The sequence below is a fragment of the Ovis canadensis genome, chromosome 20 (assembly GCF_042477335.2).
Source record: "Ovis canadensis isolate MfBH-ARS-UI-01 breed Bighorn chromosome 20, ARS-UI_OviCan_v2, whole genome shotgun sequence".
Taxonomy (NCBI): Eukaryota; Metazoa; Chordata; class Mammalia; order Artiodactyla; family Bovidae; genus Ovis; species Ovis canadensis.
This window is the reverse complement of record NC_091264.1, coordinates 53872253-54012248: the sequence shown is the minus strand read 5'-3', so window position 1 is coordinate 54012248 and position 139996 is coordinate 53872253. Positions and strand designations below refer to the sequence as shown.

General features: G+C 42.5%; 4 protein-coding genes and 1 non-coding gene across 12 annotated transcripts; 2 read left to right on the top strand and 3 right to left on the bottom strand.

Moving 5' to 3' along the window:
- The first annotated feature begins 28751 nt into the window (after positions 1-28751).
- On the top strand, positions 28752-28856 carry LOC138426107 (U6 spliceosomal RNA). The gene has a single exon (XR_011251531.1). It is a non-coding gene; the product is annotated as a U6 spliceosomal RNA (small nuclear RNA).
- Positions 28857-37956: 9100 nt separating this feature from the next.
- On the bottom strand, positions 37957-40540 carry NHLRC1 (NHL repeat containing E3 ubiquitin protein ligase 1). Its single transcript, XM_069563320.1, has one exon. The coding sequence runs from the start codon at positions 39304-39306 to the stop codon at positions 38122-38124; it is 1185 nt and encodes a 394-aa protein (XP_069419421.1). The 5' UTR covers positions 39307-40540; the 3' UTR covers positions 37957-38121.
- A 5245-nt stretch (positions 40541-45785) lies between these two features.
- Positions 45786-68742, bottom strand: TPMT (thiopurine S-methyltransferase). 3 transcript variants are annotated; one of them, XM_069563338.1, is made up of 9 exons: positions 68347-68742; positions 62018-62201; positions 60767-60859; positions 57635-57767; positions 54211-54263; positions 53483-53557; positions 48529-48614; positions 46904-46948; positions 45786-46487 (listed from the first exon to the last, which is right to left on the bottom strand). In XM_069563338.1, the coding sequence occupies exons 2-9, from the start codon at positions 62155-62157 to the stop codon at positions 46360-46362; spliced, it is 753 nt and encodes a 250-aa protein (XP_069419439.1). In that variant the 5' UTR covers positions 62158-62201; positions 68347-68742; the 3' UTR covers positions 45786-46359. The 3 variants fall into 3 exon arrangements, with proteins under 3 accessions (XP_069419439.1, XP_069419440.1, XP_069419441.1); XM_069563339.1 differs by having other exon boundaries at positions 62018-62218; positions 68347-68553; XM_069563340.1 differs by lacking the exon at positions 68347-68742 and adding an exon at positions 63786-64008.
- On the top strand, positions 68531-111464 carry KDM1B (lysine demethylase 1B). 2 transcript variants are annotated; one of them, XM_069563316.1, is made up of 22 exons: positions 68531-68756; positions 69092-69135; positions 72992-73091; positions 73967-74094; positions 75112-75201; positions 75753-75864; positions 77167-77283; positions 82640-82678; positions 85239-85443; positions 87575-87759; positions 90694-90870; positions 91219-91293; positions 93160-93297; positions 94187-94358; positions 97066-97193; positions 98331-98462; positions 99053-99127; positions 101219-101335; positions 102297-102422; positions 103389-103511; positions 105520-105672; positions 109026-111464. In XM_069563316.1, the coding sequence occupies exons 3-22, from the start codon at positions 73005-73007 to the stop codon at positions 109107-109109; spliced, it is 2463 nt and encodes an 820-aa protein (XP_069419417.1). In that variant the 5' UTR covers positions 68531-68756; positions 69092-69135; positions 72992-73004; the 3' UTR covers positions 109110-111464. The 2 variants fall into 2 exon arrangements, with proteins under 2 accessions (XP_069419417.1, XP_069419418.1); XM_069563317.1 differs by having other exon boundaries at positions 68611-68756; positions 69092-69362.
- Positions 111324-139559, bottom strand: DEK (DEK proto-oncogene). Of its 5 annotated transcripts, none has more exons than XM_069563321.1 (11): positions 139053-139559; positions 138514-138673; positions 135252-135353; positions 134923-135032; positions 133342-133436; positions 132331-132451; positions 127348-127536; positions 116455-116593; positions 115978-116126; positions 113287-113355; positions 111324-112851 (listed from the first exon to the last, which is right to left on the bottom strand). In XM_069563321.1, exons 2-11 carry the CDS (start codon positions 138662-138664, stop codon positions 112840-112842), a joined length of 1137 nt encoding a protein of 378 aa, XP_069419422.1. In that variant the 5' UTR covers positions 138665-138673; positions 139053-139559; the 3' UTR covers positions 111324-112839. The 5 variants fall into 5 exon arrangements, with proteins under 5 accessions (XP_069419422.1, XP_069419425.1, XP_069419427.1 ...); XM_069563324.1 differs by having other exon boundaries at positions 116455-116590; positions 139053-139556; XM_069563326.1 differs by having other exon boundaries at positions 138514-138645; positions 139053-139550.
- Between the last annotated feature and the right edge of the window lie 437 nt (positions 139560-139996).

Here is a 139996-nt window from a genome sequence, read left to right as displayed (position 1 = left end):
CTAGAAAAGGTCAGTTTTCATTCCAATCCCAAAGAAAGGCAATGCAAAAGGATGCTCAAACTACCGCACAATTGCACTCATTTCACACGCTAGTAAAGTAATGCTCAAAATTCTCCAAGCCAGACTTCAGCAATACATGAACCGTGAACTCCCTGATGTTCAAGCTGGTTTTAGAAAAGGCAGAGGAACCAGAGATCAAATTGCCAACATCCGCTGGATCATGGAAAAAGCAAGGGAGTTCCAGAAAAACATCTATTTCTGCTTTATTGACTATGATAAAGCCTTTGACTGTGTGGATCACAATAAACTATGGAAAATTCTGAAAGAGATGGAAATACCAGACCACCTGACCTGCCTCTTGAGAAATCTGTATGCTAGGTCAGGAAGCAACAGTTAGAACTGGACATGGAACAACAGACTGGTTCCAAATAGGAAAAGGAATACGTCAAGGTTGTATATTCTCTCCCTGCTTATTTAACTTATATGCAGAGTACATCATGAGAAACGCTGGGCTGGAAGAAGCACAAGCTGGAATCAAGATTGCCGGGAGAAATATCAATAACCTCAGATATACAGATGACACCACCCTTATGGCAGAAAGTGAAGAGGAACTAAAAAGCCTCTTGATGAAAGTGAAAGTGGAAAGTGAAAAAGTTGGCTTAAAGCTCAACATTCAGAAAATGAAGATCATGGCATCTGGTCCCATCACTTCATGGGAAATAGATGGGGAAACAGTGGAAACACTGTCAGACTTTTATTTTGGGGGCGCTCCAAAATCACTGCAAATGGTGACTGCAGCCATGAAATTAAAAGACGCTTACTCCTTGGAAGAAAAGTTATGAGCAACCTAGATAGTATATTCAAAAGCAGAGACATTACTTTGCTGACTATGGTCTGTCTAGTCAAGGCTATGGTTTTTCCCGTGGTCATGTATGTATGTGAGAGTTGGACTGTGAAGAAGGCTGAGTGCCGAAGAATTGATGCTTTTGAACTGTGGTGTTGGAGAAGACTCTTGAGAGTCCCTTGGACTGCAAGGAGATCCAACCAGTCCATTTTGAAGGAGATCAACCCTGGGATTTCTTTGGAAGGAATGATGCTAAAGCTGAAACTCCAGTATTTTGGCCACCTCATGCAAAGTGTTGACTCATTGGAAAAGACTCTGATGCTGGAAGGGATTGGGGGCAGGAGAAGAAGGGGATGACAGAGGATGAGATGACTGGATGGCATCACTGACTCGATGGACGTGAGTCTGAGTGAACTCCGGGAGTTGGTGATGGACAGGGAGGCCTGGCATGCTGCGATTCATGGGGTCGCAAAGAGTCAGACATGACTGAGCAACTGAACTGAACTGAACTGACACCTTGGTTTCAAACTTCAGGTTTCCAGAGTTGCAATAGAATAAGTTTCTACTGTTTCAAGCCCCCAAGGTTAGAGTGACTTTTTTATGACAGCCTCAGGAAACAAGTACACCCCATATACCCATCATGCAGATTCAAAACTACAATTTTGCCATATTTGCTTTACCTATTCTTTTTCCTTTCTTTAATACTCTCTCTCTTCTGAAATGCTTTAAGGCAAATTCCAAACATCATGTATTTTCACCCCTATATACTTTAGAATACATCTCAGAATTTATGGATATTTAAAATCTTCACTGCAATACCATTATAACAGCTAACTTAAATAGCAACTAAATAACTAAAAATAAGTACATGGTATCCAAAATGTCTTTTTATTTTGCTTTAACTCAATCACTAAAATACTGTTAGATATTACCCCTCTTTGAATTACTCTGTTTTCCATCTATCTTTCTAGAAAAGAATTGCCCAAGATTAAATGCATTATTACAGGTTTGGGCTTGTAGATGTATGGGTGCTCTTATCCATTAAGTGATGAAAAATTCTTGGAATTTTTTTCTCTAGTTAAAAATAAAGATTTCTTTCTTCTTTTACAATATAAGCTTTTGTCCAGGACTGACATTCATAAGTTCCACTTCAAAGTCATACTGGAGGTGGACAAGAATAAAGTCATGATAGAGAAAAGTAATCTGGATTCTAACATCTTTCCCCAAAATGTAGAAGATATTTGCTTTGAAAAAATGAAACAGGGGCAAAAGAAAAAGGTGAAAACCAGGAAGTTACTCTACACTGGATTTTAAATAGCTCTTTCACAAGTTTCTCTTTTCTCTGAAAAACTTCTCCACCAGTTTCAAAATGAAAATTGTATGCTGTGAATAATGGCATTTGGCTATCCTTTCAAGGAGAAGTAGGGTACCCATGGGCTGCATTCCAGTGTCTCTTCCTTTGGCACTTTTTCTGTGGTTCTAAAATTACTTTTTTTTTTCCTAAAGAGATTAATATTAAACTTTTCCTCTGCCCACTAATGAAAGGGATTAAGGGTAAATCATTTCTATGAAATGAGAGGATCTATAAGCATTGAGAGGATATGGTGTCAGAGGTTGGGTAGGATCCTCTGCCTGAGAAGCATAGTCTATATATCCTTGGTGACTCTCTTAGGAGTTTCTTCTTGCTAAGGGACCCCTTGTCAAGATTTACATACTCTCTGGGAAAGTCATACCTTTACATGTTCCAGGATGTGGTCATGCAAGCAAGAAGATCATTCCTGTAGCTGATGACTACCTGAGAATCAGACTTTCAAAAACTGGGTACTGGATATTTTCAAAAAGATAGAAGAGAGGATTGTGCCATAAGAACTAGAGAAAGGCAGCCTAGAAAACAGAAAAGGGTGAGGATTCCAAAGATAAACCCTCCAGATCCTTCTCCCATTTTTTTTTTTCCCTTCAAACCCCAAGTCTTGGGCTTAAAGCTAACTTGGCCATCATGGCAATTGCTGAGTTTCACTTTTGCTGCCTGAAAACAGTGGAACCTCCTCATCTGAAGTGGGTTTAGTCAGATCTTGAGATCTAGTCAAGTGACTCCCCCTCCCTTGCCTTCACTCACATATATTCCATGAATGGCTTTCTTTCAACAAGGCAGCTACAACTCCCTCCTCTAGACTTTGAAGCCCTTGATTTATGTGACCTATTTGTGCATGCTTCAGTGAAACCCTTGGCAGAGTAGAAAAGCTTGTTCAAATCTCTTCTCCGGGGTAGTATTTTCTTCTATCATAACCCAGTCAAGAGGAAGGAGGAGTGTATCTGATAAGCACACAGTTTATAGCACCAAGGGTTAGGAACTAAGAACGATGTGGATTGAATGTCATCACTTCGCCTCCCTTCCTTGCTAACTTTCTGCTTTAGTGTTCTCAGCTCTCTACCAGAAGGAAGGGTGAATAGAGAGTAGGCATCTTTCTAAGTATAGAGGCCCAGTTTCAGTGACAACATGTAAAATGCTTGGAAGTCATTCCTCCTGTTCTTACAATAAGGAAACAACAAAGCCAGCATGGGGGGAAAAATGGTCTTACTTATATAGGAGCAAAGATAGGAATTTTATCTGACTTCATCAGAAACCATGCAAGCAAGGAAAGAGTGGAGCAAAATATGTAAAGCATTTAAAGGAAAAAACCCCACCAACCTACAGTTCCATAGCCAGTGGAATTGTCCTTCAAAAGTGACAGAGAAAAACAACTTATTCAGACAAACAAAAAATTCATCACAGTAGACTTGCCTATGAGAGACATTAAAAGTAGTTCAGAGAGAAGGAAAATGATATAGGTCAGAAACTCAGATCTACATGAAGAAATGAAGAATGCTGGAGACGAATAAATGAAAATAGAATAAGATCTTTTATTTTCCTATTCTTTTTTACAGGGTTGTTTTTATTTTTATTTCATTTATTATTTTTGGCTGTTCCACATGGCATGTAGGATCTTTGTTTCCTGACCAGAGTCGAACCCATGTCCCCTGTAGTGGGAGCTTGGAGTCTTAACCCCTAGACCTCCAGGGAAGTCCCTATTTTTCTTATTCTTCATTTATCTACTAGCAGCTGAGCAAAGTAATAGTAATAACAATGTATTAGATGATGATAGCATATAGGTGAGTGAAATTGATGACAGCCATGTTATAAGGGATGGGAGGAAGAAATCAGAAACGCTCTATGAAAAGCTATCTGCACTTTCCATGAATTTGTACAGCATTATTTGAAATGATTTGATAATTTCAACTTCACTTTCACTTTTTACTTTCATGCATTGGAGAAGGAAATGGCAACCCATTCCAGTGTTCTTGCCTGGAGAATCCCAGGGACGGTGGACCCTGGTGGGCTGCCGTCTATGGGGTCACACAGAGTCGGACACAACTGAAGTGACTTAGCAGCAGCAGCAGCAGCAGACTTAAGTTAATCGCAAATATGTACCGCAAATTCTAGGGCATACACCAAGAAAAACTTTTCTGAAAGATGTATAATTGATACACTGAAAGGCGAGGAAATGGATTCACATAAAATGCTCAACTAAACGGCAAAAAAAAACAAGATAAAATTTTCAAAAATAACAAGTGCAACAAACAAAAAAATGGTGATAAACATGGTAGATATTGATCCAAATATATCAATAATCACCTTACATGTGAATAGTCTGAATAACACCAATTAAAAGATATAGACTGTCAGAATTTAAAAACAAGATCCAAGAAATACACTTTAAGTATAAAGACAGAGACAGGTGAAAAGTAAAGAGCTGGAGAAAGATAAATCCATGCCAACACTCATTAAAAGAAAGCTAGGGTAGCATGTGAATTTCAGACTATAGAATAAGGAAAATTATCATGGATAAAAAGAAGTATTACATAATGATAAAGGGATCACTTCTTTAAGAAAGCATAACAGTCCTTAATGTATATGTGCCTGACAACAGAGAATCAAAATACGGGAGGCAAAAACTGCTAGGAGAAACAGATGAAGCCACTATTATAGCTGGAGGCATCAACACTCTTCAATCAGTAGTTAATAGACCTGGCAGGCAGAAAATCAGAAAGGACATCGCTGAACGGAACTGTACTGTCAATCAACTGGACCTAATTGACATTTACAAAATATAGGCTACCTGACTTTAAACAAAATTGGAAATATGAAAAACACACTTAGGAAACCAGTAACTTTAGGTGCAATAATATGCAAAAGAATTCTTCAATTTGCTGAAGTGTGTATGTCTATTCTTTATTGTACCTAATAATTTTTATAGCTTCCCTTTAAACATTTAAATTTTCCCTTTAAACATTTAAAGATTCCCAGATGGCTCAGTGGTAAAGAATCCACCTGCCAGTGCAGGAGACACAAGGGACAGGGTTTGATCCTTGGGTTGGGAAGATCCTCTGGGGTAGGAAATGGCAACCCACTCCAGTGTTCTTGCCTGGAAAATCCCACATAGAGAAGAGCCTGGTGGGTTACAGTCCACGGGGCTGCGGAGTCGGACACAACTGAGCAACCGAGCACACCCAAACCTGTAAATTACAAATTCAGTTAGAAATTTCCTGTATCTTTTAAAATAAACCATCATCATCCCCTCTAGATATTTGGAAAAGTGGACCTCAGAAGCATCAATGGATGTCACTGGCGATGTGACCAGCATACATACAACTTCTTAAGGAGCTCTTGCCAAAGAGCTTGCCTGGTGATTATGGGTTTTTCCCCTTCCTTAGTCTGAAGGAGAGAGTGACAGAGGGGTGCTGTTCTTCCAATCTGGGGGTCCCACTCTTTAGCGGCTATTAGGGGAGAGGGTGTTGAGGCTCGTCCTTCACCAGGGCATCCCTGCAGGCTGCTTTTGTCTGGTTAATGCTTGACCTTCATTCATTCTTTCAGTAACATTTACTGAGCACCTGCTGTGGGTCAGGTGCTGCCCCAATTGACCCCAGACACTCAGGTCAGCTGTTGAGTCATTAACATTACTATATAGGTCAAAGCAATAATGACAGGCTAGAAAAAAATGGAAATTCTCAGCACAAGTTCCTCGCTCAATTTTGCATCTATTATCACCCATATGATCCTTAGGTAGACGGAATAAAAGTCACAGTAAATCAATGCCAGCTCTTCATCTATTTCCTCCCCTCTTCCTGTTCTCTGGGTGCACGGAAGCAGAATCTCCGGTTAGCTAGTTGGGCCTTATTTCCTGAAGAGCTTCATGAAATTTTCATTAAACTCTTTATTAAATTTTTTTTTTCATTAAACTTCCATGAAGTTCTCCCAGCCACTTTGAATCCTTGGCGAGCTTCCTCTAGGACTTAAGATGATTGTTCTCATTCATTCTTTCATACATTCAGTGCTTACTAGGTACAAGATATGCTGTGCTGGGGATTCTACAAAATGCAAAAAAAAAAATAAGCCTCAGTCATTGTCCTTTAGCAGCTTGCAGTCTATCATAATCTTTTCAAACGGTTCCTGCAAAGTTCTTACTTGTATCCTGCATTTCACAAATCTAGTTGCACGCAAGTATGTTCAGTCATGTTTGACTCTTAGCAACCCCATGGACTGTAACCCATCAGGCTCTTCTGTCCGTGGGATTTCCCAGACAAGAATACCAGGGCCGGTTGCCATTTCCTCCTCCAGGGGGTCTTCCTGACCCAGGGATTGAACCTATGTCCTTTGTGTCTCTTAGCATGGCCCGGCAGATTCTTTACCCCCGAGCCAGCTGTGTGGTGACAAACTTGGTTACTTTGATTCAATTATGTTTTCTTCCTCACTTTTTACATCTTTTGGACGCACCATACATGATGTGGGAATAATATAATTATCTATGTATACTGATAATTTCATAATCATCAAAAACAAAACCCTCCATAGCACAGATTTAAGAATTGAAATGTCTGGATTTGAGCCCCATCTCTGCCTGTGTGACCTCAGACCAGCCACTTAACCTCTCTGAGTCTCAGTTACTTTGCCTATCAAATAGAATTAAATATTTCTACCTTACCTATTGCACAGTTGTGTGTGTGTGTGTGTGTGTATGTGTGTATCAGATGAGCAAATGTACATGCAATCCTTTTCTACAACATAAAATGATACAAAGATGTAAACTGTTATTAAAACTCTGCAATGGAATCAACTTCAGGGTTTGCTTGTGTGTACAGTCCAAGTGCCATAGAAATAGTAACTAAGAGCAGAATTTGGCCCAGGGCACTTAACTACAGCATTTTTTATTTTAAGGGCAGAAGGAAAAAAAAAATCAAAGACTTTTTATTCAAAGCAGAAAACTTTCAAACAAGTGTCAACACGTGCCAAGGATATGGTTACTGAGTGGCTCTCCTTGAGGGAAATCAGAGCGTGAAGGTGGGCTTCACTGAGCGGGACTGCCAGAGAAAAGTCTTTAATGTTACCATCTTCCTCCTCCACCCGTGCTCAGAATCCCTTATCTAATCAGCTGGAGACACACATCTTAACGGTCAGACAATAAACATGGGATTCGGTCTAAGTATGGATCACGACAGAGGCCAAAACACATTCTGGTCGGGTGGCTATCATCGTGCCCAGAGGATGACACTTTCGCTTTAAGGGAACTATTAACACAAATCAAACTCCTCTCTCCCAGATTTCTGAAGTGTTTTGTGGTGAAATCTGCCTAACACACAGTGCTAAAAATGACCTTTTGTCCCCAGAACCTAGCAAAGTTTATGCGCAGCTCCTCTGATATGAAACGGGGAGGGCGGTGGCGGGCAGGGGAAGGAAGGACTGCAGCCACTCCGGATTTTTCCAGCCTGGCCTCCGTATCCAGACAACCGGTTCCAGAAAAATAGAAATAGACGGGTTAGTGGAAGTTTGCTTGGTGTAAGAGATGAAATGAAAACTGGTAAAGAGAACTGGAGAACAGTGACTGCTTCAATTAAAAACAAAGAAAAAGGACCTCCCTGATGGTCCAGTGGTTAAGACTTCGCCTTCCAGTGCAGGGGGTGTGGGTTGGAACCCTGGCCAGGCAGCCAAGATTCCACGTGCCTCGCGGCGAAAAAAACCAAGACATAAAATAGAAGCAATATTGTAGCAAATTCAATAAAGACTTTAAAAAAAGTCCACATTAAAAAATGTCTCTTTAAAAAAAATAATCTGTGTATTTGCGGTATTAAATTAAAAAAAAAAGAAAGAGAAATCTCAGATCCATTAGAATGGCTACTATCAAAAAACTAGAAAAAAAGCAAGTGTTGGCAAGGATGTGGAGAAACTAGGACCACTGTGTGTTGTTGGTAGGAATGTAAAATGATGCCAGCCCTATGGAAACAGTATGGTGATTCCTCAAATATTAAAACAGAATTACCATATGACCCAGCAATCCCACGTCTGGGCCTATATCCAAAGAATTGAAAACAGGAACTCAAAGTAATGATTGCACACCTATGTTCATAATGGCATTGTTGATAATAGCCAAGAGATAGAAGCAATGTCCAGGTATCCATCAATGGATGGATAAATAAATAAAATATATGCTAGAGCTATACAATGGAATATTATTCGGCCTTGAGAAGGAAGGGAATCCTGTCACATGTCACAACATGGATGAACCCTGAGAAATAGTATGTTAAGTGAAATATGCCAGTCACAAAAAGACAAATACTGTATGATTCCACTTATATGCAGTACCTAGAGCAGTCATATTCATAGACAGAGAAAGCAGAATGGTAGTTGGCAAGGTCTGGGAGGAGGAAGTAATGGAAAGGTGTTGTTTAATGGGCACTGTGTTTTCGTTTTGCAAAATGAAAATGTTGTGGAGATGTTTTGATCAACATTCTGAACAGGCTTAACTCTACTGAGCTGCATACTTAAAAATGGTTATGAGGGTAAAAAATTTATGTGAATGTGTTTTTAACATAATTTTAAAAATTTATTTCCAATGAAAGGAAAAATCTAAATGAAACCTCACTGTCCAGATCAACCTTAACTAATAACCAAGCCCTACACTTATGGTTTTCCATGCCTGGAAGGTCCAAACTCTAGAACAGCACCAGTAGCCAACAAATGTTTAATGTCGGGCACATCATGTCAGTCTTCTGTCGAGAATCCTCCAGTGGCCACAGTCACTTTTATGAGGGCTTCAAAGAACTGGCATCATCTCCCCAGCCTGCACCCCGCTTCTCTGCCCTCACCTCCCTTCACAACCCCCTCAGTTACTCCAGCCCAGAGTGGCTGCCTTCTTGTTCTCTGACCCACTGGGCACGTTCTCCCTTCAGCGCCTTTACAAAGGTCTTTATTCTCTTCCTGGAATGTTCCTCTCCGAGGTTCCCACCTGGCTCACTACCTTACTGACTTAGGGTCTTTGATCAAGAACTCCCTTCTGGAAATCCCCTTTCTAACCATCCCAGGAACTGCAACCCAGTCCATCTCCACCCCAGCACCCCCTAACTCCATCCCATCTGTATTTTTATTTATCTCCCTCCCTTCCATCACACTTACTACCAGGAGACATCTACTGTATTTAGTTCTGTGGTCTTTTTCTCTTCATTGCAATGTCAGCACCATAAGGGCTAGTATTATTTTACTCTTTTAGTCACTGCTTTCTAAAAAATCCTCAGCATCTTGAACAGTGCCAACATATCATGAGCTTCCAATAAATAGTTGTCTAATGAATTAAATGACTGGATGGGATTTCCCCGGTGGTACCATGGATAGGAATCTGCCTGCCAGTGCAGGGGACACGGGTTGGATTTCTGGCCTGGGAAGATCCCATATGCCTCCGAGCAGTTAAGCCTTCACACTGCAGCTACTGAAGCCCATGCAGCCTGGAGCCCGTGCTCCACAACAAGAGAAGCTACTGCAATGAGAAACCTACACACCACCACTAGAGAACAGCCCTCCTTGCCCCAACTAGAAAAAGCCTGAGCACAGCAAAAGACCCAGTACAACCAAAACTACATAAAATAAGAATGACGGAGTGACCACAGAGAGCATTTGAAGTATAAGGTTACTGAATACTTTCTAATTGTTTATAACCCAAATCTTTTTCCTGCGACCACTATCCTGGGCTTGGGGAGGGGGGCAGGGAATTGCAATACAAGCTCTTCTTTGTCTTCATTGTACACGACTTAACCTGTACACAGTAGCAACTGATTGCTGTTTTTCTGCTGGCACACTCTTTAATCATTTCCCATCAGAGATTAAAAGCAAAGGTCATGTTGGATAAGCACTCAATTAAGTCTTTAGATGATGTGTAAACAGACTTATTAGTCCATATGTGTAATTAATTCTCATGCTACTTGCAGATTGCTTCAACCCCGTGGTAACATGATTCCTGATAACTTGCTACCTGTATTCTATTATGAGTCTCAACCTTGCAGTAAGCCCCCTCCCAACATGTAATTGTGGAAAAGTTTCAAATGTATGGGCAAATGAAAAGACTGTGCAGTTAACCTCCATATACCTGCCCTTTCAATGCTACTATTAACATTTTAGCATATTTGCTTTAATACTTAACAGTGTATTTCTAATTGGGGGGGGGAGTACAGGATATTTCATAGATGGCACATGACAAGGTAGGGCTCCTTAGCCCCTCCTCATCTTCAGGGTTCTGGGGTGGAAACCATGTTGAGGATGGGAGATGCTCAGTGTGTTGGGGAACCGGGGTGGGCCAAGGTCTCCCCAGCAGCTAAGGGCCTCTCTCGTCTTCTCATGTTCTCACTGAGGCTGGTGGCCCAAGGGGCTCTTACTTCTCAGAGGCCACGTGGGCTCTAAGCCCAACCACACTGTAGGCAAAGTCATCGCCATACCGAGGAATGACCTTGACAACAACCCTAGCACTGACTGAAGGAGAGCAGGTGCCACTGTTACAGGAGCCAGCCTGGTCCTCAGTGTGGCCCAGGGTGCTCTTTAGGGAGAACTCTGATGTCTGCTTCACCACCTTTTCTTAAAACATTTACTTATGTATCATATGTATTCATCTGGCTGCACCAGCTCTCAGTTGCAGCAAGCAGGATCGTTAGTTGCAGCCTGTGAAATCTTAGTTGCAGCATGTGAGATCTACTTCCCTGACCAGGTTTTGAACCCAGATCCCTTGCAGTGGTAAAGAATCTGGCTGCAATGCCGGCAATGCAGAAGTAATCCCACTCCTGTGCATGTACCCAGACAAAACTATAATTCAAAAAGATACACACACCCCTGTGTTCATACCAGCACTATTCACAACAGTCAAGACAAGGAAAGAACCTAAATGTCCATCAACAGATGAATGGATAAAGAAGATAAGGTACATATATACAATGAAATACTCTACTCAGCTGTAAGAAGGAAAGAAATCATAACATTTGTAGCAACATGGAGGGACTTAGAGGTTATCAGACTAAGTGAAGTAAGTCACAAAGAGAAAAACAAATACCACATGATGTCATTTATTTGTGAAATCTAAAATAGGACATAAATGAACCTGCCTGTGAAGCAGAAACAGACTGAGAACAGATGCATGGTCACCAAGACGGAGGGATGGACTGGGAGTTTAGGGTTCAGTTCAGTTCAGTCGCTCAGTCGTGTCCAACTCTTTGCAACCCCATGAATCGCAGCACGCCAGGCCTCTCTGTCCATCATCAACTCCTGGAGTTCACTCAAACTCATGTCCATCGAGTCAGTGATGCCATCCAGCCATCTCATCCTCTGTCGTCCCCTTCTCCTCCTGCCCCCAATCCCTCCCAGCATCAGGGTCTTTTCCAATGAGTCAACTCCTCGAATGAGGTGGCCAAAGTACTGGAGTTTCAGCTTTAGCTTCATTCCTTCGAAAGAACACCCAGGACCGTCTCCTTTAGAATGGACTAGCAGATACAAATCATATATAGAGGAGATAATAAGATCCTATATTTAATGTCCTGGGATAAACCATAATAGAAAAGGACATAAAAAAGAATGTATATATATATATACATCCTGTGCTTATCCACTCAGTCGTGTCCAACTCTTTTCAATTCCATGGACTATAGCCCGCCAGGCTTCTCTGTCCATGGGGATTCTCCAGCCAAGAATACGGGAGTGGATTGCCATACCCTCCTCCAGGAGATCTTCCCAACCCAGGGATTGAACCCAGGTCTCTTGTATTGCAGGCAGATTCTTTACCAGCTGAGCTACCAGGGAAGCCTCATATATGCGTATCACTTTGCTGTAGAGCAGAAATTCACACAACATTGTAAATCAACTACACTTCAATCAAAAAAAAAAAAAAAGAGGGATATGGTAACATGGAAAGCAGTATGTGACAAGAAAAAAAATAAGATTTTTCCCATCGGTGGCCCCTCTAACCAGTGTGGATGATTCCTCAGGTCAGTAGTACTTCACATGTGGCTGATACAAGGAAGCCTCAGACCAACCCCTTTAAAGAAAAGTGAAAGTGTTAGTCGCTGAGCCGAGTCCGACTGAATGGATTGTAGCCCACTAGGCCCCTCTGTCCATGGAATTCTCCAGGCAAGAATACTAGAGTGGGTTGCCATTTCCTCCTGCAGGGGATCTTCCTGACCCAGGGATCAAACCTGGGTCTCCTGCATTGCAAGCGGATTCCTTACCATCTGAGCCACCTCGGAAGCCAGCATCCCTCTAAGCCTTGCACTAAATTCCATCACCAGCGTGGGAACAGTCCTTATCAGCCTATGTAACAGATGCAAAGTTTACAAAGCTTGAGTTGGCAAGGACGTGAGTGAAAAATAAATTCTAGCAAAGCTTTGATGATGGTGTCATTTGCTGGCTGACATCTGAAAATCGTTGGCAGTGTTTTGGGGCATATTTTGCCTTAACAAGTAGGGAAGATGTTTTAATTGGTGCCCTTTATTTATCATTTTTGTCATTCATGTACGTGGAAAATTCTAGCATCTTCCACACTCCGTCATTGGCAGCATACCAGACTAGCAACTGTTTCAATAGCGAGAAGTTTCTTCTCTCACTCAGGAAACATGTTTTATTGCTTGGAAGATTGCTCTCCATGAATGTTACCCAGTAAATCTTAATCCAGTTTTATAGATTAGAGCTATCCCCCTCATAGCTGATTTTTCTATCATCCCATTTTAAAGGGTTAGTCAGCGTTGAATGAGTGCTCCTGTATCTCAAATTCTGTATGACACAGGACCAGGTTTACTCAGGGGTGATAAGAAACAGATGAGTCGTTGCACACAGTACACATTATTATTATTTTTTGAAATCAGAATTTTCAAGTTAACTTCGCCAGAGTGACCCTAGTTGCTTCTATTTATTTTTTATTGTGGTAAAATATATGTAACATAAAACTTACCATTTTAACCATTTTAAGTGTACAGTAGCATTAAGTACACTGACAAGTGTTGTGTAATTATCACCACTGTCTATTCCAAAAACTTTTCATCACCCCAAGCAGAAACTCTGTAATCATTAAACAATAACCTCCCATCTTCCAGGCAGCCACCATTCTATTTTCTGCTTCTATGAATCTGCCTCATCTAAACATATAAATGGAATCCTACAATATTTGTCCTTTTGTGTCTGGCTTCTTTCACTTGGGAAAATGTTTTCAAGGTCCACCCATTTATAGTACATGCTGGATCATGGGTCAGGACTTCAGGATTTCTTTTTAAGGCTGAATAATATTCCATTGTATGTATATGCTATATTTTGTTTATTCATTCATCTGTTGATAGGTATTTGGTTTGCTTATATCTTTTGAGTATTCTGAATGATGCTGCAGTGAACACTGGCATACAAGTGTCCACTTGACTCTCTTCTTTCAGTTCTTTTGGGTATATTCCTAGGAGTGGAATTGTTTGGTCTTATGGTAATTTTTTGTTTTGCTTTTGAGATACCACCAAACTGTTTTCCATAGAAGTTGTTCCATTTTACATTCTCATCAGCAAGGTACAAGGGTCCCAGTTTCTTCACATCCTTGCCAATCCTTCTTATTTTCTGTTGTTATTGGGGTGGTGGTACCATTTCCATCCTAGTGAGTGTGAAACAGTATCTCATTGTGGTTTTGATTTGCATTTCCTTAACGCCTGGTGAAGTTGAACATATTTCCACATGCTCATTAGTCACTTACATATCTTCTTTTTCAATATTGTTTTGGCTATTTGAGATCCTTCTAACTTCCATGTGAATTTGAGGACATCTGCAAAAAAGGCCATTGACATTTTGATTGGGATTGCACGGACTCTGTTGATTTGGGAAGTATTGACATCTTAACAATATAAGTCCTCCAATCTATCTCTCCATTTATTTACATGTTCTTTCCCTTCTTTGAGCAATGTTTTGTAGTTTTCGGAGCACAAGTCTTACATCTTCTGGATTAAATTTATTCCTAAGCATTTTATTCTTTTTGATGCTAGTGTAAATTGAATTTTAAAAATTTGGAATTTTTTAATGTACTGTTTGATGAGTTTTAGTAAGTTTATACTGTTGTTCAAGACTCATCACGATCTAGTTTTAGAATACTTCCATCACCCCCTAAAAGTTCCCTGTGTGTACTGCAGTCAACCCTTGCTCTCACCTCTTAATCCCAGGCAACTTCTGAACTGTTCTCTTTCTCCACATTTTTTTCTGTTCTGCACATATAAGCAGGTGCTTATATTTATATAAAATGTAATTATCAATATATACAATGCAACATCCATCTTAGGACTCAAAAACAACACACATCCTGGCCAGTCCAAATGACCTCATCTCTTATGGTATAAACTAGTTAAATGAGATCTTGGCTCATCTTTATATCTGAAAGACAAGGAAAGGAAAGTTAGTCACATAGTCGTGTCCAACTTTTTGCAATCCCATGGACTGTAGCCCATCAGCTCCTTTGTCCATGGAATTCTCCAGGCAAGAATACTGGAGTGGTTGCCATTCCCTTCTCCAGGGGAATCTTCCCAACCCAGGGATCGAACCTGGGTCTCCCCCATTGCAGGCAGATTCTTTACCAACTGAGCTATTAGGGAAGTCCCACTTATGTTTGAGGAAGATATCAATAGTCAGGCTAACCAGAGCAGGCTCTGAGGGGGTTAGTTCTTGAGAAAACATCAAGAGATGTGTCTATTCTTCTAAGTATCTGAGGCTTGCGAGCATGCACTGAGTTTCTACTGGACAAATCTACCGCAGAGAGAGACTCAGAAGGAGAGAGGACCATTACGGTTCTTTCACTTTCTTCAAAACCCCAAATTACAGATGTTGTCCAGCCACCGTTTAGAATCCATTAGAAACTGCTGTGTGTGGTTAGCTTACTAGAATAAAGTCATGCTGGGAGTGAGGTTCAAGAGCGGCAATTGTGTGAAATGTGAGGTGGCATTATTAAAAAGTGAATGAAATGAAGACAGGGGCTGGCAGAGGAGGAGAGCCAATCACGGACTGCGAATACTGGATTCAAACACAGCTCCACCGTCCAAGCCTAAATCCTCTGGATGATGCCCAGGCATCGTAATAACTACAGGGTTTTCTGTACTCCCCTCTCTCCTGAGCCTTTGTTGCTATTCCCTTTGAATTCCCAAGACCTCACATTTATGTTTTTGTTCAACGGTTCTCCTAAGGAGGGTCGAGCCATTGCAAACAATGACTCAAAGTGCTTTCATTAGCTCAGATAAAAGGCTCAGTTACTTTAGCCTACTTCTTCCTGCCAATTACAAAGGCAACAGGAGGCTCAGATGTTACTAGGAGTTGCTAAGAAGCACTTTGCTATTGAAAAGAATAAGACAACCAGGTTTCTTAGAAGACATCAAAATCTCTTCTCCTGAGGGGTTTAGGAATTGTTTAAAGGGTGGGAGATGGGGTTGCATTTTGCCTTGGGATGAGGGCCTGGGAGCCTGGGAATTTGAAATTAACCAGGTAAATATTGAAGCAGAGTTCACTGGAGCTGCTGCTGTATCTTTGTCAGCTCTCAAGGATATGCAAATATTTATCAAGGACCTACTATGTGCCAGGCATTGTACTAGCTGCTGGGGATACAGCAATGAACAACATGGGCAAAAATCCCTGTTTTTCTTTCATTCCGGTGGGAGGGAGAAGACAATACAATAAACAAAACAAATAAAGGAAATGTATGTGGTGCATGGTGCTAAGGAGAAAACTAGAGCAGGGAAGAGAGCGAGTTCTAGGTGAGGAGGGATAATCAATACCTATGACTGTAAATAGAGTGGCCATGGAAGGCTCCACTTAGAACGTGGAAACTGAGTGAGGACTGAAAGAGCTGAGGGAACCATTCATGCAAGCATCTGGGGAAAAAGCAGGCCCAGTGGAAGGCGCAAAGGCCTTGATCTGGGAGCGAGCCAGGAGGACTGCAGGGGAGACAGAGAGGGAAACAGGGAGATGAGGCAGGGGGCAACGGGGATGGGGCAGGTCACTGGGGCCTTACAGGCCATTAGGATGCCTTTCGCTTTCTCCCAGAGTGGGATGGGAGCCATCGGAAGCTTCTGAGCAGAAGAGGGACGTGGTCTGATTTAGGTCTTGAGTTTTTGTCTCTGGTTGCTCTATTGACCACACTGGTTAAGATACTTGGCATCCTCCTGGGCACACGGTATGCATTCCATGAATGCCCATGTTTTGGTGTCTCTCAAATACATGCAAGTTATCCTTGATTGAAATTGGGAACATTTACTCATATAACTCTATAGTCCAAAAGTAGCACCTTCATTAACGTGTGGATGGTTTGCGATTGTTCAGCCATTCATTCATTTACCAAATTTTTATTAACAGGTGCCACAAGGAGCCAGGCACTGTTCATTTTAAGCACTGAGGACTCAGTGGTGAGCGAATAAGCTAGAAAAAGTCCATGCCTCAGTGTGGCTTTCACTGGAGTGATAGGAGGGCAGAAAACGAACAAATAAATAAATAAACAAATACACATATAATGTCAGGTGGTAACAAGTGCTAAGAAGATAAAGTACATAAAAGGTTACTGAGGGCGGGCCATTTTAAATGCAGTGGTCAATGATGTGCTTCTTTAGCTCAACAATAGTTGTTCAGTTCTCACTGTATCAATGGACTTGAGTTTGAGCAAACTCCGGGAGATACTGAAGGACACAGAAGCCTGGTGTGTTGCAGTCCATGATGTCGAAAAGAGTAGGACCTGACTTAGCGACTGAACAACTCTATGGGCAGGCTCTCCGCTAAGCTCTGAAGCATTTTGTATACAATCTCTGCCCTGAAGGACCTAGTCTGTAGTGGGCAAAATTCTACGGTGGCCTCTAACATTCCTGCCCTGGTACACACACCCTGCATAATCCTCAAGACTTGTGACTATGATATGAGAATCACTCCTTTGATCGGGTCATGTCAAAGGGAGGTTACCTGCTGAGTCTGACTGAGTCATGTATGCTCACCCTGAAGAAAAGATTGAAAGTGGGAAAGGGACTCAATAGCAGGAAGGTTCTCTGCTGCTGGTTTTGAAGATGGAGGGGGACACAGGGCAATGGCTTCTAAAAATCGAGAGTGACTTGAGATTAACCTCTACCAAGAAGACAAGAGACCTCAGTCCTACAACCACAAGGAATTGAATTATGTCAACAACCTGAGTGAGGCTCAGAGCAGATTCTTCATCAGCCAAGTCTCCAAATCAAGCCCAGCTGACACCATAATTTCAGCCTTGTGAGAGCCTGAGCTGAGAACTTGGCCATGTTGTACCTGGTTTTCACACTGGCAGAACTGTGGTATAATAAAGCAGTATTATTTTAAGTAGCTAAATTTGTGGTAATCTGTTATTTAACAATAAAAACAAAGATAAACTCTAATAAGACTTCTGGTTTCTGGTCCAGCATATAAGAAGCTAAAAGTCACCTCTCTATCCTAACAACTCTTGAGAGTCCTTTGGACTGCAAGGAAATCCAACCAGTCCATCCTAACAATCAGTCTTGGGTGTTCATTGGAAGGACTGACGTTGAAGCTGAAACTCCAATACTTTGGCCACCTGATGCGAAAAGCTGATTCATTTGAAAAGACCCTGATGCTGGGAAAGATTGAGGGCAGAAGGAGAAGGGGGTGACAGAGGATGAGATGGTTGGATGGCATCACCGACTCGACAGACGTGGGTTTGGGTGGACTCTGGGAGTTGATGATGGACAGGGAGGCCTGGCATGCTGTGGTTCATGGGGTCGCAAAGAGTCGGACACGACTGAGCGACTGAACTGAACTGAACTGAACTACCCTAACAACAAGTAAAAATCTGAACAAACTTGAGAATCAACTCTTTTTAAATCTGTAAGAGAAGGGAGGTCACAGGACAAACTGCTGCCCCCCAGAATTAGACAGACTGACAAGCAAATACGAAGAATCACAACTTACTGGAGAAGAAACCTTTGCGGGAACCAGGGCTGGAGTAGGGAACTTGAGCTGTAGTTGACAAATTGCTGGAGGCTCCATGTGGATAAGACTAAGAGATAAAAACTCCAGAGGGGCCCAGTAATTGGGAGCCACTCCACATTTTTGTGAGCTTTGCCTTCAGAATCTCTAGCAGGTCCTCACAGTGAGTTTCAGGGAAAAATCGCCTTGTGATTCCAGCAGAAGAGGAAAAGAAGTCATTTTGAAATACACCTGAAATACATTCTGCTCTTAACAAGCCCTGTTCTCAGGAGAAACTACTTAACCAGAGCTAATCTTCTGGGGTTTTATCAAAGCCTAACTGATCTTGGGGGAGAAGGCAATGGCAACCCACTCCAGTACTCTTGCCTGGAAAATCCTGTGGACGGAGGAGCCTGGTAGGCTGAAGTTCATGGGGTCGCTAAGAGTCGGACACAACTGAGCGACTTCACTTTCACTTTTCACTTTCATGCATTGGAGAAGGAAATGGCAACCCACTCCAGTGTTCTTGCCTGGAGAGTCCCAGGGACAGGGGAGCCTGGTGGGCTGCCGTCTATGAGGTTGCACAGAGTCGGACACGACTAAAGTGACTTAGCAGCAGCAACTGATCTTGGGAGAGGAAAATACTTAACTAGCTGGCTTGAGCCTTCCACGTGACAGAAGAGAAATACCCAATTCCAGAGCCCACTCCAGTCATCCTGTCCTACTTGAAGAGGAGGCGGGGAGCTGAGAATTATGTGTGAAGTTCACAGTCCAGAGGCTTAGGCGCACTAAAAGACCAAGTCCCAGGACTTCCCTGGCAGTCCAGTGGTTAAGACTGTGTTTCTACTGAAGGGGGTGTGGGTTCAATCCCTGGTCGGGGAACTATGATCCCACGTGCGTGCTACAGACAAAAAAAATTTTTTAAAGAAAAGAAAAAAGACTGAGTCCTAATCATAGGATGATTTAAAAAAGAAATGCTCCCCTTTATGTCACCCCTTATCAGCACATCATTGAAGGCCTGTTTTTAGGAGTGGTTTCTTTTTTTAAAACTCAGTACATCACATCCAGCATTGAATGAAAGATTACAAGGCAGACTAAAAGGCAAAAAACACAGAAGAGATGAAGCAAGCATGAGATTAGGCTGAGATATCACAGAGATGTTAAAATTATCAAGCCAGGAATTTTAAATAACTATGATTAGTATGCTAAGGGGTCTAATGGAAAAAACAGACATCGTGCAAGAATAGGCAGGGTAGGGATTTTCCTCACAGCTCAGTGGTTAAGACTCTGTGCTCCCAATGCATGGGGCCTAGGTTTCGTCCCTGGAGGGGGAAACTAGATCCCACATGCTGCACGCCACAGTGAAGATCAAAGGTCTTGAGTGCTGCAGCTAAGACCCAGCACAACCAAAGAAATAATATTTTTAAAATCAATAACAAAGATATTAAACCCTTTTAATTTTTTTCTTCTTTTTCTCCAGGGACATGGTCATTTTCAGTTCCTTGGCACTTCCCCACTCCTGCTAATGCTTCATGGAATTACCTCCCAAATAAACTAGAGTCTCAGGATCTGCAAAGAAAGTACTCAAGTAGGGCTAGCTTCACGTGTGTGTGACCTATGAAAGACCTTGTGTCTGATTTAACACTCTCCTGTTGCCATCTTGAAATTATTAATAATTCGTAAACAAGGTGCCCCATGTTTTTATTTCACACTGGGTCCTGCAAATTATGTAGTCAGTCTTGACTTAAGACAGTGGTCTGGCCTTCCATTTAGGATTGGGGTCCTTAATAACTGTGTCATTCCTGGGCTCTGCAATTATGATTCATCGTTCTATTACAAAGGCATGATAGAGAACTTAAGAGAACAACTGAATTTCACTCTTCTGTCAGGAGCCACACTTTGTGCTGTAAGACCTCCATTGGTGATCACATAGCTTGGGTTGGGGTTATTCCTTTAAGGTCAAAAGAAAGCTTATTATATTTGTAATGTGTCATCACTGATGCTCCATTGCCCTGCTGCTCATTATTGGAATTCCACAAACTTTTATTTTCCTGCAGAAAAATTTCCAAGGATTTCCACATCTTTGGGCCCTTCCAATCAATTTCTGAATGTGTGGCGGCATTTCCCATAGGAATAGTCAGTTGGCTCAGACTTCTCTGTTTCTTGTCCTATTTGTATTAATATAGACTTTCAATCCACAAAAATCTGTTCTCATGAGGAAGTAATTAAAAGAAATGTGGGAGATTGTTTATGTGGTGCTGGGCCTGCTCTGAATGATGAAATACATTGATTAAAATTCAAGACTTTGGCCAAAAGAGGGAACTCTTCTCATTTGTTGGTTGGCCAGACCAAAGCACTTCACACTTCTAGGGGGCTGTGTTTCGAATGGATGGGCAATCCTCTCCCTCAGAGTCATCCCACCTCTTCAAGAAAGCTTTCTACTTTCCAGATTTAACATCATCAGATACAAACCTTACTCTTCCCTCTCATCTCACAATAATCAAATAAGATAGTTTCAGCCTTTTCAACTAAAAACAGTCTCCCAACAGAATGTCTAAACATTAAGGAATTGTTGAGTGCGGGTGGAAAGCAGAATACAAATGCTCTAAACTTCAAATGGAAAAAACAGAGATTTCTGCATGGAGGGAAAGGTAGACCAGATAAACTTCTGCTAATTTCAGCGCCAATAAGCTGGTTAGGGAAACTACAAAGGGCAACAGCCAAAAGGCCTTTGGGGAAGTAAAGGCTTTGGGAAAATCGGCTAGAAAATGACGTGCTGATGTAGCCACATGGAAATGGTTGATGGGAATCCCTGCAGTAGACGCAGATTTATCCTTAGTCTCAGCACTGTTTTCTTCCCTTCTTGGCTTTGCTCATGGTGGCTGTTTCACCAGCCCCCTTCAGCTAGTCACTCCCCCTCATCCCTCCAAGCCTTTCTCTTGATGTAATTTCCTCCAGGAAGCCTTCCCTGTCCTCTCCTGCTGCCCGGTCCTGGGTTGGGCCACAATGATTCAGCACTGCTCCATAGTGCTGCCCAAACTCACTGTGTGTGGATCTTTGTTCAAACAGGCTGTCTACTGTGACTCTCCCCACTGGACTGTAAGCTCCTTGGGAGCAGGTGTGATGCCTTGTTTATCTTTAACTTTTGCACACAGTTGCAGCTTCTTACCAAACCTTGGTGGGATGCCCATCTGATTGGCTTCGCTGCCTGATCTCCTCCCCAAGAACTGTGACCACCGTGACCACCAGAGCCTTTCCAAGGACGAGGATGTGAAGGAAGAGGCACCGACTACACAAGAGCTCAGAAAGTGAACTCTTCCTGGTGAATGAAAACGGCAGCTGGTCAAAGCTCAAATGTGATCTGAAGGGGAACATTTGCTGTATCAGACCACACCCGTGGACTTGGCTTGTTCTTCCTTATTTGAGGGTGTGTCGCTTCCTTTTGTCAGATGTCACACTCGCCCCATGAGGAGGAGCTGTTTGTTTCCATTTTTAACGTTTTGTTTATACATTCTAAGTTTAACGCAGTAGGTGCCTGAAAGGTCCCTGAGCCTCCTATTGGGTGAAGGGCTTGCATTGCAGATATAATGGTCTCTGGGTACAATGGACGTAAATGAACACAGAGTAAACAGGAGGTAAACAGGACCCAGCCACTCAGTTCATCACTCTCTAGGCTTTCCTGATGAATGCAAAAGCGAACAGATTCTGGGAGCTGGCAGAGCCACGGGCTTTCAGTTAGAACTGGATTCAAGGAATTCCCTGGCCCAGGGGTTAGGGCTCTGTGCTTTCATTGCCAGGGGCCCAGATTCAATCCCTGGCTGGGAAACTAAGAACCTGCTAAGTCATGTGTTTCAGTCTAAAACAAACAAACAACAAACTAGATTCACGTTCTAGTTTTCTCAGCTTTTAGGCAAATCACTTCAGTTCAGTTCAGTTCAGTCACTCAGTTGTGTCCGACTCTCCTCAACCCCATGGACTGCAGCATGCCAGGCCTCCCTGTCCATCACCAACTCCCAGAGTTTACTCAAACTCATGTCCATCGAGTCAGTGATGCCATCCAACCATCTCATCCTCTGTCGTCACCTTCTCTTCCCGCCTTCCATCTTTCCTAGCATCAGGGTCTTTTCCAATGAGTCAGTTCTTTGCATCAGGTGGCCAGAGTATTGGAGTTTCAGCTTCAGCATCAGTCCTTCCAATGAACACTTGGACTGATTTCATTTAGGATGGGCTGGTTGGATCTCCTTGCAGTCCAAGGGACTCTCAAGAGTTTTCTCCAACAACATAGCTCAAAAGCATCAATTCTTTGGTGCTCAGCTTTCTTTATAGTCCAGCTCTCACATCCACACATGACTACTGGAAAAACCACAGCTTTGACTAGATGGATCTTTGTTGGCAATCTTCCATTGATAACTTTAAATGGCATAATTTATATACAAAATACTTGAAAGGAGATAATCAATGTTTCCTCCTTTGTCTCTGTACCTATTTGCCTCAAGGTCACTCACTCAGCAGCCTCTCTCTGGTAACTGCCCTTGAAGACTGTCTCAATTCTCAGTGGCTTAAGAATCACCTTGTTAAAAGGCAGTTCCCGGGCTCCACCTCCAAAGACCGTGGAACAGTGGGCCTGGGTTACAGCCTAGGAAGTGTCATTTTAAACAGCTCTCTCAGGTAATTCCAAGTCAGGTGGCTAGCTGTCCACACTTCTGGAAGCAGTTTGAAAACTTCAAAGTCTTTGTCTTAGCACTAAGATGACTTCCCTTTTCACTGGCAACAGCCTGAAGAAAAACCCCTTTACACCAAAATATTTAATTAGGTGCTCCGCCCTGTTGAGGAAGTGCTGAGGTTAAAAAAAAAAAAAAAAAAGACAGTAAGCTGAGGAGGTGTGGAAGTGGTGGAAGAGGGTGGGGAAAGCTGGTGGTTTTCATTGGCCTACAGAATGCTGTCCACACTCCTTGGGGAATGTGAGTAGGGAGCAATTTAGCAGATGGCTTCTGCTGGACCTGGAGACGCAAGAGGTGAGACGGACGGGAGAGCTTCCAGCTTACATCGCCAGGACTTAGCGTGCATGCTAAGTCGCTTCAGTTGTGTCCGACTCTTTGTGACCCCCATGGACTGTAGCCCGCCAGGCTCCTCTGTCCATGGAATTTTTCAGGCAAGAATACTTAAGTGGGTTGCCATAACCTTCTGCAGGGGATCTTCCAGACCCAGGGATTGAACCCACGTCTCTTATATCTCCTGCACAGCCACCTGGAGCTTAGAAGTACGACTTCATTTTCTTCCTTTATGAGCTATAAATTCCCTCTCCATCACATCCATTCAGTTGTAAACATCAATACTCATACACAGCCCTAAGCCAAACAGAAGAGGCTTTGCTATCACCAGTGGTTTAGGGTTGCCCAGTCCCTGTGGCTTCATTAGAATGGGAAACGGAGGGGTGAGCAGACATCTGCTCAGCCTGCCCCTTGCAAAATCCCCTCTGAAACTTAGAAAATCCACGAGGTCTTGGGCTGCCTTATCTTGCCAGGTCCTCAGGCCGTTTTGCAAAGAACACCTGGCAGGGGTTCCCCTGTGGGCTGATCACTATCTAGGTGCCGGCTCTTGCTGGATTTTCTCTCTCGATTCTTACTTCCCACCCTCCCTCCTCTTTCTGAACACCATAGGCATCTGAAGTTCACTACTCTTTGAAGAAGTGCAGTACGCTGCTTTCAGTGTTCTCCCACCCCATGCAGCTTCTTCACCTGTGTTCTCCACCAAGTCTCCAGTACAGAAGCCAGCTGGTGTTCTCAGCTCTGCGTCTATTCGGTGAACATTTTATTTTTCAGTTGTAGCAAAATACACGTGGTACCAAATTTACCATCGTAAGCATCTTAAAGTGTACAGTTCAGAAGTGGTAGGTATATTCATTGTTGTGCAGTCCATCTCCAGAACTCTTTGCATCTCATGAAACTGAGACTCTACACCCATTAAACAACTCCCTGTTCCCCTCTTCTCCCAGTCCCTGGGTACTCGCACTCTGTACTCTGTCTCTAGGGATTTGACTGAGACATACAATATTTGTTCTCCTGTGACTGGCTCATTGCACTCGGCATAATATTCTCCAGGCTTGTTCCTGCTGTCACGTGTGTCAGAACTTCCTTCCTCGTTAAGGCAGAATCACATTTCATTGTATGAATAGACCATGTTTTGTGGATCCATTCATCTGTCAGTGGACACTTAAGTTGTTTCCACCTTTGGGCTATTGTGAATAATGCTGCTATGAACATGGTGGGCAAATATCTCTTCAGACCCTGCTTGCAATTCTTTCGAGGGCTTTGCCAGAAGTGGAATTGCTGGTGGTTCAGATGGTAAAGAATCTGCCTGCAATATAAGAGACGCAGGTTCAATCCCTGGGTCAGGAAGATCTCCTGGAGAAGGGAATGGCTACCCACTCCAGTATTCTTGCCTGGGAAATCCCAGGGACAGAGGAGACTGACTGGCTATCGTCTAGGGGGTTGCAAAGAGTCAGACACGACTGAACAACTTACATTTCAATGTTTTTCACTTTTCACGGTAACTCCATGTTTAATTTTGTTAGAAACTACGATATTGTTTTCCACAGTGGCTGCACCATTGTACACTCTAACCAGTGGTGCACAAGGGTTCCAATTTCTCCCCACTCCAACAACACTTGCTTTTTTCTGATTTTTTAATAGGAGCCATTCTAATGGGTATGAGGTGGTATCTCATTGTGATTTTCACTGGCATTTTCCTAGTGGTTAGCGATGCTGAGCTTCTTTTCATGTGCTTGTTGGTCATTTGTGCATCTTCTTTGGAGAAATTCAACAAATGTTTCTTTGTCATTTGTGAGTTGTCTATCTAACAGCTATTTCCCCTTGTCCTCTGGCTGACCTCTGATTTCACTTCTCCCTGATGTGGTTCGGGGATAAGTCCTGATTTATCTAAGTCAGTGGTTCTCTAGCCTGGCTAATCCAATGTGTTACCTGAATGATGCTCTGGAAACCTCTGGATTTGTGATTGTTAGTGGCGTGTCCAAGGCCAAAATTTCTATGTGGAAAAGAGGTAGAAATTGCTTGTATTATTCTATGCATGAAAGAGAACACTCTAGTCCAAGGAAGGAAAAGAAGAGAAACAAAAAGTTACTTGAATGCTTACAAAGTGATTAATAATACCATAAGAGGAGTGTGAGCTAATAGCTGGCCATCTGAATTCGCCACTGTGGCCACGTTTATCTATGATGATAGAAGAAAGGAACGGAGCCATGGTTTTGAACAGACTTGAACCCTGGACTCTCATGGTGAAAGTCTGGTACTGTACCATCCAAGAGTTTTAAGTTTCATTCAGGAGAGACAGAAAACTAGAAACCTTGGACAGGCTGGGCTGTCAGAGCTAGACCAACGCTTCCCTGGTGGCCCAGTGGTTAAGAGTCCGCCCTGCAATGCAGGGGACATGGGTTCGATCCCTGGTCCGGGAAGATCTCGTATGCCATGGAGCAACTAAGCCTGTGAGCCATGGGCCGCGACTACTGAAGCCCTTGAGCTGCGTTCCACAAGAGAAGCCACCATCGCTTGCCACAACTAGAGAAAGCAGCAATGAAGATCTGGTACAGCCATAAAGTAAATAAATAAAGAGCCAGACCACAACTGAAAGCATCCTGAACTGAGTCTTGTAACTGCCTCAGACCTTCCCTGTGGTTCCCAGCCAAGTCCTGAAATCTGGGTCAGTTACAGAGTTTAGATGCAATACTAGAAAGGAAAGAAGTGAAGTTCATAGAACATTCTGAGTCTAAACCACATAGGTCTTTAGAGATTAAATTTAACACCTTGATGTGATACCTGAGCCCAAACAAGTAACTTAGTTAAACTAATGGCCAGCCAGGTAGTACCGATCAGATTACCTGAGGCTCAGGTATATAGCAGAAGTAACCTTCTTTAGCTTCTTCTTTCCTGGATCTGGGTGTTATCAGATCAGGCATCATTTCTGCTACGGTTTCCTTCAGTTGTACCTGGAGAGGGCCTTCCGAGTACGCACTGGCTATCACCACTTAGTGAGTCCCAGAGGCACGGCTGGTTGGCTGGATGAAGGGTACATGGGATAGTCTGTGGCTGGTTGTAGCTCTCTACCTATTTCCTATTAGAGTCTATGCTCCTTATGGACAAATCCCAATGCACACCAAAATGCTTAAAGATGACACATGGTCAGCTGCTAGCTGACAGCCCTGTGTGACAAGAACCAGCCATAGGAAGGTCTGATTCAATATAAAATAGTAAGAAGGGTATGTATGTCTCTAGCAAAGCCATTAAAATAGAAAACACAAAAGATCTACTTACTGTCAACATTTCAGAATTTGCTTTCTGATTTACTCTTGCAGATAGTACCAAATTTTGAAATGAACATGGATGAGTGTAAAGTTGATCCAAACTGCTGTGTGTGTGCTCAGTCATGTCTGATTCTTTGGGACCCCCATGGATTGTTGCCCGCCAGGATCTTCTGTCCTTGGAATCTCCCAGGCAAGAAAACTGGAGTGGGTTGCCATTTCCTACTCCAGGGGATCTTCCCAACCCAAGAATTGAACCCACCTCTCTTGCACAAGCGCCACCTGGGAAGCCCATCCCAAGCGCTACCTGTCAATAATTCACACCTGGCCTTGGAAATGGCTTGGTTTGGCTTTGTGGTCTCCACAATGAAGCCACAGGCCCGAAACGCCTCAAAAAAAGTGATTTGTGTAGGATGCATCACAGTTTCAGAATGAATGGGAAAAATTCTGAGGGACAAATTGTGAGAAGTAGAAAAGTACATGAGGTGTTCATTCAATTGGATCAGCATGAATGTAGGTCCTGATACCATTTATCCTATGGAAGAAGAACGGTACTACTCAAAACTGTACCATGAAGTCTGTAAAGAACCTTGAAAATTAGGGGATTTTAAACCTTAAAACTCTAAATGAAGAGAAATCATACCTATGTGTAAAGGATGTTCAGAATTACTGCTGGAGTTTTGTGGATACAATAAGGCAGATGATGTGGAAAACATAGAACATTTGAGAAAGATGAAAGACAGTGACACTCAGAGATAGCTGCTGGGGCTCATCAGGGAGGCTGATTCTCCCAGGCAAAGTATAAATGTTGAGACTTCCCTGGTGGTCCCGTGGTAGGGACTCCAGGCTCCCACTGCAGGGGGCATGGGTTCAATCCCTGGTCAGGGCACTAAGATCCCGCAAGCGGTGCCCAAGCAACAGCAGGAGCAAAGCAGACTACAAGTGAAAGCGCAAATGCCACCTTGCACAGAGAGCTACCTTGTCCGGAGACAAAAGGTTGAATGTGGGGCTGGAACTGGCTTGCGGGTGAGACACCTGATGTCTAGAGGGAGCCTCCAATGGCTGGATAATGTGCAGAGAAGTTTCACTGCTGGGCTGTTCCTAAAAAGGTGAGGAGAATTCAACAAAGGGGGCCAGTGGCTCTCGTGGCACTTCTGGGCAAGCCCGGCAAGGCATCAGTATGAACTGCTCTTTCCCACAAGCCCACCTTGGGGCGTGGATATATTGAGATACAATTAGGTCAAGGCTGATCTGAGTGAGCCCAAGTTGGTCATTCTTCTCTAAACCTGCAAGAGATATTGGCTCATTGGAGCTCTTTACCCCTCCTTCACCCTCTCTCCCCCACAAAAAAAAGAAAAAAAAAAAGTCTACAGACAAAGACTTAGAGAAGGAGAGTTATCACTGGAAAAGCACCCAAATGCAGGAACTTGGAGTGACAGAAACGTGGGAGGGAGGATGAGAATTGAAGGTAAGAATTAGAAAATGAAGACCCAGAAACAAGAACACCAAAGAAAAGGGCAGAGTGGAATCATGGGGAGAAAGTGAAAAATGTGAAAATTCAGGCTGCCAGAACAGTATTTCCAGCAGCAGACCTGGGGTTGGGTAAGTCTGGATAACACTGTACCCTGTATCTAACCATTCCCTTTATTTTGCAATTTATAATGCAAAATAGCTTATTGCTAGCTTTGAGATCTATTGCAATAAAGAAACCCATGCAACTCATAAATTTAATTAAATACAGAACCTCTTTTTCCACATTACCACCTAGTAACATCCTATAGGGCTAGAATTATACATTATATGTTTATCACATGCTTATATACATTACAGTAAGATAAGTAAATACCGTGGTTACAAGAAGTGTTTACTTATAGGAAAAAGCAGGATAACAATGGGAAAACCGAACTTGGTTAGGAGTCAGCAGAGCTGACATCAGCTGCTGACTCTCTGATTCTGCATATCTATGTAGAAAATACACTGTGTGCATTTTATGTTGCTGAAAATCCAAAATCAGAGAGAATTCCAATGGCAGCAAGGTTTAGAATTCTGGTTTTTCTCCTAAAAGATTAATCACTTGTCCAAGCTACTTAACCTCTTCGGGCTTCAATGTACTTATTTAGAAAGTGAGGGGCTTAGACGTCAAGATTTCTGTTATCCTGTATGTGTGGCGGTGTGTGTGTGTGTGGGGGGGTGTGTGGGGGGGAGCGTGTGAGTGTGCCAGCTCAGTCGTGTCTGACTCTTTGCAACCCCAAGGACTGTAGCCTGCCAAACTCTTCTGTCCATGGGGTTTCCCAGGCAAGAATACTGGAGCGGGCGCTCGCTTTGGCAGGACATATAGTAAAACTGGAACAATACAGAGAAGATTAGCATGGCCCCTGAGCAAGGATGACATGCAAATTCCTGAAGCATTCCATATCTTTTTTTTAAATAATAATACTGGAGTGAGTGGCCATTGCCTACTCCCCAGGGATTGAAACTGTGTCTCTTGCATCTTCTGCACTGGTAGGTGGATTCTTTACAATGGCATCACCTGGGAAGCCCTTTCTATGATCCTACCAAACTTGAAAACCTTTTGTATCACAGGAGCTCTGATAATCCAAAAAAAAAAAAACCTTTCAATGGGTAGCAGGTGACTCTCCTCCCACTCCTCAAAAAAAATCAGACAGTGTAAGGACTTCCCTGGTGGTCCAGGGGTGAAGAGTCTGTACTTCAAAATGAAGTGGTCAGGGAACTAGGATCCCACATGCCACGTGGTGTAGCCAAACAAACGAAAAAGTCCAACAACATATTAGTAGTTTGACACCTCACTCAAAACTCAAAGGAGCCAATCATTTTCTTCTATTGTGGATCTCTGAGTACCGACTGAAAGCCAGCTTTGTGCTGCCTTGACATAAGGTGTAAAGCAAAGTCCTTGTAATATGAATACATGATATCTTCCAGGAGCCTGACCTTGGACTCTCTTGAGGCTCGTTTCAATGAAAGTCATAGACACCCAGGTGGCTCGGTGGTAAAGAACCCACCTGCCAATGCAGGAGACGTGGGTTCGATCCCTGGGTCAGGAAGAACACCTGCAGAAGGAAATGGCAACCCACTCCAGTATTCTTGCCTGGAGAATCCCACGGACAGAGGAGCCTAGAGGGCTACAGTCTACGGGTCGCAAGAGTCGGACACGTCTGAGCAACTAAACAATAACAACAACACAGACACACAAGTCAAACTTGTTTTAGAACAGGAAACTTGTCAGCTCAGAGAAACAGGACATCCAGGGTGATACCCAGCTTTGGGAATAGAAAAACTGGGAGTCCCAACGGTGTTACACGGATGTCATCTTCCCCCGGCTTTCAGCTCTGCTTTCCTTTCTGCGGGCGATGTTGTCAGGCAGGTTCTCTCTACACTCGAGCATAGATGGCTTCCTGCAGGTCTAAGCTTCATGATCGCTAACCTCTGTGCTGAAAAACGGAGGTACTGCCTTACCCCAAAACAGTTCAGGCAAAATAATGATTGCTAAGAGAGGCCGGACACCTGTCAGTGTTCTGCTGCACACGCATAGACTTCTGCAGGCCTCACAAGTCTGCAAAGTGGGCACTTTTAAATTTCCATTTTACAGAAAGAAACTAAGGCTCAGAGAGATTAAACAGTTTATCTACTGTCTATGTGACCTTCAGCAAATTACTTAGCTTCTCTGTGCCTCAGTCTCCCCACCTGTAAAAATGCCACTAGCAACTATTGACTGGACAAAAGTTCCTTTTGAGTTTTTCTGTAAGACATGGAAAGCATCTTACGGACATACAGAACATCTCACAGAAAAACCCGAATCGGCCTTTTGGCCAACCCAGTATTTCCTAGGCTATGATGAGGATGAGATGAGTCTGTGTAAGAAACAAAGGCTGGTGCCTGGTGTAGAGTCTCTGCATCCAGTGAGAAGCTATTCATTCTCAGTACCGTTTCCACTTGGTACTCTCTTATCCTCTGCCTCTGTCCCAGTAATGGTCCAAAAATACTCAACCTCATACACTTCCTGGTCTCTAACAGCATTAGGGAAGACAGAAAGTGTCACCATGGGTCACAGCTAAGGATGGAGGCAAGGATGCCTACAGCAGCCGAGCTAGAGCAAAGCTGGGGCCCAGATGTCACACCTGGGTTGGTACCATGGTGCTGAGGGTAAGAGCTCCAAGTCCAGGCTGCCCTTGGAGCCTAGATGGGAGCCAGTAGTGAGGCCTATGCCCTGGATGGCAGACCCCAGGCACCAGACAGGAAAACCTTTAACTGGAAGCCTCTCATACTGCCCCTGGGGGTCTGGGGCAGAGTGTCCACTTTGGAGTGGACCAACTTCACCAGCTTCCACCGGGTCCAACTTCAGAGTGTGTCCACAGGAGAGCTGCAGGCAGGAGCCCTCCTCCCTGCAAGGGAGACGGTAATGAGCCGACCTGGCTGGGAGAGAGAGCACGGAACCCAAGCAAAGGTCACATCCTGACGGGAAGCCTTTCATTGATGGTGTGCACGTGAAGACATGGTGCTAAGCAGTATTCATAAATTATTTAGCATGTTTCATAACAAAGACAGGATCTTATAGACACATGCTCTGGCACCCCCTGCTGCTGCTGCTGCTGCTAAGTCGCTTCAGTTGTGTCTGACTCTGTGCGACCCCATAGACGGCAGCCCACCAGGCTCCCCCGTCCCTGGAATCTCCAGGCAAGAACACTGAAGTGGGTTGCCATTTCCTTCTCCAATGCATGAAAGTGAAAAGCAAAAGTGAAGTCACTCAGTTGTGTCCGACCCTCAGCAACCCCATGGACTGCAGCCTTTCAGGCTCCTTCGTCCAAGGGATTTTCCAGGCAACAGTACTGGAGTGGGGTGCCAGGCACCCCCAGGTGCCCTAAAATACTTTCAAACTCAGTTGTGAAATATCCCAAATCAACCCTCAATACCTGGAGAAGCTTTTCTCATATTCTGACCAAGTGCTGGGTGCCTGGAGCCGAAACTCTTCTAATCTTTCATGTTTCATGGTTCTTTGAAAGCAGTCTCCGTTTCTGGCCTCTTGACATACAGTTTACGAGTCATGAAAAGTAGCTGCAGATGAAAACCTGCAGTGTCTTTCTCTTGAATAGTGTGCCTCTGTTTGACCTGTTACAGCACAGGAGGGATGTCCCCTGAGTGGCTGAAGCTGGGGGAGGGGAGGACTCGAGTAATCAGGGCCAAGAGGCCCAGCAAGGTCCTGATTTAGCAACAAAGCAGGTGCCAAGCATCGAGAGGTGTCAAGACCACAGGAAACAGGAGGACACTTCCAACGGCAAGCGTCTCTGGATTGGGGAAGTACGTGTTAGGTCCACGTGACGCCTCCTCCCATAAAGTCTGTCACCGGCACAATGATGGGAAAGGACTAAATGTGGGAGAGGATTATAAAATGTTTCACTGTGGGGAGGATTGCATTGTAACAACAAATGAGCTTTGTCCAAAGAGGGCACTTTTGACCTTTTTAGAATACACTTACTACTGTGGTGTTTAGCTAAATGTAAAAATATTTAAAAAATACCTCAAGATGCTCAAAAACTCAGCTGAGCATCACTGACCATCAGCTGTCATCTTGCCTTCTTTACACAGTCCCCGAATGCTGACAGGCTACTGCGACAGAAAAATAGATCCTAACATCAGGACCACGAAGAATCAATACTTAAAGACAAATGTTTACTTTTAGTTTTTCAGTTTGTTTTGGATGAAGTGTCCAGCATTGATGACATCAATCAGTCTGGAATTCTAGGGTGATGTCATCTCTTCCAATATCTGTTCTGTTCCGGCTGTAGGGCCCGTCTCCCCCTCCCCGCCCTGCCCCATCCCCCCAGCTTGTGCGTTCCAGAGGACTCAACATCCTATGCCGTATTCTTCTGATTAGCTTGTCCATCTCCACACCCGACCCCCGACCATCAGCGCCTGGGAACCTTCACATCCTCACAGCTTTGCACCTTGCTCAACACAAAATGAGCACACAGGAAATGGTCAGTGATAAAATGCTTGCCAAAAAAAAAAAATCAAAGAAATTTAAAAGGTTTTTAAAATTCCTGTTCCAGTATGATTGAGTAAGCTCCAACTAGCCCATCTTTCCACAGAAAACAACCATAAACTCTGAAAGGACACACATAAGGAGATTTCTTGGGCCACTAGATTTCACTGGTGAGCTCCATCAAACATTTAAGAAGAAATGACAACACTGTCATACAAATTCTTCCAGGAAATAAAGCTGGAAGGAACATTTCCCAACTTATTTTATGAGGCCGGCACCACCCTAACAGTAAAACCTGACAAAGACATAACTCTCCCCTTGTCCCCAAAACCCTTGTGAATTAACAGATTTTGTCTATAATCAGAATGCATTTGAATATCCTGTGTTCAGCTTGTACAGATAGTGCTGCTAGCAAATGTAACAAATTCATATAACGTATTTCGTACTGACTGGTCAGAGAAGAAAAGTTACTAATTTTAAGATTTATATTTTAGTGTCCACCAGAGGTGACTGGCACAATTTTGCAGAAATTAACTCCAAACTGTAATGGAATTGGCCTTCCTGTATCATCACTTTTAGTCCGTCCAGATTTGTCCATCAGCGGTTTGAAAATGGAAATAGATCACACAGCACAGGGAACCACACTCAATATTTTATAATAACCTATAAGGGAAAAGAATCTAAAAAAGATGTGTGTATAACTGAATCACTTTGGTGTGTATCTGAAACAAAAACGATAGTGTGAACCAACTCTGGTGGTGGTTTAGTCATTAAGTCATGTCTGATTCTTGTGACCCCATGGATTGGAGCCCGCCAGGCTCCTGTATCCACAGGATTCTCCAGGCAAGAATACTGGAGTGGTTTGCCGTTTCCTTGTCCAGGGGATCTTCCTGACCCAGGAATTGAACCCTGGTCTCCTGCATTGCAGGCAGATTCTTTACCGACTGAGCCAAGAGGGAACCCCATAAAACTAACTACACTTCAATTAAAAAAAAAAAAAGGCAACCCCGCCACCTCAAGAAAAGAATCTAACTGGATCTCCTTGTCCCTTTTGAGAAAAGCTGTTCATCTGAGGCTAAGTCGTAGCCTAGCTTCCTGATCTAATTGAATCTATTTGGCAGGACATTGATGGACAGGTTGCTCTTCATATTGGTGGCACTCCTATCCAAGTAGGAAGCACAGTGGCCGAGGGCTAGCTCATCAGCAGGGCCTGTCGGGGAGGGGAGCAGGTTTTCCTTAGAAGGGGTGGTGGGCACGGTAGACAACCATGACGGCTCAGCACAGTTGCTGTGGTGAGTCCTGGCAGCCTCCCTCTCATATTTCCTACATATTCTTCAAAAAAACCCTTCATCTCCTTATCGACCATAGTACACCACCAGGGTGGTGATGGTCTAGTCGCTAAGCTGTGTCCAACTCTTTGCGACCCCATGGACTGTAGGCTGCCAGGCTCCTCTGTTCATGGAATTCTCCAGGCAAGAATACTGGAGTGGGTTGCCATTCCTTTCTCCAGTGGATCTTCCCAACCCGGGGATCGAACCTGGGTCTCCTGCATTGCAGGCTCCTTTACCAACTGAGCTACAGGGAAGCCTCAGAAGCCCTGGAGCGGGTCGCTCTTAGTGGAGCGCCAGCCACCAGCCTACATCTCGTCTCTCGGTGGTGGTGGAGGATGGTTAAATTGCCATCATCTGTGGGTCTTCCCCATTTTTCTGAGGTATATGGAATACTTCCTCAAAAGGCACACAATTCACTTTCAGTGAGGTCTTCGCCCGACTCACCAGGGAAGGTCTGGATGAGGCACAAACAAGTTGCGATGCTTTGCGTCCCGGGATCCAGAGAGAGTGTGTCTAAGTAGTGGTGTGATTCTGAACCACAGTCCTCAGGAAACGCCAAGGAAGAAGACTGTGAAAATCAAGTCCAGAGGGCAGAACAAGGCCAAAACCAGGAGACAGTCCGAGCCTCAGGAATTGGGCGAAACAAGAACAAACAGAGGGTGACGTGAGTGCTGCTGATTGGGCCTCTGCTTGCTTTTACGGACGCACCAGGTGGCGAGGGGTGGTGGGTAGCGCTGGCCTAAAGGCACCTGATTGAGGGGGATTTTCAGGAAAAGCCCATTCCTTTTCCTTCTCCAGTTATTTGTGCTTGAGTTCTTTTGTCTCTGACCTCTGGAGAGTCATTCCAACTCTCCTCCATCCCTGGGAACTTCTTGCTTTATTATTTTTTTAAAATTTTACTGATTTTTATTGGAGTGTAGTTGCTTTACAAGGTTGTGTTAGTCTCTGCTGTACAGCAAAGGGGATCAGCTACTGTTACATGTATCCCCCTCTTCTTTGTATTTCCTTCTCATTTAGGTCACCAGGGAGCATTGAGGAGAGGTCTCTGTGCCACACAGCAGACTCTCATTAGTTATCTACTTTATATATAGTGTCAATAGTGTATATAGTCAATCCAATCCCCCAGTTCATCCCACCCCCTCCTTTCCCCCTTGGTAGCCATACGTTTGTTCTCTATGTCTGTGTCTATTTTTGCTTTGCAAATAAGATCATCTGGAAAATGCCATGGACGGAGGAGCCTGGTGGGCTGCAGTCCATGGGGTCGCTAAGAGTCAGACACCACTGAGCGTCTTCACTTTCACTTTTCACTTTCATGCATTGGAGAAGGCAGTGGCAACCCACTCCAGTGTTCTTGCCTGGAGAATCCCAGGGACGAGGGAGCCTGGTGGGCTGCCATCCATGGGGTTGCACAGAGTTGGACACGACTGAAGTGACTTAGCAGCAGCAGCAGTACCATTTCTCTCGATTCCACGTATATGTGTTAATATCCAGTGTTGGTTTTCCTCTTTCTGACTTCTCTGTGTTTGACAGACTCTAGGTCCATCCAGGTCTCTGCAAAAGGTACAGTTTCGAGGGACCTTTCTTTCTGCTGTGATGATTTCCTTTGGCCCACCTCAGACTCTCCAGTTCCTCTAACAATCTGGTGGTGTTCAGCAGGGTGTGGCTTGAGCACTTTAACCAGCTTGCTTTAAAGAGCACCGCCCAGAAGGTGAATTTAGCATCTCCGTTACAGGTTACTGAACCTATCCCCTCAGCATGTGCATGCCTGTGGATTAGAAACAGCAAAATTGGTGTCTTCGGAAACCCTGCTCTCTATCTGCAGCCTGATCATCTACCAAGAAAAGGAAGCCGTTAACAAGATCACTTGTGATCACCTCTGTGATTTGCTCCCACATCATCTTGGGAGCTCACACACCATTCTTCCGGCTGGGTAATCCACATGGTAACAAGGGATTTCTCCATACGTGCTGCATATATTCCACACCTGGCCTGAAAGACACATTCAGCTCTAGAGGCAAATATGATACGACTGATGATTCCAAATAAGAGAAGGTCTCTTGGACCTTCTTGGCTCAATGGACCCCAAGGCCTTAAAATGTCATTGTTCCCAAGGAAAACATTTGTAACATCAATCCATGGTTGCCCTATTCATAAATGACCAAGTATGAACCTGTATCTCCATCTGAGACAACTTTTCTTGTTATACAACTCAGCATACCCGTGATGTTGCTGACCTGAGGGTGATTTCTAAGGACAGGGTGACAGTGGGGGTGTTGGGGGCTCTTCCCAGAAGCCCTATTTGGGATGATGCATTCACAAATGGTGGTTGGTCCGTGATGCCTGAAATCATATAAGTGCTACATAACGGGAACATTGAAGCAAAATGGGCTTCTGTGGACTGGTGCGGGAGCCTAGCTCTCTCTTTTAGCTTCAAAGAACAGACTACAATCTTTTTCATAATTTGGGGGCTGTTTCTAGAATGTATGTTATATCTATGAAAATGCTTTGTAAATTAGAATCCTATTGCTGATAAAGCATCAGCTATTACCTAAAGCAAACCCTCACCTTTCAAAACCACTATTTCCTCCCCGAGGAAAAAGTTTTGCTACTGCTTCTGAGGTGCTGGCTATTTGGCATTTTTCCAACAGCCCTCAACTCTGAAATGTTATACCAGCTAGACACACAGCTTACAGAGAAGCAGCTACTTCACCTAAAATCTCCACCTATTCACTTAATTGATGCAACCTTAAAGCAGGCATCATCTTGGTCAAGCCATCACATCAAGAAGTAGTTGAAGTGTTTGAAAGTGAAAAGTGGAAGTGTTAGTCACCAAGTCATGTCTGACTCTTTGCAACCCCACAGACTGTAGCCCAACAGGCTCCTAGATCCATGGGATTTCCCAGGTAAGGATACTGGAGTGGGTTGCCATTCCCTTCTCCAGGGGATCTTCCTGACCCAGGGATCAAACCCCTATCTCCTGCATTGTAGGCAGATTCTTTATTGTCTGAGCCACGAGGGATTTGCCAGTGGTTAAATGCCAACTCAGGGTCAAAGGAATTATTTATTGAGTGCCTGGTGTTTGCAACATATGGGACAGATTTAAATAGAGAAAAACCCCATCACAAAAGTTCTTCAGATTACCACTGATCATAAAAAGGCAAGCAAAATCATTTCTGCCATGAACTGACTGTGGTGACTTATCTCTATATTACATTAACAGAAAAATCATCCGGCCCTCTAACACAAGTACATGTGTAGAGCACTCCACAGGAGTTCAGAACTTACATCAACACAAGTCTTTCTCTGGGACTTCCCTCCCAGTCCAGATGCTAAGACTCTGCGCTCCCAATGCAGGGAGCACAGGTTCGATCCCTGGCCAAGGAACTAAGATCCCTCATGCCACGAGGAGGCCAAAAAAAAAAAAAAAAAATTATTTTCAACAAATAGTGCTGGAATAATCAGACACCCTCATATCAAATAAATAAATAAATAACCTCAACCCATACTTCATGTTGTAGACAGGAATCAACTCGAAATGGGACACCCAAAAATATACCACTTGTAGAAGAAAACATAAGGGAAAAAAATCTTAGTTATCTTGATTAAGTAAAGATTTCTTAGAACACACACAAAAAAACCCAAAAACACAAACCTTTCTCAACCAACCAAGTAGTATTTCCCAAGTGCCTATGGCAGAGGAGTTATAGGCACTAAGAGAAGTGCTGACCTTTTGAATGAGCAAAGTGATTGCTTTTGCTTTTCAAGTAACTCAAGATCCACAGTCACCTCATCTAAAGAGCCATCAAAGGAACTGTATGTTGAACTAAACTGACGGCCACCACAAAATCCTTTTTCTCTTGAACTCTATGAAGTCTCCTTTCTCTGTGCCTCTAAGTAAATAGCTACTTGTAAATAGAGTACATGTAGCAACAATATACACTCATATATATTTTTCCACATCTGTTGTCTTATTTAAGAGCAAGGGGTTTTGGAGTCAGAACTGAGTTCCATTTGTGACTGTCCGAGTAAGTAAATGTGACCTTGGGTAAATCTCTTTAGCCTCTCTGGGTCTTAGTTTTCTCCTCCTTAAAATGAGATACATAATAGAAATTACCACTGGGCCACTGAAAGGATTGAAGGGGCGAATATTCACAGATTTCTTAGCACTAGGAGTACATAATCCATCAATGGTAGATTTCATTATTATTCTTTAATAATGGCCCCTACCTTTGTTAAGTCTACCAGGCAGTTACAGTCATCTCTGTTGAATAGATAAGATTAAGTTGTTGATCCGGGGCTCAACAGGGGCGGCTCCGGGGCTTCTGGAGCAGGTCCCAGGACCCCCACCACGCCCCATCACCCCCAGTCAACCTTGTAGACTTTTACAGAATGGGCCGCGCTGTCCAGCACAAGAAGAGAACTCTCCTTAGTGAAGGTCAGCGCCACGGGATGCGAAAGACCGTGGGTGACGATGGGCTTCAGCACTGGAAACTCCTCGGGTTTGCCTAGACAGAGGACAGCCGGACTGGAAGTATCGGCAACCACCACGTTGCCCTGATGATCGAAGGCCACGGCGGAGGCGGTGATCTTGGAAGGGAAAAAGAGGCTTAGCCCAAAGGAGTCCACCTGGCCGATAAGCTGCATGCTCGCGCTGAACACCTTCACGGTAGTGCTGCTGCAGGCGCCGGGCCCCAGCGGGTGCTCGACGACCGCGATGGCCCCGGTGAGCCAGGACACCGCCACCCCCCGCGGGCGACGCAGGTGAGCCTGCAACCTTTCGGTCCTCCGGAGGACCCCTTCGGGAAAGTCGACTTCCAGGAGGTGGAGGGACCCCGCCTCCGCGTCCGTGACCAAGACCCCATTCTGCGGGGTGGTCTCCACACCCCACGGCAAGCAGAAGTGGCCTCCCAAGACGAGTTTGATCTGGCCGAAAAAGTCAAATACTTTGAGGGAGCGGTCGCCGGCGTCGGTGACGACCACGTGGCAGTCGCTGGTGACCGTGACGTCAACCGGGTACCGAAGGTCCTGGGCGGCGTCCCCCTTCTCTCCAAACTGATGCGCGCAGCCTCCCCCGGAGTCGAAGACCTTGACTCGCCTCTTGCCGTCGTGCACCACCACGACCCGCCCCGTCTTGGGACACAGAGCCAGCCCGGTGGGGTTGACCAGGGTCCCCCAGCCGCCGAAGGCGTGCTGGCAGCTGAGGACCCCCGGGGCGGCGGGCGCGGCGCGCGGGGCGGCCGGGCCCGGCCGCAGCGCGGAGCCCAGGAGCTCCAGGAAGTGGAGCACCGGCAGGCAGTCGCTGGTGTCGCAGCCCCGGCAGGCCCGCCGGCAGAAGGGGCACTCGAGGGCCAGCGTCCGCGGGTGCGCCAGGGCGGCCACGCAGGCCAGGCAGACCACGTGGCCGCAGGACAGGTTGCGTGGGCGCCGCTGCTGGCGGTGGCCGAACCGCTCGAAGCACACCTTGCACTCAAGCAGGCTGGTCTCCGCCTCGCGCAGCAGCTCCCGCAGCGCCGGCCCGCTCCCAGCGGCCTCGGCCCCCATCGCGCGGCCCCCGCCCTGCACGCCCGGCCGCGCCGTCTGCCCGCAGAGCAGGACGCCGCGCCGGCGCGGCCTGGGGTCACGGCCACGGGGCGGGGCCGCTGGGCCTGACGTCCACTTTGTCCGGCCGCTCGACCGAGACCTGCCGCCCCCTTGTGGGCGCGCGCGGCACTGTATCCGGAGAGGCGGACAGTGGATTTTAACAAGTTATAATCCACAGAGTAGACTGCGTGCTGCAGTCCATGGGGTCGCAAAGAGTCGGACGCAACTGACCGACTGAACTGAACTGAACTGATCCACAGAATACTCATTGGAAGGACTGATGCTGAAGCTGAAACTCCAATACTTTGGACACCTGATGCGAAGAACCGACTCATTGGAAAAGATCCTGATGCGAAGAACCGACTCATTGGAAAAGATCCTGATGCTGGGAAAGATGGAAGGCGGGAAGAAAGGGGGACAACAGAGGATGAGATGGTTGGATGGCATCACTGACTCAATGGACATGAGTTTGAGTAGGCTCTGGGAGTTGGTGATGGACAGGGAAGCCTGGCGTGCTGCAGTCCATGGGGTTGCAAAGAGTCGGACACGACTGAGCAACTGAACTGAAACTGATCCACAGCCTAGACAGCGTTATTAAAAAGCAGAGACATTCCTTTGCCAACAAAGGTCCATATAGTCAAAGCTATGGCTTTTCCAGTAGTGATGTATGGATAGATGTGAGAGTTGGGCCATAAAGAAGGCTGAGCACCAAAGAATTGATGTTTTTGAACTGTGGTGTTGGAGAAGACTCTTGAGAGTCCCTTGGACTGCAAGGAGATCCAACCAGCCCATCCTAAAGGAAATAAGTCCTGAATATTCATTGGAAGGACTGATGCTGAAGCTCCAATACTTTGGCCACCTAATGTGAAGAGCTGACTCATTGGAAAAGACCCTGATGCTAGGAAAGATGAAGGCGGGAGGAGAAGGGGACGACAGAGGATGAGACGGTTGGATGGCATCACCGACTCAATGGACATGAGTTTGAGTAGGCTCTGGGAGTTGGTGATGGATGGGGAGCCTGGCGTGCAGCAGTCCATGGGGTTGCAGAGAGTTGGACAGGACTGAGTGACTGAACAACAATCCACAGCACATGGTCAGACCTGTAATCTTCACACCAGTCATGGATGGAGCATCTTCCCTTTACACTTGAGGACACCTATTGAGGACAAGCAGGCTGCCCCCTGGAACCCAGCAAAGTGCCCTCTGATTTCCTGTCAGCAGCACTGGGTGCTAGGGGCTCGGGCTGGCCAGGTGTGAAACCTAGTCTCAGAGCTCATGACGCTTATGAACTATTGGGAAAACACAGATGCACGAGGGAAATTAAAACCCAAGTGGATGAGGCAGGTGCGCGCATTTTCTTTTGGACCTTCTATAATTCTCATAGTAAGTTGTTGTTGTTGTTTAGTCACTAAGTCATGTCCGACTCTTTTGCAATCCCATTGACTGTAGCCTGCCAGGCTCCTGTCCATGGGTTTTTCTTAGGCAAGAATATTGGATGGGCTGCCATTTCCTTCTCCCAGGGATCTTCCCAATCCAGGGATCAAACTTGTGACTCTTTCATTGGCAGGTGGATTCTTTACTACTGGCCACCAAGGAAACCCTCTCGTAGTAAAGTAGATGCTCAATGAACTCTTGCAAAATGAATTTATGTAAGACATCACTTTGCCAGCAAAGGTCCCAATAGTCAAAGCTATGGTTTTTCTAGTAGTCATGTATGATGTGAGAGTTGGACCATAAAGAAGGCTGAGTGTTGAAGAACTGATGCTTTCAAACTGTGGTGCTGGAGAAGAGTCTTTAGAGTCCCTTGAACAGTAAGGAGATCAAACCAGTCAATCCTAAAGGAAATCAGTCCTGAATATTCATTGGAAGGACTGATGCTGGAGCTCCAATACTTTGGCCACCTGATGCAAAGAGCCGACTCACTGGAAAAGACCCTGACGCTGGGAAAGATTGAAGACAGGAGGAGAAGGGGGCAACAGAGGATGAGATGGTTGGATGGCATCACCAACTTAATGGACATGAATTTGAGCAAACGCAGGGAGATAGTAGTGAGGGACAGGGAAGCCTGGCATGCAGCAGTCCACGGGGGTCGAAAAGAGTTGGACACGACTGAGTGACTGAACAATCACAACAATGTGACTGTCATGGGACAATACATGAAATACACAGGTGAATTTGTGTCAGAGGCAAGGACCAAGGCTGGAAATGTGTTCCAGAGAAATGAATATGAAATTAGAAAGCTGATAGTTAATAATCAACTTACTGCATGCCCACCCTCTTGTAAGTGGTTTGCATAGGTTATCTTATTTAAACCACACGACAGTCCGACAGGATGTGTTATTTTCATTACCCTGTTTCTGCCATAGAGTTTGCAGAGGTTAAGTTTCTTGCCCAGGGTCACGGGGCTAGGAAGCGACCAGGCTGGGTGGGCTTTGAAGCCAGACAGTTTTCAGAGCCCACGTTCTTAACTATCCCAGTCATTTTCAATTTTGGTTGCACATGGCAAATACCTGGGTCTCATCCTCCAATGATTAATCTGTCCAGGGTGTGGTCTGGCAGCTGGGATGTTTTATTTTTATTTGGTTGCACTGGGTCTTACTTCTGGCATGTGGGATCTAGTTCCCCCACCAGGGATCGAGCCCAGTTCCCCTGCATTGGGAGTGTGGAGTCTCAGCCACTGGTCCACCAGGGAAGTCCTTGGGCAGCTGGGATTTTTTTAAAGTTCCCTTCGAGCTTATCACATACAGCCAAGTTTGAGAACCAGTGATACAAAAGTCCCTCAAATGACATCAAGTTAAATTCTTTCAACTTCAATCAATATGGAAAACATAGAGAATATACAATATGTTAAAAAAAAAATCTTCAAACAGGAGGTAACATAGTCTGTCAGGAATTACTGTGGAACTACAAGCAATCACTTTCAGGAATTCTCCCCTCAATGTCTGCATGAACATTGTCTTTGGTAAAATCACTTATCAGATCATTTCTCCTCATTTAGAGATAATTACCATGATCATTCACCCTCTTATTTGCTAGACTTCTGAGAAAACAGGAAATCTTTATCCCATTAAATCCCCTGGAGGAAGATTTAATGTAAGATAAGAAAGAACATTTTCCTACCATTACAAGAGTCAAAGATTATCTGTATATTGGGACATAGTAATCAACTCAATATTATAATTTCAGACTATAATACATTTTCATTCCAAATAGAAATTGCTTTCTGCAGTAATCCTTAAGAAAAAACACTCAGGAAACCTAAATTTCCACCTAAAAGTGGAATGTTTTTAGAATAATAGTTATCTAATAGAAATATAATAAGAGCCATGTATATAATATTAAAATTTCCAGTAGGCACATTTTAAAAAGGAAAAGAAGCTAGTGAAATGAGCTTAATTGGATATGCATATTTTATTTAATCCAAAATATCCAAAATGCTATCCTTATGACATATAATCACTGTAAAAATTATTGAGATATTTTACACTTTCTGTTTTATTAGCACTAGTCCAGTGTGTATTTTAAATTTATAGGACATCTTTTTTCAGTTTAGTAACCCCATGCAGCGAGTGATTACGGCGGAGGAACAGTTAGACCTCTAGTTAAGAGATCTAGACCAAGTCTCTGGTATATTACCTTCTCAAGATGCTTTCCAGACGGATTTCGTGGATGTTTGATGTGCCTTTAACTTGTCTCTGCTCCCACATTGTTTTAGAACGAATCCAAAGACCACCACCCCAGCCCTGCCACTCACTGCTGACTGTGACGGGCAACTCCGCTTGGGGAAGAGCCTGCCTTCTTCTTGATCCTGTGCTGCCCTCGCGTGGCAACCGGCGGCACTGCGCCAAGAGGTTGACGGTGTTCAGCGAGGTAAATCCAGATAAACCTGCAAGAAATCCGCGTTCTTTAAGAATGTTCACAATAATCGGTCTATCACTTGTCCTAGTAGACAGCACAGTGGTTCCAGAAGGCACCGTGGCACATACACACACAATCGACCCTAACCATTTGCTGTCAAGACTCTAATCGGTAAAGTATGGAAATCTAACTTCGCGGCATTTGATTGAGAGCTGAGGCCTTCTCAGTGACACAAAGCTTCAGAACTAAAAACGTGTAGGTTTGCAGTCTTTCACAGCTGGGATACTGCCCCAGCGTTCCTGTCCACCCAACCCCCTACCCCCACTTGTCCTTTTTTTACTTTACCAAGTGTATGGAGTCTAATTTTCCTTTCTATCTAATCTTAAAATTATCTTCATCCCTTCTTTCTTTTTCTGAAGAGAGAAACCAAGTTCCAGAAGAGCAGTGCCTAGCGCTCGCCTGTGTACACAGAGGGAGACCAACACGTTATTTTTTATTTAATTTTATTTTTTTGGCTTCACCGTGTGGCATGTGGAACTTCCCCCACCAAGGATGGAACCTTCGCACCCCGGCAGTGGAAATGTGATCTTAACCACTGGACCACCAGGGAAATTCTCAGTTCAGTTGCTCAGTCATGTCCGACTCTTTGTGACCCCATGCATTGCAGCATGCTCGGCTTCCCTGTCCATCACCAGCTCCTGGAGCTTGCTCAAACTCATGTCCATCGAGTCAGTGATGCCATCCAACCATCTCATCCTCTATCGTCCCCTTCTCCTCCTGCCCCTCGATCTTTTCCAGCATCAGGGTCTTTTCCAATGAGTCGGTTCTTCACATCAGGTGGCCAAAGTATTGGAGCTTCAGCTTCAGCATCGGTCCTTCCAATGAATTTTCAGGGTTGATTTCTTTTAGGATTGACTGGTTGGATCTCCTTGCAGTCCAAGGGACTCTCAAGAGTCTTCTCTAACACCACAGTTCAAAAGCATCAATTCTTCGGCGCTCAGCCTTCTGTATGGTCCAACTCTCACATCCATTCATGACTACTGGAAAAACCATAGCTTTGACTAGCTTTGTCGGCAAAGTAATGTCTCTGCTTTTTAATATGCTGTCTAGGTTGATCATAGCTTTTCTTCCAACACATGTTTTTTAAATGGATGGACTAATGAACACTTAAAAGGATGCAACATACAGGCAGCAAACCCAATGTTATAACTTTCCTTTGATGGTTCTCTAGTATTTATAGGAAGCACTGTTAGGAAAATAGCATTTATCTAGGAATCATGCTAAGCACTTTCTTATCTCTGAAGTCCATGTTGAAGGGTTTCTCAAGTACCTTATAGAGTACTTGTCACATATGTACACATGGTGATTAATAAAAGAAATTCCTTGAGTCTAACTCTGAGTTTCCTATGAAAAATCTTTCCTCTTCTGTGGTGGAGTCTCCATGGATTTCCTGTGTACTTTCCTCCAATACTCCTCCCTTAGACGGCCCAGGAACAGCACGACCATCTCTTCCTGCTGCCACCCAGAAGGAGCCCCAAAGGGGACAAAGGGTTTGAAGAATGGGTCTTGTGGTCAGTGGCTGACTCCTGTGCAAAGTACCAGGCAGAAGAGGAGGGGAAATGGAGACCCAGCTCAAGCGGTGACAGCAGAGAGGGGGTGCAGGGCGACAGGCCGTGGAGTCTGGGAGAGCTCCAGCAGGCAGGCTGCTGGTTTTGCAAGCGTGGGAAGACACACCACATACATGCAGTTGAGAAGGAATCCCAGAACAAGTCCAAGGACACAGTTGTATCGCACAGCATACCTGACAACGATCAGAGAAGCAGGAAGAGAGCCAGTGGCACAGACTAGAAGCATCTCAGTCCAGGAGGACAGACGCAACCTTTGAACCGAGAAGGAGCAGACAGTAGGCACCTTAGCTCGGGCTTGTGAGCACACAGGAAACAAAACTCGCTACCAATGCCAGCCTGAACCCCTCCTGGGTTGGTGAGTTTTAAGCTTCAGGCCAGCCTTGGGGGACCTCTGTAATAGGCAGGTCTCCATCATCTCCGTCCCTGGACCCGACCTGGGCTCAGGGGACGTCTCCAGCTCTGCTTTCCCCCAAGGGTACCCTGTCCTCCAGCACTCACCCGCCTATCTAATTTCATAAACTTGTGCCCCACCACGTGCTCGGCTCCAGTGGTGAGGGATCGGCAGTGAGGGGTAAGTGGTAAGGGGTAAGTGGTAGAGGCTTGAACATTTCGAGCACCCACAGAAAAATGAGCTGGAGCTGTATGGTTGGAAATGAGAATCTGGAAATGTCAACACTTCTCAAATTTTCACACACACACCAGTAAATAATTTTAATAATGCACCCCAGCCTACTAAAATGAGCTAAACAAGCTAAATCGTTTAGGTATTAGGTGGTGCAGTAAGAGAGGAATGTCTGATTTAACAAAATGTGACTGTTACTGAAAAATAAAAAGTTTTGAATCTAAAATTTCATAATGAACAGACACGAACCCAGCCCTAAGTACACCTTCACTTCTGAAGACTTCATCATTTAAACAAGATGAAATTAAGAGAAACCTGCCCAACACAGGAAAAAAACTTCTAAAAATAATTTATTTTTACAGTTTGGGAAAAAAATATTTTGTTCCATATAGAGTGGTCAATTTCATAGTTAAAAATTTTTTTTCTTCATTCTGTCACATATAAAATTATATAAGAAGAAAAATGTGAAAAGGAATGCTAGGATTTAGTACAATTTGACGGTTTATAGTAAAAATTAATGTTTTATTATAATGTCTTAGATGGTTAGCTTTTACCTTGAACCCTATTAAAAGTGTTACATCTCTTCAATACTTCTAAACTTCAAAAAGATACCATTTTTTCTATTATATTTGTTACATACATTGCATTTCTTTTTTCTTTAATTATATAAGTAATACATGCTGATTGTAAAAAATTCTTACAATTTGTAAGACATACAAGTATAATCTTTTATTCCCAGTCATACACTCCTTTCCAAAATATGTGCTTTTTCTAAAAAGTCATAAGCATTTTTTAGCAAAGATCTGTGGTATGATTTGCGAACAATTTTTTTCCCCCCAAAGTCACCCATTTTCAAGCCTTAGCACAATTTTCAATTGTTCAAAAACATTTTGATATTATTTGTTTCTATTTAGGTCTCATTTGCTTTTCTGTAAATAGATATAACCTTTCAATAATCTGGTCGATTCCCCAACTTTTATGTCGTTCTTCAAAAACATCAGCCTTCTCTAGACACTGAATATTGCATACTGAACCTGAAACAAAAAGAAAGTGGCAAGTTAAAATTTTATGACGAATACAATCAATTCTTCAAAAACACATCAAGTGATTTTTAAAAACTGTGTGTACTGAAGATTTTTCCTTTCTTTTTAATGAAAATGGGGAAATACTAAGAGTACATTTTCTCAACTCTGAAGGTTATTATAATTTTTTTAACTCCTAAGAGTTAAAATAAATATACAATCTCTCTAGAAGAATTGAGATGTCTTTAACATAAACGTACCATTTAGCTAAAAAGGCATATTACAGAGATGGGTCCCTTTGGGGGGGATTAAAATAGTCTCCAATAAAATGGTTTTGGACTTGAAAGTACTTTAGATATTAATGGTTTGCTAACAGCTCAAAACTGTTGACTTTACTTAAAAAGTTATAGCACATATCTATAACTTACCAAACAATTTTTTAACCTCCCCATCTGTAACGTAAAACGGTGGACCTAAGTAAAAGAGAAGCATGGTGAAGAGTAAGCTCTACAGATCTAATTCTAAAGAGAAACAAACCTTCAGGGCCCATTTCTCAGCTTATTCCCAATGACCTAGGGATATTCATTCCACATACAACTCGATTATCCAAACAGGTGAGGATGGGACACCTTTTCTGCTTCTTATTTTGCACATCTTATACCAAAGACCAGCTAACCACTGGTAACGGCAGACGCGCACCTCCAGCTTCCATGAGATGCTGAGTCAGCCATGGGACTTGGGAAAAGGGATGTGAGAGTGGAGTTCATGCACAAATTCCCCTGGGACTTGCTGCTTCCAGAGTACAGATTTTCGACCATGCACAGTCCCTCATTCTATACACTCTGCCCATTTTGCTGCGGGCACTTTAAAGGAAACAGCTTCTTCCCCATTCTAGAAGGTATTCTGAGCCTCCACCCCAGACAGAGCTTGCTCTGTCTTCTTCCCACAGGCCCTTCCTTAGGCCTACTGCTCAGGAAGGGAATTTAACACATTATTGACTGGGGGATTTTTGCTGAAACTAACACCTGTGGCTGGCGATTTGCTATGTACGTGAATTTTGAAATGGCTCAGTCAATAACATTCTGGTGGCAGAGTGGTAAAGAACCTGCCTGCCAGTGAAGGAGACATAAAAGACACAGGTTCCATCCCTGGGTCAGGAAGATCCGCTGGAGGAGGAAACAGAAAACTGCTCCAGTATTCTTGCCTGGTAGATCCCATGGACAGAGGAACCAGGTGGGCTATATAGTCCATGGGGTCGCGAAGAGCAGACACAACTGAGCCCACGCACAACACACAAACGAAAGGTGTATTAACATCTCTCTGGTCGGTAAGTTGCCAGATCACATTTGCAGGGCTGACATCTGTCTCCCTTAGTTTTTATTTCCATCTGACTGTTCTCAGACTTAATTATAGCCAGTAGGTCTCATCTTTTAATGAGTTTTCAAGATCTGACTTCTTCAAACAGAAAAAAAAAAAACCCACTAACATTAATATGTATAAAACAAGGCACTTTTTAAAAAGCTCCATTAAAAATCAAAACGGGAATGTTTACAAATTCAAAGTATATGCACTTGGTTTTCACTTCTTCCTGAAAAGCCATGACTTAAAAGGTCAAGTGTTAATGTTCAAACGCATTTAAATGAATCCAGAAGAAAACATCCCTTTTACACATTCAAAAAATATAGTTATTTTTAACACGTGCTACAGTCCATGGGGTCACAGAGAGTCGAACACAACTTAGTGACCGAACGAGAACATTTTTAACATGCAATAAATTATAAAATTCCAGCAATTAAAAAGCAGGAATAGTTCAGAGATTTTCCTGCCCACCTCCTACCTTCCCACGTGCGCGTCTCACCCTATTTCCTATGAAGACGTATTTGTATTTGTTGGCATCAGCCCAAGGCATCCCACCCCCCCATCATGGCTGACACAGACTTCATGTATATAAGCAGGATGCCTCCCATGAGATAAAGTAGGAGAAAATAATGCTATCCCGTCATAGAAATCAGGAAACAAGGCAACTGGAAAAAGAACAAAAAGGAAACTTTACCTGCATGTTTAGTTGGATCGTAAGAAAGAACAGACAAGAGGTACTGAAACCCAGGTCTCGTCAGGGACAGCATTACATCCGAGTAGCTGAAAAGAACACAAAAAGGCATGCGTTACATTTCTTTACAAAGTCAAGGCCTGTGGAAGACCAGACGCAGGGAGGGAAGCCCAGCTTTCCTTTCATCTGTTACTGAGTTTAATTCTCCGAAAAATCACATGAAGTAGAGTCTTATTCTAAACAGCCAGAAATGGGCTCAGCAAATGATGTTACCCACCTAAGCTGAGAGATAGAGAAGATGGGAATCAAAAGGAGCTCTTGGGACTTCCCTGGAGGTCAAGTGGTTAAAACTCTGCACTTCTAAAGCAGGGGTCGTGGGATCAATCCCTGATAGGGGAACTAAGATCCAAATGCCTCGGGGAATAGACCGGGGGGAAAAAAAAAGGAAGCTGGGTTCAGGAAGGAGCCCCTCAGACCAGAAGACATCAAATAAAGTGGAGGAGAGGCTCCTTCCAGAGTGACTTGGACCCTGGAGGCTGGTCAGCTTTGAACATGTATTTCCCGAAGCACTGTCAGTTCTGGGGCAGTGGTTCCCAGACCAGGCTCGTATCGAGATGACCTGGGCATCTATGGGAAGAAAAGATGCCTGGGCGTCAGTCATCCCAAGACTGAGTCAGTAGGTTTGCTGTGCGGCCGGGGATGCTGCAGACTAACAAATATTCTGGGTGACGGGGTGGTCGCCAGGGGCTCAGATAAGAGGCACAAAACCACCCCTTTCCTCTTTTTAGCTGGAGAGGTCTCATAAATGGGCTTCCCAGGTGGCGCTATTGGTAAAGAAGCCATCTCCCAAGTGCAGGAGACATAAGAGATGCAGGTTCGATCCCTGGGCCAGGAAGATCCTCTGGAGGAGGGCGTGGCAACTCACTCCAGTTTTCTTGCCTGGACAATCCCATGGACAGAGGAGCTCAGTGGGCTACAGTCCATAGGGTCACAAAGAGTCAGATGCAACTGAAGTGACTTAGCACGCCTGCATGCAAGACTGATAAACAGGTCAAAATTCAAGAACATTAAAGTTCTGCAAGTATGGCATGACCCCTGAGTGCTACTGCAACTGTCCTTTGGAGCAGGTGTCCTGGGCGGCAGGCAATACCACTTCCCAGCCGTGTCTGATGGGTTCGGAGTGGGGACCAGATGCTAACAGGGCCCATCAGCAGACCAATCAGAAGACAGAATGATGAATTTGACCAATCAGATGACTCCACTGGGAAACTGAGTTAGATCCAAAGGGAAGTTGCTCATAGATGGACCTATAGATTGTCATACTGAGTGAAGTAAGTCAGACAGAGAAGGATAAATACCCTATGACATCCCTTATTTACAGAATCTAAAAAGAAACGATACAAATGAATTTATTTACAAAACAGAAACAGAGTCGCAGTCTTAAGAGAATAAATTTACCATTACCAGGGGCAGAGGGGGAGGATGGAGGAAGGGATAGTTAGGGAGTTTGGGATGGACATGGACACAAGCTGTATTTAAAATGGATAGCCAACAAGGTCCTACTGTATAGCACAGGGAACTCTGCTCAATGTTATGTGGCAGCCTGGACAGGAGGGGAGTTTGGGGAAGAATGGATACATGTATATGTATGGCTGAGTCCCTCTGCTATCCACCTGAAAATATCGTAACATTGTTAATGGGCTATACTCCAATATAAAATATTGTTTGCTGTTATTAGTGGATAAGTTGTGTCTGACTCTTTGCGACACCATGGACTATAGCCCACCAGGCTCCTCTGTCCATGGAATTCTCCAGGCAAGAATACTGGAGTGGGTTGGCCATTCCCTTTTCCAGGGGATCTTCCTGACCCAGGGACTCAACCCGTGTCTCCTGCATCGAAAGGTGGATTCTTTACCACTGAGTCACCAGGGAAGCCCCTAAAATAAAATAAAAAGTTTACAAGAAAAAAAAAAAGAAGAGTTGGTGGTTTGCTGTGGTGTTTGAACTAAACACTGAAGTTGCTGTGCCGGGCGGTGGCTGGAGCTGAGAAGGCTAAGGGCTGTGAGTCAGATACGTGTGAACAGGAGTGGTCAGTGGAGAAAGCCGAGTGCTGAGGCAGGAGTACAGAGGACATGCACACAAGGAGGTGAGTGGCCGTGAGAGAGACAGACAGAGGCCAACAGGCTGCACAGCTCTGGGTAAGGTGCTTTGGCGCTTGGCATACGGGTTTCCACCGGGTCCTGTCCGGAGCCCTGGGAGAAATCAGGGAGGCTGTCCAGGGTGAGGATTAGGTCAGGCTCCACCAGGTCCCCAGGCTCAAAGTCCAACCTCTCCACCTACTGGCTGTGTAAGCTTGACGAAGTCTTTGCCCCTTTGTGCCTCAAGTTTCCCCATCTGTTAAATGGGGATAAGACTAGCACTGAACGCACAGGCGGTTGTGAGGATTCAGTGAGCTCACACATAGAAAGTGCATAGAAAGGCACTGGTATGTACTTGTAAGCACCTGTATTAAGCACAGTATGTATTAAGAAGTCAGTGACTTCTTCCTTCGGCATCCACGACATAAACTCCCCTAAACCTCGAGCTGGTTTGAGCTGGTCGCTCTTCCTCGCATGTGAAAGAACCAGCCCTAAGCAAACTTCTGAGCAGAAACCTTCTTGTCTTAACGTTACGATTATCATTTTTAAGAAGGAAGAACTCGCTGTTCCCATTAAGTGATGAGTCAGACGGGTTCGGCAGGGTGTCTGGGGCCCACCAGCATCTTTCTTCTTGGAATGCAGACTTTCTCAACTCGTTTCCAAAAATTCAGAAAAATGAGAGATATGATTGATGTCAGACAAAAGGCCTAAGAGTCACAGCAGAAAACACAGCAGTTCTCACCCACATGTAATCTCAGCAGGAAGACACCCAGTACTGAGGGCAGAACTGGGATAAAGCACTAAGTATCTTAAATGTAAGATAAAGTCGTGGATCTGTCCAATGGCTCAAAATAAACAGTTATTCCGGAAACAAAGGCCAGTGTTCTCAGGAGTTCTTGGGGCTGTGACCACAGACACTCTCACACACATAGAGATGGCTGAAAGGGAAGAAAAGAGAAGAAGGGCACCAGAAATAGGGTCCACGGCCAAACTGGAACTAGATTCTCTAAGAGCTCCAGAGGAGCCTCATGACTCTTTCTTACCATGAGTTCAGGGGCCACTTGGAAGGCCTTCATTTCTAGGACGGAGGAGGCAATAGTGGCTGCTGGGAAACTGCATTTCCCTGGCTTTGAGTCTAATTTGTTCTCAATTATTGACTCAACACATATTTATTAAGCTTTTACTATGAGTTAGGAGAAGGAAATGGCCACCCACCCCAGTATTCTTGAAGCCTGGAGAATCCCATGGATGAAGGAGACTGGTAGGCTATAGTCCATGGGGTCGCAGAGTCGGACACGACTGAGTGACTTCACTCTCACTTACTGTGCGTTAACATTTTATATTTATTTGGGGTTGGCCAAAAAGTTTGTTTGGGTTTTTTCCACAGCAGCTTTCAGAAAAGAACAGAACTGGAAATACAGAAACGACGAGGGCCAATACCAACGTGCGCTTGCTCAGTTATTTCCCCAATATCGTGTGTTTTTAGACACAGTAGGAGCTTAACGTGTATTTGTTGAACACTGGAATGAAAGTTTCCAGTAACAGGAGAGCTGAAGCAATCGTTGAAGGAGGGCGGACAGGGGAGAGGCAGGAACAGTCCCACTAAGGATGGTCCTTCAGGGAACAATGACTTTCAAGCATGTGAGGCAGGGAAGGGTCCCAGAGAAGGAAGAAGAGAGGCGCAATGTCAGAAAGAAAAGGGAAAAAGACATATTAAGAGGATGTGGCATGGTCTAATTAAAAAAAGATGAGGTGTGGCAACAAGCCTAATTTGTCAAACAATTCACGTTTAAAATCTGAGATTTCATTTCACTGTTTGCCACGTGCTATGAGTCTGCCTCCATAAAACTAAATAATTCAATATTTATGTGCCATACCCACATGAGTCTGTGAATGACATCTGGGTTGGAAAGCACACAGGAAAGATCACATTTCACTCAGTACGGCTTCTCATAGTTTAATTTTCTAATAAGACCAGGTTCAGATGAAAGACCACTCAAAATATCCAGATCAAAAACCCTAATGCAGTAACGGCTAATATTTAAACTGTCATTTAGGGTCGATACGGCACTTTCTGCACGTGTCATTTCTTTCCATTCCCACAACAACCATATGAGGGGGCCAAGGCATGGGCGTGGCTTTAACTATTTTTATTTATTTTATTTTATCTTCTGGCTGCACTGTGAAGCGTGTGGGATCTTAGTTCCTATACCACGGATCTCCTGCAGTGGAAGTGTGGAATCTTAATCCCTGGACCAGCGGGGAAGTCCCTGAATCTCAATTCTGTCATGCACTTGCTTGCTACCCTGTGGACATATAACTTTTAACCTCTCTGACCTTACTTTCCTCATCTGTAAAATGGGAATAATGATGGCCTAATACCTCACAGGGCTACTTTGTGGATGAACTTGTTGGTCGACATAAAGAATTTCAACAAAGTCTGGCACATGGCAACAAGCCAACAAATATTATTAGCTGGCAGCATCAGTGGAAGTGAGGAGGGTGGTATGAGTAGAAATATTACAGGTTTACAGAGGAGTAAACTGAGGCTTAGAGGAACTGACTGTTCTGACGAGAGTAACACTGCTTAGAAGTGACAGGGCCACAAGTCTTGCCCCTGTGTCCCCGTGACCAAATCCTATACTTTTTAGACCAAGATGCTGTTAGATACAGGTCTTCTAATTTCAAATACAACAAGCTATTCCAAACTAGTAAAAGTCTAGGAATCTTCTAGAAACCAGAAAAAGTATGAGATACTGAATTAAGGCTAAAAAGGGGAGAGGGGGAAATAACATAATTAAAGAAACCAAATCACTAACCGTTTGCGATCGCTTGGATTAACAGCGACTAAGGCTCCTCTATCCCAAATCCGGTCAAATTTGCCAATATTTGCTCTACCAGAAAGAAAAAGAAAAAAAAAATTATGTAAGAGAAACCGAATCTTTAACAAGACAGGGTTCCCCACGGTATGTGCTGGAACCTCACCAGCAGTTAAGGAACTGGGATCTCACAGATGCTTTCCCTCAGAATCTCTAGGGATGTGTTGACACGTGTGTACACGTGTGTGTGTGTGTGTGTGTGTGTGCAGCTGTCCATTTCCGCCTAATTCTAGGCACTGGTGGCAGCAGCTTGGACTTGGGAGCATAAAGGAAGCACAAGGGACAGTTTGCAACAACTCTGCTCTCAGCCCCTGGAACAGGTATCAGGAACTCTCAGAAGAGATCTCTCCTCTGTCCATCTGAGACTGAAATGCATTTCCATTACAGACACAGGTGTGAAGTGGAAGACATTTTCTTCCCCCTCCTTTTCCCTACTTTCCTAGGATCAAAATAATTTTTCCAGCGCTTAGAAGTTACCCAAGGACAAAGATATCATGTGTGCAGACATGTAGGCTCTAGTAAAAACAGATGCAGAACAGACTCAAATGAATGCTTCATGGATGCTACTGCAAATTGGATGGAAGTGATAAAAAGATTCTTAACCTACCTCATGACTGTCTAGCAAACACTCAGATTTTTAAAAGTGGAGAGGAAGACATCAGTCCTACCTGGGAAGATCAAAAAGGCTACAGCAATACAATGAAATGTTCCCTGAAGAACTCTGCAATGAAAAAGTAAAAAATAAAAAATCCATTTTATTAGGAGGTACCTGAATGGTCAGAGGAAAAAAAAAAGAAAAAGGGGACAAAACATAGCATAGGTAGTAGAGAAAGAATATGTAATTAAACATAAAGGACATAATTTCATGGCAAATCATCTTTACACACCATTTGTTAAGTGTTTATTTTTTAGGTTGTAAAATAAATACGGACCACATTATAAAGAATTTACATAATAAAGAAAAAAACCTGCCTGCCACCATCTGAACAGTGATTTTCAATCATTTCGGTGAGTTCCTCTCGATTTTTTCCCCTCTCACTTCCTGCACCTTGCAACTTTCGCAAATATTTTTTAACTGAAAATAATGGCACTTAGAAAAATTAAAAACCAGTATGGGATTCTTTGGGATCAACTCAAAAAAAAAAAATGAAAATCAGATATTGGTTAACCCTGAAGATCAGTTAGCACTTACTCACTCTGGAACTTGTTAAATTTTAGCAAGGTTTCCTTTAGCAGAGTCTTGACATTTTAACTCCCTAAAGACGAGCACACAGACTGCTCAGTTACCAGGCAGACATTCTAAAAGCGCAGTTCTGCTGACCCCCCAGTTTCTCTCTTTCTTTCACTGGCCGACCAGCATTTATTTCCCAAGCGTCTAGCGGACAGGATTAGCCCGGGTTCTAGAGACTGCAGTAAATCTGAGACAGGCCTTGACCCCGGTGAGGACAGCCTGGTGGGGCAGCGAGGCGTGGGAACAGAGAGCCACCACGGTACACGATGGGCTGTGCTCCTCTGGTTGTGTGCCCAGAACTGTGGGAACAGAGCGGACAGAGCGGGGCCTCACTTCACTGCCCTAGCTCGGGGAAAGGAGGAACAAAAGGCGGCCGAGGACAAACCGGCTAGATGCATCTGCTGACGTCACGGTGGTGGGCGGTGAGGAGCCTGGGGTTAGGGGAGGGGCAGGGTAGGAGAGGTACTGAAGGACCTGAAAATACTGGATTTTATTCTGAAATGAGGCGCCAACAGAGGCTACGATGAGAGAAGCGCAGGTCTTTGCAGACCTGTCTGGAAACACAAGGAGGAGGGGTCTGTCTAGAGGTCAGGAGAACAGCCCATGAATGTCAACTCGGGCTGCAGATGGGAATCACTGGGGAGGTTTACAGAGACCTGGTGCCAGGCCCCACCTCTAGAGGTTATGACTTAATTAGCCTGAGCACTGGGAATCTTAAAAGATCCACAGACAATCTGAAAGGTGCCACTGGGGCTGAGACAGAGAAGGCAACGGCGCCCCACTCCAGTATTCTTGCCTGGAAAATCCCCTGGACGGAGGAGCCTGGTGGGCTGTAGTCCATGGGGTCGCTAAGAGTCAGACGTGACTGAGCAACTTCACTTTCAATTTTCACTTCCATGCATTGGAGAAGAAAATGGCAACCCACACCATTATTCTTGCCTGGAGAATCCCAGGGACGGGGGAGCCTGGTGGGCTGCCGTCTATGGGGTCACACAGAGTCAGCCACAACTGAAGTGACAGCAGCAGCAGCAGCAACTGGGGCTGAGAACCATGGCCCCCAGGAGGACTAGCTTCTCTGGACCGAGGCAACTGGGATTCTTAGATGATCTAAGAATGACCTGGGAGGAAGCTGTAAAAAAAAGTACTCTCAAGCTTCCTACTGACCTGAGGGATTAATTTCAGTCTTTAGAAGCGAGTACTTTGCGAGAGACTGAATGTACAAACACACAGTGGCCAGACTGCACGTACCAACAACTCATGTCTGATAAGAGAACTCGGACCCATGGCCTCTGCAGCAAGCAGCCTGGGAAGTCAAACCACAACCCTGCAGGACGGTGGTCAATTGACCGCCATCCTCCATGATTTATAACACCACCCTTCCTCCCCCTCTCTTCCAACTCAAACACGCTTCCCAAAGCAGTCACCGGGGTGCTGCTCCAAGTTAGCCGATCGCACCTGAAGCCTTCACATCTTTCACCAGGAAGCTTTCCCACCCCACTGCCAGGCTTTGAGCCTCTGCCAAATGCAATTGGCTCACTCCCTCTGAACAAACAGTCTCTACTTGTTCTCATTCGGGTAGATTCTGTTTATTTCCACATTATTATTCCAAGCTAGTGCAGCAGTTTCACTGGATCATTCTGGTCACAGGCAGAAGACAACTCTCAAATCTATCATTTCCAGCCCAGATGCTCCCCCACGCTTTGGAGACAGTTGCCAGTACCTCCTTATCATACCACACATCGTTTCAACTAATCATCTCCAGAACAACGCTCATTTTCTCTGCTGTTCAACTTGTTTCTCCTTTATTCTCTGCCATCCAACCAGTCATCTGAGCTGGAGATGTAACCTCATCACTCTCTGGATTCCCATTCAGTTAATCACCAAAGCCTTCCCAGTGTGACACCCTAAACATAGCTTTAAGCCATCTGTTCCTCTAAGCACCCCATCGCTCTCCTAGTGCAGCCCTTCAAGTTCTTTCCTGGACCACTGCTCACAACCTCCTATTTGGTCTCTCTGCCAGGGGGCTACCGCCCTTCAAACTCACTTCCCTTGAGGCTACAAGGGTGAAAGTGAAAGTGAAGTTGCTCAGTCCGACTCTTTGCGACCCCAGGGACTGCATCCCACCAGGCTCCTCTGTCCATTGGATTTTCCTGGCAAGGGTACTAGAGTGGGTTGCCATTTCCTTCTCCAGGGGATCTTCCCCACCCAGGTATTGAACCTGGGTCTCCCACATTGCAGGCAGATGCTTTACCATCTGAGCCACCGTAGCTGGTTGCAAAAGAAATCCTAGCTGTCACGTTCCTACTTAAAACCCTGTGGTGCAGAACGAGGTACCAGCTTCACAGGGCATCTGAGCTGGCTGACCTGACACCCTGCCTGTCCCAGTCCTGTCATCACACTTCAGGAAGCTCCCCTTAGGCTGGATTAGGAAACTTCCCTCTCGGTTTGCTTAATACCCCAAGTCGTTTCACTGAGCTCCCTGTATGACAAACAATCTCCTATGCTTCTCTTTTCTCCTAAGCTAAGCGATTCTTTAGAGCAGGGACTGTGTTTTCATCTCTTCGGTGTCTTACGCAGGGTGTGGCACTTGACAGGTTCTCAGAAACATATGTTGATAAATTAAAAAGCCAACAAACCCAAACCAAAAATATAACAAATAAGCTTTGATCTTGGCTTTTCATGTCTATTTGTTCACATCTAGCTATGGTCTATCTTTTTATGTTCCTTATGCTATACAAAGTCCTGGTAAATCTGAAGATTAAGAGGGGTCATCTGATGTGTATAGTGCCTTCACTTACTCATGCTGAGAAAAACCTTTTTGGGGGGGTATGGAAATAATATTTGCCCAAACCAAAACACACCTTGAATATTTTGGCTCCAGGAATTTCCATAATTGGTTCTTCTGAGTAAGAAAGATTCTGCTCCATAAAAAATTCCCGTATCCCAAGTTCGCTGATTTCCACGCCTACTACACTGTGTCCTCGGTCTGCAAACCTGCATGAAATCATATAATTACACTTAAAAGTTTTCTTTCGAGTACAATACTAAATAAAAGGGTATACACCAATGAGCATATATTTTCCTTAATTTTAAGAGATTTGTATGAATTCAGACTCACAGGGTTTCACAGAACGTGTAGATCCATAGCAAGCAGATTTTTATATTCTCTGTATATTCTCTGTAATACAATTTATATATTCTCAAACCCTATGCTATGTGGAGTTCTGAGAAAAGGGTTTATAGGACCTCGGGGAAATTTTAAAAGCTTGGAAAATTATACCTTAAAATGTTGATTTACTACAAACGGACTGGATTGGAAGAGTTTTTGATTTAACAGCATCCTATGAATTTGATATGCTTTTCAGTTTCTCGAAATCAGCTCTGTCCATTAAAACTTTCAGTGATGAGAGAATCTCTACTTGTGTTGTTCAATCCAGCAGCCACTAACCACATAGCTGAGGGCCCTTGAGACGTGGCTTGTGTGATTTAGTTTAAATAGCCACATGGGGCTGACAGATACAGTACTAGAGTACATCCATTTCTGTAACAATGTTAAAATTTCCACTTATCTACACTAAACCCTATCCAGAAATTTATTACCATACGCAAATAGCTAGTATTTTCCTGATTAGCTTTATGGTTACAGAATTCAGTTTTGGGATCTTAGACTTCAGAGAAAACAATACTAGTGGCACAAATACCCAGGTACAATATTGATTTTTATGCCACATTAAATAAACACGTAACTCATTTATGCTATAATGCAATACATGCCTTCTTAAAAACCACTGCACCATGCAAAATCATGCAATAAAATCATGAAGTTTATGGGGATGGGAGTTGGGGTACACATTAAAAAAACTTTACTGTCCCAATGGAATATTATTCAGTCATAAATAATTGAACTCTTGACATTTATGACAACATGGATGGGCTCTGAGGGTATTATGCTAAATGAAATGAATCAGTGAAGAACAGCATATAATCTCGCTTACATGTGGAATCTAACAAAAACAAGCTTATAGGTACAGAGGCCAGACTGGTAGTTGCCAGAGGCTGGGGGTGAGTGATGGGTGAAATGGGTGAGGGAAGTCAAAAAGTACAAATTTTTACATGTGGAAAAATGAAGCATAGCCTACGGTAGATTCATGCAGACTGGATTATACCGTAATGCATGGCCCTAAGAAAACCCCAAAACTAAGCAAATGTCCTAAACACTTAATGTTAATGTTTTAGAGTTTCAGCTAATAGTTTATCTATTCACATTGGATACCTGTACAGACCTTTAATACACAAATTTATCACGTAAGTGAAGAATCCTCTAACATAACAACTTTTATACAATAATAGTCATGTTCAACTCTCTGCAGCCCCATGGACTGTAGCCCGCCAGGCTCCTCTGTCCATGGAACATTCTAGGTAACCTGGAGTGGGTTGCCATTTCTTACTCCAGGGTTTCTTCCCCATCCAGGGATCGAACTCTCCTCTTTTATGTCTCCTGCATTGGCAGGCAGATTCTCTACCACTGACCCACCTAGAAAGCCCATACAGTTACAGTAGCTTAGTTCTGGAATTCTTATTACAAATGACTTTAGACCCTGAAGTCTAAAGGAACCTTCAGCAATCACATTTAATCGGCTGTTTCCTTATACTGTTTTCTAATTTTGCCTCCAAGCTTCTGCTAGAACTAGGTTGTTAACACTTATGACAATAAGACGATCTGTTCATAGAGTTAATGTTTTTCTTGCAGGTAGTTTCCAAAGTAATTCTCTTGTCTGATTCAGTCAGTCAGTTAGGATGTAATGTTCTCAATTTTGTGGCCACCTAGATGGAGGAGCCTGGTAGGCTGCGGTCCATGGGGTTGCTAAGAGTCGGACCTGACTGAGCGACTTCACTTTCACTTTTCACTTTCATGCACTGGAGAAGGAAATGGCAACCCACTCGAGTGTTCTTGGCTGGAGAATCAATCCCAGGGACGGGGGAGCCTGGTGGGCTGCCGTCTCTGGGGTCGCGCAGAGTTGGACACAACTGAAGCGACTCAGCAGCAGCAGCAGCAGCAGCAGACTCTTTAAGCCACAGCAGCCACTCGCAAAAGCTCTCAGCTACAAGTTGCGGGAGCGGTGGCAGGCTGCAAAAAATGTCACTGTCCCCACTCAGAAATCCACTCCCAATGCATACAGATTCTGTGGTTTGGTCACCTATGTTTACATAGGGAACAGAGCATTTTTAAGTTACCGTATTTTTCACTTACTAATCGCTTTCATGTATTTTATTTTTCTTTCCTGCTTGATGATCAAAGTTCTCAGCGTTCATGCTTATAAATGAATAGTACATCTTGGCACATAAGATAGCATCTGTACATCAATCATCACAACAAATTCTGTATAGGAATTAATTGTCAGGTTTGTGACTTTAGGGTAATCCATAGTGAGGGTGGCTTGTTAATTCAAGTGAATTCTTTTCACAGAGAACTACTCACAAGAAACTCTTTATCACTGGTTTTATTAGCAATGATTCATGAAAACAAAAACTCCTACGTGCTGGTTGAGGGAGGGGAGGGTTGAGTTGAACTGTGGACTATACGCATTCTTGCCAAAAAGCAGTAATTCATTTTTCTGTCCACCTCTATTTAAAATATCTAAAATTAACTTAGCCACATTCCTAAAACACCTACAAAAACCAAACCAGGCACAAAGGTGAAGGAGATTTAAGAAGGAAGACTGGTTTCATTCTTCCCTCTCCCATCTCAATGGTTCTAAACTAATTCTTTTTCGTAACTCAATACAGAAAGACAAATTCACCCCTCTGTTTCGGCAGTGTCTTCACTGTTTGAGAATATTACCTCTATGAAGCCGTCAGTAATAGTCTACTAAATATAGAATCCCTGTACATTTCCTGAGAAAGGAACTTTTTAAACTCACATCCTGTTAAATATTCACCCATAGTATCTATCATCAAGACAAGAGAGGATGTTCATGCTTATCTGCTCATACCATTTCATTTCAACTGCTTTTCCACAAAGGGGAAAAAATACCCTCAGTGCTTTCTCGCCTTTAAGAAAAGTATCCAGATACTTCTTTAATAGCCTGAGAAGAAAAAAAAAAATGTTTTAATTAGCCCAAGGCACAGAGGAAAGGACTACAATCATATAACGCTAAGTACTTTTCATGAATTATCTCACATAATATTTCCCAACAACTTTTACTCAGTAGAGAACCTTGGTTATTAAAATTGCCAGTTTACATATGAAGAAACAGGAAGATTAAGCAGCTTGCTCAGTCATGTAACTAGTGAGGGGTTAACCTGACCCAAACCTGGGATTTTCCTGGTTAGTAATTAAAAACAAAATTTTATTTTTCGTTAGTTGCTATGTTTTAAAAATGTATACCTATGTGATAGAGAAGGAATGGCAGCCTACTCCAGGATTCTCACCTGGAGAATCCCATGGACAGAGGAGCCTGGCTACACAGGCTACATAGTCCATGGGGTCGTAAGAGAGTCGGACCACCCACCACCACCACCACCACCACCACCACCACCTGTGTGCATGTTCTAAAGCCAGCTACACGACAGAGAGAACTCATACAATGGTTCTGGGAGATATCCCAACTATTACTCAGTGTGCAAACGTGATAATAGTAACAGTGTCCCCTGGGCAGTCAGGGTGGCTGCCTGGACGAAGGAACATCTGTCACGACCACTTTACTTGGCAATGGGCCATCGTCTATTGCTGCTGCTTCAAAGCTGACTTCGACTACCATTACATTGCTCAGCATGTAGCTCACATTAATTTCTCTCAACTTCTCTTCTTCCACCATGTAGACAGTACTTTAACATTTGGACATATGCTATTGGAAAGCGAAGTCATACCACCATTACTTTTCAGTATAAAGAGATAGCAGCATTAACATAGCTTGAGCATCTGGGTATGTATAAACACACATGACCAATGAATAGATGTTACAGGGGATTAAAGAAAGACATATTTCAAAAATTGAAGATGCCATCAACTGTAGGTCGCACCATGATTTATACTCCACGGGAAGAAATATCACTGTCAATTAAACCATGACATGCCACAGACGCATTCTGACTTCAGAGATGCTCAAATGTGAAAAACTAAACCTGTGCATCTTAAAAATCAGTCAAGTAATGTGTACCTATATTATTATTTCTATTTCCAAAGTCAGTTTCTGATGGGGCATTTCTGTTATAGACCCACATTTAATATAAACATTTCTTACTGATGTCCTTGTTCTTGATGAAATCCAGTGTTGTGATTCACCCACTTTTCTTGCCATTCTTCCAGAGTCAGCACCCGGTCTTTCTGAACCTCAGTGTCTGGGTACTCTTCACTGTCAAGTACCGCTCTTGTATCAGCCATGGTTTTGTAGATGGCTCTGGCTCACAAACAAATGTCCCCAGTGCCTAAAAATGAAAAATGTCTGTAATGCTGTCATTTAAGGGCATTTCAATTCTATGATAAATGAAATAAAACCCTAATATTTTCAGCCGTGTAGCTTTAAAAAAAATATTTCAATATTCAAGGAAAAGCCACATGAAAGTTACTTTTCAGTGAGTCTGATGGTTTAGGCATACCTCATAATCCATATTAGGAAAGATCTTTAAATAAATTGAATTACATCTTAGAGTAAAAGAGTTTAACTTTTTTAAAAAGAGAGAGAGGATAAAAAAATAAACAGGCAGTATAACTTTTGTTAGCTGAGAACTTTTCCTAACATCTCGTTCTTTTGCATTGGCAGGCAGATTCTTTACCACTGAGCCACTAGGGAAGTCCCTTTAACATCTCATTCTTTAATTTTGAAAACTTCTTTTAATGTTTACTTATTGTTTTTAACCAGTGTTATGTTGTACACAACTCAGAGCTCAACAGAGTTATGAAAGCAGGTCCCCATTTCTGAGAGGCAACCATCTTTAGTTCTTTTAGCTGAATCTTGACATATATCTCAAAATATGACTCAAATATCATGCTTATTTTGTATCTTAATTTTTCACGTCTAGGAAGCATCTAGAAAATATCAGCATTTAGCCCTCTTTCAACTTGCCAACACACACACACACACACACACACACATCACCTTCTCATTTTTCCTATTGCATCCATACACACATAGCATATTTGTGATTAAGTATTTCAAGTATACATTACAATGACTAGATAAATACTATTCTCAGCTAAGCCATGTAGAATTCTATGATTACTTTTCCTTTCCTGTGCAACCTTTTAAATCTATAGTTAATAACCGTCTGGCTTTTTCATTTATAAAATTTCTATGTATTTATTACTAATTCAGCACTAAGTTCTCCCAATCTCCTATCAGTACACTGTCAGTCTCTGCAGTTATCAGATATCCTATCAACGTCATCTTAGAAGAGCCTTCATACGTGGGTGCTCTCTTCTCCTGGTACATAGCTGGCCTTCTGGGGTCCTTCCTGACCATCATCCTGAAACTTTCTTTTTTATCTTGTGCTAGATCCCCTGTTTCCTTAATTGGCTATCCCCCACTTTTCTTTGTTATCACCCCTACATTGGTAAAGTATAACCTTCAGCAGCTTTCTGAGAAAGGGTGTATGGGAGGAAAGGGTTTCTTTTGCAACTTTGCATATATAAAATATCTTCATACTATTCCCCACCCACTGGCAACCCACTCCAGTATTCTTGCCTAGAAAATCCCATGGACAGAGGGGCGTGGAGGACTACAATCCATGGGGTTGCCAAGAGTCGGACGTGACTGGGCCACTGAGCATTCCCCATCCTTGATGTGTAGTTTTGCTGCATAAGAATTCTCAGGTGGAAAACATTTTCACTCACAATTCTGAAGAAATCATTCCCTTATCATCTACCTTGCAGAGTTAATGCTTAAATTCAAAGACATTCGGATTCTGATGGTTTTTTTGATGTGGCCAATATTTTTCTCTCTCTCAAAGCTTTTCTTTGTCCCTTAGTTTGTGCAATTTCATAATTCTGTGCCTTACTCTGGGTCCACTTACATCTGTTTGGTGTAGTTCTTTTAATCAGGAAGTTCATATTTTGCAATTCTGGAAGAAGTCTTGAATTATTCAGATGATTTTGATCCCTCCCCTTTTTTTTTCTGTTTCTATTTCTCAGACCCCTTTTATGTGGTTGTAGAACTTCCCAAATGGCTCAAGAGGTGAAGAATCTGCCTGGAGTGCAGCAAACACAGGTTCGATCCCTGGATTGGGAAGATCCCCTGGAGAAGGAAATAATGACAGTACATTCTAGTATTCTTGCCTGGGAAATCCCATAGACAGAGGAGCCTGGCAGGCTACAATCCGTGAGGTCCCAAAAGAGTAAGACACATCCGAGAGACTGAACAACAACAGCAGTAAAATCTTCTGACCCAATACTGTAAATCGCGCACATTTTTTCTATTTTCCAGCTCTTCACCGTTTGCCCTGTTTTTTGAGAGATCACCTTATTTTTATTTTTCTACTTAGTTTTTCTTTCCTGCTTTGAAGTCTTTACTTATTAAGAGCTCCTTTTTGTTGTTGTTTCTGATGCTCTCTTTTCATTTTATTTTAATTTTATGTACAGAAAGGCTATAATATTTTCTTTTATTTACCTGCATGGTTTGTTACTGAGTCACTTTTTCTGTTGGTTTTGTCTTGTCTTCCAAACTAGTGATTGCCCTTAAATGCCTAGCAATCGCTTAGTCACTCAGTCATGTGTGACCCTATGGACTGTATGTAGCCTGCCAGGCTTCTCTGTCCATTTAATTTTCCAGACAAGAATACTGGAGTGGGTTGCTGTTTCCTTCTCCAGGGGATCTTCTTGACCCAGGAACTGAGCTTGCATCTCCGGCTTGGCAGGTGGATTCTTTACCAATGAGCAGCCAGGGAAGCCCCATTACCTACTCACATTTAAGAGTAAATACCAAAAAGCTGATTACAAGGTTAAGTTTGTGGATGGAGCTTACTGACTCTAAGCTTTACTGTAGAATGATGTGAGCAGATATCATTTGGAAACTTAGATGTCATGATCTTTATTTTTTTGGACTTAAGACTTTCCATAAATGGACCTTCTAATTCCTGTTGAAAGCTTGAGTCCTTGGGACCGTGATTCTATACTCACATGCTGCTGCTGCTGCTGCTAAGTCGCTTCAGTCGTGTCCGACTCTGTGCGACCCTATAGACGGCAGCCCACCAGGCTCTCCCGTCCCTGGGATTCTCCAGGCAAGAACACTGGAGTGGGTTGCCATTTCCTTCTCCAACGCATGAAAGTGAAAAGTGAAAGTGAAGTCGCTCAGTTGTGTCTGACTCTTCGCAACCCCATGGACTGTAGCCTACCAGGCTCCTCCGCCCATGAGAAAAGGATAAAAACGGAAGAAGGTGCCAGCATTCATTTGCTTGTGTTCAGTTAATTTCTGTACTTTCAGTATGGTACTCCCATCCCCAGCTGTGAACTGTATCTTCCCAGTCCAAAGACTGCACCCTCTCCAGGGAATAAACCCCGAAACATCTGCTGATGCCGAGAGGAGCAGGAAGTTGGGGAAGGGATCAGGAACTTAGCTTTTCAGGAATCAAAATTTCAAACAATTGCCTTAATTTAGACCAGACCCTTCCACTTCCCAGAGATACCTGGTGCTGCTAACTTGGGAGCACTGGGCAATTCTACACTACAAGAGGATTGCTCATTGGCTTCCCCATTGCTGGTTTAGAATTTAGCTTTCTTCAGTCTGCAAAATCCTTCACCACTTGTCCATCTGCTTTCTTGATTTAGAAATTTTATTCTTCTCTTCTGTCCTTCCTTTATGCCTTTAAAAATCCTGTTGTTGTTTTGGTGGAGTTTCAGGAAGGAATAAAAGCAGATGCATGGATTCAGTATCCCACCTCTATCCCACAAGTCTGCATTTTCAAATAATTTTCTTAAACTTTTTTTTGAATGGAAAATGCATACAAAGGTGTTGATCTAAAGAAAAACACACAACCTAAGAGTTATGAGTTTCAATTTTATTTGGGGACCTCACTGAGGACAATAGCCTAGGAGAGAGTCTTTCAGGGGCACGGCCTTTCAGAGCATAGCTCCGGGAAAATGCTCCTAATATGTATGTTCTGTATACATAAGATCTTTTTTTTTTTTTTTTAACTAGGAAAAATATGTAGCCTAGCGTGCGTATGCATGCTAAGTCACTTCAGTCGTGCCTGACTCTTTGTGACCCTATGGACAGTAGCCCGCCAGGCTCCTCTATCCAGGGGGATTCTCCAGAATACTGGAGAGGGTTGCCATGCCCTCCTTCAGGGATCTTCCCCACTCAGAGATTGAACCTGCGTCTCCTGTGGCTCCTGTGTCGCAGGCAGATTCTTTACCGCTGAGCTACTGGGGAAGCCCATAGTCTAGCACACATCTTGGTAAAAGATTACTGCTAATCACAAAGAACAGATACTTCAAGTTAATGATTTTAGTGATTTCTGTGTACAAAAAGTTGCAGGAATCTGGGACCACTGTATAATTCTCCCTGAAGCATGCTATCTAGGGGCCATTGATCCAAAACACATAATGCCTCACTCTTATTTTCCTTCCTGAAGTCCTGAAACACTTGGTGAATAAATATCACTCTCTGCAGGGGGTTTCAATTTAACCCTTAGTATAACTGGATGATGAGCAATACTCTTTGTTCCTAATTTTTTTTCCTTTACAAAGAGAACTAAGGAAAAAAGACATGTGAGCATAACTGCAAATCTACCTGAAGGTATGTGGAAAATGTCTGTCTTTTCAATATGAAATTTGTTACATAAGGACAATACAACACAATAGTTCTAACGTACCCTTTGAATCATTAGTGAAACTAATTTGGTTTGGATTACACTAGCAGGCTAATCTTAGTGGAGTTAATTTAATGATTCATCTGTGAGAACAGCAAACATCACGGAAAAGAAGTTATTCAAGAAAAAGTTCCCTTTATGACAAATTGGGCTTCAGTGTGCTTAGGATTAAACGGAGAAGGCACCTCCCTTGGAATTAACACAAATCACTTTCCAGCCAACATTTGTTAACAAATGGCTTTTTGAAAGGCCCTGACATGTCAGGAGGTGATCCTTGAGTCTTCTGAGAGGTGAGAGGAGTATCTGACTATATTGTGTACAGAAAAGCGAGTTGTAGTTTTCCCATTTCCATTTTCAGCCACAAATTTTGACACCTGAACTTGAGCCTGATTAAAACAGTTCTCTAAAAGGGAAGCATTTTATCATGGAACAAGGCCAACCTATTGGGCCCTTCTAGCTCAGTCGGTAAAGAATCTGACTGACAAAAGCAATATTCTCTTTGAATCTGCCTGCAATGCAGGAGACCACGGTTCTATCCCTGGGTTAGGAAGATCCTCCGGAGAAGGAAATGGCCACCCACTTGAGTCTTCCTGCCTGGAGAATCCCATGGACAGAGGAGCTTGGCAGGCTCGAGTCTGTGGGGTTGTAGGAGTTGGACATGACTGAGCAACTAAGCACAAGGGCAGCCTGGAATAGTTTAGCTCCGACTGGACTGAGTGACTAACAACAACCACCTCTCCTCCCAGCTGGCGCTAGTGGTAAAGAGCCTGCCTGCCAGTGCAGAAGACCTAAGAGACCTGGGCTCAATCCCTGGGTCAGGAGGATCCCCTGGAGAAGGAAATGGTGATCCACTCCAGTATTCCTGCCTGGAGAATCCCATGGACAGAGGAGCCTGGTGAGCTACAGTCCACGGGGTCTCAAAGAGTCAGATACAACTGAAGCAACTTAACACACATATTCCTCTCACAAAGACTTGGTATCATGAATATAATTTAGTCATTTCTTAGCCGTTCTCATAGCTTCTCAACACGTACTTAACTTGTCCACATCCCTTTCTGGAGAAAGAAAAAATTTCCTTCTATAACAAGATAAAAGTGCAAAATTATAAGAACCAGGACAGGCTAATTTCATAATCATTCTTACCCATACACAGAAATAGCAGATGTGCACAAATCTCCTTGGGTCTTCTCCCAAGTCTGGTTTCCTCCTCACCTTTTTGATAAAACCATGTTTCTGCTTTAAATTTATTTTAAAATTTTTAGCAAACTGAAAATTTAGTAAATTGAAGTTAAATTTTCCTAAATTAAAATTAGTAAAATTCAGTAAATTTATTTTAAAAATTTTGGTAAATTGTAGAATTTAGAAAACTGAAGTAAATTTAAAATTGAAGATTTTAAACTCAAGGGCACAAATTTTTAGAGTGTGGCTCAGTGATTTCCTATTACATATGCATACACCTATGCATTTACCATGGAGCAAGACAGGATATTTACAACACCCCATTTCTCCCACTTCCCCGCCCCCAGCGCATCACTCGTTATTCTGGCAAGTACTTCTCTTTTCTTAAAATCAACCATGCCCGACAGTGATTTGGAGGTCACTTTAATCAGGGACTCAGAACACTGCGCTCCTTGAGTCCATTTCAGGGCGCGGATTGCCGGGCGGTGCGCACACCGTGGGGTGCCCCGTTCCCGATTCCGATCACACACTCACACTCGCAAAGTGCCCGTTGGTCACCGCACCCTCCTCCGCGCCCAGCGGCCCCTACCTCGTGCGCTGTCCGCCCGCCGGCCGCTGACTCTGGCGCTGCCCCAGGGGCCGCACCGGCTGGGGACCCGCGCCCCCGACTCAGCTCCGCCCCCGGGCCCGCCCCTCTCGCGGCGCACAAACCCCGCCCCGCCTCCCCAGGCGCCCGGGCTTTGCGCAGCGGCGGAAATGGCCAGGGCGGGGCGAGCCGCGCGGCGGAGGCGAAGGCGGGGACCCGGCTCCTCCCCGGTCCCGCCGGCTCCTCCCACCACGGGTCACGTCGTGACAGGGGCGGAAGCGGCGGCGGCGGCAGCGGCCGAGTTGAGGCTGCGGCTCGCGGCGCGGATCCTGCTGTCCTGTGCGCGCAGCGCGCGGCTCCGGAGAGGCGCCCGCAGCCCGGGGCGGCGCGCTCGGTCTCGCCTGTGCTCCGAGGTGGGGGGGGCGGGGAGGACGCGCGGCTCCGGGGGCGGGCGTGGGGGCAGCGGCGGATTTCTGGTGACAGCTCTGCACAAAGCAACCTGGCCGGGGTGCAAGCTCCCCTGCCCCTGAGCCGCTCTCCTCGCCTGGGTGGGAGGTGGACTGGTCCCTCGGGGCTCTACCTCCGTCCTCGGGTTGGAAAGGGGCGAGGGGTGCGGGGGAGGGTCCCAGCCCGAGGAATTGGGGAGGGGGTGGATTCCTGGCCTGGGGTGTTGGAGCGACCGGCTTCCCGGATTCCTCGCGGTGTTGCGGGTTAATCCACCTCCTCACAATGTTTGCTTTCTGTACAGGGGTGCCGTCTCCCCGAGACTCCTTGCACGCCTCCAGCGCAAAGGTGAGCCTGGGGAGGCTGCGGCTTCGACTTCGGAGGAGTCGAGAGAGCTTTTCGGAAAGCGAGGCGGCTGCCCGTGGCACAGGGAGCCTTTGGGGGCTCCCTCCTGGGGGCTGTCAGAGCCCTGTCACCCGGGGAGAGGCTGCTGCGAGGAAGGGGGCACCCACCGTCCGGGGGCTGGAACTCGGTCGCTTGCCTCCCAGCTTTGAGAGCGTGGCGGCGAGAAGCCGGTACGGCCTCGCAGGTGCTGTTAGCTGGACTGCAGCGCGGGGACCACGCATTAAGACTCTATCGGCATTGCCAGGTTGCTGGGGTGACTCCTCCGGGACCCGGGACCCAGAGGGGGCGGCCCGATTTCAGTAGCTGTTAGTCAACAGCCCAGCAGCTGGCAGGTGAAAGAGGAAGGAAGAGACAGGCCCAGCTGTAGCGAGTTGGGGGTTCTGTGACCTGGAACCTAGCCAGATGGAGGCTAGGCCTTCCTTCGGGAGAGCGTGCAGGCGTCCACACCACTTCGTTTGGAGGATCGGTCACTCCACCAGTGCACACACAGCTCAAGGCTTTTACACTTTGGTTGGTTGGTGGTTTTTTTTTTTTTAAACCGACTTTAGTGGAAGAAAGGTGAGTGGGAGAGAAGGTTTTCTTCAGGAGGTACAGGAGAAAATGACCATCAATAATTAATTATACTCCGTGCAGAGAAAGTCCTAAACAAAGCATTCGGGCAATTGAACTGGATCCATATGTCTGAAAGTTGATTCTTGTGGGTGCAGTTTTAAGTGGCCCGAAGGGAAATTTTTGCCCCTGTTGTCTCTGGAAAAGTTCCTAGTAGTTTGTCCAGTTTCGAAAAATTATGTTAATGCCACTATACGTTTTTATTTCAACCTGGAGTCCTTTAATTCATATTTTTATGGATTCTGTGTGGGTTTTTTTTTATTCAGTTTTTTGAATAAGTTACTTCTGAAAAAATCTTGGAACTTACTAAACTAGAAATCTAGACATTGATATATTCACACATATTTGGGTACCCCCCCAACCATTTTTTCCTTTTTTTTTTTGTCATATTAAGAGAAAACCAAAGCTATGAACTTAAAATTAGGGAGAACTATGCTTATAAGGTCATACTGAACCTGAAACAAATTGATTATATTTAAAGTTAGGTGTGTTTATTAATTTGAGGGAAAAGCGGGAAAGCACTTCCAGTATACTAATTTGTTTAACTAACACTTGGTCAGTATTTCTAAGATTATATTTAAAAGCATAAGTAACTGTAGTCCTCCCAATTTAAAATTTTTTCCTCCATTTGAGGCCCCAAGAACCCAGCAACAGTGAAAATAAAGAAATTACAGTGTCAAAAAAGAATGAAGGTACATAACTGTTAATGGTATAATTAAAGGTGAAAATGTACTACTCTGAAAATCTTCAATCATATTTTTCCCAGACCACACAGATTTCTTAACGGCTTTCATAGCTAATGTTTTCATTTCCTCTTAACCATTTCTTGGATTACATCATTCTTTTGCAATCAAAAATATGTTTTTCAGTATACAGTTGGGTTAAAATGTTTGATGAAATTTCCAGAAATTATGCTTTCCTTTGAGAGTGCTTGCATTCCCAAGTAACATGGTCAGATGTTGCTTGAACTGATTTTATTTGCATTCCTAAACCGCACATTAGACGCAAATATTTTTGCTGCAATACTTAACATATACAGTGTACACGTTTACATATGCTTTATTTGTGGTTCATTTTATGAATAATGTAGGTTATAAGTTTTATGTAAAGAGATTGTAAATTATTTTGAAAATGTGAGCCAGAAGCCCTTCTTAGGGTATAAGAATTAAGGTAGACTGTAGTACTTCTAAAACCACTTAGTGCTTTATCCCAGAGAAGGCAATGGTACCCACTCCAGTACTCTTGCCTGGAAAATCCCATGGGCGGAGGAGCCTGGTAGGCTGCAGTCCATGGGGTCGCTGAGGGTTGGACACGACTGAGCGACTTCACTTTCACTTTTCAGTTTCATGCATTGGAGAAGGAAATGGCAACCCACTCCAGTGTTCTTGCCTGAAGAATCCCAGGGACAGGGGAGCCTGGTGGGCTGCTGTCTCTGGGATCACACATAGTCGGACACGACTGAGGCGACTTAGCAGCAGCAGCAGCAGCAGTGCTTTATCCAGCTACATGATGAGTGCTGTAGGACTAATGGCAATTTTTTTAAATGGCTAAGAGCTGTAATGAATTTCAGAATATGTATACAGTATATTTGTTCCTATATTAACATAATGATTTTGAGATAGTGAAGACTGAGTCAAAGAAGAACCACCCATAACATTGGTATCAAGATTTCTCAAAGTTGATGTAGATGGCAGATTGAAAGTTTTTACATGTGATGTTCATAAATCCATAACTTACAAATGTTCATGTAAATAGTGAAAGTGAAGTCGCTCAGTCGTGTCTGACTCTTTGAGACCCCGTGGACTGTGGCCTACCAGGCTCCTCCGTCCATGGGCTTCTCCAGGCAAGAATACTGGAGTGGGTTGCCATTTCCTTTTCCAGGGGATCTTCCCTGATCCAGAGATCGAACCCGGGTCTCCCGCATTGCGGGCAGATGCTTTAACCTCTCAGCCACCAGGGAAGCCCTGGTGTAAACAGTAGGATCACAGTTTATGTAGTGAAGCAATAGGATTACAAGCCCTTCAAAGCTTTTCCCCAAGATTAAGATCATATATGTGGGACTTGTATCTTAACAACACTTCTCCACTTTCAAATTCTACTTTCAATTCCTTATCTGTAGGTATGTCCTATTTATTTCTCATGCTATTGTGAGTATGTGTGTGGAGTAAATATGGACCAGGGAAGGAGATGTCTGATAACTGTAGGATCCATATACTAGCGAGTACTTAGTTATGCTAAGCATTTTTCATTCCTTATTTAAGTTAATTGAAAAAAATGGTAGTATGACAAGTCTTGATCATTCGTGGATTTATGCATTATTTTTTTTTTTGCGTAGACTTTTGATTCTTAATGTTTTAACTGTGCTGTGATTAAACTAGTTTGAGAACTCAGTTTGTCCAGTGACTGTCTAACCCAGATTCCTGTATTCAATAGCGACCAGATAGTGTGCCTGAGATTTATTTGTTGGGTTTTACTGAGAAGAAATGAATGCTTTTTCTTTTTAAATTATGGTGGTGGTTGGTGGTTTCGTCGCTAAGTTGTGTCCAGCTCTTGCCACCCCATGGACTGTGGCCTGCCTACAGGGTCCTCTTTCCATGGGACTTTCCAGGCAAGAATACTGGAGTGGGTTGCCATTTCCTTTTCCAGGGGATCTTCCCAATCCAGGAATCAAACCGAGGTCTCCTGCACTGCAGGCAGATTCTTTTCCAACTGAGCTACGAGGGAAGCCTGTGTACCTTTTAAAGTAAAATAGATCAAAATTTGGGAACTAAGACATAGTGAGAAAGAGAGGAACATAAACAAAAATAAGATGTTTTTATTCATTGAATTTTATAAACAGTGTCTTTTGTTTATAGGTCCTTCATTTCTGTATATATGTAAAATATATATACTACTAATGGGTAACATTTATTGCGTACTTACACTAGGCCTGGTGCTTTCAATTAATTATTTTACTTAATCCTCACAACAATACTAGGGTACACACTAGTTGTGCCCATTTTATATATGAGAACACTGAGGCTTAGTCTTAGCTTAAATAACTTGAAAGCAGTGGTTTCACACTCAGGCCATCTAACTGTAGGGCATGCACTCTTACCACCAAAACTACTTAATAACTTGACTCCAGAGTGTTGAAAGTATTAGCAGATGCTCTTATTTAATATTTTCTGTTTTTTCTTTTTCTTGACAGATTTTCTGATACAATGGCGACCTCACGGGGGAGAACAAAGAAAAAAGCATCTTTTGATCATTCTCCAGATAGCCTTCCTTTGAGGAGTTCCGGTAGGCAGGTATCGCTTATTTCTTCATTCATTGACCCTGTTTTGAGCCAACGGACTTATTGTGATTGGGACTGAAGAATTAGAGATGAAAGAGTAGAATTCCAGCCCTCAAGGGACTTGCAGTCTAGTGGAAAAATTCACCTTGGGATTTCCAGTGTGATAAAGTGATAGAATGTAGGGAAAAAAGCTTATCTGGCGGAGATAAAGGCATTGCTGTGAAACAGCACAAGGTGTTCAGCTGTGTGGTTGCCTCCAGGATGTGAGCTGGGGCCAGATCATGCTTGGCTTGATATCATTCATAGGCATTCAGAGTTAGTTGGGTGCTGTTGATGGCTTACTTGCTGCCATCTTTCTTGTAGGGCCATTTTTTTTTTTAAGGAAAATATTGAATGATGTAATTCTTTCTCTAGAATTTGTCTACAGATTTTTATTGTAGTTTTTAAATCTACAATACTGAGAGGATAGAACTTCTCTAAGCAAAGAGAACAATCTTAATTTGAAAGTGGCTTTCATTTTTTATGATACGGCCTAAAAAAATTTCTTTTTAATTTTTTATTGGTTAGATTATCTGGGTCAGATAATCAGTATTGAAGTAGAGTTGAAACAGCTTTTTCCTAAAAGAAGCTAGTATGCATTTTCGGTCTCTACTTAGAGACCTGTTTTCGAAGTGGTGGTTCCAGATTTCTAGCAGATTAGTGAATTGTTTACACAATGCAGTCTCAAGGAAATTGCTGTTATCGTCAGTCCCTACCCCTCTGCCAGGATGCTGTTGATCTTCACACTTAGAACTTCTAACGTGGAAGTGATTTCAGGAGTAAACCTCCCACCACCTCCACCCTGGGCCATGCCAGTGTTGATCTTAACCTCAGCTGGTTCTTTCTCAGGCAAAGAAAAAGGCCACGGAGACGACAGATGAGGATGAAGATGGTGGGTCAGAGAAGAAGTACAGGAAATGTGAAAAAGCAGGCTGTACAGCCACATGTCCGGTGTGCTTTGCAAGTACTTCTGAAAGGTCTGTTTTAGATGGCGTGTCTTGGCCTCACCTTCCTGCCAATGAGCGCGTTCATCCTCAAAGATAGTCTTCCTAAAGATACATAGAGATACTGCTATCCTGCAGTAGAGACATCGCTGGTACATTTTGTACACATCATACCCCTCTACTCACTCCCCCATTAGACTAGCCTGTATCAGCTCTGCACAGTGACCAACCCCCTGTGCTCACATTGCATTCCCCATAGTTGTACCTCTGGAGGTTGGGAATGGGAGGATAGTTTGAGGATGGGATGGGGTAAGAGGTAAGGGGGGAGTAGGGAGAACCTTGAGCTTCCTACAGAGACCAGTGTTTGCTTATTTCTCTGGGCTGCTTTTCTCCCTCTTACAGCATACCTCTGCCTCCAAAGATACATACAGGGTTCATTCAAACTACGTCGCTAATTGCACTCTTGCCATTTTGTTGGGATGATCCAAGCATGACCTTTTACTTCCAATGGAAAGAAATCTTCAGTTAAGATTCAATGAAACCTGGAAAACAAATTCTTTCTTTTTTTTAAATCACAAAGAAGTGGTGGTGTTAGTGTTCATAGTGGCTTTATAGTTCGTTCTTTTGCTACATTATTGGCTGTGTGGCAGGTTTTATTTGCCAGATTGCCCACGGGATGGTCCGATCCCAGCTGGCCAGATGTTGCTGCTAGAGACCACACTTCCCTCCTTCACACACATGCGGCAAGCCCGCTGCCATCCCTTCTTTCATGTCCTAAAACCATATCATCACTCCACGGAGTCCTGATAAAACTAAGTCCCAGGGCCTTTTGATGAGCAGGCAGCTGGGTACTGCAGATGTAAGTCCCTGTGCCCTCCCCATGCATTGTTCTGTGTCAGTCAGCCATTTCTTCTGTTGTAATATCCAGTCATTAGGATTCTAAGTGAAGGTAAGGCAAAATGGGCTCATAAGAGGTGTTTGATAAATGTTAACAGAAAAAGCAAGACATGTTTATTTGTTACCGAATCTATCTGTTTTTGCTGTTTTCAGATGTGCCAAGAATGGCTACACATCCCGATGGTATCACCTCTCCTGTGGGGAGCATTTCTGTAATGAATGCTTTGACCATTACTACAGAAGGTTTGTTCTGATGATTGTTGGAAGTTTTGGGGGTGGAAGGGATGGTGGCGTGGGCAGTGGTGAGGGTCAGATGGTTAAGTCTGAGCACTCCCCTCCCCGGAGTTACTGAATTATTTCACTGTTTCATCCATACCTGAACTGACTACAGGTGTTCCAGAACTTTGATGCTATAGTTTGCATGTGTGTATGCTTGTGTGTGCACACTCAGGGCTCAGAAAGTATCTGCCATGAGACAATTGTTCTCTGTAGTTCACAAATTCTGAAAAATTAAGGCGCTGCTTTGCTCTTCTATGCCAGTGCAAAGGGGCAGGAATGAAAAGATTTTGTGGGGGATGCTGACAGCTAGAGGGTGCTGGACAGACAGGTAACCATCCCTTCTTGATAGTTTTAGATACTAAAAATGCAACCTGTTCTGTGCATGCTATGATAACTTACCCCTCCCCCCTTATAATGTGGCTAGTTAAGTCCTTCACATAAGATTTCTATCTGCCTCCTGTTTTGAAAACCTCAATAGCTTATTGTTTGATATATTTATTTTTATTGTTTTTCAGCCATAAGGATGGATATGACAAATATACTACGTGGAAAAAAATATGGACAAGCAATGGAAAAACTGAACCTAGTCCCAAAGCTTTCATGGCAGACCAGCAGCTCCCCTACTGGGTAAAAAAGATAAAACTGTATGATTTTGTGAAGCATTTATAGGGCTTCCCTGGTAGCTCCAGGGTAAAGAATCCACCTGCCAAGCAGGAAATGGGAGTTTGATCCGTGGGTCAGGAAGATCCCCTGGAGAAGGAAATGACAACTCACTCCAGTCATTCTTGCCTGGGTAATCTCATGGACAGAGGAGCCTGGCAGGCTACAGTCCATGAGGTAGCAAAGAGTTGGACACAACTGAGCAACTAAACAGAAAAAGCATTTATAGCACTAAATGCAAGAGGAATGGATGAAAATTCCAATTTTTAGGAAAGTTTTCTTTAGTTACATTTATTCTTTCTGTAACTATGAAAGCCAGTCACTTTTTTATTTTTGTGGAAAAATCACCTAACTTGACCTGTAGCATAAAGAAGAAACTAAAGACTCATTACCAGCTGTTGATAGCCATTGCTAAGTTTGGTCCATATCTCTCTTCTTTGTTCATGTTTTTCTGTGTTTATTTAAACACAATTTCACACTTAGTATGCAAATCCTAATTTGGTTTAGAATCATACTTTGCATGTAAGTTTTTAGTAGCTTTTAGGTTTTTTTAAATTAACTTTATTTTTTCTATTTAGCCATTCTTTGAAAACACGCTTTGGTGATTGTATATATAATATAAATATACCATCATTCAATAAATTATTTGCTAATTTATTTAATGTTATAGGTAATTTGAGCTATTCTATGCATACCTTAAAATTTTTCTTAATTGAAGTGAGATTTACATAACTTTAAAATCACAAAAAATTCACAAGGGAGACTCAAGAGGAAAGAACACACACACACTTATGACTGATTTGCATTGTTGTACTTCGGAAACCAACACATTGTAAAGCAGTTATCCTCCAATTACAGAGTAAGTTTAAAAAGGTTTTTTAATTAACCCTTTTAAAATGTACAACTCAGCATTCAGTACATTCACAGTGTGGTCCAATCACCACCAATATCCAATTCCAGAACGTTTCATCATCCACAAAGGAGATTTGTGCCCATTCAGCCGTTACCTCCCATTCCTCCCTACCCCTACCCCCTGGCAACCCCTGATCTGCTTTCTGTCTTTCTGAATTTACCATTTTGGATGCTTTTTATAAAGAAATCAGGCAGTGTGTGACCTTTTACATTTGGCTTCTTTCACCTAACCTCATGCATTTGATGCTGAACACTTGTTAACCCAAATCATGTGGAGGAGATGGCAAAGGAAGAGAGAAGAAATGCTCACTCAAGAGGCGCTAACTCATTGACCTTGACTTCTTACTTTCCATCTAGGTTCAATGTACAAAACCTGAGTGTAGGAAATGGAGGCAGCTTACCAAGGAGATCCAGCTGACTCCCCAGATAGCAAAGACCTACCGATGCGGTATGAAACCAAATACTGCTGCTAAGGTATGATGTCTTTGGTTTTCTGTTTGAATTAATTGATGGGTTATTTTAGTTGTCAGCTGGTAGTAATGACGTATATTTTTCCTTTATTGTATTGGTGATTGTATCAGGATGGTACTGTCCCATGTATAAAGAGAACCTGCACTATAATAGCTTAACAATTAAGGCTTTTCTTTTTCTCTCATTATAAACAGTTTAGAAGCAGGCAGTCCAGAGTTGGTATAGTTGCCCAGGGAATTCTCCTTCTAGTTTCCAGCTCTCCCACAAGATCATTATTGCACCATCACCCATCATTCCAAGTTCAAAGCAGAAAAGATGGGAAAGGCTGGAGTATCGTAAGCCAAGTCTCTCCTCCTTTTACTGGGAAACCAGGAGCTTTCCTGGAAGTTCCAACAGTAGATTTCTATTTATAGCTCTTTGGCCAGGACAGGATCTCACAGCTAGTCTGAACAACAGTGGGGACAAAGGAAGAAGATATTCCATAACTGTTGCATGTTTTATATTTTATAATTGGAGGGAAATCGTTCATAACAGCATAGAAATTAGGATCCTGTTAGTAAAGAGAAAAGGATGAATATATTTGGGCTCAATAGACAGGAGTTTGAGCAAACACAGAGATAGTGAAGGACAGAGAAGCCTGGCATGCTGCAGTTCATGGGGTTGCAAACAGTCGGACACGACTTAGCGACTGAACGACAACAACAATATGTTTGGGCTGTTAGCAGTCTTTCTTAATTGGTATATTCTGCCTCTTTGGAGATTTGACAATTGCTTAGCGTTTAAAAATGTGCTAATTGCTTCAAAGTGTTAAAGCATTCATCCATAGAATATGTCTTGTTTTATCAGTACATTAAAGAGTATTCGGAATTGTAATCTCAGGTGCAAGATGCTTTTCCTTTCTGAAAATTTTGACTTAATTCACAAAATTCTCCCTCTTAAAGTATATAATTCAGTGGTTTGTGGTATTAATATATTCACAGATATGCAGTTATCACCAGCAAAATATTTTCTTGTTCAAATTCTTCTTTAAAGAATGAATGAGAAACATTTGAAAAGCTTTATGATGTTTACGATCAAGTTTTTCAAAGCCTGGGATTTAAGATACAAATATTATTGAAGTAACTCATAATTATTAACATATTTGGAAGATTTTGCAAAGTAAACTGGTGAGAAAAATGGTATGACTATTTAGGAGTTCTGTTTTCTATAGTTTTAAATTTTACATAAGCATTACATGAATATAATCTCAAGTTTAAAAAAGCAAATTGAACATATGTGTGCATATGTAAGTACATGCACACACATAATCTGTAAATGAAAAATGGAAGTCCCCTTTAAACCATCTCTTTCTTCCCACTGTAATAGATAACAACTCTTAATGATTCATTTATCCTACTAGAACTTTCTTTATGCTCTCATTATGTATTTATGGTAGGCACATTTTTTTTAAAGCACTGGAAACAAATATCTAAACTACTTTTTAAAGATTTAAAGACGTATAGCTCAGAGTGATCATAGCCAATCATAGCCTCTAAGGATGATATCATATCTTTTAAGTCCCCTCTGCCCAAGAAATCCTCCCTTGAGACCCTCTAGCTCCATTCTGATTGATTACCATCTATTAACCTCAACTTTTGAAATATTTATTTAAATGGTGTTTATTGACTCAGAGGCCCTTTGGTTTTCAGCTTGGTCTTCTGTCAAGGACCAAAGTCTGGAAAGGTTTATTTGTAAAACAACATTAAAAAGAATGGTAGCAAACAACACACACTGTTTGGAGCTCACTGTTTGTCATTTAATGTATCTTGAAGATGCTTCCATCTCAGTGCAGAGAGATCTCTTTCCCTGTAAAGACTGTATAATACGTAGTCCGCTGAATGGATTTATCGTGATGAATTTGCCGTGGTCGAAGGGCATTTAGGTGACATTTAAACGTTTATCGTCAGTGAGTGCGCTGTAGTGAATAGCTTCATGCCTGTGCAGGTTTTATTTACGTATTTTTATTTTTGGGTGGCCTGGGTCTTCCTTGCTGTGCGCAGGCTGTCTGTAGTTGTGGCGAGCGGGGGCTACTCTTCATTGCAGCGTGAGGGCCTCTCGCTTCAGTGCCTTCTCTTGTTGCAGACACAGGCTTAGGCTCACGGGCTCCAGTAGTTGCAGCCTGCGGGCTTAGTGGTTGTGGCTCGTGAGCTCTAGGATTCTGACTCAGTAGCCATGGCGTCCGGGCTTAGCTGCTCCGAGACGTATGGGATCATCCCAGCTCAGGGACGGAACCTGTGTCCCCTGCATTGGCAGGCAGATTCTTATATTCTGTGCCACCAGGGAAGTCCTATCAAGCTGTTTTAATTTGAAATAATTCTTAGACCCACAAGAGGATTTATAATTTGTGTGTAAGGAATAAAGGATGAAGTTGAACACTCACCCCTAGTTTTAGAAACAGAGCGTGACCAATGCCTCTGTAACCCCCTGGGTGCCCCTCAGTGGTTATCTTCCTCTGCCTCTCCTGCAAGAGCAAGCCGTATTTCAAATTTCGTATTTATTATTCCTCTGCTTTTTGTTTTTGAGTTGATACATATGTATGAAACCCTAAATAACATGTGAAGTTCTGCATATTTTACGTTGGTTGGAAATTGTACCCTGTTGTTTGCCTTCTTCGGCAGCTTTCTTCTTTTCCTTAACACTGAGGTTTTTGGGTTGCCTCCATGCTGATGCCTACAGCTCTGAGTGGTTAATTGTCCCTGCTGTGTAATTTTGCACTGTGGGAATCTACCATAGCGTGTCTGTTCCCTTGCTCATAGGTGTGTGAAGGTTGTTTCTAGTTTGGGAGTGTCATGTTCTTTCACGTCTCTCCTAGTGCCGTGCTCAGTCATATCCGGCTCTTTGCGACCCCATGGACTGTAGCCCACCAGGCTCCTCTGTCCATGGAATTTTCCATCAAGGATATTGGAGTGGGTTGCCATTTCCTGTTCCAGTTTACCTAGTGCACACGTGCAGAGAGTTTCTCTGGAATATATTCCAAGGGCTAGATTTCCCAGACCATATGGTATGCCAGTCTTCAGTTTATATAGGTAACTTTTTAAATTGAAATATACAAACAGAAACTGCACAAGTCAAAGTGCCATAGTTCAGTGAATTTTCAGAGTCCACATTTAGCCAGGTCCCAGTAAAGAAAGCTGAGTGCCAAAGGATTGATACTTTTGAACTGTGGTGTTGGAGAAGACTCTTGAGAGTCCCTTGGACAGCAAGGAAATCAAACCAGTCAGTCTGAAAAGAATCAACCCTGAATATTCATTGCAAGGACTGATGCTTCCAGTACTTTGGCCACCTGATGCAAAGAACTGACTCACTGGAAAAGACCCTGATGCTGGGAAAGATTGAAGGCAGGAGGAGAAGGGGATGACAGAGGATGAGATGGTTGGATGGCATCACCAACTCAATGGACATGAGTTTGAGCAAGCTCCAGGAGTTGGGGATGGACAGGGAAGCCTGGCGTGCTGCAGTCCATGGGGTCACAAAGAGTCGGACACGACTGAGCAACTGAACTGAACAGTTAAGAAATTGACCAGCCTCTCAGAAGCACCCTTGCACCGCCTTTCACTCAAAGAGTCCATCCCTTTCCCCTGCCCAGAGTAACTACTTACTTCCTCTTCTCCCACATCCAAACACTAACCAGCCTGACCCTGCTTAGCTTCTGAGATCAGAGAGGACAGGCGCTTTCAGGGTGGTATGGCTATAGGTCCCTACTTACCCTTCCAACTTACTGTGGATGTTGCTTCCTTTTGAACTTTATGCAAATGGCGTAATACAGCATGCATGTTCTGGGTATGGCTTCTTTCAACTCACCGTGACGTTTGGAAGGTGCATCCATACAGTTTACTCTCATTGCTGTGCCGTTGTTTGACTGTAGTACAGTTTGTTTCGGCCTGCTGCTCTTGATGGACTTCTGGCTTGTGCTTAGCTTTTCTCTCTTACAAACTATGCTTCTTCAAGAATTTTCTAATCCTTTTCTTGGTGCACGTGGACGAGCGTCTCTCTAGAAAATGCAGGCATGCCTTGTTCTATTGCACTTCGCTTGTTTGCGCTTCACAGATACAAATTTTTCACGAATTGAAGCTTTGTGACAAGTCTGTATTGTCAGGTGATGGTTAGCATTTTTAGCAATAAAGTATTTTTATTTTATGTATTTATTTATTTTTGGCTGTGCTGAATCTTCATTTTGGCACAAGGACTCGGGGGCACTTGGACTCTGTAGTTTTCGCACACTGGCTTAGTTGCCCCACGGCATGTGGGATCTTCCCTGACCAGGGATCAAACCCCTGTCCCCTGCATTGGCAGGTGGATTCTTAACCACTGGACCAGAGGTATTTTTTAATTAAAGTGTGTGCAGGTTTCTTTTTTTAAGCTATTGCACACTTAATAGACTATAGTATAGTATAAACATAACTTTTATATGCACTGGGAAACCAAAAAATTCTTTTGAGTCACTTCTATTGTGATGCTTGCTTTATTGCAATGGTTGGTCTCAAACTGAGCCCACAATGTCTCTGAGATATGTCTGTATAGCAAGACTAGAATTGTTGGGCATCATGCAGTCATATCTGCAGGGCTTGATTCCGGGACCCTGCAGGTATCAAAATCTGAAGATGCTGAAGTCCTTTGTCTAACATGGCATAGTATTGCGTATAACCTACACACATCCTCTCGTATACTTTAGTTCATCTTTAGAATACTTTTAATACTTCATATAATGTAAGTTCTATATAAATAGTTGCTGGTGCATGGCAAATTCAGATTTTACTTTGTGGAACTTTCTGCAATTTTTTGGAGTATTTTTTAATCCAAGGCTGACTGAATTTGTGGATGTGGAACTGATCATAGTATGTACATCTTCAGTTATACAAGATAATGCCAAATTATCATGCATTTAAAGGTTTCATATTTTGTCAGATTCTTCTCCAGAATTATTACACATTGTTATAGGTTGCCAGCGAGGACGTCCTTTCAAGAGGAGCTGTCTTCCTCGCACCCTCACTCATGTGGGTGTTTTATTACACTTTCTCTTTTCCAGTCTAATTGATGAAAAGAGATATCTTATTAAAGGTAAACTGACACTTAGGACTGTATTTTAGGGACTTCCCGGGAGGTCCAGTCGTTAAGACTTCACCTTCAGTGCAGGGGGTATACATTCGAGCGCTGGTCAGGGATCTAATGTCCCACATGCCTTGGGGCCAAAAAACCCAGAAGCAATAGTATAACACATTCAATAAAGACTTTAAAAATGGTCCACATTAAAGACTCTTAAAAAAAAAAAGACTATATTTTATAATTAAACCTAATTAATACTTTTTGTCTTGTTTTGCAGCCTGAGACCTCAGACCATTGTTCCCTCCCAGAGGATCTAGTGAGTATTTCTGCATGTTTCAGATTAGCCAGCATCACACCTTCAGCGATAAGTGCAATAAGTAAAGCACAGTAACAGTGTTATGAGTGCCTTTATTCGGTTGCTGATCAAAGGCTTTTTAATCTCCCGTGATAACTATGTGATAAAAATGCTAGCAGGAATGGTGTTATGAGTGATCCTCACCCAACTTGAAAAAAAAAAACACTAAAATTTTATCGCTTTATGTTTAAAGGAAATAAAAAGGCAGAAACTGACACCATGCCTTCCTACAAGGATCAGACTTGTTATACTTGTTTTCCAAGGGGGACTTTCTGACCTTCTCGCCACTTGAATCGTTCCAGGAAACGAACAAGAGGCCCATGATTTGATGGTCTTGGCCCAGATTCAGCTGTGAGAGGGTTCTCGTGTTATTCTGACCTCAGCGTAACTGCTTTGTCCCGTCTCTGCCCAGATGTGGAAGGGGCAGCAGCTGGCAAAGCCTGGCCACGTGTTGCTTGTCTTAGGAAACTTTGCTCCCTGAGCTGACTGATTTTGCCACATAAGCCAGATCCAACGGCTATTTCAGAAGATGATTTTTTTTTTAATTATTAGTTTCTGAGTTATTCTGCGTGACAGTGATTCAGGATTGTTAATTTGTAGTTTTTCTAGATGCGAAACTCAGGAACTGTGATTGATGTTCAGGCAAAGGGCGAAATGACACCTGGCAGGTCTGTTCTATTACATAAAGGGGTGTGTGAGACACACACATAAAAAGAATAAATAAATAGCTTACACACACATACACCCACATTAAAAAAAAAAAAATAGCTGTACCCTCAAGCATTTTTACAGTAAAGCAGTGGCCCAAATAATTTCTGGATTCGGGGTAAACGAGATGACGTTATAGAAAGAAAGGAAAAAATAACTTTAAATACAGTTTTAAAAATTACTTTATGAATATTTCCCCTACTGTTCAGACCATTGTGCTCTCAAGGAATCTGAACTTTAGGACAGAGGCCATATTCTTGGGATATAAGAACCTTAAAAAGTTCAGAAGAGTCTTCCCTGGATGTTCATATGCCAGTTACTTATTTTTGTCTTCAGTTGAGAAAGAGTCTGGGGCAGGTTTATGAAATGGAACTTTCCTTCTTTTTGGTCCAGTCCAGGCTGGTCAAGGGTAGCCAAACCTAAAATAAGCCTTGAGGACAAAGATTGCAAACTGAAAAGCCATCAGGGGCCAGGCAAGTAAAATGAGTGTGTGAGGGACTTTCCTGATGGTCCAGTGGTTAAGACTTTGCCTTCCAGTGTAGGAGGTGGGGGTTCAATCCCTGGTTGGGGAGCTGAGATCTCACATGCCTCATGGCCAAAAAAAAAAAAAAAGGTATATAACACAAGCAATATTGTAGCAGGTTTAATAAGTGAAAAAAAAAAAAAGGTCTGCATCAAAAAAAGAAAAAAAATGTGTGAAGCAGCTGGGAATAATTTATGAGGGATGTTGGGGCTTGTAGTAAGCTGAGAAAATGCTTGCCTGAGATTTGGACTCTCAAATCTGCAGGGCAAATAATGCATCTTTAATTCACAAACCACAGTTTGATGGCAGGTGGCATTTGCTTGGAGACTGGAGAACTAACGTGAGAGGGTTCCGGAGCCCAGGATTCTCCTCTATTAGATTCCTAGAATTTCCTGAAGCATACATTCAAGATCATGTTTAGCAAAGACTGCCTAGTATAGGATTTCTGGCAGTGTTGTTTTAGAAGCAGGTAAATTTTATTTTTATCACAACAGTCATCACCAGGCTGCTTTGATCGAATGACTCCATATGTTAATTCAAAATCTGGAATATGATCACGTATTTTAAGACCAAAGATAGTTTCTTCAGTCTACACGGAGCATCTTATTTTGCTGATTGTCATGTATTTTTCCCTCTGAAAAAAATTTTTAGTAACCTCTAGCAAAAAGCAGTAATATTTGACTGCTACTTCAGATAATTTTTTTTCTTTTTTTTGCTGAATTTTGCAGTTTCCATTATCTTTAGATCCTCAGTTAAAAGGGGGAAGGGCCAGGTGATAAATGATTCCTGAACAGAAGGAAGTTCCTCGTGTCAGACTTCAACAAACCTAGGCTTCCAGGAGAGTTAGTGGAGGCACCATTAAGACTTATCTGATGTTGGGGCATCCCTGGTGGTCCAGTGGCTGAGACTCTGTGCTCCCAATGCAGGGGCATGCTTTTGATTCCTGGTTAAGGCACTAGGGTCCCTCATGCCACAAGATGCAGCCAGAAAAAAAAAAAGACTTGCGTTGGTGGCGTTTTTTTGCGGGGGAATGAAGAGAGCTTCTTGCTGTAGATCTGAAGGAACTCGGCCTAAGAAACATTCTCTCCAGGTCTCCTCAGGGGACTTTGTTTCTGAATCTGCCTTTGTAGGACTCTGGCCTAGGACTGAGGAGTGGGCGAAGGCAAAGGAGAAGGGTTGGGGATGAATGAGGATGAATGACAGGGCAAGAACCCTCTGTCCTTGGTGGACCCTGCAGGTCCATTTCTTGTCCGCCATTGTCCCTGTTTGTCTTGCTCTGCCCCCTTGCAGAGAGTGTCGGAAGTGTCCAACCATTGGTGGTACTCCATGCTCATCTTACCTCCTTTGCTGAAAGACAGCGTGGCCGCCCCCCTGCTCTCAGCCTACTACCCAGACTGTGTGGGCATGAGTCCATCCTGCACCAGCACGCGCCGCGTGACCAGCGACGCCAGCCCCGGGAAGCTGGAGCACCCCAAGGCGGTCCCCTCTGTGCTGGGTGAGAGCTGGGCCTGGCCCTCCCTGCCTTCCCTCCCCTACTTTGCCCTGGAAATGTGTGGGTGAGCAGAATGGAAAAGATGGGTTTTTGTGTTTGATTGTTTTAAATGTGTTTACTTAGTACAAAGCACCTCATTATTTCATGAATCTGGTTTTACTGTGGATCACTCGTATTATTTATATACATTTGTTCATTTTTCCCTTAATCATTGGGAAGGCCTATAACACTTGGCTAGGAATCGTACCTACGGAGTTTAATGAGCATTTCTTTGAAAGTCAGATAGCCTCGTAACTTGATGATCGTGCCTACTCACCCTGACATGCCGGAAGAAAGTTTTGACTTAAGCCACTTTTCTTTCTTCTCTTTGAGTCATTCTTCTTCTAATTATGCCATTGATAATTATAGTCAAATGACCCGCTCTTGAAAAAACTTCAGGTCAAGGCAAGCAGACTGATGACTGTTTACTTTCAGGGGATTTAAAAAATTCTCCATCAGAATTCTCTGTGTACGAGCGAGAATTCTAGATCATCTCTTGCACACTAACAGACTTGATCTTTGGTGCAAGTAGATTTTGACATTGTGGGCTTTTATTAAGGTTTTAACTAGTAGCACTTGACCCTCTAAAAATATGGATGTGGTCAAAATCACAACTAAAATGATAAATCCCAGTGTTACCGAAGGTGGAATGAAGCAGGCCCTAAGACGCTAATTAGTCGGTGTGTACATATATGAAGGCCATTTGGCAGTGAGAATGAAAAACCTTATAATAGATCCTCTTTGGATGTAGGAATTTATCCTAAATTATCGAAGATTATCAAAAGTAAGTCCAAAGATGTGTGGTGTTGTTTATAGTAGTAAAATATTTGGATAAAATCAAAATGCCCAGAAATAGGGGAGTAGATAATAAATAAGATAGCATTGTATGTTCATGGAAGTCGTCTTTAATGACATGGGACAGTGTTCTTGAAGAGCAGGTAAGAAAAACAGCCTTTTCAGTGCATTTTGGGGGCTTTTTTTCTTTCTTTCCTAGAAACAACGTAGGTTAGACTGGGTTTAACACTACACAAGGATTATCAGGGGTTAGTGATTTGTTATTTACTTCTGTGAACCTGTCTTCTAATCAGAAAAACTCCAATAATAGTTTCTTTTAAGATATATTTCCATGGGGATTTGGCATTCAGTTGGGTTTGGAATTTCAGGTTTGCAAAATGAAGTTGTTGTTCAGTTGCTAAGTCACGTCCAACTCTTTGCGACCCTGTGGCCTGTAGCACACCAGGCTTCCCTGTCCTTCACTATCTCCTGGACTTTGCTCAGTCTCATGTCCAGTGAGTCACTGATGTCATCCAACCATCTCATCCTCTGTCACCCCCTTCTCCTCCTGCCTTCAGTCTTTCCCAGCATCAGGGTCTTTTCCAGTGAGTCAGCTCTTCATATCAGGTGGCCAATGTATTGGAGCTTCAGTTTCAGCATCAGTCCTTCCAATGAGTATTCAGGGTTGATTTCCTTTAGGACTGATTGGTTGGATCTCTTTGCAGTCCAAGGAAACTCTCAAGAGTCTTCTCCAACACCACAGATTGCAAGATGAAGACATTCTGGAAATCTGTTGAGAACAATGTGAATATGTAACACTCAAACATGATTAAGATGGCAGATTTTATAGCACATGTTTTTCTTTAACAAAAAAAATTAAAAAAATTTCTGTGCCACAGAAATTGAATTTGTGAAGAGAGAATAGGGCAATATTTTTTAATTTCCACCTAGCAGGTCTAATTGGACAGAGGAAGTGGAGGCATTTACATAGGACAGACCAGGAAGTTTGTCTAGGCCCTTCTTTCTGGTTTGGTTTTGTTTATGCTCTTCAGCTTACCCGGATTTCCCTGGTGGCCCAGACAGTAAAAAATCGGCCTGCAATGCAGGACCCCCAGGTTCGATCCCTGGGTCAGGAAGATCCCCTGGAGAATGAAATGGCAATCCAGTTCAGTATTCATGCCTGGAGAATCCAATGGACCGAGGAACCTGGCGGGCTACAGTCCATGGGGTCTCAAAGAGTCGTACACCACTGAGCAACTAACGCTTCCCCAGATTTGGAATTTACAGCCTGTGGGATTTACTCCTTTGCGTCTACCCTCAGTTCCAGGCATGAACCGGTACTTCCAGCCTTTCTACCAACCCAACGAGTGCGGCAAAGCCTTGTGTGTGAGGCCGGACGTGATGGAGCTGGATGAGCTCTATGAGTTCCCAGAGTATTCGCGGGACCCCACCATGTACCTGGCTCTGAGGAATCTCGTCCTTGCCCTGTGGTTCACTAACTGCAAGGTGAGTGGGGGGCAGGTTGGCCAGCAGCACGTGGACACAGACTTCTCTTAGAGGAGTGGCTTGATCTCCTTAGATCTGTGTGTCTCCACCACACGTTTGGGTGGGGGCTCTCCTATGCACTGTAGGGTGTTTAGATAGCATCCCTGGCCTATACCCACTAGATGCCATAGCAACCACCATCCCCCCCAACTTGGTGTGATAGCCAAAAATGTCTCCAGATATTGCCAAACGGGGCAAAGACTCACCACCTGAAAACCACCGCTTCAGACCATATGCCACCAGAATTCTGACTCTCTGGTGAGTGAGTACAGTGCAAAGTTGGGTCAAGGAGTTCCGATGACAATGCCGGGAGAAAAAAGAATGAAACATTAAAGACTGAATCATAAACCCCCTGGAGGGCAGGATTCTTCCTCAGTTTGTTATCCTCAAGCATCTGAAACCAGTGATTGGTTCTTTTCTGGGATTGAATGAATATTAGGGGCGTCAAACAGCACTTACCTTGAAAGGGATGAAGATAAATTGGGGGATGGGCCGGGTGGGGGTACTACAATTTTTTTTTTTTTAAGCAAAGTCTTTCCTGACCCTCGTATTTTTCCAATTTATTAATTTCTTCTGCAATTATTTGAGTGACTGCTGAATGTAGAACATTTTGCCAGACTGCCAGTCTTGGTTAAAGAAAGATATTCTGGGTCTGCGCTGGTATTTCATTGAATTAGACCCCAGCCCTAGATGATTTGATTAAGTTACAGCTGTAAATGCAGTTGATATGAATTACATCCAGGTGAGTGGGCTGGGCAAGGTAGAGTTACTCATTTCCTCTCCAGCAGCCTTGAAGTAGGTATTAAACTAAGTAGTAAACATTTGCTGAACTAAACAAAACTGTGGTCAGAATTTTCCTGTAAATAAACTGTGAAGGAAGATGCATTTTTCAGAAACAGCCTTGGGTTCCTTTTTCTTGACATTTCTTTTTAGTTGACTTTGAAATTGGACTTATACCGTGGAAGACTCTGATTTAAAAAGTCCTCTGCTTATCAGTGTGTCTCTATTTTAATTTGTAATAAGATCATAAGATGTATCTATTTAATACTCTAGCGGGATTATGGTTGCTTTTAAGGAGTCAGAAAAACACACAAGGAGTCAGACTATTTTTTTTTTAAGTCATGAATACAAACACATTTTTTAATCCTCTGCAGCAATCCAAGCCAACGTTGTACATGTTATTTCTTTCGTATTTTGAGCCTGTAGTCATCTTCCTGTGTTTGATCAGGTTCTCTTGGAGCTGGGGGTTGGGGACAAGTAGAAAAAAGGCCAGAGCGGGCACCTCCCCCCTGCGCCCCATGGCCCAAACCTGTTCTAACTTCACGACCCTGCGAGGAGGCTGCCTTACTCTGGAATCTTTGAGATGAACCAACCCTTGTCAAAGCTTCTGGGGTAAACAAAGTCAGGGTCTTTTTTTTTTCTGAAAAGTTCCTAAGTCCATTCCTCCTATATCTTATCAGTGATGAGAACCTAGCTTTTTCAGATCCCAGGGCCAGCAGCAGCCTGGGTTTCTATAATGGCCTTTGTTGTGTGGTTTATTGAGTCAGGAATATATTTGTGGTGTGCTCTGCACCCACGCTCCCCATATCGGTCATTCTCTGCGAGGGGAAACTTAGGTGATAAAACAGAGATTGCTGTGTGCCTCTTTTGTTCCTTTCTTTCTTCCTTCACCAGGCAGACCTCCCTTTGGTCTTACTATGTCTTAGTGATAAATGGTAGATTCCAGTTACCCTGGGAGCTTGTTTTTTTATTTGGTAGCTCAGATGGTAAAGAATCTGCCGCAGTTTAGGAGACCAGGGTTCGATCCCTGGGTTGGGAAGATCCCCTGGAGAAGAGAGTGGCAATCTACTCCAGTATTCTTGCCTGGAGAATTCCATGGACAGAGGAGCCTGGTGGGCTACAGTTCATGGAGTCGCCAAGAGTCAGACACAACTGAGCACTAACACACCACACAAAACGTGCACGTGAGATTTATCATTTTTACCATTTTAGCCATTGTAAAATGTGCAATTCAGTGGCCTTAAGTACATATACAGTGTTGTATAACCCTCAGTTCTATGCAATTTCAGAACTTTTTCATTACTCCAAGAGGAAACCCCACACCCATTAAACAGTGACTCCCTACTCCCAGCTTCTGGCAACCCTAGCCTACTTTCTGGGCTTGCCTGGTAGCTCAGCTGGTAAAGAATCTGCCTGTGATGCAGGAGACCGTGGGTCAATTTCTAGGTCAGGAAGTTCCCCTGCAGAAGGGATAGGCTACCCACTGCAGTGTTCTTGGGCTTCCCTGATAGCTCAGATGGTTAAAGAATCCGTCTGCAGTGTGGGAGACCTGGGTTCGATCCCTGGGTTGGGAAGATCCCTTGGAGGAAGGCATGGCAATCCACTCCAGTATTCTTGCCCGGAGAAGCCCATGGACACAGGAGCCTGGCAGGCTACAGTCCATGGGGTCGCACAGAGTCAGACATGACTGAGCGACTAAGCACAGCACTGCCTACTTCCTGTCTCTGTAAAATCTGCCTATTATGGGTGTTTCACATACATGGAATCATGTAACATGTGGCCTTTGGTAACCAGCTGCTTTACTTAGCATGACGTTTTCAAGGTTCTTCCCTGTTGCAGCGTGTGTCCGTACTCCATTTCTTTTTATGACCAAATCATATTCCGTGTATGGACAGACCACCTTTTGCTTTATACTGTCATCCACTGATGGACGCTTGGATCATTCCTACCTTTTGGCAGCTCGAATAATGCTGCCACGCATTGAGCTCTTTCCAGTACGTAGATGGGAATAGAATTGTTGGGTCATGTGGTTCATTCTGTGTTTTCCCTTTTTGAGGAACCAAGACTTGTTTTCGGTCAGTTAGTTTAACAATCTGGTTTTATTTCCAAACACAGGAAGCTCTTACTCCTCAGAAATGTATTCCTCACATCATCGTCCGGGGTCTCGTGCGCATTCGATGCGTGCAGGAGGTGGAGAGGATACTTTATTTTATGACGAGGAAAGGTCTCATCAACACAGGAGTGCTCAGCGTTGGCCCCGACCAGCATCTTCTGCCTAAAGATTACCACAACGTAGGTGACGGTAACTCTAGCAGCGCTGCTACCGATGATACATGATTGTACGTTAATAATACAAGTAAAACTCACATTATCGCTGTAAAAGCTTTAGCAAGACTTTTGTAGATTTTGTGTTTCTTCAGGGGAAAGAATATAAATTACTGTTCTCCTTGACGGTAGAAAAGAGGAAAGGATGGATGGCTTAGGACAAGTACTGATGTGTTCTTTAGGGAAATAACTTTCTACAAATGGGACAGCAAAGAAATACAGATGAACTAACATTGCTTGGCAGTTGGCTCCTTCTAGTACGTTTTTTTTCATTGCTCTAATTGGATTTTTGTTTCTTTTTTTCTTTTCGTAAAGAAATCAGTCATCATTATTGGGGCTGGTCCAGCTGGATTAGCAGCTGCTAGGCAACTGCATAACTTTGGAATTAAGGTAAGACTTGGGGGACATGGAGGCAAAAACAGATGGTTAACTGCTCCTTTGGTCCAAATTTTCTAAGACTGGGAAACTAGTTCCCTGATTTTAGCAAAGAATACTGCATACATTATAACTTCCGTGGGGTTGCAAGAATCGGACATGACTTAGTGACTAAACTACCATATTTGGGGTAGCCTTCTTCCCCAAGGAAAGATATTCTTTCTTATTTTCATATCAAAATGCATTTTATTTTTGTTAATTATAGAAATCCTTTATTTTCTGTGTGTGTTGGTTTCTGCCATACAATGATGAGTATCAGCCATAATTATACATATATATTCCCTCCCTCTTGACCTCCCTTCCCCCCACATCCCTAAGTCATCACAACGCACCTAACTGGGCTCCTTTTGTTATATAGCAGCTTCCCACTAGCTAGCTATATTCTTTCTTTTTATTTAGTGTATTGCCTTATTCTATTTGTTAAAAATTAGCCAAAATAGAGTTGATTACAAAAAAATTGTGCAATTCAGTATCTAATTTCCATTAGATTCATTCAAGTCTCCCAGATTTCTGGGACTTCCTAGGTCTGACTCATTTCTCCATTTTTTTAAAAACTTGTTTTGCAGGGACTTTGGTTTTCCATTAAACCAAACGTGAAAATCAATTTGGTAGAATTGAATTAGTCTTTCTCCGTGCTCTGTGTGGCTAAAAGAATCAACATTTTTCACAGCATCTTCTCTGCTGGCAGAGTTTCAGAAATGAGAAAGTTTGCAGTGGTTATGCCTCAGAGGTTTTCCTTTTGGTGGAATGCAAGATCTATGTCTTGGATTCTATATTTACTACTGACAAAAACGGGAGAATCTGAGTTGAGTTTATAGGAAGTGTGTTTGCATTTCAAATTATTGTCTAAGAGGTATTAAGCTGTGAGGTATTTTAATTGGCCATATGTATATTTCAGCAATAGATATTAGGACCAAGGTTTCTTATGTGTTTTTCGCTTAGAAAACTCACATTATGTTACAGGGAAAGTTATTCCTGAAAAAAAAACTGTATGTATACATATGTATTTATATGTATAACTGAATCACTTTGTGGTACACCAGAAGCATTGTAAGTCAACTATATTTCGATTAAAAAAAAAAGTTATTTCTAGCCAAACTCGGGGGAGGAGGAGATTTCTTTAACATTCAGCCTTCCTCTTATAAATGAAAAAAGAAACTGGAAATGGATGGTTCTAGGTTCATCTGAAGTCAGAAAGAAGGTGGAGAGTCACGAGTTGTAGCCTTTTCTAATTGGAGAAAATAAGGAATTTAGGTCCAAGGAAGAAGAATATTCAGGGGACCTCTGTTGTTCTCCCCTTTCTCTGGGGAAACCACCCCTCCTGGTTAGGAAATAGATTCCTCTGAGTAACCTCAGAGATGCTTAGCTCGGGGAGCCTCCTGGAGCCATCTGAAGGAGTGCTCCTGGGGCTCCAGAAGTGAAAGGACTGCTTTTGGACTGAAGAGGCTTCCCATTTTCAGCTTCTACAACCAAGGGCAGAGTCACTCTTTGAGGCACAGGGCTGTCCACTGGAGAGCAGCTCCCCCACCATCTGTCGAAGGCCACTTAGGCTGTTTCCACATCTGGGCTATTGTGAATAGTGCTGCTATGGACATGGGGATGCGTGTATCTTTTTGGATTATAATTTTGTCCAGAGAGACGCCCAGGAATGGAATTGCTGGATCCTTGACACACTGCCTTCTTTTTAAAGTCGTTTTTCTAATAATATGATGACATATTAACTAGATGCAAAACTCATCTTACTGTGTCACTTCACCTTTGTACTGCATTTGGGATGACTGTTCCATCTTCTTCAGCTTCTCCAATTGTCTGTCTTTTTAGGTGACTGTCCTAGAGGCCAAAGACAGAATCGGAGGCCGAGTATGGGATGATAAGTCTTTCACAGGCGTTACAGTGGGACGAGGAGCCCAGATTGTCAACGGCTGTGTTAACAACCCAGTAGCACTCATGTGTGAACAAGTGAGTTTCTTTAAGATTTGTACTGTAGGTGAACAAAAGATGGTCTCAGTTTGCTTGTGTGCAGTATTAATATGGCTCTAGATAACATGCAATAAACCCAGAATGATTTGTTCCCCCTCATCCCCTCTGAAAAGTAGATAAGAACAATTACAGTTCTTCCTTTCTCCGAAGGTGGAACTGGAAGACTTAATCCCCCCTCCCCCGCCTTGGTCTGTAATTATATTTGTGTGTTAATTTGCAGGCCACTTAATTAGCTTATTGCTGTAGGGTTGCCAGATTAAGCAAACAAAAATACAGAATGCCAATTTAAATTTGACTTTCAGATAAACACCAATACTTTTTTTGATATAAGTATGTCCCAGTATCCCATGGAATATTTTGTATGCACTATCTGGGACCTATTTATACTTAAAAAAAAAAAAAAGTATTCATTGTTTATCTGAGAATTAATTGGGCTTCCTGTCTCTCGTTGGGCAACCCTACCTGATTTCTTTGAAGACCAAAGCTTTTTGTGAACTATTGATTGATGGTCAGTTCAGCCTCAGCTTCTGTGAGTGTCTGTGCGTTTGTGTGCTCTTTCCCGTGAGACTCCACAGAGGAGAGGGGGTGTCAGAGCAGGGAGGGGCGGTGCGCAGCACTAGCATCTGAAGCATGGATAAATCTTGGTGGAGGGCATGGCCTGGAAGCTGCTGTTGGCACCCTTCCATTCTCCGGTGCCATGCTGGTTTTTCACTGCCTGCCTTTGTGGCCATGCCCTGATCAGCCTGTATTTTTGAGAGATCCTGACTGACCCTTTGCTCCGCAAGAGCTCTGTCTGATTGCAGCTTAGAACCTGTACCTATTTTTTCCAGGGAAAACTTTTCACCTTCTTATTCTTATTATTTTGAAGCTTGGCATCAGCATGCATAAGTTTGGAGAAAGATGTGACTTAATTCAGGAAGGTGGAAGAATAACTGACCCCACTATTGACAAGCGCATGGATTTTCATTTTAATGCTCTCTTGGATGTGGTCTCTGAGTGGAGGAAGGATAAGACTCAGCTCCAAGATGTCCCTTTAGGAGGTATGGGGAGAACGGTGTTCTGATTGTTCGATCTGAGTCTCATTCTAACCTAAGCTTGATCAGCGGTAGCATCATTCATCCATGAGCCTGGGTGGACCCAATGAGAATAGTCTTTTCGAGCATCCCTTTTGGACTGGCCATTCCACAAAGGGGAGCAAAACTGCCTCAGGGACCTTTAGATATGTGTGTGCGCACACACACACACACACACACACAGCTTACTTCACACCATAGCCAATGTTTTTAAAAAATCACATAAATGTTTAATTTTCAGTTTCCCAGAAGAGCTTGCTTTTAAGAAAGCATGTAAATAAGCTCTATGTGAATAACTAGCCACCATATAATGACTTTTCTAGATGAGTTTCGATGTGCCAGGATTTCTTTTCCTTTTTCAGACAGAAGGTTAAGGTTTTTTTAATGTATATACATTTTGTTTAAGAATGCAAGACTCTGTATTATAATTTAAGAATTTTAATTCAAAACTTTTAGGCTTTGGTACCAAATGGACCATATTCACCACAACCCTCTAGAAAACCTAACAGTAACAGCTCATTTCCTTGAGGGCACCAGCTGAGATCTTACTGTATTGCTTCTTAAATTGATATTTATTTAACCTATGATTTCATGACCTGAATGTATTCATTTGTTATTCTCGGGAGCATAGTGGAGTCGCTTACATTGTAAGCATTTTAACTCAACTGTCAGGGTGTTAATTGGTTTCAACTTTGTGTTTCTGTGTGCGGGTTCTGGCATACGCTCCATCTCTGGGGTAAATTTCTCAGCAGGGATTGTCTGTCTCTTCTCTTAATCCTCTCATCCCACCCCACCCCGCATGACCTCAATTCTTCACCTCTGAGACCGACACACTTTCTAACCGCCCTTAGTAAAAGTGTTGACAGACAAACCATAACAGAACATTTTTAGAAACGTCCTGGGGTTGACTGGGATCATTTAGCCAAATGTGGCAGTGTCCAGACCAAGTGGCAAGTTGTTGAATTTTCTGGAAGACAGCGACTAGGCAGACTTGCAGGATGTTCTCAGAATTTGCTTAGTGTTTGTGTGATAGTTGCTGGGCGGCGTTCTCTTTACAGTTCTTTCAGGATCACTGTCTACAGAAATTAATAATGTTGTTTTGGCTTTACTTAAAACAAGTTATTAAGGGAGGACCAACCATATTTACTCTATAAGTAGTTGTTTTATCATAGTGATACATTGTTTTGAAAAGCTTTAGTAATAATGCCCCCATCTCTACATGAGGTTACATTAGAGCCTGCCTAGTGGTTTCTCAGCTGTCTGAGCTCTCACCTTATTAGATTTAGCTCAAAAGACAAAAGTATAAGTAGTTAGAAGTTAGAGTGAATTTCACAAAGCAAATGGACTAAAGCTTTAAAATGTTATTTACGTAGAAATCACATTAAGGCTTCTCTCTGCCTGCTTCTACTTTAATTTTATGTACAATTTTAGCAATCTTGATGCTTCCCACACCTTTACGAAACCTAAAGAAAAACAGAAACTGCATAGCGGGAGACAAGGATGGCATTGGAGAAGGTCCTGAAAGTGGAAAAAACCCAGCGGCCTAGGAACAAGAGCGCAGCACAGAGATGCTGTGGACATCTCCGTACAGCAGTCTAGCATAAGAATGGAACATATTAATGAGAACCTTCAGTTGTCGAAAAAAAAGTTAACTGGTACCCAGTTCTGTTTCTAGTCAAGCACGTGCAGAATACCTTATAGAAGCTTTGAGTCTGCCGTGTCTCCGTCGGATGGTTGTCATCCCTGGGAACATTACAAAGAAGTCATTTGTGCTGAGATATTTGTCAGGCACAACCCTTTTCCCCCTCCACCTCCCCACAAAAGGAATCTAAGATAATCATCGGAATGATAACACCAGGATGTGTGTATGTAGTTGAAAGTTCTAGTTGGATGGGATAGATAAGTGCTGGGTGTGGATAACCAAGGGAGCGATTCCTGAGGCTGGTAGTGACCAGGTGATGCTAGTCTATAAAGGATGGATGGGACCGAGGTACGGGGGGAGGGCATTCCAAGAAGAAGCATGGTAGTAGCAGATGTTGCCGGGTTGGCATTTACCAGGAAAAGATTGAGTGAGTGGGCAGGTAGGGTTTGCTGTCTTTGGAAAGGCTAAAAATGTGTTCACACTGTCTGGCTGTGGGTTTTGGAATTTATTACATAGGCAATGGAGAACCAGTAATTAAAGGTGTTGAGCCGGAGAGTTACCTTCGTGAAAGTCCATGGTGGAATATTTGGAATGTTTGCGAGAGACGAGAGCCAGTTGTCAGTCTATGATAAATCTTCTGGTCAAGGAGAGCTGTTAAAGAACTTGACTTTAAGGTGGTTCAGTAGGAGCGGAAAGGGAATGGGAATTCTCTGTCTGTATTTATATATACAGACAGGAGTTTACTTTTCCTTTATCTCAAGCAAAGGAAAAAATTGGTTCTCCACTAAGCAAAAATGAAACAGGGTTGAAGACATAGGACCCTCATAGCTTCGCTCCCCATTAAGATAGCTTTTCTTTCCTGAGAGAAACCAACCTTGTCAAGACATTGACCCTTTCCCCCGGGACCACCTGGGAAAGATCTTCCAAAGTTTGAGGCCTTGCGGGTTGAAGGAGGTGGAGCACAAAGGATAAGGAATTGGACCATAATGTCCAAATTTTTTTTTTTTCTGCTTTGCTCCATTCCCATTGCAGAAAAGATAGAGGAGATCTACAAAGCTTTTATCAAAGAGTCTGGAATCCAGTTCAGTGAGCTGGAGGAGCAGGTGCTTCAGTTCCATCTCAGTAACCTGGAATATGCCTGTGGCAGCAACCTCCATCAGGTGGGCTTTGAACATGCTTGTTTCTCTGTGTGTGTGTTTCCATATTGAAACATTGAGCCCATGATGGTCTGGATAACGGGGATCAATGGGTCTGTTGCTTAAAAGTCCCAGAACCACAGCTTTAGAGTATACAAATCCCATGGTGGTTTTGAAACAAATTCTTTAAAGCAGGAGACGTTTTAAAGAAGCATTATTTCTGCAAAGCATTATTTCTGTGAAGATGCTCACGCTATAAACCTGAATAAGGAAGGCTGTTGTGCTGAGGGGCAGGGGTCACAGGCTTGTGTCTGTCCACTGCCCTCTTCAGGGGGCCCTCAAGGCGTGCCTGTGCAACTGGGAGCTGAAGACACTGCTCTTAAGAAGCCAGAATAGAGCATCTTTGCAATTAGGATCTGTTTGTCTTGCTAAAATAAATTTAAAATTGCCTAGGTCAGGAAAATCCCCTAGAGAAGGAAATGGCTACCCATTCCAGTGTTCTTGCCTGGAGAGTTACATGGAGCCTGACGGGTGACAGTCCAGGGCATTGCAAAGAGTTGAACACGACTGAACAACTAACTTTCACTTTTCAATTCATGTCACCAGCTCTGATCATGCAACTTGGATATGCTGCACGTTGAATCATGGTTCTGTGGATGATCCCCGACTTAATTATCCTCTTTGGTAGGGGTGGGGGAGGGACAACAACTGATGTTTGCATTCGGTGATTCTTTGCAATTGGAATAACACTTTTCTAAAATCATGCTGCATTTCACCTTCTATGTAATTTCCATGTCGAAGACATCTAGGTGGCATATTTCTATATGGAGTTGATCAGATGCAGGTCTCCTCTCATAGAATTCTCCTTTTCCAGTGTTGTTGATGTATAATACATCTTTTTGTCAGGGAGTGGTACCCATGGCCAAATCATATCTACATTTTGTTCTAAAATAAGCTTTCCTGTGCATTACTGAGAAATTTCCTTCGCCTGGAGGAGTACCCACCTGGCTCTAGCTGCTCGTCCGTCACCCCCACTCCCTGTTTCACCCTGTCCCCCTGCCTGGGATGGCTTTCCCCACCCTGGGCTCCTCTTCTCGTCCCTTAGGTGCAGCCGCAGTCTCCACCATCTCTTGTTTTCCAACCTCTCCTGGTGTTTCCCAGGTGTCTGCTCGCTCCTGGGACCACAATGAATTCTTTGCCCAGTTTGCCGGTGACCACACCCTCCTCACTCCCGGATACTCCGTCATCTTAGAAAAACTGGCTGAGGGACTGGACATCCGGCTCAGGTCTCCGGTGAGTGTCCACGGCGGTGGGTGGCTCAGGTTTGGTGGCGTTTGGAGCATGTGAAGTTTGGGATTTGTAGATAGCAGACAGGCGCCTGCTTTGATGTTCAGCCAGTGTCTGCAGGTACTTTTTGATACTATGATCAGTTGCACTATCCTTGTCGATTAGGTCACTGCTGTTGTTGGAAACAATAGTGACTGAGATGCACTTTTATTAATAATCAAGCGTTCGGGTTGCTCACCACCTCCCTGATCCAGTGCGGTTCTTTTCACACTTAAATTTTGCCTTCAAATATACATTTCTATGAAATCATGTTGTACGTGGTTATAATCATAGAGGCAATTACATATATATGTCTGTATTTCACCTTACACGATGTTATAAAGATTTTTGCATATTCTGACATAGTGTTTATAAATTTTAATGACTGAGTGAGAGTTCCCTGGAGGAAGCGATAACTGTTTAGTTCTTCAAATGCCAGGAAGTAGTTCCCCATAGCCTGGGAAATGTAAACTCCCATCCTCAAAGAATTGGAGAGGACCCTGGATCGTGTGGTTCCATCCCTCATTATGTTTTCCATAATGGCTTTTCTTGAGCAGGTACAGAGTATTGACTATTCTGGAGATGAAGTGCAAGTTGCCACTGCCGATGGAACAGTGTGTACAGCACAGAAGGTAAGCGCTGTGCTTCCACTGGGTGCTGCCAGGGGCCTGGGAGTGAGGGAGACCAGGCTTTTCCACCAAGCAGTTTGCCTTTAGCCATCTCCCTGGAACCTTATTTGACCTCTGAAGAATTCTGTATCTCCACTAGTTGTGTGTGGTTGTACAAAGCGGATTTAATTATTTGACCAGCATATAGATTCATGGCAGATGGAATTCTGGGTAGTGCTGCATTTGTTCTGAGAGTTGAACAAGGAAAGAAATTCTTTGGCCAAATAAGTTTGTAAAGTAGGATATATGAGTCTGTGTTTCGGGTTAAGTAAGAGCATATTAAAGGCTCTGAGAAGTCCTGCGTTTGAGCAACCTGTTTTCCTCTGTCTAATTCAGTGGTTTCTAAGTGGGCGGTGTCTTTGTTTTTGTACCACAGAACCTTTTTTCAGATCGAGAACACTCTGTGTTTTTATCTTGAAACTGGCAGAAGTACTTTTACATCATTTGAATTTTTTGTAAACAGCTTTAGTAGGCAGACTGTGAAAGGTGCTGTAATGTAATATATGAAATCACATTGAGATTTCTGTAGTGTTAGAAAACAAAGTTTTGAGGGTGGAGGGGGCTTAATAAACCCCATCGATCTATTTAATTGTGTCTGAAGTGTTAACCAAAAACTGATGAACTGTCACCAGTTCCTAGACTAGCTGTGTTTTATGCTTTTCAGTTAACTAAAAATATTTCATAGTTCTTGGTATTCACACAGAAATGATGGTTTGCATGTCAAATGGGAAAGATGGGGTAGTGTATAATTCCGGGGGGGATGGATAATTCCTCATATTGTTCCTGCCATTAACTAGCTAGGTAGTGAGTATTGGTCATATAGACTTTGGACTAGCAGTAGTTCTCAGCCCTGGCTGCACCTCTGAATCACCTGTGGTGCTGGTTTAGTCACTAAGTCATGTCCGACTCTTTGCAACCCCATGGACTGTAACCCACAAGGCTCCTCTGTCCATGGGATTTTCCAGGCAAGAATACTGGAGTGGGTTGCCATTTCCTTCTCTGGGTAGAATCACCTGGGAGGTGCTTAACAAGAAAGGTTACAAAGCCCCACCCTACATAGGTTCTTGCTGAACTGGTCTGGTCATGTTTTTAAAGCTTCCCAAGTGATTCCAACATGTGACCAGAGTTGAAAACTACTTGTCAGTAGCATCCGTATTTGTGATTCCCCAGGTGAGAATCAGGCCAATATCTAATATTCCTCCTAATGGTAAAAAAAAAATTTTAAATACTACGTTATAAAATTGTAGGCTTCTCTTGTGGCTGAAGCTGAAACTCCAATACTTTGGCCACCTCATGCGAAGAATTGACTCATTGGAAAAGCCCCTGATGCTAGGAGGGATTGGGGGCAGGAGGAAAAGGGGACGACAGAGGATGAGATGGCTGGATGGCTTCACCGACTCTATGGACATGAGTTTGGGTGAACTCCGGGGGTTGGTGATAGACAGGGAGGCCTGGCGTGCTGCAATTCATGGAGTCGTAAAGAGTCGGACACGACTGAGCGACTGAACTGAACTGAACTGAACTGAACCTGTGGTAGAGATGGTAGAGAGTCTGCCTGCAATGCAGGAGACCTGGGTTTAATCCCTGGGTTGGGAAGATCCCCTGGAGAAGGGCATGACAACCCACTCCATTATTCTTGTCTGGAGAATCCCATGGACAGAGAAGCCTGGTGGGCTACAGTCCATGGAGTCACATAGACTCAGACCTGACTGAGTGACTGACGCTCACAGGCCTTATAAAATTGCAAGTCAGCTCGTGGTTCAGGACAGCACGCTAGGTGCGCTAACCCTGCTGCGTCACCCTCTGCCTGACCCTGACCCGGCCCATTTGCTCTTTTTCTTTGTATTCTGGCTTTTAGAGAAATTAGAGTGGAGTTTCAGGCTGTGATTCAAAAAGCCTGCTCTGAAATGATGAAAGCAGGTATTTTTAGTAGTCAGCACGCATCACGCAGTTTCAGTTGGAAGTTACCCCAGCTTATAAGTGAAAGATGTCCAGCCCAACAGAGTACATTGATAAACACTTGACAAAATGTAAACGGTTCATTATTTCCCACAGGTGTTAGTCACTGTGCCACTGGCTTTACTGCAGAAAGGTGCCATTCAGTTTAATCCACCGTTGTCAGACAAGAAGATGAAGGCCATCAACAGCTTAGGAGCAGGCATCATTGAAAAGGTGACTGAATTACTTAAGCCTGGCAAGTAGAGAGATGAGTATCAGATGACAGGGATCCCCAAACTTCTGGTATTGGGAAATAGGTGATTTTTGAATCCACATCACATTCAAAGACTTCCTTTTCCTTTGAGTAATTGTTCCTGAAGAATACAGAAGGATAGCATCAAAACAAAAAGAGCAGAGCGGACAGAGCTCTGCAAGTTTTGATTCAGGAGAAAGACTTTTCATTATTCAGGGTTTGAACTGGGAATATAAATAAGCAATTCTTTTTTTTTTTTTCCTGCTTTCCATATCAACCCTTCACTAGTAGTAGTTGTAATAGTAGTTTAGTCGCTAAATCGTGTCCGACTCTTGCCACCCCCATGGACTATAGCCTACCAGACTCCTCTGTCCATGGGATTCTCCAGGCAAGAGTACTGGAGTGGGTTGCCATTTCCTTCTCCAGGAGATCTTCCTGACCCAGGGATCAGATCCGGGTCTCTTGCACTACAGGCAGATTCTTTACCAGCTGAGCTACCAGGGAACCCCTCATACCCTTCACTAATTAGCCCCAGTGAGGAGAGTGTTTTACTTCCTTTGCCTTGAAAAACTGCTTTAGCAGAATCTGCCAGTGCTGCAGTAGGTACCAAGAGACCTATGAGTAGTAAGACTTTCATCTCCTGGACATAAGCTTCAAGACTAAGTCTCAGCAGTGCTCTGCATCTTCGGATTAGCCTAGAGGTTGTCAGTGGGTCCCACCATTATCCGTGGGAGGACAGGACTGAATGGCATTAAAAAACAGATGTTCACAGAGATAACAAAGGGTAGAAGAATGGAAAGGGAGTATGTTTGAGTTTTTTGGAACATCTTTTTTTTTTTTTAAACAGAAGTATTTAAGAGCTATGGGTGGCTTCTTAGAGATTGCCACACTTTTGATTTCAGTGAACTCTTAATAACCACCTTTCTCTTGCTTGCTTTCCAGATTGCCTTGCAGTTTCCTTACAGGTTTTGGGACAGTAAAGTTCAAGGGGCTGACTTTTTTGGTCACGTTCCTCCTAGTGCCAGCAAGCGAGGGCTTTTTGCCGTGTTCTATGACATGGATCCCCAGGTAAAGTCATGGGTGTTAGAACATGGTTTGAATTCCCTTGTTAACAGTTTAGAATTTGGTTTGGTAATTACTCCCGTGTCAAGCCCAGGAACTAATAGACATTGTGGATACTCTGGATGTTTGTTTGTATGCTGGGGGGACACTTGGAGGGCATGCTTCCCTGTAGGAAAGGAGCCCCTGTGTCTCTCTTATTTTCTTAAAGTACTAATGTTGGTCCCTGGGAAATGAATTCGTTGCAAGGAAGTGCAGGAATTCTTCCAGATTCCTCTTAGGGTGAGTTGGTGATAGCACAGTAATGAATGGCACTTGAAATATACTCCCCAAGGGTCCTCCAGGGGGAGAGCGGCAGGTATGATTGGCCCACACGAGGGCGGGTCTGGGACTCACTAGACGTGATTGGTTGGGGGAGGAGGACCAAGGAGAGGACCACCTGGACTAGAAAGTGATGGTTGTGCTGATGTCCTGCCAAAGCCTCACAGTTGTTTTCCCTCCGGCGCATTTGTCCCAAGACAATTTATCTTCAAAGGTTCCACGTGGGAGCCAAGAGCAGAATGTCCTTATTGTTCAAGAAGGGCTTTTTCCCCCCCCGATTATTTTATGTGCAGAGTTCCCTTCTCAGTCTCATTCCATTTCTTCTAAAACAAGTTCTTAGAAGGGAAAAGCCAAGAGAACCTGGGGGTTTGATATGTACATGACTTCTGGAGTTTTTCCAGCAGGGAACAATAAAATGCATAGATGAAGGTGGGTGGCCTGGGCCACAAGACAGTAGGAAATGACGACCTGTGTCCTGTGAGGATGAAGGCCACGTCTGTTGGTTGGCCAAAAGGTCATTCAGGTTTTTGCATGAGATCGGCTGGAAACACCCGAACGAACTTTTTGGCCAACCCAGTGCTTAGACCCGTGCGTCTGAAGACTCGGGCCCCCAAAGCCCAGCCTGTAAAGTGCTTTTCCCCGTCACGTGTCCAGAAGCAGCACAGCGTGCTGATGTCGGTGATCGCGGGGGAGGCGGTGGCGGCCGTCCGGAGCCTGGAGGACAAGCAGGTGCTGCAGCAGTGCATGGCCACCCTGCGCGAGCTCTTCAAGGAGCAGGTCAGACACACGCCCTTTGAAAAGAGAAAAACACACTTGCCGCTGACTTCCCGTGCTCTTCAGAGTGGCGCGGGCCCCAAAAAATCCATTCGTACCGAGTACAAAGGGGCTCAGGGCAATGGGCCACAGTCTTCCTCTCTCTTTTAATATCCAAGTGTTAGTTGCTTGGCTGTGTCCAACCCTTTGCAACCCCATGGACTGTAGCCCGCTAGGCTCCTCTGTCCATGGAATTCTCCAGGCAAGAATACTGGAATGGGTTGCTGTGTCCTCCTCCAGGGGATCTTCCTGACCCAGGGATTGAACCTGGGTCTCCCATATTGCAGGCAGGTTCTTTACCATCTGTCTGAGTCACCAGGGAAGCCCCAACTTTCGTCTTAAGCATTAGTTTACTCGGGCCACGATGACAGACTGCCCCAGACTGGGTAGTCCAAGCAACAAAAATTCACTGTCTCACAATTAAGGAGGCTAGACACCAGATTGAGGGGTTGGGGTGGGGGGTCGTTTTTCCCGAGGCCTCCCTCCTTGGCTCACAGAAGGCTGCTTCCCCCATGTCCTCGTGTGGTCTCGCCTCTCTGTTGTCTGTGTTCAAATCCTCTCTTCTTAGAAGGGCAGTTGGCATCCTGGATCAAGGCCCACCTGAATGACCTCATCAAAGTCCTTACCATTGACTTACCTCATCAAACTCCTATCTCAAATAGACTTGCCTTCTGAGGTCCTGCGGGTTAGGGTTTCATCATCTGAATTTGAGTAGAGGGACACAGTGAAGCTTACAATAGTACCCCATTCCTCCTCTTACACTCTTTTCCTTTTTTTCCTTCACATCATGCACACCCCCTTTCTCTCCTCAAGAGGGAAAAGACTCAGCATTTTCCAGAGATCCTATATTTGGGTATCCTGTTCCCAAACCCTCACAAGCTTTGACAGCAGTTTTCCATTCAAAGGGACCTTGTCCAGAATTTTCTTGCACACCCCCCACCCCGCCACTGCTAGTCTCTTTCCCTTTTCTCCAAGAAGCTCAAGATACTTTCTATTCGCCAGTTTACTAAATCTCACCGTCTCTGGAGAGTTATAAATGGCACGATGTATGTCTTTTCCCAATAAAGGAGCAGAAGTAGAAAGAAGAGAAATGACATAATGTACATTAGAAAGAGGGGGGCCCTCGGGGTATTGCTTATTCCACACGGGGCAGTTCTCTCTCACAGTAGTCCCTCACCTGGGACTTGGTCTCAAAATTTGTTTCCAAATCAATTATTTGGAACTTAGCACACAGTTTGTACAGAAATCTGTTTCACGGTGGCGCTTGGCAGTGGTCAGCCTACAGAATTATCTGAAACTTAAAGAGTGAAACATGACCGGTGTAGCTGTTCTGTGGAGAAGCCTGTTGAGAATTCCAGTCAGAGGTCCTCAGACCCTGCCCGTCCCTCTCCTCCTCTGGTCCAGCGCATTCCAGGTGGTGAGAAGGGGAACATGTGTGTGTGTCAGTCGCTCAGTCATGCCTGACTCTTAGCGACCCCATGGACTGTAGCCCGCCAGGCTCCTCTGTCCATGGAATTCTCCAGGCAAGAGTATTGGAGTGGGCTGCCATGCCCTCCTTCAGGGGATCTTCCCAACCCAGGGATCGAACCTGGGTCTCCTGCATTGGCAGGCAGATTCTTTACTGTCTGAGCCGCCAGGGAAGCCCCAGGGAAGAGGAATGCCTGGACTCTTAGCCTTTGGTGATGACCTCTGGTAGGTGGGGAAAGTGTCTCTGGCAGAAGGACAAGGTGTTGAAGTGAGGAGACGTGTGGGTGTTGGGGAAAGTCAGAAAGATGGGGGAGCGACAGAGGAAGAGACACAGATACAGAGGCTTGGGCAGAGCAACAGGCGGGCAGGAGGGTCATACTGGGAACTGCTGTCTCAGGATGCCACAGGGATTAACTCACTTTCCGGATGGAGGGAGGGCTGTAATCTTAGAAAGGTTGGGTTGCACCCAGTCCAAGTCCCTTCCGATCCCTTCTGCTTGACACAGGAGGTCCCAGATCCCACCAAGTACTTTGTCACCCGCTGGAGCACGGACCCCTGGATCCAGATGGCATACAGCTTCGTGAAGACGGGGGGCAGCGGTGAGGCCTATGACATCCTTGCTGAGGAAATACAAGGAACCGTCTTTTTTGCTGGCGAGGTGGGTTTCATTACTCCGACCCCGATTACTTTCATTTGGATCACTTGCTTTTAGTTGAAGTGGTCTGTGTTCAGAGTTTAAAAGCAACATCAAATACCGTCAAAAGTCTTATGGCAACGAACGGCAGGTACCCTGACAATATTCTCCTCAAATTCCCTGAGCAGCCATTTTTAACTCTTTTTGCTGTTTTCTTCTGGAGTCTACTTCATACCTTAAGATTTTTACTTTGTCGTCTTTGGATTTAAGAAGTTAAGACATCACCTCCAGACTTCCTGTCAGGTTAAAGACTTAGCCTGTTTCATCCCTTCCCTCTGTTTACTTCACAATTTAATTTTAAATTAGTGTCAGTGCTTATATGATGTGGTTGCTTACTGCTGAGCCAGGAAGGCGACTGCTGATTCTTTTCTTACACAGCTGTTTCCTCTTCAATCATAGTAGCCTCTTCTTTCATTAGCTTAACTCTTTCTATGCTGCTGCTGCTAAGTCGCTTCAGTCATGTCTGACTGTGCGACCCCATGGACAGCAGCCCATCAGGCTCCTCTTGTCTGTGGAATTCTCCAGGCAAGAATACTGGAGTGGGTTGCCATTTCCTTCTCCATAACTCTTTTTATACTGCTTCTTAAACCTCCCCACTTTTTTATGTTGTTGTTGAGCCATGCCTAGGAATCTTAATTCCCCAACCAGGGATCCAGCTCATGCCCCCTGCAATGGAAACGCAGAGTTGCAGAATCCTAACCACTGGACCCCTCATGTGAAGAGTTGACTCATTGGAAAAGACTCTGATGCTGGGAGGGATTGGGGGCAGGAGGAGAAGGGGACAACAGAAGATGAGATGGCTGGATGGCATCACCGACTCAATGGACTTGAGTCTGAGTGAGCTCTGGGAGTTGGTGATGGACAGGGAGGCCTGGTGTGCTGCGATTCATGCGGTTGCAAAGAGTCGGATATGACTGAGCGACTGAACTGAACCAAACCACTGGACCACCAGGGAAGTCACATGCCTCCGCACTTGGTGGACAGCCTGTAGGTTCCATTCCTTGAAACCCCCTTTCCTGACATCTTCTCTTTGCTCTAGTTTATCTTGGGGACTCCTGCAGATGTATCCTCCCAGGATTCCTCCTTACCACTTTCCAGGGTTGGGGTTCATACTTCCTAGATCTCTCTTTTCAGTACTTATTGTTGAAATTATGATAAAAAGATTTCTGGGGTTGAATTAGTTTGCTTTTGCTATTCCCCACCACCCCTTCCCCACCCCCAACATCCATCCAGTTCATCAAAATAGAGTAAATTCTCAGCACTCTTTTCATCTGTGTTCATACCCTAATACCATTTAGGTTATACAGTTCTCCTCAATTCATCTAAGTGTTTTTAATATTTTCTTTTCAGGGTTTTTGAATTATTACAAAAGAATATCATTTTAAAACCAGCTGACTTTGATTTCCTCTTTGGGCTATAAAGCGCCAACTTTGTAGGAACAGAACATAATGGTTGCATTCCAGGCCACAACTGTCAGCTGCTTCCAAAAGATGGCCCTAATAGGGCCAAAGGGCCACGAACGGGCTTTAGAAGTTTTGACTTTTCTTTGCTGCTTTGATACAATTGCTACCTCAGTTGAGTTGCTTAGCCGTGTCCGACTCTTTGCAACCCCATGGCCTGCAGCATGCCTGCCTTCCTTGTCCATCACCAACTCCCAGAGTTTACTCAAACTCATGTCCGTTGAGTCGGTCCATCCAAGCGTCTCATCCTCTGTCGTCCCCTTCTCCTCCTGCCTTCAATCTTTCCCAGCATCAGGGTCTTTTCCAGTGAGTCAGTTCTTCACATCAGGAGGCCAAAGTATTGGAGTTTCAGCTTCGGCATCAGTCCTTTCAGTGAACATTCAGGACTGATTTCCTTCAGGATGGACTGGTTGGATCTCCTTGCAGTCCAAGGGACTCTCAAGGCTTCTCCAGTTGCTACCTCAGCTTCTTATAAAGGGCTTCCCCAGTGGTTCAGTGGTAAAGAATTTGCCTGCAGTGCAGGACACCTGAGTTCAATTTCTGGGTCAGAAAGATCCCCTGGAGGAGGGCATGGCAGCCACTCCATTACTTTTGCCTGGAGAATCCCATGGACAGAGGAGCCTGGCGGGCTACAGTCCATAGGGTCGAAGAGTCCGACATGACTGAAGCGACTAAGTACTTCTTATAAAACCCATTTCTTTTGAGGTTTCTATTACTCCGCTACTCTTTTCCCCTGAGTAATGGTGTCCCCCTGACCTCCTGATCATCCTCCCACTTATTAAAGTCTTTGGCACCAGGATGTTTTTCCATTTCATGCCAGCTACCAGTTTGGGTAACATGTAACCTAAATTCACATGGAACTTCGTATTTCTTATATTCCCTTTTCTATAACCTGCTGCTGCTGCTGAGTCGCTTCAGTCATGTCCAACTCTGTGCGACCCCAGAGACGGCAGCCCACCACGCTCCCCCGTCCCTGGGATTCTCCAGGCAAGAACACTGGAGTGGGTTGTCATTTCCTCCTCCAATACAGGAGAGTGAAAAGTGAAAGTGAAGTCGCTCAGTCATGTCCGACTCCTAGCGACCCCATGGACTGCAGCCTACCAGGCTCCTCTGTCCATGGGATTTTCCAGGCAAGAGTACTGGAGTGCGGTGCCATCGCCTTCTCCATTTCTATGACCTACTTGACAACATTTTAGCTACTCTTCTCCCATAATCACATCCCAGATTTTTGTCTTGGTTGCATGCGTGCTCGTCACTTCAGTCACGTCGACTCTTCATGACCTCATGGACTATATATGCCAGGCTTCTCTGTCCATGGAATTTTCCAGACAAGAATACCTAACAATGACAGAGAATACCTAACAGTTGTAAATCCAAGCCTAACTTTCCTGTCCTGGTTTGCTTATTCTCTTCTCACTATACCCTCCTTGCAGGTGAGGTTCTCTGTTGATAGTCCTCACCTTTTCTTTCCCTTCTGTGTTTGTTACATCTCTTCTTGTTAGTAGCCATCCAGCAAAACTCCAGCCAAGGATGAACTGATTCACTTCTTGTGATTGTCTGATGGGAGGGGGCTGTGTCTTACTCATTATTCTTAACTCCAGTACCTGGCATACATAATACCTTTATGAATGTCACACAGTACTTCACACAAGTGCTGACTGTGTAGAATGAATTTGGTATGGTGAGCTAAGCCAGAAATGTTCAGGTGCTGTGATGGGTGAGTCGAGTGTTCCTGTGAGCACACAGGAGGGGCAACATTTTAGGAGGATGGGAGAAAAGTTTAAGTTCGTATTATATTTTGATAGTCATCTAAATTTCTTATACATGATCTCGAATTATAATTTTTTTTTTAAACAGGCAACAAATAGGCATTTCCCACAGACTGTTACAGGGGCATATTTGAGTGGTGTTCGAGAAGCAAGCAAGATTGCAGCATTTTAAATCGAATTTGTCTGGACGCAGCTTTCTTCTGTATCCCAAATGGAAAGGTTTGAAAAACATGTTAGACCTCACTTTGATAAAATCAAACAATCCTCTCTAGGTAGCAAAACTTGAATGTTCTAAGGTGGTATGTATGGTAATATAAACCAGTTTTTACCATTCTGAAAGCATGGGTTACAAGAATCCTTTTTAAGCACTTATATTTAATAGCATTTTCCATTGGTCTGACTAGTGCTAAATGTTCCAATTTCAGAGTAAGGCAGAATATAACCTTCAGTTAAGACCTTGGATATGATTCTTCCATGGTTAAGAGATTCTCTTTAAATCTGACTTTTTTTTTGGCTGACCAATTTTCACACATTGAAAAACCAAGTCAAGCAGGAATCATTAAAAAAAAAAACAAAGCCATGTACTTCTGTGACAATTAATCAGTATCTTTGCCAATGAGCCTTAAGATTTTTATATAGTTCTAATATTGACTTTTACTTAAATTTAGATAGAAATCTTCCCTTTTTGGATACAGTACAAACTCTTCCAAGGTAAATAAAACCTGTATTTTATATTGTATGTATTTCCTCCCATTAGGTGTTCAAAAGAAATTTAAATTCAGGTATCTTTTATAGTAAAACATATTAGATCTGTGCACTCATTGGCAAAATTTTCAATTCAACAGTACAGGTTGTGGTATCATTGAGAACGGAGAAGAGATTGTGTGGTCTTCATACTTAAGACTCAGAATATGGCTATTTTTCTTAGAGCCATGTTTGTGCAGATGGCACATTTTAAATAGCCTTAACTTTGGCAACCACTAGCATAAGGGTCTTGTCAGAATAATTTAATAAAAGTCTCTCCCTACTGCCTCTTTTTAAAATAACTGATTAAGTCTCTAGGAATATTTTTTATAGAATTATGTTTTCAGTATTCCATAGGCAGGTCCACTGGAAAACTGCAGAAAAATGTGAAATATCCTGGGATACATATTACACATTTTATAAGCCATATCTTAAAAGCCTGAGAACATAGTAAATATTTTCTTTCTCCTTCTTTCACTCATGACAAATAAACACTGATTTCAGGGTCTTCAGGATGCCCATCTTGCCAAGAAACGTCAGTTTACAGGTTAGAAATATGGGTAACTTAAGTGCTTTTGTTTTAAAAAGTCTTTGAAGAATTCTTTCAGTACGTTGGTCAGCTTAAAAAAGGACTCAAAATGACTTTGAAACCACTTTTCAAAATATTAGGTATTTTTAAAATTTAAAGTCAGGTTGTAACTAGAAATTGTATTTTATGCAAAGAATATATGGTGAACTTTAGAAAGAGCTTAGACACACCTCCCTCCCCAGAAGTATGATACAACTGAAAGAAAGAAAAAAGCAGTAAATTGGTTTCAAAGTTAACAGGAAAAGGTTGATATTTAGGGTTATCTAATGAAAGTCATTGGTACTGATTGGGAAGTATTCTGCTTCAAGTGTTTCCTGTATTACAATGTTCAAATAGCATGTGTCAAGTGATAAATGCAAAAACTTTAAGTTGAAATGGTTCACAGTCCATCGTTACTTTGGTTTCTGAGCACTTAAACTTGGATAGTGCTATAAGCAAACAAGGGGGGAAGACCTATCTAAATAAAGTACGGTAAATGTGTATTTTTAAAAAACCCCTCATTTCCTGTCTCAAGTGACATCACCTAACATTTTGTTCTTTAAGGAGCCACGGTACTTTTTTTTTCTTATTTGAGTATGTTTTTCACTGCTGCCTGAAGATTTTAATAGCAGTGAATATGTATGTGTTTTAACTGCCGACTGTGAACAACTGATTGTGTAAACTGCTTAGTAAAACGTGTTTTTCAAATACACTGTGCACTGTAGTGATGAATACACACTCCTCAGCAGAAACACCCTCACCACAGTCTTTCACACACACCAGCTCAATCCCTTCAAGCTCCAAACCTCTTTAGACTGTGCAGGTCATAGGCATTACTGTGTATGCTTTTCAAGTGAATGATCACAGTTAAGTTAACTCTGATCAACTTAGTTTTGTGAGAGCACAAGCTTCCCCCACCCCGATTTCTTTGTAATGTATTTTTTCAAAGTAAAAGTGATCAATTACCAGCAATGAGCACTCCAAATTATATGGGCTACAAGGCTAATAAATCCATTAAAAAAAAATCTCTACTCTGAAATACATGTTAAGATATCAAATGCAAAGAGACAGGTGTTGATTTATTGTTTTTATTGACAAGGTTTATAGGAACAAATCAAGTATTTAAAACCAAAGGCCAGTTCTCAAGTCTCATTTAGTTGTTTATTTCAACCTTTCTTTAATGTCTTAATAACTTTATCAAGAAACAAGTCAAACCTGTGAAAATACCTGTTAGCAGTCAACATATTTTTATAAATTTCTGTACTATGATGCAAAGATATTTTAAACACTCAGTGGTTCATCAAGGGCCTAATTCTCACATAAGCAGCAGTTTTAAAATTCAGAGATTATTTAATAAATTTATTAACACAATCAAAAGACAAAATTAGTCTCATTCAGGAGTGGTCCATGTGTTGATCACCTAGAATCCTGAATGGCCAAAATTTAACACCCCTGATTCTGTGAATATGTTACGTTTCTTTAACGTTAGAAATAAGTCCATCACCTTTGAAAAATACTTTGTCAGATACCCACTACTGTCTATACATTATCATCTTCTGGCATTACACTTGATACTTTCAACCATAATTATAAAGGCGGCCAGGTTTCCAGTAAATACCAGCTTTTAATGTGGGCAAAAGCAGTTAAAAATCAGTACATTTATTTGAAGCCAAACGTGCTTCTACTTGATCCAGATCCCCCCAATTTTTGAAGTTTTGATGTGTTGATTTTGGTCTACCCTTAATATAAAATGTATCTACAGACACTTGCAGAGTTAACACTAAAACTATAAACTGATGACACTTCGAGGCAAAGCAGAGAACTAACTATTGCTTCAGTGTTTTCTTCACTGAATTCTGACTTGCACTGCTCCGTCATACCATCTGGTTGAACACTGTCATTTCATAGTTTATAACTGTAAAGATACCTACTTATATGAGTTTAAAAATTGATCTGCACAAAAGAAATAAAAAAACTTTATATACAACAAATTCGTTTTTAAAAATACAAAAATAACATCTGTCACTCCTGTCATGCTGACAATTTTGACATATATATACATGCAGGAGAGAAGTTCCAATTTAGTAATCTGGGCTGCTGAAGCTCACATATTTTTAACATGATGAACACACCGCCACTGGTTTTAACACTGACAGACGTGTATTCAAAATATTTTATCTACTAAATACTGCAACAGTCTCTGCATGTATAAATGCCAATTACCATAGTTTCTGTTCTACTTGATTAAAAGTATGACTTAAGCTAATATTGCGCACATACACTAAAAACTACAACAGTTCAAGAATCTAGTCTTATATAAAGAAATCCAAAATGTACAAAATACAACTATAAAAGCAAGGGACAATTACTGTAGCCATGCAAAAATTTAAACTAAAAACTGCATAAAAATGCAATTTAAAACGGCAAACGCAATTCATCTAACACTTGAGATAAAAAGGTCAGCAGGAAGTTCTACCAACAACGCTTGCAAAGATTTAGAAAAGGAAATACATTCTCTTTGCTGGTATAATGGTATATAAATCAGATCTTTAGCTCCATGTGCATGGGTCATCTGTCTCTGTCCTCTTTCTCAAGAAATCAGCTGTAACAAAAGAGAATGTGGTACACATAAATCAAAACCTCCCTTTATTTTTAAACTTCTACTTTACTACTGTGATCTTGGGAAATCAGCTGGGATCAATAGAAGACTACAGCTACTGTTGATTTTCTCCTGCCTTTAACTGGTGGACAGGAAGGACCATGTGCTCAAGTGGTCGCGTGAGCTCCTTGGAGCTGACTGCCTGCCCATGTACACTGAGCCTGTATCTTCATCTGAGGCCAAGTTTTGTCACTAATGTTCTATTTTTAAGCTCTAAAATGGGGATGAAAATTACTATCTTTTCCTATCTATCTTGAGGAAATTTTGAGCAACAAATATTTAGTGACATAAATATTTTGAGAAATATGCAACATTTATGCGTATTTCTTGTGTCTTGTGAGTCCAAAATGATCAAAACTGCGAAAGCTGGATAGTTACCTCTTTAACAGTTGTTTTTATGAACTCTTTTCTTTCAGTTAAGTCATAAGCAGGATAATTTTCATATACCTATAGTGAAAAGGGAAAACAAAAGTAGATTTAAAAATCCAAGAACATTCTCTCTTTGGATAATGAAGAAATCTGTGCCATGGACAAAGAGCTACATGTAGCTTTGAACAGTACATGCTAACCACCAATGGTTCATTCACCATGTAGAATTCTACAGCAAATGAGTAGTTTTAGTAACAGTGTATATACAGCAGAAAATAAACTAGCGTGCAAATATTTTCAGTGTTTTATATAGTAGGAGTACAGCTGAATTAACAATATACATGCATTAGGAAACCATTTAGAAAGATCTTAGTTAAGTGGATTAAATTCTTTATATTGGTAGGTTACCTGTTATTTTTTAAAGGTATCCTTTTATTTCTTCTGTTATAGCATCTAATGCATTTATGATTTTCAACTCTGATGAATTTCAGCCTCCACATCACTGCTCCATCCCTTCCCCAAAGCTATTATCACTGAGATCCAGTTATATCTTTGAGTCCACTCCTAAATTTTTAGCCTCTAGATTTCTCAACCTGATACTTGCTGCTTAGTTTCACAATGACTTCTAGTCCTGACCTGCCCATATACACCCGGCTGGCTTCACTCCTACTGTACAATTCAAGGTCAGCAAACGTTTTTTCAGAAGACGTTTCCAGCTTTCCAATGAGTTTTGGTCACAAATACTCAGCCATGCCACTGCAGCATAAATGCTACCATAGGCAATACTCAAAGGAGTGGGTATGGCTGTGGTACAATGGCCCACAGGCTGTATTTTGCCAACCTCTGCGAACATGGTCAATCACTTACATTACTCTAATTGTTTGCCCTTTGTTCTTTCTCTGCAAAAAACCAACCCTTGTCTAACTACCAATTTTTCTACGGTTAAGTTCTGGAGGAAAATGTAACAAATTTAAAAAGAATGGTCTTTTATCAACCATACTTGAATAAAGTTAAAGAATGGTCCTGTTAAGTTCGTGGTATTCAACGTCATAGCCTCCCTAGAAATCCCAAGGAGTTCTAATTAGGTCTCCCTTGCATTCTTACCAGTGGCAACTGTATCCCCTTGTGTCCCACATACTTGCTCTCAGTTGAGAAGGCATTACTCTGAATTTCCTCAGCTTTCTAACTTGCCCCTTCTCCAATTCATGTGTACAGGATCCATCAACAGTTCTGTCTCTACCTTTGCAGGGACCATCTCTCAAGGCTCAGGATATTCAGCTTCTCCTTTCTCACAACTGTCCCTTAGCCTAACACAAGCTTCTATTCTCCCTCCCTGACCTTAGTAAATATTTTATCAGCTTGTATCATTCTCCAATTTAATTACTAACACAGAAACTTTAATTAATTCACTTTCCTATTAATTCTCAAAGGGATAACCCTGGCATCTACCATCCTGCAGAACTGCTATTAGGCGAACAATTCTCTCTGAATTTACAGAGTCCAAAAAAACCCTATGTTCTTCTCACCTGACCTCTCCATGTTATTAATAATCCCCTTAAAATTACATAAATGTGTTCACAAAGTCATTAAAATGAACAGTACTTGTCTTCCTTCAACTTTCCTTTCAGTCATCTTCTCTCAGAGGAAACCAATGATCAGTTTGCTATTATTCTTCCAGATCTTTAGAAATGAGTTTATATACAAACATATGAACGTGTCAAAGGCAATATAGTCTTTCTGTATTTACATAACAGGGAAATACCTGTTTTAAAAACTTGAAAATACCTGGAAGGTTTTTCGATGTTTGAACTGCTACACAGTATTCCAAGAGTATAGATGTACAGTTTAAACATTTCCCTATCGAAGGCCATTTAGGTTGTTTCTGATTTTTCAGTATTACAGACAGGCTGAACATTATTGAAATCATTTTGTGTAGATGTGACTATGTCTTAAAAATAGAGACCTAGAAATGGAATTGCTAGGTTAAAGGGTACTTGCCATTTAAATTTTAACATATTACCTAACTATTCCCCAAAGTTGTTACACTTTATAGAGAATGAGAGTACATTTCCCTATACCACTCCTAACACCTGTCCCAGGGCCTGACGTGTAGCAGAGGCTCAGCTAATGCTGAATAAATTAGAAAAACAATAATCAATATCTTTAGAAAGTTAGGAATATTCCACCTTTAGTACATTTAACATTTTAGTTTCCTTTTACCATAAGAAACTAGATTCTAAAATCTAATCTCAATCTAGAATATGGAATCATATTCAAGACTAGATCATTTCCTGAGAAGTATCAGAAGAATTTCACAAAAATTTGAGCTAAGAATCTAACCTAGAATCTAACCTTCTCATTTATCATAGTACTCAAAGTAAGGTGGCCCAAGAGATTTTGCTTGGTTAAACAATCTAGGGATGCATCAATAAAAATTATTTCCAGGTTAGGAAAAAAGATTACTTATTCCTATGCAGTTTGGAATGTATCACTTCAACTTCAGTCACTGTATACATTCTACTGTTTGTTTATAAAATGACTCCAATAGGGCAGAGGTTTTGACTAGTTTACTCCAAGTGGTACCCCAGCACCTGCAAGAACAGCTGGCATGTAGTAGTTCTATAAATACTTGTTCAATGAATGAAAGCATGTAAGCCTGAGGGATGGGTAAAAGATTTTTTTCAAATAAAAGCAATTTACCTCTTTGCAAATCTGCTTCATTGTGACTTCCTCCAAGTTAGCACTGGCCAATAATTTCTTTACTGTTTCCTTTAACTCTTCATCTGTAGGAGGTTTCTTCAATTTTTTAATTAAAGGTTCATCATCTGAACTATCCTCAGATTCACTTTCTAAAAGTAAGATATTTTATGACATGAAAATAAACTTTTTCTTACATAGAAAAGTAAATTAATATTCAGGACAGATTAGGAAAGATTCTATAAGCATTCATCAGATTCTTCAAAAGGTACTAAATTAAAAAAATTATAGATAGCTCTATAGTACCTATAAAACACGCACTGAAATTTGTCAATTTTGAAAAATTATAAACTACACAAAACTGGTATACTCCCCTCAATGTTCTTCAGTTTACCTATTTTTCATATATGTTTAAAAACCATACTATAGCATATAAGTTGTATCTTTAGGGTTGCTGAAAATGTGTTGTTTCTAACATACCTTTTTTGGAACTATTTTGATTCTTCTTGGTGGTACTGCTATCTGCCTTCTTAACATTAGCACCTTTTACAGATTTTTTACTTTTAGGAGTGGCTTTCTGTTTGGGCTTTTCTCTTTTGGATGTCTTTTTTGGTGGCTGCTGGAAATAAAAACAAAGTATATATATTGATGAGTGATTAACTGCCATTCCTCTACTTTCCACACCCCTCAACAATACTAGAGAAACTTAATTGGTCAATATCACCAGTGAAAAATTATTACTAACTGTCCACTTCTGAGATGAGTAACATTAAGGAACTTAATTTTATCCCAACACAGGACTAGTCAGGTGAGGTAAAGAATCAAACTTTAAAAATAATAGGTGCTCACATTTCTTACACACTATGGAGAGAAAACTTTATATGCAGAAGACTTTACTCTTGGGGGAAAAAATTGTAAAATATAAGTACTGTTAATATTCTATTATTTATTATCAATCTCTCCCAACTAAAAGGTAAGTTCCAAGAGAACAAGTATTTTTTTGAACTTTTTGGGTTCACTGATGTATCCCTAACTCCTAGAATAGTGCAAAGTAGTTTCTCAATAACTTTTTATAAACATATGAGGAAATGAAGGCTCAGAGAGGTTTTGTCCAGTCACATGATACAATAAAGAGCTTCAAACAGATCTCCGGATAATCCGGATCCTGTTTTCTTAAACACTAACTCAGCTAATCAAGTAAAAGCAAAATACACACATATGGAGATTAAAATGACAAAATTACAGTTAAAAAAAAAAATCTTTAGTGTGTCAACTGCTCAGCTGTGTCTGACTCTTTGCAACCCCACTGACTGCAGCCAGCCAGGCTCCTCTGCCCATGGGATTCTCCAGGCAAGAACCCTGGAGGGGGCGGTCATTACTCTATGTGACAAACTCATGGTAGGAATTCAGTAAAGTATCTTTTTCATAATGTAAGTGCTGGCACAGGGAAACAATGAAAGCCAAGTAGTAACAAACTGTAGAAACTCATGTGTTTCATCTTGAGCAGAGAGGCAATCAGATAAGTCACATCACGTGCTTTAGCCTTACAGGTGCTAAAAACCACTTCAGCTGCCCTGAATATAAGATACTGGGTATAGGAAAAAGATGTTAGGTACTTTGGAAAACAGCGAATCTCAAAAAGACAGACCTTGACACTCCAACAATAGACAATTTTTGGAAGTTAAGGCAAACAAGATCACCTAGGACTTGGAAGGCAATGAAAAGAGGCCCTGGGAAAACTGAGGAGGAAAGTAAAAAACCACACCCTTTAAACCACACACTTAAATTCTACATGACCTTTCAAGTTTTCCTTAGTTCCATTCCCTCTCCTCTACTTAGGAAAATTTCACTCACAAGTCTAAACCTCTCTCAGCAATCACCTTCTCCAAATCTTTCAGCCAACCTGATTAATCGGCAGCCACCACAGTACGTGACCTACAATTTATTTGCTCTGTCGTTATGGAAGATTTTGTGAAGCAGTGAATTAGAATACAGGTTTTTAGAGCCAAACTTCCTGATTCAAGTCCTGACTTCACCAGACAGCAATTCTGAATTCTCAGACAAATCACTTATTCTTCCTGTGTCTGATTCCGCATCTGCATAGTAGAGGTAGTAATACTAGACTTGGCTAAATTTAACATTCCCCCACTCCCACATCTTAGACACTGGGATACATTTTACAATCTATATTTAAATGATGCCTTCCAGGCGCTGCAGATTCGACCAACTATGGCCGTTATCTGTAGAACTTCTGTGAAGATCAGATGAGTAAATACATAAAAGCACCAAAGAAAACATTTAACGTATTTATGTGTTTCAAAGTGTAGGTATTTACATGTCTGTTCTCCCACTACATTGCAAGTTTCTTAGGGGCCTATCCGATAATCTCCATGAGAAGAGACACCTATCTAATTTAGCTCTGTCCCTGAAAACTACAAGAGCACCTGCCATAAAGTAGCCACTTCAATACTTCTGGCTATGTTCATCTCTGTATCATTTGCAGGATCTGGTTTATCTGTACTTTGAACCCAGAACGTGGTTAAAAATTAAAAGGAAAATGAAAAAGGCATTTGTACAGCACTGCTTTCATATACACATGCTCACATGACCTAAAAAAACAAAGCAAAAAAAAAAAAAAAAACCCACAATGACAAACAACTGACATTACTATAAATGAGGAAAATACATCTGTGCAGTTAAGTGAAACAATGCCTTACAGCTAGTAAGAAGCGAGACCCGGTTAGGTCCAGTGTGCCTCCTACTACACTAGCTGCTTAAAGAGGACCAAAGCAGCTGCAGTTTTCTGTAAGCCACAGGTCAAATTACTGAACTGAACCAGTGCAGCAGGTCAATACCATGATCTAACCCACTGTTACATACAAATGTTACTGATAATAACAAAGAATTAAAAGTGCTGGGAGAAAATACAGAAAGGCAACAAAATGTAACCAAACTCAGTATTAGGGCTATCTCTGGCCCTTTCCTCCAAACTCTGTATGGGCTCCAGGATCATTTCTCTACGATTTTTTTTTTTTTGGTGATGCTAAGATGGGCCTTTCATGTAATTCAATTTTGTATCATTTTCTCCAAATCCGTTTCTTTCCTTATGCCAACCTCTCCTGTTTATCCTTTATGGCTCAGATCAAACTGTAACCTCCTGTGAGGTTTCCCTCTCTGGATCTTTGCTCCCTACCTGCTCATAGACAGAAAGAAATACTCCAGCTTGAGCAAACCACTTTCTTAACTCTTTTTCCCGTACTTTTCCCCTCCTAATCTTTGACCTCTCCCCTCCTGCCAACTAGACTGAACGGCTTAACACTGAGACTCTCTATCTTGTTTCTTGATCTCCACTGCCAAGTTTAGAACTACCACTTAGCCGTTGCTATGTAATTATTTGGAAAATTGAGATGGGAAAAGATCCTTGGAGACAACTTTTCAAGATCTATTCTAATTCCAAGGTTCTATTTCATTAGAATCACTCTGCTTGCTAAGACATTTTTTTCTATCAATAGCAGCTAGCCAAACTTTTTGATTTTTATTATCAGTCTTTCGGCACAACTTATCTAAATAGATTGTATACTTTGAGAGAGAGAGAAAAAATTAAGGGTGGGGGCTGGGGAGGACCTATGTATTTCTTAAAAGCCCCACAGCTTACTCACCTAGCTATAAACTATGTAAAATGAGAAAAATGTATGGTCTAGGTCTGTCACCAAGCCTTTTCTATGAAGTGCAAGTAGTAAATATTTTAGCTTTTGCTGGCCCCTTATGGTCATTGTTGTACAATCTTACTCTTTTGTCTTACAAATATTAGGAAACTGGAAAAATCACCCTTGGCTTCTAGGCTGTATGAAAACTGGATCTGCATACAGGCCATAGTTTGCCAACTCCTGGTCTAGGTCATGAACTATTGGAGACACACAGAGAACAGGCAGAATCAGAGATCAACAGGCTGAAATTTACACCAGCAGACGTGGATATATGCCCATGTTAAACTTTCCTAAAGCTACTGCTTAAAATCAGATTTGGATATAGAGCTGAAGACAGAAGTATATGAACTAGCAGCTCTGGAAAGTTGGATAATTAATATCCAAAGCAAAAAATAAGAATGTACCACCTTCTCTCATGGAGTCAAGGCTACACAAGGTACAAGATGTAAAGGACAAGGCACATGGTAGATTCTCAACAGTATCCTCCTTGCTGTCGTTAGTCGCTCAGTTGTGTCTGACTTTCTGTGACCCCTTGGACTGTAGCCCACCAAGCTCCCCTATCAGTGAGATTTCTCAGGCAAGAATACTGCAGTGGGTTGCCATTTTCTTCTCCAGGGGATGTTCCTGACCCAGGGGTCAAACCAGGTCTCCTGCATTGCAGGAGGATTCTTTACCGCTGAGCCACTGCAGAAGCCCATCCTCCTTGTCATGCACCAATAAAGGCTTACTGAAAGACTGGTAGCTCTCCCCACCTAAACAGTCAGTTCTTGGAAGACAGAAGCTATGTCTCTTTTTCTCCACTTAGCAAAATGCTCAGGTAGAATAAGCAATCATTTTGAAGGAACGAGAATGCCGAATCTGTCCCCAGAGGTTGTATTACTCACACAACAAGGCCCAGCATGTGAGTTCCCTATAGTCTGGCTCCAGTGTATACTGCTCTAGCTGCTTTCCTTCTGGACAAACCACCTAACCATAGACACGTGTGTAGTGCCTTTCCATGCCCCATCTCTGTTCACATGTGCAACTTTCTTTTCTATCCCCAAAGTCAATTACAACTCGTTTTCTTCCAGCGTCTTCCCAAAGCTTTCCCTCATCAACACAGAGAGGCTCTTTCTTTTAAAATCCTATACCAAGTAGTACTCAAATGATATTTGGGTAGAAAATATCTTCTGTAACCCCAACAGCACATAGCACACTCTCAATTTATTGAACTGAGCAACTGAAAGTGATTACATTAAAAACTAAGATCTGGCCTATTTTAAGTCTTTTAAAAAATACTTTGAATATTTTAGTAATTATAATAAACACATTATGTAGCATAAAAGGTTGGAAGAACTCATGACAGTTAACACCTTTTGCATTTAATCAAACAGAAAGTTGAGACTTTGAGTCTTTCAGCAAAATGCATGGAAAAAAATTAGGTGAAAAATGGAAAAAAAGTAAAAAAAAAAAAACAAAAAAAAAAACACGCTAGTTTCCAAATTGCGATTTACTTCTAGATTCTGGCTTGCCATTTCTGAAGATGCTGTGAGTGGTTCAATGAGAACCATCAGTATTGTAGGTGTTTCTGATGCACTAAAGGGAAACAGATAAAAGGGAAACCAACTGCTGCCAGTAATTTCAGACAGTACAATGTACTGTAATCTAATAACCATGAAGGTACAGAAGCAGGGGAATGACACAAGCACTTTTTGAAGCAGGGGGAAAAAAAAAAAAACCCCTTGGGAGAAAGCTTACCTATCTTTTATAGGGAGCAGGGCTATTGAAGGAGGGTCTTCAAAAAAGACGCCTGTCACAGAGCCAGAATTCTGTCCTCACAGCAGAAAGGTTGTACTGGGTGAACAGATGAACAAAATAAGCATTAGCTTCTAATACACTATCCTTTTAACAACTTGGCCGAGAAAACTCGAGAATGCCAAGAGTAAAGAATGTGCAAGCCTTGCTCTAACCCACAAGAGGCCAGGAAAGCAAGTTTAACTCTAAAACAAGATTTTATTTCGGTAATTATTCACTTTTGCCTTGCAACAAAACATTCCAATAGTTTATATATTCTGTAATTCCTTTCATCATATGGGGGGGGGGTTCTTATTTTTTAAGACATAATTAAGGGCTAAGAAAGCTTTCACATTCACCCTCCCACCACTACCAAATTCCTCAAATGGTCCAAATGTTCACCAAAACTGTAACTGCAAAATTCTCTGACTGGGTAAACACTGTTATGATGGCTCATTCAACATCCCACTTTTTATCTGTCTTCCTCCGACAGATGCAGGAGAGCTGACACCTGGGTCTTTCCAGCTTCCCCTACAGCCAGCGGTGGCCAGGTAATAGTGCTCTGGCCCATGCAATGCACATGGAGATCTCTGGTGAAAAGTATCCTTGCCAGGGGAGAAAACATCAAAAGAAAGCTTTTTGCCCTTCTCTATCTGGCACAGGGACACAATGCCTAAAGGTAAAATAATCTTCCTGAGATCATGAGGTTAAATGGCACACGTCAAGACGGGGCTCAGGAGGAGATAGTCCCTAAATTCTTAATACTTTTCTTGAGCTGCTGTCCTGGCCCAGAATTGCCTGTTTTTGGATTCCTTGTCCTGAAAGAAAAAGTAACTCCTGTTTCAGACATTAGTAATAGGGGTTTTAAGTACAGAGCTGAAGATATTCCTGATGTATTTGGGAATCTTCAGATAAATTCAATACTCACAAAGTAAATATTCACAGTTAGTTTTATACTTTCCTAGACATAAAGAGTGTTTATAAAAACACTAGAAAACAAAAACTGAAGAAGCACTAAGCTAGCTCTTAAGGATCTAAAGTATTATTAGAGTTGTTTTCACTAACGTGGAAAGCACCGCTTCTCCTTTCTTTGTACTCTTCAGTGAGTTTTCTGTGCTTAAGGTGACACGTAGTGAAAGGCATGCCTGAGCATGGTTTAATCTCAGCAATCTTCTCCTAAAAATTCTATTCCAATACAGGAATCAACTGATTTTCATAATAAGTAATTAAACCTCTATTCTCTTTGTAAAGAAACCTCACGTACCAGTTTCTGCCTGGTTCCAAAATGCTCTCCTTCTACCACCCTGAGTAATAAGCAAATGTCCAAGAGCCAAAATGATAGAGAGGTTTACAACAGCTCTTTTATAAAGAAATTATTACCCAGTCACTCTCAGAAACAGCATCTTCTTGTTTGAATTAATTCAAAAGAAAAAGAGAAGGAAAAATGGTTGTGAGCCCCTCACTGTCTATCACAGAAACAGAGGTACAGGTACAGAGAACCTCAAAGTATTTCAGCAGTTGCTGGCTAACATGCTAAATGTGACATACTTCATATAAAAGACTAAAAAAACAAAAAACCCTGCCAATTCTTTAAGTAGTTTTCAGTGAGTTTAATCCTGTATTTTAAAAATAATAAATTTACTTATAAATTAAGCATCCTGGTCTTTCACACAGCTAAATATGAAAAGGACCAGGTGAATAATACTCAGCCTCACTTAATTGGCTAGTGAACACTATAACTGGAACTGGATGTCTGCTTAAGACTTCTGACTTCAGCAATACGATATAAATTATATGATCCAAAGCTCTCAATTTACAGAGGAAAGAAGAAACAAACAAGTTCATTTATTTATTCCAAGAATCTAAAATAGAACAAGAAGTTAATCTTAACGGAAAAGTTCTATCTATGAAGGAAAAATTCATTTCAGGAAATAAAAATAAAAAATATCAACAAAGTAATTTTACATGGAAAAATAATCTGCAAAAAAATTTCTATCTATATGCAATCCTCAAATTTTCCCATGTAACAGCAACTCTTCTGTATGGCCTCTTAGAAATAAGAGGTCTTTTCATAGTACTGAACAAAAACATCTCCATTTATGAAGTCCCTAATGAGGCTGCCACTTAACTGAGTCTTCAAAAAATAGAAGAAAAAGGGAAAACAAAGTTACTATAGAAATACTATCCTTCCTGCCAGCACTTACCTTTCAAAGGCAACTGGAGCCTTTCACAGTAACGGAATCAACAATAAAGTTTGTGAGAATGGCCCTAAATTTGAAAGTCTTTAAATGAAAAATTACTGTTTGCCAGACGGTGATTTAACAGGAAAAACAAAGATTTCTCAGTCCAGATTTTACTAGTATTTTTTATGAAGTCTGTCAATACCAGCCCAAGCAGAAAAACCATACAGCATGACGATACAGCTTTTATATTGTGTGACTGTATATTAGGTTGGTTGAAAAGTAACCGTGGTTTCAGACCATAAATTTTAAATCATTATAACTAGGCTCAAACACATCTTTATTAATCAAAATAGAAACCATTACAATCAACACATTTCTGCCAACGAGAAATAAATTTATTCTCGCAGCGTGAAAAAATCCATTCTGTGAGATTCAACGAGTTCCTGGAAAGCACGTTCTGTCTCCTGCTGGTTGTGGAAGAATCTTCCCTGCAAAAAGTTGTCGAGATGCTTGAAGAAGTTGTAGTCAGTCGGCAAGAGATCAGGTAAACATGGTAGATGAGGCAAAACTTTGTAGCCCGATTCTTTCAACTTTTGAAGTGTTAATTGAAGTGTTAATTAAGTGTGACATGCAGTCACGTGTTGTCGTGGAAAAGAATCGGGCCCTGTCTGTTGACCACTGCTGGCTGCAGGTGCTGCAGTTTTTGGTGCATCTCATTGATTTGCTGAGCATACTTCTCGGGTATGATTTCACCAGGATTCAGAAAGCTGTAGTGGCTCAAACGGGACCACTAAACAATGACCATGACCTTTTTTTGGTGCCTGTGTGGCTTTGGGAAGTGCTTTGGAGCTGCTTTTCGGTCCAGCCACTGAGCTGGTCTTCACCAGTTGTTGAATAAAATCAACTGTTTGTTGCACATCACAATCCGATCAAGAAAATGGTTCATTATTGTTGTGTAGAATAAGAGAGGACAACACTTCAAAAGAAAAACGTTTTTATTTTCGGTCAGATCACAAGGCACCCACTTATCAACCTTTTCCGCCTTTCCAATTTGCTTCAAATGCCTAATGACCACAGCATGGTTGACGAGCTCTGCAGCAACTTCTTGTGTAGTTTTAAGAGCATCAGTTTTGATGATGGCTTTCAACTGGTCACTGTCATCTTTTGATGATTGGCCACTATGCTCCTCATCTTCAAGGCTCTGCTCTCCTTTGCAAAACTTCTTGAACCACCACTGCACTGTACTTTCATAGGCAGTTCCTGGCCCAAACATGTTGCTGATGTTGAGTTGTCTCTGCTGCTTTACAACCCATTTTGAACTTGAATAAAAAAATCGCTCAAATTTGCTTTATGTCTAACAATCATTTCTATAGTCTAAAATAAATATAAACAGCAAGTAATAAGTCATTAGCAAAAAAAAAAGTGAGAAATGCATATTAAAATGAGTAATATAACAACATTTAAGAATGTATTCCAAAAAAAAGTACTCCAATATCAAATGGCAAAGTTCAACAATGTAAAACCGCAATTACTTTTGCACCAACCTAATTCTAAATGTCTGAAAAGCATTTTTGTGTTTTTTTCCTTTATCGATTTTCATCATTTGACCTAGATTCCTAACAAGACCCTCATTTAAGGCACTGTAGAAAGAAAAGCTCTGATTTGTAGTGGGAGAGTTCCACGTGTGATTCTTATACAACAACCAACATAGTCATGAATCAGGAGTTATCTGCATTCACCGACAGCAACTAACTCTACTCAGAACAAAGGGACAATAATCTGAAGGAAAAAATGAGTATAAAATATACTCACTTTTAAAGTTACACCTTAGTAATGACAGAAGATTGGATTTAGAAATCTTACATATGATAAAATGTCGTAATAACAGTAATAGCAGCTAATATTTTACTTAATACTGTGCTATGTACTGCTCTAAGTGCTTAATACAACCCTTGGAAGATACTACTACTATTATCCCCATTATACAGATGGGAAATTGAAATACAGAATTTGTAAGTAACTTGCCCAAAGCCAAACAGTGATGATCAGAACATAGCTGGGATTTGAACTCAGTTTCCAAAGACCATGCTCCTAACCATAGTACCTCTATGAAAAAATTAAATGTTTATATTCTAAGACAACTTTTCATGCTTTAAATCTGCTTTTGAAAAGTTTAATGAATATACATAGTAGATAATCAAAAATGTGTTGAATGAGGAAATCTATTGCAGAATTGCTACTATTACATATTCACATATAACATGTTTTCCTCCCACTTCCTTAAAATCTATTCCACAAAAACCTCAGTGCTCAAATTACTCATCTTCCTCACACCAAAAATATATTAAGATACTATTTATGAAACACCTGCTGGATCTGTACTATTCTTTTTAAAACTAGGAAGTGTTTCATACTTAGCTTTACAGAAGTCTTTATAGAATCTGACGTTAAAACACGCACGGATTTTTAAATACCCAAGGACAAACACAAAGCACAAACCTTTAAAAACATAGTTTACCACATCTTTATTCTAATAAAGTAGTTGTCAACTGAAGGTGATTTTGTCTCCAGGGGACACTTGGCAATGTCTAAAGACACTTTTGGTTTCAACTAAAGGTTGGGGGCAGGGGTGTGCTTACTAGCCTCTAGTAGGCAAACTCTATAATGCCCAAGACAGCCCTACCTCCACACCGAAAAATCATCTCCACCCAGGCCAAGCCATGTTAATTTAACGAAGTCCCTAAGTAAAACAAGGGAGATTACCCAAACAAGTTCAGTCAGCAAACCACTATTAACAACAGGAAATCATTCCTTGTACCCACTCGTCCTCATCTACTTGACTCAAGGTACATTTCAGGAAGAGGGTAAGCTAACCCCTTAAATGGTTCAGCAACTCTCTTTCCGAACTCTCTGGAAACTAAGTATTCTCAACATTTCATTGTTGTCCAAGTATTCTCAACATTTCATTGTTGTTAAGTTGCTAAGTCATGTGACTGTTTCGTAACCCCATGGACTGTTGTAGCCTGCCAGGCTCCTCTGTCCATGGTATTTCCCAGGCAAGAATACTGGAGTGGGTTGCTATTTCCTTCTCCAAGGGATCTTCCTGATCCAGGGATTGAACCCGTATCTCCCGCATTGGCAGGAGTATTCTTTACCACTGAGCCACCATGGACAACATTTTTAAGTCCCAACATTTAAAAAATATTCCCAAATAAAAGAAAATGGCAGGCATTCCTGAGTGATATGAAATTTGCCCACCAACAAAATAAACTTCAAATGCTGCCAGTTTCATTAAGTAATCCCAAAGTGAGATAAAACGGTGGTTCTTAAATCCTTTTGCATAAAACAGAATAAAATAGCACAAGTCAATTAAAAAATACTGATATACTATGGAAAAATTCTCCTAAGATCTCTTTTATGGTACTGTCACACACACCCCAGCCCCGCCTTCATTTACGTACTCTCATCTACAAGGTCCAACTCAAATCCAGTCCACACCAACCTCACTCTTCCAACTCTTACACTCTGGCACAGTAATAAAAATAAAATCTCCTTAAGAAAAACAAAGGGTTTACATTTCATCATTTCTGTGTCTTTGGAATTAAAAATCACCAACATGGCATGTATGTGTTTTCCGACCAATCTATTATACAGACTAATATTTAACTCTCCGCATGAAAAGAAATGAGGAAAAAGCGCCAACATGTTACCTCCTCTTCACTCTCTTTATCTTCATCCTCTGAGGACTCCTCTTTGTTTTTCTTTTCCTCTTCATCACTGCTAGATTCATCTGACAGGATTTCAGGACATTTGGTTCGCTTAGCTTTCCTGGCCATCCCAGAACTGTTCCGTTCCTTTTTGTTGCCTTTGCTAGAACTTTTTTTAGATTTTGGCAATGGCTGCATAAAATAAAAAATACCAATGAGGTCTTAAGAGAATACCAATGAGATACTACAGTTCCAAGTCAATCACCTGTTTCTGATAACTACCTCTCAACTCAACAGCTTCTTTCCTGATACAAGCTTAGCAGCTTTACAGAGTAATACACCTCTAACTTCACGTGTCACGTTAACCTTTTTGCCTGCATTACCGATAGCTTTTCATTTTGTTTAGAACTCTCAACACCCAGGCAAGAGACTCTTCACATACTGATACAGGACTAGAAGTCTGAGTGTACACTGTGTGACATTTAAGACGTCTACTTATACTTCATCAGGACAGTATTTTCAGTTAGACTCATAATTTATTTCATTCCTATCAACATTAAAACTGTCACTGTCTTCCTGCTTTCCTCCAATCAACAGACTGAGAGACATCATCCATAAAGGAAATAAAACCTCACTTTACACGTCCTGAATTTATGAACCATATATTTTATATTCATATTACCTAGGGGTTCTTCTACTTTCAGTAATGCCAGGATTACACTCTCACTTATGATTTTAAACACAGTAAGTGTTTAAACACAGTAAGCAGTAAGTGTTGAGTATGTTAATTATGAAACTAATTAGGAACTACAAAATAAGTGCCACTGCCATTACTTTGATATTCAATTAAATCTTGCATATTTTAAAAGCAGAGATCACATGAGGAAAATGATTTGATTATATTAACCAACAAATTTAATTTTTAAATGCTTTCTTAGGGGAGTAATTGGTAACTTCAGAAATTGAAAACCATAAAGTAACTTTGCATAAAGATTCTGAAAAAATATACACTAAGGAATTAAAATTATGCGTATCTTTTGTCTTTGTTCTTGCCTATGTTATTTTCTACAATAAGCAGAAACATTAAGAAAAATTCCATAACATAATCTTAAGATACACAATTGTGTACACGTTCTCAGTAACTTTAAGTAGTATCTCTCACGAATACAGCAGAACCACAGCTCCCTTCCCTTCCGGAAACTCTCAGGCTTTGGAGTCACTGTTACCCACACCAAAATTAAGAAGTGGCTGTTTTGTGTAATGTGGCACTTTCAGGCTATCTACAACCCACGGGACAGCCTCCAACTTGCCCAACCTACCCTTCTAAAGGCAGACTGGGAAACAGTCAATCTAGGTGCCTCCAGAAACTAAGTTAGTGGACAAAGATATTTCTCAGAGAGGTTCTCCATAAATCTCCTAGGATAAACATATACAGATAATCTCATTAGGTGAACTACTGCCATTACCAGGAACCAATCCATTTTGATGAATTCTTTGATATGTGTTTGGAGAAAAGCTAACTCTGTCTAAACTCACTACTCATTAAATGAAATCCAAGATATGAATATATTTGAAAAAAGTGATCTCCCTATGTCAGCTCAGGAACCAGATGCAGGTGTTGAGAAAATAATCTGTATGTGAAATCAGTTAAGATGAGGACTGGAATGGGGAGGGGGGGGTGCTGGATAAATCTGCACAAGAAAATGAAAGGATGTTTCATCATTCAAGAACCCAATCAAGAAAATTCAACTTCTAAAAATAAATGAAGAGATCTTCATTTTTTAAAACTAATAATATATAAGTGCCTTAGAGGTTCTAAAAATAGTTGAATATATTCATCGGAAACCAGTGTCAAGAGCATCCATCCCTTTGAGGAACAAAACCTAACAAACAAGATAGAAGTACAAAAGGAGAGTAAAACAATGTTAAATCAACCCTTTCAAGCACCTTTAAGACTATTCTAGAGCAGAAAAGATGAATACTTATGACTTTATAGTGTTTTCCTTAAATGATGGAAGCAGATGGTAGCATAGAAAATAGCCTGAGATCGATATCATTAGATTAAGGAGTAATCAACACAGAATCAGATATGAAAAACGGATATTAGAATAAGACGTCATTAAAAAAAAAGATAAAACAATGGTTCTCAAAGTATGGCTCATGGACCCCGGAGTTTCCTGAGACCTTCCCCAAAGCCCTAAAGGTCAGAACTATTTTCATAGTAATACCAAGAGAGTATTTATTTGCTCTTTTCACTGCCCTGACATTTGTAGTGATTGCTTAAGCAACAAAGGTAGGCAAACCTACTGATACCTCATGGAGCCTGAGGCAGAAACTTGGGTTTGTAGTCATTTCACTCCTCACCATCTCATAACCAACTACACACTAGTCCTTGATGTTGACTCTCAACCTAACCTCTGAGCACATCTTCAAAACATCCGTACAACAAAATGGGAGGTTCACATACAGTACTCTGGCTCCAGGAGGAAGTTCACGGATTTTCTTGACGAAAAGCATTTGTGCAACTGAGCAGTGAAAATGCCTGGGAAATACCATGGACAGAGGAGCCTGGTGGGCTGCTAGAGTTCACGGGGTTGCAAAGTTAGCTACGTTTTTCTCTGGAACATTATTTTTAAAAGGATAATTGAAAAATGATGCCTATTCAGACTTCGTATTTGAAAGACATATTCTGAAAAATGAATGTGAGTCTGTCACCTCAAAAAAAACCCCAAAACACCCCAAACCGACTTGTTTCCAATGATAAATTTCAAAGTTTCAAGTGAAAATTAAATTTTGGAAAGTTCACCTCCACTATCATGGGCCTGACAGCCTCCCAGTACTTGAAGATTTTCCCCCCCTGATAATAGTTATGTTAATGAATGTCGTTTTTTGACAGTGAAATGTGCTAACATTTGGAAGATATGCGTAATTCAGGGAATCACTATTTTCCAAATGGAGGGTACCTATCAGAAAACCACACAAGGTAAAAGATCAAAGTTTATTAGCATGATTTTAGATACTACATTACAGCTAACCTTTAAGACTCCGCCCCCTCCAACTATGGAGGTTTACTGCTGTATCAAAGGAAACTATCCAAAATTACTGGAAAGGCTTTTTAAAATATCCCCCCTTTTTCTAACTACATAGCTGTGTGAAGTTGTATTTTTTTTTCTTATACTTCAAGCAAAACAATACATTATTGCAACAGAAGGAAATGCAGAAGCAAATGAGAATAGATCTGTCCTAAGTCAAGACACAAAACAGATCTGCAAAAACAGAATGTCATTCTTCTCATTAAAATTTTGGAAAGTATAGCTCTTTTTCAGACAAAATATTACTTTTGTTAACATGCAGTGGGCCTGTTGCTATTTTAGAATTTTTCAGTTTTAATTTAGAATACAGTGTATATCAAAATGGGCTTCCCTGGTGGCTCAGTCTCTAAGAATCTGTCTGCAACTAAGGAGACCTGAGTTCAGTCCCTGGGGTAGGAAGTTCCCCTGGAGAAGGAAATGGCAACCCATTCCAGCATTCTTGCCTGGGAAATCCTATGGACGGAGGAGCCTGGTGGGCTATCATCTATGGGGTCACAAAGAGTCAGACACGATTTAGGGACTAAGTCACCATTACCCAATATCAAAATAACTCACATAAAACAAAAGCTCTAGAGGTCCTCACTAACTTTAAGAGAGTGATAGGGTCTTGAAGCTAAATACATTTGAAAACCACTGAGGGAAAACTGAATTAAACACATTCCTCATAATTCAGGCAGCTTAGTAACTGCTTCTGAGGAAACAGTGTTCAAACTCATCTTTTAGATAAACCAATGAGAATTCCATCCCCATCACCTCTTCAATTTGTAGCTACATGACAAAAATATCCTTAGGGATCACTGTCCAGCTAATAGCAACAGGACCAAGAGCAGGCAAAAATAAAAGTCCCAGAGTTATTTCCCAGTTTTCTAATCTTAACGCCCTTCTCTCCTCACTAATGGACTCTGAGCTCTTAGGCCTTCTAGATCTCTTCTCAATTCTTTCCCATTATGAGGAGAATATATGAAAATAACTGCTACAAGACTTAAGCTGAAAAGGCAAGTTCAGATAAATAACACTTCAATTCAGTGATATCCTTTGCTACTGTTAAACAATTTGGGCAAATCTAATCCAGATTTGAAGCTGAAACTCTAATACTTTGGCCGCCTGATGCGAAGAGCTGACTCATTGGAAAAGACTCTGATGCTGGGAAAGGCTGAAGGCAGGAGAAGGGGACAACAGAGGATGAGATGGTTGGGTGGCATCACCGACTAAATGGACATGAGTTTGGGTAAACTCCGGGAGTTGGTGATGGACAGGGAGGCCTGGCGGGCTGCAGTTCATGGGGTCGCAAAGAGTCGGACTGAGTTACTGAACTGAATCCAGATTTTAGAATAATGGCAAAAACCATAAGACCATTTCACTCCCCTGTCCAGCTCCTGGGCTCTCTTGATGTTTCTGGAAACCCAACCCAAGAAACTTCAAAAAGCCAGCTTTTTTCACCCCTTTTTCATCACCTTATTCTAGTATCTAGTAAATCTCTGGCTCGAGCACACTACCTTGTCTTTCTGGATCTGATTACAGGCTGTACACCCTCCCTTACCAGCCCAACACTTCCTCCTCAGCCCTATTTCTGTTCAAGTGTCTTCTAGATACATAACTGTGGATTCTTTGTATTTCTGTCCCATTTGACATTTAGGTAACAATTATCTATCTTTCTTAATCTTACATCCTTTATGCTTGATAAGGGAGAACACATCTGTATGCCTTCTCTGTTTTCTCTATCAAAATTGTTGTGTGTATGTCAACCAAAGGCAAATTCTTTGAATGCAGAAGATATTACTGAATATTGATAGCAATGTTGCTAACTATTAAAATGTTCATTAAAAAAAAAAGAGAGAAAGGAGAAGCTAAAAAGAATTGATTTGTTACTGAAATAGTAAGAATTGATCCTCACTTTGCCAGAAGGCTTTGGATGCATTAAAAAATTCAAGATCCTTTTCACCAGTTCACTATTTACACCCGATCTCTCCAAGTCAAGAACCTCGCAGATGCTCTTTAACATGGCATTTCTAAATCTGAAACAGAAAACGGAAAAAGCCAATGTGATTACATAGGAGAATTTATAAACATTCTCCACAATATAAAGATAAGAGCTAACCCAACTGGCTCAGCCACAAACATTAAGCAAGCAGCCAGTGTTTCTCTGAATCTTAGAGCACTCCCAATAATCCTGACTGGTGCATGCACAAAATATAGCCAGGTACTACTGTAAACAGAAAACATCATTTACCATTTAAGTTTTAATTGTGGTGTAAGAAAAAACTTCATTCACTAGAAAATTACGTAAAATTTTTCATTACTTAAAATTCACAAACTTGTTAATTCTTGTGGCTGGTGATTAAATACTACACTTCCCCCTGAGCATTCCTACTGACAATGTCTCAAAGAAGGTAATAGGTAATCATATTTAATACTCAAGTTTTAAACTACAGGGGCCTTAATAAAAACCTTTTAACAATGTATCATCTTATTAAAAAAATTGTTTAAAAAGAATATATCATCTTGTCTGCATTAGGGTGGAAATTATTTCTATTAACCTGACTATCTTCAAAATAGTTTAAATGGCACTTAAAAGTGAGGGAATGGAGTGGCTGACACAGAATAGGAGTGGAAGAGTTTTCACTACATTTACATTCCCTTTGGACCTTCTGAATTTGGAGCTGTGTGAATGATTTACCTCTGTGTATCATTCTTCTAAGGAACAGAAATGTCTTTGAGCTTTCAATAATCTTGATAGCCACTATTTTTCAGAAAGCAAGTTAATAGTTTATGATGACATGGTCTTGGAATTTAAAGCAAAGAATCAGCAGTCTACTGAAAATGTAAGGGCAATTATACTTAAATGTTAAAAAAAAAAAGCTGAAGCACATTAATCTAAACATGATTATTTATAAAGAAAACTTACTTTTTCAACATTTCTTCCTTCTTTTTATACTGGATACTTCCTTTTTCAAACGGAAAGCCACTGAACTGACCCACATTCTTCTTTAATGAGGACACCTGAAAACGTTTCTCCTATTATTAATGCTACTTATTACCCAGTAATGTAAACAAGAAAAATTTCAAAGCCAACATTTTTCTTTTCACATTTGTCTCCACGTTACAATAGCGGTTTATTCCACATTTTAAAATTCACAATGGAAAAGTGCATTTGTTACTAAAATATTAACATTATAAAATGTTTACAAACTTAATTCTTTGAAAATACCAATTTCAATTAAAATGTATTTCATTTGGGAAATTTCCCGAGTAATTATAAAACCACAATTAAATGTTATCTGGTAACACCCAGGGGTATGGAAAGCTACTACTTAAAAGACACTCTTATTCCCTGGCAGTTCAGTGGTTCTGGCTCCCCGTTCTCACTGTCAAGGCCCAGGTTCATTCTCTGGTTGGGGAATAAATATTCCACAAGCCAGGCAGTGCAGCCAAAATAAATAAATAACTTAAAAAAAAAAAATTCCTTCCTTAAGTAACATAAGTTACCAGTACTATTAATTTTTCAAATAAGAAAGTCAGGGATTTATTCTTTAAAAAGTAAAGAACAGAGTCCCTCCAGAAGTCAATACCATTTAGCAGTAATGGGACTTGTGTAGATCAGACTATTGTCAGGGTGGAATGAGGTAACACACATGAAACCACAGCTTACCACGCTTCAGACAGCCAAACAATGTCAAGCTTTACTTTGCGCATGCATAGCCCAAAGCGAAGTGTCCTCAGGTGTATGGAACACTGAAGTTGTGTGTACAGTATTATGATCGGTAAATGAAACACTGATTTATTTTAACAAACTGCTGGCAAAAAATTATCCCCTGGTTTATCAGATATTTCCTCATAAGGAGACACAATATTCTGTATCGTTTATTCTGAATGGCTAGAAACAGTCAAAAAATAAATTTCTTCTAACACAGTTAAAGATCACTAAATCAAAACTTTGATTTCACAATCTGAAATTTTAGTTTGGCTTAAAAACAACTATGGGATTCCCTGATAGCTCAGTTGGTAAAGAATCCGCCTGCAATGCAGGAGACCCCAGTTCGATTCCTGGGTTGGGAAGATCTGCTGGAGAAGGGATAGGCTACCCACCCCAGTATTTCCGGGCTTCCGTTGCGGCTCAGCTGGTAAAGAATCTGCCCGCAATGCGGGAGACCTGGGTTCAATCCCTGGGCTGGGAAGATCCCTTCGAGAAGGGAAAGGGTATCCGCTCCAGTATTCTGACCTGGAGAATTCCATGGACTGTATAGTCCATGAGGTCGAAAAGAGTCGGACACGACTTAGCGACTTTCACTTAAAAACAACAATATAAAGAGCTCTGGATGTTACAATACTAATGGCTATATCTAGCTACATTGTATGGAATGGAGATTGATCTAGTTGATTTAGTTCTGGAACTAAAGTCCTTTCCAGAACTAAAATTATGTTCCTGTTGTAAAGTATTTTAACACGTAAGTACACTACTAGGTAAAAAGTATAAAAAAGGTCTTACTGTTCCTGGTCTGTTGTAAAGCAGTTTATGGAGATTTCTAAGTTCATCTGTTTTCTTCTTACTCAAAAAGAAATGTATCCTTTCAATTTCACAAAGTTTCTGCCCTTTTCCTAGGGGCGAAAAAATACCATGTTAAACACCCATTATGTGTTAGAACATTTAATGAGAATTATTTTTAGAGCTTAGTTTACATATAACTTCTGCTCTCACAGGACAAATTAAATTACACCTATAATATATTAGTACTTAATAAACACTATAAACATTGCTAACCATCATTTTGTATACTGAGGCATTTTCACTACAGAATGAAAGGAACAGAAACTTACCTTGTGCGATTGTAAATGGCTCTCTTTGTAAAGAAGAGACTTGCATCGTCAACCTCTCTACTTTCTTCTTTTCCCTCTTGCCTTCCACAATGAGGCTCTTTTCTAGAAGTTAATTTAACACTTCTTAAGTAACAAAAAGCTTAAAGGATGTATTATATCAACATGTAGGAGAAAAAAAACTGTAGAAACCTAGTACCTCCTAAGTATGATTTAGAGAAGCAAATGACACAAACAGAGGTGAAAATACTTTGTAAGTTAGTATCATCACTGAAATTTTAAAAATGTAATATTTTATCGACCTGGCCAACTTAACAGAGGAACTGGTGCTTTAAAAAGAAAAAAAATCAGAAAGCAAACAAACTTTTATCTAGCTACAATTATTGCTACAGAAGTCAATTTTTGAAAAATCACCAATATGCTCATTAACCTACAATTTGATTAGACATATTCTATTTATTGGGATTCCATTTACTGTACATCAGAAAACAGCAAGTTAAAATTGAGATAAAAGAATTTCAAGAGACATCCAAGGAAAGCAGTAATTTAGTAAGCTGATAGAAGAAAGAAAAAGAAGAACAATAAGACAGAGCACCCAGGTTAGTTACTACAGCTAGGGTAAAATTCTGCAAGTTAACATTTAAGGCAATCAACTGGGATGCCATTACTTTGTAGTTCAATACATGATATTCATAATAATGGTCATAAAACCTTGGGAAAAAAGTTTTGCAATGTTTCGTCTGAACTGCATTTTTTTAAGCTAGGTAGTATATACTTTAACACTTAAAATATTAAGCTGGATTTTCTAAAACCCATTTATTTTCTGACTGAGATAAACTCAGACAAATAAGAGGACGATACATATTGTTAGAAGGCCTTCCATTCATTCACCTGAATGCCTGTTTTGTGCAAAGCTGCACTAGGTACTAAGTGGGCATCAACAGAGGATTAAGAAATTGAGGGACTCCCCTGGTGGTCCAGTGGCTAAGACTCTGAGTTCTCAATGCTGGGACCCTGGGTTTGATCCCTGGTTGGGGAACTAGATCCCACATGCCACAACTAAGATCATGTGCAGCCAAATAAAGAAATAAAATTAAAAAAAGAAATTGAATATTTCCTGAAAAGAGATTATATCTACTAGAGTCTAGGAGACTCAAATATACTCCAAAGAAGATAATACACTTCAAGAAAGATAAAACTGAAGTTCTGTGAGTTGATGAAAGAGTCATCGTTTTAGGATTATGGAAAAAGGATCAAAACACTGGAGCTGGCTTGAAGGACAGGCAAGATTTGCAGATGTAATGCTCAGCCCAGAAATTAAAAAAAAAAAAAAAGGGGGGGGACTCCAGCAGGTGTGCTCTGGCCATGGCTTGTATTAGCTGAACGAAGAATGGACAGACAGCACTCTAAAGCAACTCTGAAGATCACCCGGCTTTCCTTCCCTGAATGATTTATGTCCTTTACTGGCTGTTGATTACCATCTATAAGCTAATGACTTCCCTGGTCTACCTCCAGTCCAGAGCATTCTCTTGAGCTTCATACTGTCAACTGGACAGCTCCACTTCATGTCCTACAGGCGCCAAACTCAATGCACCCAAAACAGAAGTCATAATCATCTCCACTCACTCACCTTCGTGAATTCTACTTTTCAGAAAATGGTAGTATAATCTACCCAGCTGCCAACGACAGAAACCTCGAAGTCATCTTTTATGAGGCATCTCCTGCCACCTTTCCCCTCACTCCCCAAATCGCTGCCAAGTCAAGTCAATTCCACACCTTATTTGGCACAAATTTCAGTGCCGTGTTTCTAGACGCCTCACTAGTAGAGTTATATTTTCAGGGCTAAGTAGGATAAAAACATCCTCCATTTAAATTGTCACACAAACTCCTCAGAGGAAGAAAAGAGAACAGTAACAAATTTAAGACAACTACAAAACTGCCTGGGCAATTTTTTTTTAATTTTCATGTTTAAAAAAAACCCCCACAATTTGAACTATCAATCTCCCAAGCATTACTGTACTGGTCATTTATGGTGCCTTTATTGAACACATGACTTCTATAATTTTTTCCTGACATGAAGAAATTCATCATCTCATTGGTATCCAAAAGCAAAAACTGCAGGAAAAAGTGCTGAGAAAGTCTTGGACTAGCAGTGAGATACTGCAGCCAATTTTCAGTTATTACATTATGAATAATTTAAAATTAATCCGTATTTTTCTCCTAAGCGTTTCTGTACTTAAACGCAGACATGCTTCCCCTCTTAGAGCACCTACCACTTTAGACAAACAAAAAAGCACACTGAGTAATCTCAACCCAGATTGTATTCATAAAATGCTGATTATGGACTGGTTTAGGCTTGGAAAAAACCAAAACAGTGAAACCTGGGTTTGGGACGAAAATCTCAAACCTCTTCCCAAGTTTGGCTGAGTTGTAATCAAGTATTAAATAAATCCAGATTGGGCTAATATCATCAAGGAAGGCTAAGATCTCTGACACGGAGTTTTATGTGGCTGGAAACATTTCATGAAGCTGGCATACCTCAAGACTGACCGCAGGACCACTCCTCGACTCTGTAAGGTTCTCCCCGTTTCAAGCGTCCAGTCACATACATCACTACTGTTCTCCCTCTACACCAAAACTGAGACAACTCTGAGCTCTTTATTTTAACTTTCTTTTCACAGTTCACTGCTTTCGTACTCTATTTTAAGGAGTAACCGCTTTCACCGGTGTTTCCCCGTGAAAGTAACTCTCCCAAGCCTCTGAAACGAACGTCTGCGTAAGTTCAACAAATATACTCGAACGATTAAAATATTTCCAGGTCTAGCATTAACAACTTCTTCAATTCTTACTGTCAGAGACTTACAATTTCGAAACGCAAAGGATGTGTACTGAAGAGCAAAAGTAAAAGATTACCGTAGTACCCAAGGGCAGCAGTTTAAAAAAAGCAAAAAACCAGATCTGAAACTTAGAAACTTCCTGTCAAACAGTGCAATGTTATGAACGTCTGTTGCTGGTGAAAAGTAAACTACACTCCGAAATAACAACGGAACGAGGATTTTGTTCTTTTTAAAATAGAATTCACAAAGTTATTTTCTCCGCTGCTGCTCAGAGCGCGCGCACACACAGACAAACCCCAGATAATTCCACATTCTTACTGGGAAAAAAAAAAAAATCACTCCTACTGAGCGTCTGTAAGTGCACAAAGAGCCAGAAAAAGCGTTTTCGGTACAATCCATCACTAGGAAAGACGACGTCCTGTCCCCACCTTTCTCTTCCTCCTCCTCCTCCTCCTCCTCCTCGTCGTCCTCGTCCTCCTCTTCACTTTCCTCTCTCGGGCCGGGCATGTCGGGCTCTTTTTCGGACGCGGGCTGGGCGGGGGCTGCCTCTCCCTCCGCAGCTGTGCCCGAGGAGGACATGCTGTGGACCTGCGGGCGCGGAGGACACCAAACCCCTTGGCTCGGTCTCCCCTCGCCCCCGGCCGCCCCGACCGGTCGGCCCACCCTGCGCAGCCCCAGCGAGCCGCGAGGAGCCCCGACCTCAAAGTTTGCCTCCCTGCGTATCCGGGAAGACTGCGCTCACTCCCCCGGGGGGCGGCTTTTCTCTCTGGCCCCGCGGACCGTCGCGCGTGCCGAGGCGGGAAAGCGCGGGCGCCGCGCCGCCCCTCCCACCGCCCGGCCCCGCGCCGCCGGCCGCCCCGCGTCCCCTCCCCTCCCCCCGCCCCAGGCCGCCGTCCAAATGGCCGCGGAGGTGCGGGCGGGGCCCCGCGCGCCCTCTCGGCCTCCCCTCGGCCGACGCGGCCCTCACCGCGGGTCCTGGCGGCCACGGGCCTGGCGCGCGAGGGCACGAAGAGGCTCCCGGAGGCGGCGACGGGCGCCGAGGAGGACGCGCACGGGCCGCTCGCTGGCGTGACGCTCGCGCCGCGCTCTCGGCTGCCCAGAATCAACACGATTTTCAAAATGGCGGTTCGGGAAGGAAAGCGGGAATGCGGCGGCCAATCAGGGCCGCGAGCTGGGAGTTGGCGCGCGCGGGGTTGGGGGGGCGGGGCGGGTGCTCGCCTCTGAGGAAAGCCCCCCGAGCCGGGGTGGAGCCTCGCAAGGGCGCCCCGGCCGCGGGCGCAGGGGCCTCGTGCGCTCCGGCGCCGCCCCGGTGGCGTCCCGTCGCCGATCCGGCGCTCCGCCGGGAAAGCGGACAGGCCGCGTCGCGGGCGGCGGGCGGGAGCGGGCGCGGGGCCGGCGTGGCGGCGCTGAGCGGAAGAACGCTAGGGGGCCTGCCTGTGTATTGTCTCCGCGGCTCGTTCCCGGAAAGGAGGAGGAGCGGCCGTGGGTCCGGGAGGCGGCGGGAGGGAGGGAGGGTGAAGAAGTTTACATCCAGTTAAGTCCCTGCTACAGTTATTTCCCAGAGGTTGAGGGGAATTACTAAGTGAGTGATCTCTTTTGGGTCCCAGAGATCACGCTGGTGATGACTCCTGAATCTGCTGTTGTTAGGAGGACCCCATCGCTTGCAAAGTGCATCGCGAGGAAGAAGATCCTACTGCATAGAAAGTTCGCGTCACCGGAGACAAAAAGATTTCCAGACCTGTAAATGTTAGGGGGAAGTCGTTTGTGTTCGTTATAATAGAAGAAAAAACGGAATCGCTCAGTCCAGACTCTTCTGGAGACGTCTCCGCAGAGTCCTTTAAAACTTAAAAACAACAACAACACATTGCTCCCATATCCTTGAGTTTCCGGGCCTGTAGGTCAAAACCCTCG

Coding starts and splice junctions, on each gene's coding strand:
- TPMT (XM_069563338.1), bottom strand. CDS start 62,157: ATGGCTGATACAAGAGCGGTACTTGACAGTGAAGAGTACCCAGACACT. Junction 60,860..62,017: donor CATCAAGAACAAGGACATCA/GTAAGAAATGTT, acceptor TTTTCTTCTCAG/GCTATTAAAGAAGTATCTGG. Junction 48,615..53,482: donor AATCCAAGCGATCGCAAACG/GTTAGTGATTTG, acceptor TGTTCTTTTCAG/CTACTCGGATGTAATGCTGT.
- DEK (XM_069563321.1), bottom strand. CDS start 138,664: ATGTCCTCCTCGGGCACAGCTGCGGAGGGAGAGGCAGCCCCCGCCCAG. Junction 132,452..133,341: donor AAGGAAGAAATGTTGAAAAA/GTAAGTTTTCTT, acceptor TTTCTGTTTCAG/ATTTAGAAATGCCATGTTAA. Junction 113,356..115,977: donor TGAAGCAGATTTGCAAAGAG/GTAAATTGCTTT, acceptor TTTTCACTATAG/GTATATGAAAATTATCCTGC.
- NHLRC1 (XM_069563320.1), bottom strand. CDS start 39,306: ATGGGGGCCGAGGCCGCTGGGAGCGGGCCGGCGCTGCGGGAGCTGCTG.
- KDM1B (XM_069563316.1), top strand. CDS start 73,005: ATGGCGACCTCACGGGGGAGAACAAAGAAAAAAGCATCTTTTGATCAT. Junction 97,194..98,330: donor GTGGCAGCAACCTCCATCAG/GTGGGCTTTGAA, acceptor GGTGTTTCCCAG/GTGTCTGCTCGCTCCTGGGA. Junction 103,512..105,519: donor GCGAGCTCTTCAAGGAGCAG/GTCAGACACACG, acceptor TGCTTGACACAG/GAGGTCCCAGATCCCACCAA.